Source organism: Caretta caretta, chromosome 6, assembly GCF_965140235.1.
Source record: "Caretta caretta isolate rCarCar2 chromosome 6, rCarCar1.hap1, whole genome shotgun sequence".
In the NCBI taxonomy this organism is placed as follows: domain Eukaryota; kingdom Metazoa; phylum Chordata; order Testudines; family Cheloniidae; genus Caretta; species Caretta caretta.
Genome location: NC_134211.1, coordinates 22,450,283 through 22,594,461, shown reverse-complemented (window position 1 = coordinate 22,594,461; position 144,179 = coordinate 22,450,283). Strand labels below are relative to the sequence as shown.

Below are 144,179 nucleotides of genomic sequence, written 5' to 3'. Positions count from 1 at the left end.
TTCCTATCCTTATCCGAGCTGATACTCAAATCAGGCCAAAATAACTAACTCACCATGTGTTACTTGCAAGATCCAAAGACAGCCCTTTGTCTGGTACATTTTTCCACAGATATGGTTGCTATTTCAGATGTGCTGAGAAGACTGAAGGTAAGGTGTATTTACAACTACTTTCATCTATTCCTCCTGTGTGGACTTCAGTCCTAGAATGAGGCATGTGTGTGGCTCCATGTGCATCATCTAGCGAGGAGCTAGAATGTTGCAGTATGCCTGGCCTTATGTGAGCAGGGGCGGGGCAGAAGATCAAGCTTTTCTCTACTTGCATTCAAGTTATATATTCAAGATTTTAAATACAGAGAGCTAGATTCAGCAAAACTATTGCAGAGAGATACAAGCTACACCTCTCAGTGCCAGGAGAACCTTGTCCACTGAAGGAGCAAATCATCCCTGTGGATGGTAGCCGGCGTTCACACCATTGCGCTCCCCGGTGGTTCTACCAGAGAGGTTTAAGATTTAGCAGTGCACCATAAGAACTCCACCAACAAGAGCTGCCTCAGAAATCCATGGAATCAGCAAACTCAACAGTCATGGAATTAGCCCTTTGTCAACAGCTAGCACCATCCACTTTTTGAGCAAATTTGGCATCTTTTAAATACATCCTCTGTGCTGTTAAGTGGAATTGAAAACCCTTTTGTACCACTAAAACAAACTCTCCTACCAGAACTCACTAGTAGATCTGGCTCAAGGACTTTTAAAAGTCTTAACATACAGTATGTATATTGCCTACAAACAACTAATCCATTTAATTTTAGAACATTTAGTTTCATAGGGACCTTTTCATTTGAACCAAATCAGAATAGTTTTTCTAACATTTTTACCATATAGTGGTGATGGATATCACCAAGGCAACCATGCAAACACCATCTTTCAGTGACTTAATCTTCCCCATTAACCAGCTTGTGGGTGGAGTTGCCATTTTATAGAAAACATTTTTCCCATCATGCCTTTCTGGGGCAGGCCCCTTAAATTTGTCAGAGACAAACAGAGACAGCTCTAAAGAAGTCATTTTGTAACTAGCAGCTTGCTGCATCTGCCTCTCTTTAAGCAGGTTATTTTATGTTTCATCTTTTTGATTGCTGAGATGGCACATCCCCAACCAACCATTGCTCTTCACCTGAACACACCTGAACTAGTTTTAGTTTAGCAGAGAGAACTACAGCGTAGAAGTTACTTACCTGCTGGCAGCCAGTTGAGCATTTTACTGGAGTGCACTGAATTTGGTTGGTTTGTGTAGCAGGGTCCTGCTTTTCAGTGCACAAGCAATCTTCACAAGAGTTTTTAGGCACCACTGTCCCTGGCTTAAAATAAGGAGGAAAGGAGAGGGGAGAGGGAGAGTTCATTAGCCTCTAAAACACATGTGCATTTCTCTGTAAAATACTAATAAACTACTATTTTTGGCTTTTATTTTTGGCACAAGCTTTTGACACAACACCTTCCAATCTCGAATTAACATACCATCAATATCACAAAATTAATGATCTACTAGAATAACATTCCAACAGAATCAAATATACTAAATGTAGCTATTACTTCAACACCTGAGAACTTCCCTATTCCATTTCCTTCTACAGTTTGACCAATTAGCTACTCCTAAAACTTCCTTTGATACTTGAACATTTTGTATTCAGTTATTGCCTTTGGCTACATTTCTGACATCTTAGTCCTGAAATACAGGGGAATATCTCTGTATGATAGAAACTGTTGCCCTAGCGATCACTATTAGGTAATTTCTCTAGTAACACATAACACCAAACTCTTATATAGCACTTTTCCATCAGTAGCTCTCAAAGTACTTTACAAAGGAGATCCATATCATTATTCCCATTATTATTATTATTTATTATATGTCTTACTGTAGCACCTTGGAACCCCAGTCGTGGACCTGTTGTGCTATATGCTGTACAAACACTGGAACAAAGGAAAGTGAAGCACAGAATGGTGAAGGGACTTGCCCAAGGTCACCCAGCAGGCCAGTAAGAGAGCCAGGACTAGAACCCAGGCCTTCTGAAGCCTAGTCCATTATTCACTAGGCCACAATAAGAAATGATAGGTCATTTTAGTCTGGGGCTTTATGTTAATTGAATGAAACCTTTAGGTGATTTTGGATAATTATGGGTTAATAGTATCTCGAAGTCATGACATGCCAGCCCACTGAAAGAAGTGGCAAGTCCTACCTTATATTCAACTCCTTCAGAAACACATACACTTTTTGGTGCTATAAGAAAAATGGAACAAAAAGGATGCTCTAAGAATGATGTCGTCAGCATGTATTAGTTTCACATTTCTTAACTGTCTGTTAAACAAGTTGTAGAAAACAACTGTACAAATCTAGTAGCCCTAATACTCAACATAGGAAGTGCAGAATGGCTGGGATGTGTTGCTAATTTCCACCCCCTTGCCCATGTTTAGTGCATGAGCGGTAAATTTCACCTACCAGTATTTGCCATCTGGCAAACACTGTTTTCCTCCCGTGTTTCTAATTGCACTTGAAATTAGCAGAGATTCGCTTCTTTACTTTATTGTTTGTGACAGCATCATCAGCATGGACCAAAGACCAAATGGGGGGTTGGGTCACACTCATGATAGTGTAGTTGTGCATTACAGTTCTGTGACTAAAAACTAGCAGATGGGGTACATTTTGGGACTAAAGTCCTAGATGAAGTCCCCTTTGAAATAATGAAAGCCAGCATATAGTAAGGAAACTATACTTACTACAGGAAAAAATAGGACAGCAGCCACCCTCAGAAATAGCTACCACTGGCTGGAAGCCTAAATCACATTGTCTTCTGATGAGAGAACAGGACTTTACATCACATTCTGTAAATAGAAGATGTAGACAAATTGAGTCAAAGCCCCTGTGATGGGGTGTATCAGCCCCGCACGGGACAAGAAGGGGTTAACCCCTTGTGGGCAGAGGAAGCCATGCCCCCTCACCACTGCTGAGCATGCTCCAACTGGAGTTTCAATATAAAAGGGAGCAGCCCAGCTCCGTCAGGGCTGACCACTGAAGAGGGAGGATGCACATTGCAAGCTCCCTTCTGGGAGCTGCTGGAGCCTGAGATCACAGAAGTCAAGCACGCCTAGACCTTGGTGGATACGCAGCCACCCGCGGAAGCCTGAGAGGGGACGGAGTTACTGGGAGCTTTGCAAGCTGACAACCCCAGAGCTCCGGTTTCATTGGCCTCTTTGGAGCTTGTGATGTTATGCCCCCATATTCTTCATAGAAATATAGTTACGATGTGATTTTGGCATAACTAAGATATGTTTTATGCAAGATGGGTCATGTGATGTATCACTGGAAAGGTAGTAATTTACTGAATGTAATTATCCAATTTGTGTGCATGTATCATTTCTGTATCTGAAGTTAGGAATATTGACTATGTAATAATTACAACTGTGTGTGTACTTGGGGAATGCCCACCAGACAGTAGGCAATCAGCCTGGATGGGCCATTAGGAAGAACAATAAGACTTTGAAGATACTAATCTCCCACCTTCCTCAGAAGCTTTCTGGGTTGTTGCTTTGACACTGCAGGATCATGTGATCATGTCACCTGGTACAAGCCCCCTGTCTTGGGCTTTCAGTGTTTTTCCATTAAAAGAGGGGGTGGGGGTCAGATTGGGAAAGAAAAGGTTCCCGCCATATGTAAATCCTATTTAAGCCCCACCCAAGAAGGAAGACTGCTGAAAACACCTGAAGAAACAAAGGAACTAAGATGGGGCAGTGGGCTGAGTCCAGGAGTAACAGATCATCTTGTAAAAGGAATCCCTGGAGATTTAAGGAGCAAGCAGTGCAGTTTACCTTCAAGAAACTCTGCAACCTGCTTGAAACAACACTTAGGGTGAGAAATTATTATTTGTAGCCAGTATTCCTTAGTGTATTAAGCTTAGTTTGTGCATTTTGGTTTATTTGCTCAGTCATCTGCTTTGTTCTGTTTGCTATCTCTTATAGTCGCTTAAAATTTACCTTTTATAGTTAATAAACTTGTTCTTTGTTTATTACAAAATCCAGTTTGTGCAATTCATAGCTTGGGGGGAGGGGAAGGCAAAAAGCTGTGCATATCTTCCTCCACTTTCAGGGAGGAGGTGAATTTCATGAGCTTATGCTGTATACATGTCTATACAGCGCAAGACACTATAATTTTGGGTTTACACTCCAGAGGGGATGTGCACCAAAGTGCTGAGCAATTCCCTGGCTGAGCCCTCCCACACAGAGCTGATTGAAGACTCTGTGTGATTCTACAGCTGGGCATGTCCCTACCTGTGTGTGTGTGCTGAAGGGGGCTGGAGTGTGGGGAGACCCAGGCTGGTGGGACAGTCGGGATCAGTGGGACCCCAGCACATCAGGTGGCACCCCGGAAGGGGGTCCAACCCATCAAAGAACTATCATTCCAAGAATGACCATCCTTTCTGTAAACAAGTCAATGTCACCGATCTCTTACCACACACTGTCTCTGGACAGCAGGGATCTTCTGAATGTGGTCGTATTTTAGGAACAAATCCTTCTTTAGTGCAGTTGACTGGCAGAGACTTAACACAAGAGTGGGGTGAACAAGAGATATTCAAGGTTGCCTCATTGCAAGTGCAGTACTGACAATCATGTTCCCATATCTCTCCAGGCTGTGCAAATAAAAAATTGACAGTTCAACCAATGAACGGAACCTAGAAGTAATAAATTAATGAGAAACGAGGGTCTGCAACAAGCCAAGGTTTCTTATCCTAAGGTATGGTGTTGGGCTGTTTATATGGAACCCTGGAGACTCTTAATTCCAAAGGGAACTGAAAAGATCTGCATGATAAACCAGAGGTGGGCAAACTATGGCCCCCGGGCCACATCTGGCATGCAGGACTGTCCTGCCCAGCCCCTGAGCTCCCGGCTGGGGAGTCTCACCTCCGGCCCCTCCCCCACTGTCCCCCCTCCCTTGTAGTTACACCGCCATACGGGCAGTGTGGCTTGTACCCGCCCACCTCCCAGGCTTTCCAACAAGCCTCTCCTGCTGCTCTGAGTGGCATGGTAAGGGGGCAGGAGGTCCCGGGGGGCAGTCAGGGGACAGGGGGCAGTCGGATGTGGCGGAAGTTCAGGGAGGGGGGCGGTCAGGAGACAGGGAGAAGGGGGGTTGGATAGGGGGTGGAGTCCTAGGGGAGCAGTTAGGGACGAGGGTCCCGGGAGGGGGAGGTCAGGGGACAAGAAGTGGGGGCGGGGGTGGATGGGTCACGGGTGCCAGGGGGCCTGTCAGGGGGTGGGGTGTGGATAGGGGTCGGGGCAATCAGGTGACAAGGAGCAGGGGGGCTTAGATGGGGAGTGTGGTGCGGGGCGTGGTTGGGGCGGGGGGGTCCCGAGAGGGGGTGGTCAGGGGACAAGGAGCAGAGGGGGTTGGATGGGTGGGGGATTCTGAGGGGGGCAGTCAGGGGGCAGGAAGTGGGAGGGGGCGGATAGGGGGCAGGGGCCAGGCTATTTGGGGAGGCACAGCCTTTCCTACCCGGCCCTCCATACCGTTTCGCAACCCCAGTGTGGCCCTCAGGCCAAAAAGTTTGCCCACCCCTGTGATAAACCATGCTGTAGCCTCTTCCCTTTCTCTGCAGGTGTGTGTGTTGGGAGAGAAACCTGAATGGTCTACCAAAAAACAGTGATTTTCATAGGCTGCCAATTTTGCGTCAGTATCTCAGATGAGGATTGGAGTGATAAAGCATAGCCAAAAGTCAGAAGGCCCATTGTTTTCCCCCACTATCTCTACTGTACATTGCTATTGAGTTCAGCATTAAAAGAATGAACAATTCTTGCATTCATATTTACAACAGGTGAAGGCATCTGGTTATTTGTGTAAACAGTTATTCAAAGAGCACTTCTTCTTAGATCCTATTCCTTACCTGTTTCACTAATCCATCGGGTCCAATACAGCCTACAAAATAGAACAATTGTACAATTATGAAGGTCAGTTCAAGAATATAATAGAGCTGGAGAGAGTGGCAGAAGCAGAGAGAGAGAGAGAGAGAGAGAGAGAGACATACATCAAAACCAGGATCTGGGAGGCTTTGAAAAGGGGACCTGAAAAGAATGAGCCATGGCTGAAAAGCACAGGTCATCCATCCAAAAGATCTTGAAGATTTTCTATTTATTACTTCCTGACTCAAAGGCGCATCCTTCTGCATAAAAAGAGGGGGGCACATTCCCCCTTCAGAATTCACCAGAATAATTTCTGAGCTGGCCAGAAAAGGCCACCTAAAGGCTACATTAGACACTTTCTTTACTTTTTCCCAGAGCTAAGTATACTGTTTCTACAGTACACACAGCCCCTGGGTGCAAAAGACCAGGCTGGCAAATTGCATTATGGATCCCTAAAGTGGTAGTTTTAAACTGGTGTTTCATCTTTTCCCACCTTTCACATTTTCTTACCACAGACAGAAACACAAAGGCCATCAAGATTATTCAGCAGGATCTTTCCTTCAGGGCAGTAGCACCCTTCCACAAGTGCCGGATCCTTATCTTGCAAGGGGATGGTGGTTTTCCTGCATGTACAGAGGGAAAGAAGAGTGGCACTGAGCTATTTTCATCTACTTTTTAGGGCTGATGTCACACAGAATTTTGAGTAGAAATTTGGCCTATGGGAGTTAGGCACCCAAATCCCATTGGAATTCTGACTCCCTTCAGCTTTTTTGAAAATATCAGCCTTTGCCCTTGGTACTTAGTAAACGACCCACCTGCTGGAACACGTGCTTCTTTCTACTCCCCCGCATGGCTTGTAGATCTGATCCTGAGAACATCTGGCTTCTGTGGAACATTTACAATATGGAGATTAGATCGCCAGCTCTGTCTAACGCTCGTGGATTCACATTATAATTTATTAGGTAAAATATCCCACCCAGATGAAAACACAAAGGAGGCTGTTTCCTCTGAGGGGTTCTGTTGGGTTTGCAATCGCGTAGGCGAATTATTCTAGTAATCTAGAATAAATGGTTCTGACAACAAGAGGCAAAACAAGCAGAGGGAAACCAAATGTATTAAGCAATATTGCCATCTAGTGATTAAATTGTAGTTAATATTTTAACAAGCTGAAAACCATTTATGAAACACTGAAATATAGCTAAGTTCTGATCTATTTTCCCGCCCATGATAAACCCTTGAATAAAAGCATTACGACAGTGCCTTAACTAGAATGTTACGAATGATGGGGCTGAATTATTAAGCCAAATTCTTCTCTGTTACACTGGCATAAGTTCAGGGTAACTCCACTTAAGTCAGTGGGGTTGCTTTTTATTTATGTTAGTGTAACAAAACATAATCTGGCCTGCCAGCTTTCTTAATGCAATGGATTGTCTAGGCCTCCGGAGCTGCTCCTCTAACTGATTAGAGAGTGTGTGAGAATGCAGACCTACCTGGGGTGTGTGCTGAATAGGGCTGGTCAAAATTTTTCTGTGGAAACTTTGACAGCAACTTTTTTTTAACCCAAGGGGAAAAAAGTCACAGAAAGCATCCGCTTTCCTCAAATATATTTGATTTTTTTTGGTCAGAAAGCCAAATATCTGTAAATCAAAGAAAATATTTCTGGTTTTGGCAGTTTTCAGGTTTTTGACAAAAAGTTTAAATTTTCAGCGGGGACAAACATTTTTAAACCTACCCTGGTGCTGAACCATTCAGAAGACACTATTCTCCCCTCATTTACATTAGTTCCGCACTGGCATAACTCCACTGATTTCAATGGCGCTCGTCCTGATTTGCTCCAGTGCACGTGCAAGAAGACACAAGCCCTGAGTATCTTCCCAAATAGGAGTATACACATTTAAACAGAAAGAGGAATAGAATAAAATAGCTTCCACTCCAGCAAAGTCTTCCCCAACTCACCACATTGTCCATTAGTTTTGCTTCTCCAGTCAACACAGATCCCATGGAATCCACACAAGGCCGCATAGGTCTCAAGGCTTTGGCATTCAGCCTTCTGGCGTTGAGCTGAGCAGCCATCCACAACACAAGCCTCATAGTAAGGACGAGGGGGAATGGCACTGTGACAGCCTGTCAAATTCCTTATTAAAGAAAAAACATGGGACTTGTTTTTCACAGTGAGTGTTGGCAATTTCATAACAAGAATTTTACTCAGAAAAAAGCATCCACCAAGAAAAACTGTCAAGCTGAAGACCAAACTTTAAATCTGATGGGAAATGTTCCCTCTATACCAAATATCCAGCATAACTTTCAATGGAAACAAATCAGACTTTCAACTTAATTAATGATAACTTCTGTCTGAACATTATTTATAGCATCTTGTATTCCCAGGGTATGTCTACACTGTGGCTGGGAGGCTCGCTGCCAGGTAGACCAACTTGTGCAAACTCTGCTTGAGGTCACATGCTCAAAATCGCAGTGTGGATACTGCAGCTCGGGTGGGAGCTCAGGCTCTCAAGCCCACCTGACCCCCTTGGTCTGAGCTCGGGTGGCTAGCCCGAGTCACCACGGCAGCCGCAGCGTCCACATGTCTATTTTAAGCACAGTAGCTCAAGCAAAGCTAGTGTGAGTCTCTCTGTCTGGGTGAGGTGGCTCACTCCCAGCTGCAGCATAGAGATACCCCCAGCGAGCTATCTGCTAATAGACTGAAACATGACATTAAGGCTTCTTTGCAGACATAGTGCTGTAATTCTAAGTACAAATATTTTTCCATGGGTGTGCTGTTTCATTTTGGTAATCTTATTTTTAGTAACAAAATTATATTAAAAAAACTATTTGAACATACTTGACAGTGCCTATTTAAATTCACAGTTCACAGGCAACTAATCAAGATACCCAAAAACGTTGGCCTAAGTTTTCCAAAGATAACTAGTTATATCGGATGCCAAACTTTAGACATCTTAAATCCCCTCCTCAGAAATCAACACTCAAGTATCCAGTCTCTGAAAATCAGAGTCCTAACCCACTAGCCACTGTTTAAAATCTGTGCCCTCGATGCCTGGCTAAATTTACCATTCTTTAGTTTACTTTATATTTTAAAGAAAATTCACCCAGTCACCTTGTGAAGTACAGAGCTGCCTTCTTGTAGAACTGATTATGTACGTAACACACCCGGGAGAGTGTCTTACCAGATGAGTTTACAAAGAGCACTGGGTGCACAAACTCCCACTTCGGATAATGAGGTCTCTGTCTGAGCTGGCGCCAGGGTATTTAATTCACAATGTCTGTTGGTAGGATCTGGCACTCTCCAGTCTAAAGCCATCTCCTTGAAGGAGTCTGCAATCTCACCATTCCTCTTCATAGCATCATCAGACTTTTGGTTGGTGCATGTACCTGACAGTAATATAAAGGCAAGATGTGTAATGGCTACAGAACACAGAGTGCTTCTATAAGAGAGGAAAGGGGTATCCACACAAAAGGAACAGGGGAAGTTTTAACTTCTGTTGGAAGGATGTCAGGCACAGAGCCTTGCTTGAGTTCACAGGAAGAAAGTGTCTGCAGGAGGAAAAGGCTAATATAGCTAGCTTGGCATTTACCTGTGACAAGTGCAATTAAAGTGACAGCTAATGAATTCTTCCAGGTGGCTTAAGTGATTGAGACAGTTCTGCCGAACACAGGGCTCCCCAAGTTCTCCTAAAATGGACTTCATGAACATTCTTGAGCAGATATGTTCAGGAGATGGGGTAAAGAGTGAAGGAACACACACACACTCTCTCTCTCTCTCTCTCTCTCTCTCACACACACACACACACAAACCCCTCCAGCCACCACCAAATGGGAAAAGGTAAAAGCAGGTGACTTGATACTCTCTTCCCACCCTGACCCAAATGAACAGCAAGAAACACGTTAAACTGTAGTGCTAAATAATCGTATCCTGAGGTAACAGAACTCTGATACAAATAAGGGAGGAACAGTTAGTATATCTGTTAATTAAAACTGAATGTAACACTTACCGCATTGCCCCATGGTATTGTTATAAAAGGTGCTGAAAGGGAGTTTTATGTAAAACGTAAGTCGTCCATAGGAGACATACAGTTTTTGTTCAGGTATTTCAACCACAACGTAGAGGCCAGAACTGGTTATCCTGATACCATTCTTGGAAACATTTGGCACAACCTTCTTATTGTTAAACAGAACCTAAAGGGGCAAGTCAAAAATCCCACCATGAACATCCTTATTATGTTGCTTAGTGTATAAATTTTATATTTCTGGAAGGCCTGGGGTAAATTCTGCTCTCAGAGAATTCTGAAATCCCTTCAGGACTAGACTGCTGGTCGTTTGTTGCCTTTCAAGCATTAATATTTGTGTTACTGACTTCAGGGAAAATATTAGCAGAAAAAAAAAGACATAGTGGTGATTTGCAACAAGTGTGATCAATTGTCATCAGACTGTTTTTCTGGATCACTCACTGTTTCATTTATGGTCATTTCCTTACAATCAGAAATGGTATAGATAATATCAAAAAACCCACAAATGATTTACAGTATATGGCTTATATCATCAAGGGGCTATTGCTTTCAGGCAAGAGACAAATCATGGGCCTGATCCAAAGCTGAAGTCCCACTGGAAAGAATCCCACTGACATCAGGGTCTTTGGATCAGACTTCATAAGAGCAAAGCCAAAATGGTATTATTTGTTATTGAGGAACAAATATATACACCAGACACAAATATTCACTAATATATGGAGTAACATCAGGCTCTTGAAATAGGCTGGATAGCGAGCCCTTCAGTTTGACACCCTCCAACAAACCACAGAGCAGGTAAGGGCCTGCAGTGCAAACTTCCCTGTGTTGCTCTGCTAACATGCCTTAGCCCTAACCTAGAGGGACCACCTCTAGGTGTAAAAGAATAATGTAGCTTCCAGACCTTTTCAATTGGCTTTTCTGTTGAAACTCCCAATCTGCTACCAAAATGTCCCTGCTGTAAGAAACTGGGTAACCCCACCAAATCTTTAATGGGACTTATTTGTATTTCACCATAGGAGAATAAGATCCCACAATGCTAGTTAGTACCAATTGTGGTGATTGTTTTTGTGATGTAGGTGCTTATCACTGGGAACTGGACAGAGAGCACCAAACAAGTTTAACAGAAGGCACTGAGCAGCCGGAGAGGATCAAATAATAAAAGGGGATTACATTTCAGTGAATTTCCCACACACACGCCTCCCATTTCATAGCCCTTCTCTACAGTCGAAATTTTATAATCTGAAAAATTTCACTGACATTTCTCCAGACTAAAAAGGAGAGCAAATATTTCACAGAACTGTTTGTGAATTCCCTCAATTTTGATTAGCTATATCCTTGATCCTGATTGGGCTCACTAGGTAGTAACATAATAATAATACCCAGATACTGAAAAATACATTACCAAGTTAGCTTCTTTCCTATGGTCTACTGCTTGTGTCAGAATCACCATGGAATTCTTATAAAAAATGACAAGGGACTTCGAGCAAATTGCTCCATCAGTTGTACCACAGTAGTAGTTGTCCATGTGAATCCAGAAGCTCTGAGAGTCAGGCTGGATTGGCTTCACCAGGAGATAGGTGCAATTCCCCTGGAAATTATAATATGTTCCATCGAAAGTCACGTAATGTTCATTTCCCCACCCACTGCAAACACCTAGAAAGTAGAGACAGGCTTAAAGTTTGGTTTACTTTGGGCTTTCCGAATGTACGTTTTGTCAGTGACATTTGAACTCTGTGATATCTGATAGAGTTGCATCTTGTCACACAATGTTTCTTTGGCCAGTCTGATAGTATGACCTTTTTCTTTGTGACATTTCATCTCCACTGATATACTCATTTTAGTGGTCTGGTTTTGGTAGTTCTACCAGATTCCCCATGCCATAACAAAGATGAAGTGTCCCCTAAGAGAGGGCCACAAGAAAAGTTGTATAATAAGATATAACACGTTTCAGTGTCCTACATATCCCTGATCTGATACAAATGCTTTCTTTCCTTAGCCTCTTCTTTCCATACTCACTCACATATGGTCCTTTTCCATCCATTCTACTTTCCATTCTAACACCCCTACTGTGGCATATCCCTGCTCCCTTCGGCTTCCCATCTCCCCTACTTATTGTATTTACTCCCTTACAATTCCTTCCTAATATTAATTATAGAAAGCTACACAATAAAAATGACTGGTTTAAGTACTCAAACTAGTTTGCTTCTGCCACAGTGATATGCACATTTAAGTATGAAGCAATCCCATTGAACCGAGTATAATGCAGAGCACAATTTGAACACATGGATATACGTCACTTGAGACTCAATTTAAAAACCTTATGAAAGTCAGAATCTAACTGCAATATTACTTACACTGACACTCAAACACTTCACAGCAGCCAGTTTCATCATAGTGTTTTGTGAGTGGGAAACCATTGACACAGAGGTTTAATAGCTGAGGAGGGCAATTCACTTTGGACAGTTTAATATCGTTTCCACCTCCCAAGCAAGTGGCAATTTGACAGTTTCCGAAGTCCCATGATTCATTAAACTGTTGACATTTTAAAAGAAAGAGGAAGGGAGGGATATGCATGAGAAATTAGTGTAATTTTCAGAGCTTTAGTACATGTAGGGAACAGGCCACTCAATTAAACACCTAGCATGAAGAATTTCATGCTATTTCATTCATTATTTAACTCTGGGGCTCTTGAAACATACTATATGTAATAATCAATGAAGACTTCATACCTATTTCTATGCAATACAATATTTTGTATAAGACCAAGTATTGCGATCATGACCACTTCTGATCTTTAAAGACCAGTTTGAAAGAGTAGTTTCCTAACTTACTTTACACTTCTTGCAGGGAGGGCACAAATATGATCCACCTTCGCATTGCCCGGATGTTCTGTTGCTAGGCGCAAGACAGAGAACCTTCATGGATCATATTGTTGTGTGCTATCCATTGCTTAGTATGTTATTTTTGTTCACTCACCTTTCTAGGAGGACTGAGATATGAACAGTCTCTCATAGGAGTTACGTTGGGAGCAGATGTGTTTGCTGCACTTGGAAGAGAGTTTTCACAACGTCCATTCTGTAAAGCTGAATGACAGTGGTTGCTGGGCTGCTCAGGAGCTGTGCTCAGTCTTGGAGTGGTTGCACATTCTCCCTGGATTAATTCACTGTGGCATGAGGCATTACATACGGAGTAAAAACACCGACCCAAACCATCAGTTGTCTGAGATATGATACTCCCTGTGAGACCAGAAAGTAAATTACTAGAATTGAACTGCCCATGAGTTTGACATACTTTACCAGTGATGTTGTCATGAATTATCAGTCTCCATGTGGCACAGTATCACTTTGAATAGGAAAATTCCTCTTCTCCCACACTGGCTACAAACTGAGCAGTAAATTTTACTGGCTTGGAATGACTATCTACAGTACAGCTGATGGCCATAACCAGTTGTGATAGTCAGTCTACAGTTCTCTGAATCCAGCATAGCTGGCAGAGACTGGGAGAACCTCTCATTCATTCAATACACAACTCTTCTGTCCATAGATAAGTACATTAGTCGGAGTTGTACATGTATACCAAAGAGAAGCATTAGGCCATAAGGTAATGTTTGTTAGCTCCATTGTGTGCAGTGTTCACAAAACAAAGTCAAGGGGATGGATGGCTCAGGATGCTGGCAACAGAAATAGCAGGGCCTTTCATCAACCATCTTTGGGAGAAAGTTCATATTCCCATGTCGATTTTGAGCCTTACATTCTAGAGAGTTTGGGTTCAGGGTTTGTAATGTAGCCCCCTGAAGACTGGATCTGGACGAATGGATCAGATCCAGGTGCATTACAATGGAAAAATATAAGAAGAGTATCTGGCTATGGTATTGTGAGTATGACCAGTTTAAGGATATTTTAGCCAGTTCAGAGATCTGACTGACTGAAGAACAATGACTGTTTTATAATTAGAGAACTGATGGCTCCAGCGGCAGGAATCTGTATTTGCTCAAAAGCAAGTATTTTACTGAACAGCCAAACATTTCTACCCCTATACAAAAGTGGCACAGATGAAAGAAATATTCAGTTAGACTGCTACTCACCCTGAAATATCAGGTGTCCATTTACATTGCAGTAGCATGGGGATGCCCTTGTTATGGCTAGTGCTGATGTGGAAGAAGGTGCTTCTATAATGTTCTCTACTCCTACAATAATTAAAAACAGGTGACATTCTAATCCTGTATCATGAACCAGAAGATGCTAAATTTAATCTACCCCCCATCATCTATAGTAGCCTATGTAACTGCAACACATGGAAAAAACAGAAGACAATAGAAAGAAGAAAAGTCAAATTCACTGGTCTTCCATTCCTCAAATCGCCCTTTTATCTCTCTTAAAGAAACCCTCTTTGCCCTTTCCAATCCTCCAGGACCTCACCTGACCTCCGTGACTTTGGGGAAGTGATTTCTGATTCTTCATCTGCCCTTTCCTTGGGCTTGGGCCCTGTTGATTTGGAGACATGCAGGTTATTCAGGTAGTGTTTAACCAGCCCACTTCATTTTGCCTTTGACTGCTCTCTTCTTTTAAGCTGTTATTCCATTACATGTCCTCTTACTGCTATCTCTGCAGTGACAGGGCTACTGAGCACTTTGCTCTATCCCTTGTCATTTGTTCTCCCACCCAGTTGACTAGAGCAGCTATACTCTCTTTTCCCTTGTCCAAACTTATATCTCTGCTCTTTGTGCAAGAAGCGGTACATTGGGTCATTTTACTCTTTGATTTTGCTTTCTTTACTATATTAATGCTATGTAATTTCTCCTTCTTTCCATTTATTTGTTTTTCGTTGATTCCTGGTTTCAGTTTCAGGTCCTTAAAAAGCCCTAGGTGCAACTACATTGATCTTTCACTCCCTCCCTGCCATGTTTTCTTTGCAATGGGAGTATTTTTTGGTTTGTCTTAAATATGGGGTCTTCCAGAAACAATCAGCTGGCTGGAGGTGCTTTTCTTTGCAAATGATGATCCATGCGGATTGGCTGACTTCTGGCTGCAAGGCAAGTGTAGCAAGGACAGTGCTGTGAGGAATGAGCTGGGGCCAGGAAAAAAGGTTTAGAATAAAAAGTTGGCATTAGAGCTATATGATATTGGTACTGTTGGCAGCTGGATGCAAATTAGAGCAGACCTGATGTACTGGGAATCTGCAAAAATGGCATAAAACCATCTTTGCCCCCATCTGTCTGGTCCTTCAGCTCAACCAGACTAAAGAATGTGGCTCCATCTCTCTGGGACTTGTACAGTTTTGAATTATACGCAGCTCTTACATGTACACTGTATTATACACATAGAATTTTTCAAGGACTAGGAATCTTGGCACAATTGCAAACTTTGATATCAACTAAAATACACCAAAACTTATATAAACAAACTCTAGTACCTGGCTCCTCTATAGCAGGCACCATTGTAGATGTTCCACAAGGAATAAATGTTCTAATGATATTCCCATTAGGGCCACAGACAGCCTTCCAGCAGCTGACCCCATCTGTTTGACTGTATATACTTTCATTTAAGGTGTAGGTCTTTTCCTGGTAGCAGCAGAGGCAGTCTGAGGCAGTGAGAGGGTAAATGCCATGGCAGCAGATAATATCACACCACAAACCAATATAAAGAAAGACAAAATAACCCAGATTTGCCATAATCCACCCCAGACCATCAACTGTAAAGTAAAAGGTGCTCATGGCTGCAGCGTTCACTCTGTCTTTTGGTGCAAATATGTGCTTTAGAATCTAAATTTCATTTTAAACAAATGGATCCCATTTTTGCACCACTGGTGGCCAGAAAGCTGGCTTGACTAGCTCCCTTGTGTAAAGGGAAATACTGAATAGCATAGAGTCATTAGGTTTCAGAGTAGCAGCCATGTTAGCCTGTATTCGCAAAAAGAAAAGGAGTACTTGTGGCACCTTAGAGACTAACAAATTTATTTGAGCATAAGCTTTCGTGAGCTACAGCTCATTGCATGCATCCGATGAAGTGAGCTGTAGCTCACGAAAGCTTATGCTCAAATAAATTTGTTAGTCTCTAAGGTGCCACAAGTACTCCTTTTCTTTTTATAGGGTCATTAGTAGCATAGAACTGCTATTTTAAGCCAGCCCTGTGCATAACAGGCATTCCCATAAGAAAGTGGATGTAGATGGGATGTCCCTATGCATTGGCGAGACCCTCTATGGCACAGTGGCTTTCCAGGAAGCTACTGGACACCAACATTCACCAGCTAATGGGGCAGGTAAGCACTATCAAAAACTTTAAATACACGAAAAGCCTCTCAGATCTCCAGGGAATGTGTGCTGAAGGTAATAAAGGGGAAGCTGTGTAGTCCAATGAATAGAGCATCATACTGGCATTGCAGAGAACTGGTTTCTACTTCTAGCTCTACCGCTGACCTGCTGTGTGTCCATGAGCAAGTCACTTAACCGCTGTTTCCCCACCCACTCTTTGTCTGTCTTGTCTATCTAGATAGCAGGCTGTTTAGAACAGAGGCGGCCTTGCATAATGTGTTATGTACAATACCCATCACAGCGGGCCCCATATCTGTTGGGGCTTCTTTGTGCTAACAGAAAACCATTATTAATCATCAAGCTGATGGGAAGGTTACCCTTGGAGTCCTCTGTGCACAGTTTTTCTTTAGGGTTGCTGTGGACAAACAACAAACAAATGTGATTAATGCTTTGTTGCCTTAAATCCGTACAGAGTAGCAAAATAAATTCACAACTGTATCCAATTAAAAAGAGAACCACCTTCTGTTAAGAAGCTGATGGGAGCTGAACTGCAGAGATTTCCTACTAGCAGAGCCCACGTAATGCCTGGCTAATAGGAGAACTCTATCCAAACCTCTTACCATCCCACTGACCTACCACGACATGCAGTCAGGCAGCCAGACACACTCCCTTTGCTCCTCATCGTAATACGGCTTCTCAGTGCTGCATTCTGGGTAACAGCCTGGAAAGTAAACAAAGAGCATGGAGACTTTTGTCTGAGTAGTAAAGACCCAAATGCAAACACACACACTGGAATAGCTGTGAAAGATATGTATTTGTCTTCACAGACAGAGCTGGAATTCTTCATGAACAGATCACCTGTCCCCTCTTTTTTCTCTCCCTATAACCAGCAACTATTCGTGAACTATAGATGACCAATAATACTCTTATAAACCCAGCATTAGTGACCCTCTAACTCTGCAAGACTTTGAAGGCATCAGGTCAAGTTTGCCCTGACGTACGCCCCTTGATGTCAATACAGTCACATGGGGAGTAAAGCAGGGAAGAATTTGGCCAGCGGCGCTCTGGGGAAGTTTGATTAGTCTTCCAAGGAAAGACAAAGCGACCCCATTGCTTAAGACATTCAAAACAAAATTGGACTAGTTTAGGCCCCTACAGGAAAGCACTTAAACATATTTTGACCCATCAAAGGCAAACAAGAATTACCTTCTAAACTATACAGCAGGTTACCACATTTTCCCTGTGGATTCCTGCAGGTCTTTAGACAGGGGGCTCCACAAGGCCTGTAGAACCATTCGTGTTTGTCAGGTGGATTGTAGTAATCACAGAACACAGCTGGAAGAGAAAAAATGCCAAATCTCAGATAATGGATAAGGTCCATGTTCTAATTCTTTAAAGCAAGAGGGCTCGCTAGTCATGCACCTGCACAGAAGTTAGGATTTTATCCTTCTTATCTTGAGTATGACTCACTGTATGGAGAGTACTTCTTAATGTGCATTTCTGTCTGTGAGTACTTACGACAAATGCTAGGTCTCCTCCAGTCAATACAGACACCGACTCTATTACAGCTCCTTGAATAAGCAGCTACTGAGGTACAGAAGCACTCACAGTCTCCCACACTGTCACAGCCACAGAAGTCAGATACACAAGACTCATAATATGGCATCGGGTTGATCTAACAAAATAACAAAAACTCTGTTATAACACGTATTCCTTCTCAATACTTTGTCTTCAGAGGAGACAAAGGGCTCTAAAAATCTGCCATTCAGTGTCAGTTTCTTTGGCAGAATCTGGATGGGCCTATGTGGGAAGTTGATATTTAAAGGGATTGGGCTATTTGACTAGCATTTTAAGCTGCCTTGTTTTCATTTGCTTGGATTGTTTTGGTAGAGCTGGACCTTATACATTTTTTGATTCAAATGTATAAAATGATGAAACCTGCACTGAAGGTACCTTTAGAACATATGCTCTGTAGCATAGGACTAGAGCTGTTTAGAACAGCTCTCTATTGTGAGACCTTTCTAATAGGCAGGTATCACTTCAAAGTAGCTAGGATAAAACCCTGGGTCCACTGAATTCAACTGGGCCAGGATTTCACTTGTCTTTGGCAACCATATGCTATATTATCCCAAAGGTTTCCAGCCAGTTCTTAGATATTACCCTCTTCTAGCCAAGCATTATCTTTTGGGTCTTTGCTCATTTAAAACAAGTTTCATTCTATATTTCCTTGAGAAGAATACAATGGGATTTCACTGGTGTAACAGTGAAAGGGTGGTCTGTGTAGCTCTTCTGCTCTTGTGTATGTATAAAGCTCTCTTCAATAGTAATAGGATTTGTGTATGTAAATCTGCTGCACAGAGAAGATAGAAAATGCCTCTGAAGTGTCAAGAGTATTGAGAAAATGAGAGAGATCACCTTACTGTGGCAGGCTCCGAAGACATTGCTCTTGATAATGCTGCAGTGCTTTTGCCCCAGTACAGATTTGAAAGGCTGATCAGCACACAGGTCAGTCATGTTTATGTTTGAGCAGCTACTGGTGACTTTCCAGCTGTTCCCAAACTCCTGCACTCTCATCTCCACTGACTGCCCTCTGGTGGTAAAGTCATTCTTTGAACGGCCATCAAAATCACCACAAAGGCCACAGACTTTGCCCTGAAGAATTTATACAGATTATAAGAAGTGCTTTCTAAAAACAAAATGAGATCTGCTTTTGCACGGAAAATGAACTAACAAACTGCTAGTAAAAGCCTAGTAAAAATATTTGCAAATTCCAAACATTCCCGAAAACACACCAACCTGCAGAATACTTCTTGGAAAGAACTGAGATATAAGTAACAAGATGTAGCCATTAAAGGCCTATATAGCCCTGTACTCTGTCCTGGCTTTACATCTAGCTTCAATAATTTGAATATTTCATACTGATGTGATCATGAAATAATTTAACTATGGCAATAAATTAGTGCCCTCTTACCCATTAGAGTGAATTCATTTTCATGCCAGGATTTTTAAACACGGGCTCCATTTTTGCAGGCATAATTTTGAGAAGAACCCCCCCCCCCAAAAAAAAAAAAAAAAAAAAACCAACAACCCACCTCTGACAATTCATTACTGAAAGAAAAGTTGAGAGCACCATTAGTCATTGGCACATAATTGGCCACCACAGAAATGGAGGCACAGTTTGAAAATCAGTCCCTCAGTTGCTGCAGTTGTACCCACCTGGAAAGAGGGTGCCACCAGAACCATTACTGTGGTCTTTTGGTCCCACATGAAGGTCATTCCCAAGGAAGTTTCAATCACAATATAAACCCCCCTGAGATCCAGCTTGTAATTCTTTACAGCATCTGGCTCAGTGGTTATCTCCTGAATTTTTCCTTCCAGGAGTCTGATTTCAATGTTCTAGAATAAGGAATTAAATTGCACTGAAGGAAACAAGGATGGAGTCACAACTGACTAGGAAACATGGCATTACAGACAGACAAACTTTTATCCCATTCTGTGCAGGAGTCTCATTCAGATCATTGCATCACACCCCATCCTATTTCTTCTACCCTTGAACTTCTGCATCTTGGCCAAGGTCCCACTGGGATAATTTACACCCATGCACCATCACTGAAGTCAACAGGACAGAATTTGGTCCCATGACTCCATGGCCACAGAATCTTTCAGGGTAGCTTCCTCAAAAAGCCTTTTCTTGGTCACAGAAATCCACTTCTGCTGGAAATTCAGCTGCCATCTTGAGTTCTGCCTCATCAGCTCCCTATAGCACACACTCAGACGTGCTGGAATTCTCTTATTATGCCTGCCTGTCTCTTCCTCTTCCCATCCCTTAAATGTCCACACTCCCTTCACACATTCATCCGTTGCTGTCTTCCCTGCTTCCCTCCCATCCCCATCTTAAATGCCCAGTCCCCCCAGCACCCACTGATCTACTCTGTATGCCCATCCCTTCCTACGCTCACCTACCACTTCTTCCTTTTTGGCCATAGGGCTTCATTAGGGACATTTCTAATATTAGCTGCATCACAGTGTTAGGGTATAGTAAATTCATGACTCACAAAATTAAGTCAGATATCCCATTCTATCAGCTACTCCCACATAATCCAAAGTTAAGGCTGGACTCACCTCCAAAATCAATGTGATCTTCAAGGAACAGATGGACAGTGATTTCCCACACGCATTGTTCTGAGTTACAATTCGGAAGGTGCCATCATTGGGGTTATTGGGGCAAAAGTCCTTGTACAAATAAAGAAAACCATATCTGATCTTGTTATCTGACTAGCACATGTCTTAGAAATGTCCACGAGGGAGTAGTAAATGATCTATATTTCTAATAATTGACTCCACATTTCTTGTCTTTTTTTTTTGTTCAGAAAAGGTGGGATTTTCAGAAGCGCCCAGCATTAGCCTATCTCTTCTCATGCTGAAGTCAAGGGGAATTTTAATAGGGAGAAGAGGTAGGTGAATGCTGAACACTTTTATAAGACCCCACCTGACATGTCCAAAAATATACAGGAAAACCATTCTGTAATGCGTTTTTCGCTCTGCACAGGCTCTTCACTATGAGCAGAACTGCAACCTCTACATTTCAAAACACTGAAATAATAGAGGCCTTGATTTCTACCTCCCTGCAAAAAGAGTTTCACTGCATCTAAGGTCACTAACATGCAGGTTTAACCTTCAGATGTTTCATTCACAAAAAGGCGTTGTCACTTTAGGACTGCCTGGGCTGTAGAAGCATTTGGTTTTTCACGAGGACCCAGAATTAGCCTACTCTACAAAGCCGTGCTGTTAGTGAAGTCAGTAGTGTTACACCAAGGATAAACCTGGCCCTCAATTATGTTCACCATCTAATAGCACACACCCAACAAACAGAACACACTAGAATCATTATTTGGATGTGGGTTGGGAGGGCCAAATGCAAAAGGAAGTGTAAAGAAATCTAAACTGGTTAAACATACAGATTACACTACTTTAAGACCAGATCTCTTTATTGCTGAATGATCACATAGAAGCCAATGGTCCAACACAAGGAGTAAGGCCATGCTGAGACTAGGAAAACAGGTCATGTTTTAAAAGGTTAGCTATCACCAACACAGACAGGGTTTTACACCTTTAAACACATGCTTGATGGTTGTGGTTAACCCTAAGATTTCACCTAGTATTTTTCTAGTCGAGATATGGCCCATTCATATCAAAATCTGGCCCTTAGAATCTCCACCACTTCTCCAAGGATAAACTGCAGCCCCTTCACATCACCTCTGAACTGGGCCCTGAAGTCTAGCTGTGTTATGGAAGTCTAAATTAGGGTAAATTGGTGGAAGGAAGGAAGGTATTTATCAGGAAAAGTAATATGATGGCGTGGGCTGGTGACACCAACTGTGCTACCTACATGCAACTCTGAACGTGGCCCTGAGTCAGCCTCCACACCTTTCCCCCCAATATCACAGGACAGAGAGTACCCCCAATTTCATTATTATCTCCTCTCAGATTTACTTTTTCAGTTAGCTTGGCAGTCTTAGCAAGGAGACCAGGGAGAGTGAGCCATGCTACTCAGCTGTCAGGCAGAACCTTCTCTTCGAGATACCAGTGCATTAGTCACTCAGCTCAAAATCCTGTGCCCTGTGCCCAGCTCCCTGTGCTTCAGCTCTCTCTGGAGAGAATGTCTCCTGCTCTGTAGCTCCTACTTCAAACCAGAGATGAAGTAGAGATTACAGTCTTAGTGTCTCAATTCTACCAGGGTAATGACGAGTGCATCTACATGGCACAGGATTCATCAGTCTTGCTCTACCCCTTGCATCTGTGTGTTAACTTAGAGGGAGACGCCAAGGAAACCAGTGCCCCTTGTGTGGGTGTTGATATCCTGATTGCCCTGCCCTTGTGTGGTGGAACATCACCAGGTCTGATATAGTTTGGGATCTTCTATACCCATGCAGCGGTGGAGGGGCAGGCTCTTATCGGTGCCTATTATACTTGCATGTGATAGCCATCTAGTTACTCTCTAAGGTGCCACAAGTACTCCTTTTCTTTTTGCGAATACAGACTAACACGGCTGTTCCTCTGAAACCTGTCAAACAGCACTGCAACTTGAGCCTGTGAAGAGCAACAGCTCTCAGACAGGTAACGATGCTTTGTTACCTGAGCAAGAATATAATCGCAATCTCCCATGAAATCAAACTTTTCTCCATCGAAGCTCAAGTAATGTCCATTTCCGTACACAGTGCACGTTCCCTGGCAAGGGTTCTCTGTGCAGTTCCACTGTCTGTTGTTACATGTGCTAGGAGATGGAAGGCAAAATATTACAATCTTTACATCAAAGATGGTTTTACATAACTCTGGATAGTTACGGAATTACTGAACATTTAAATTAATCCCTTTTAGTGGATCACAGAACACAGTGGCCTCTCATACTAGCAGTGTTGGACTGTATGGTACTTTGAGGCCTTGCTTTAATATTGTCTTAACAATCACAAAAAGAACACGAATGTTTAATATTGAATGTCAAAGCTGGGCTTCAGGCAGCCAGAACAGTAGTTAGAGCCAGAATCCACAGTCACAAGACAGGACTCAAAAGTCAGCAGGATCAGGATAGCAGGAGGTCAGAAGCAAACAACAAACTGGAGACCAGAAACAAAGTTGGGAACCTGGGTCAGGATGCCAGGGAGATCAGAGGCAGGAGATAAACTGGAGGTCAGGAACCATAAGTCAGATCGGAGGAATCAAGCCAGGTCAGGATACTAGGAAAGCAGGCTCAGAGAGTAGGATGCATACAGTGTAGCAGGGTGAGCCCAGTTGTTCAGACAGCTTCCTGATCCTGCTGCTGGCTTCAGTAGAGCCAATCAGCCCTGGGAGTGCACCAACTGGACATCAGGGGTGGAGCCTCATACTGAAACTGCACTTCATTGATCCTAACTAAGCTGCTGCTAGGTGGAAGGTTGGAATATAGCGGCTCTTGTAGGCCTGGGTTCAAGACTGTGGATTGTGTCATTAAGACACGTATTTGACTTTTACATTTTGTTCTTTTGGTTGTTTAAACTGCATTAAAACAATGAATGAATTTTCCCAGTGTCACTCACATAAAGACCTGGAACCTGATAGTGAGGATTTTGGGGTAGGTCACTTTGGAGAAAGCCATTTCAACATTAATGAAGCATCATGGGAAAAAATCAGCTCTTAGTTACACAGGTGTGTATCCCATGTAATTCCGGTGACTTCACTGGAATTACACCAGATTCAGATCAGTGTGACCAAGGGCAGAGTACTTAGCCTGTGACCTCTTAAAGGCAGGGACTGTAGTTTTTTCCTACGTGTGTACAGAGCACCTAGCACAATAGGACATTGATCTTGATGGGGCATCTAGGTGCATCTGTAACATAAATAATTAATAATGGTAGTTTGGCAGCACAGATTAATACTTAATGCGCATACAAAATGGTGATCTACTGCCCACAGGCCAAACAGTCTTATGGCTTTTGGCTCTCCCTTAGTCTCTGTGTCCCACTGAAATGCTTGTGAGGAGATGGATATGCCATTGTCACCTAGATAGCCAAACATTTATTTACTCTTCCTGACAGATCTACAAGATGTTTCTGGACGTCTCCTCCTTGTTGAGGTGATCCTTCAAAGATATCAGTCCAACATGCTCAGCCACAAACTGCAGGCTCTGCATAAACTATAGCAGCAGCTGGAGAGAGGTTGGTAAGGACGGAAACCACCATCAGCCTCACCCCTGTACAGTTGTGTAATGAGAGGCCACAGTCTTGCTTTGAACCAGGCAGGGATTTTCATGTTTCATGCTTCAGGCAGGTATGTGCATGACCAGTTCACAGAAGAGGTCAAAGGTAATTTAAGGTGGGGATGATACCTGTTGTTGCCATATATGCATATGAATTGGTGCAATGTGGTGCAGACAGGAAAGAGTAACACCTTTCCCCTTTTATACCCAGTGGAAAAGTGGGGTACTGAAATGAAGCTTCCACAATGGATGGGAAGATCCTGCACAGATCTCAAAATACATCCTGTTTCTGGGCATTAACTCTCATTTTTTTACTGGCCTGCATTTTACAAGTTATTACCTTATGAAGAAACAAGTTATAAGACGTTGTGGAATATCATACCATGTGTTACAGCGGACTGTGATATTTTCCCCAGGGTTATAGAAATTTCCTCCATGGACACAAGGGCACTGGTCCTCAGCAATGCAGACCCCTTTACCATCAGATATAAGCCCATTGGGGCACATGCAGCCAGAGACACATTCTGTGACATACTGTGAATATACAAATACAATGCAAGGTGATGTATTAATCATCCAGGAAGGAGAAAGAAAAAGTGGAGACAATTTAGCTCTGGTTGCTACATTGCAGCTGCCAAATCAGAAGTCAAGCTGGGAGCTTTCTAAGAATCAGGTCCATGATATTCATTTGGAACCCAACTGGTTTACAGATCTATGGTTTTCTGTGCATTAATTTATTCTATACCAGTGGGAAATAAGATTTTAAAAATCATCAAATTAGACTGCTGCATATTCATTAACATGACAATGACAGGCATGGTGACAACATGGGTAGCTATCGCTTCTCTACTGTTATCAGTGGAAAAGGTGGTTTGTAAACAGTGCAATATTAGCATTTGTTATGCATGATCATGCATGCAAAATAATAAATAAGCCATGCATGTTCTTATTGATATGAATTTAGCCCCTTACACACTGCATGTCCTGTGTCTTACAACTTTTCTGACACTCAGATCCAGTTGCTCCTGGGCCGGCAGAGCTGCAGTCAAAGTAAAACATAGGAGCAGGACAATCTGCAAGAGGGAAAAGCCATTACAGAAGGGTCAGTTGGTGAAACTGGAATGGATGCCATCAAACAATTTGTGCCAACATAGACATTTCCCAAAATACTGACTGAGCATGTCAGCTAGGAGTTTCTTTTATACAATTTTGAGCTGTTGGCTGAATTCAACAAGTGAAACTGACAGACATTTTTTGTCTTTTCAGATGTTTTCCCCATTGAGGAACTTTACAAAGAATAAATATTTTTGTTTTCTATAAAATGTAAGACTAATACTCCACTGATTTTCCTTATGAAGATCAGTCTCTGGAGGTCTCAACTGTACTTATTCAAATTTAATATTTTTTCTCAAAATAATTTTCCAATATAAACAAAAATGTTCACAGAAAATTTTCATTTTGGTTGAATTTTTTTTCATTTTGAGGAAAAACCAGAAAAAAAACATTGTTCAGTAAAATGTTTGGGTTTTGGTAATATTTTTCAGTTTTTTGTTTTTTAAAAACTGATCATTTTACTGAAAATTTGAAGTGAAAATGGTTTTGGAAAACAAAAAAATTGTTAAGTTTTCTGTTTAGTTATTTGTTAAAAACAAAAATTCAAATCGGATGGCATACGGGAAATTCCTGTCCCTTTCCCCTCATGGGAAAAGGGTTTCTTATACTGGGATGTGTGTCAGATACAGCCTGGAAATCCTGTGGAGCAGCCTTGCTGTAATGCCCAATCCCACATTTGTAGTGTTGAGAGACCTCACAGTTAGAATCCTCCACCCTCTTGCCATTGGTTATCCCCATATCTGTGCCCTCCCACTTTGGTATAGAAGGGGAGATGCCAGGCTTAGACAGGAGCACGCTGCAGACAGCAGCTGCTCCCCCCTTCCTCTTGATCCAATGAACCTTGCTTCCACTTTATGGTTTGAATAGACTTGGGGGACAGGGAAGCATGGATCCCCCATCCTTTCACACTTGTCAGTTTCCACTGGCTTTAACTTCTCTCCACTGAAGGATTGAGTACCCAACCCTGGACATAGGAATCCTTTGAGTCAGGTGCTGGCTTGAACCAGAGAACCAACCTGTCAGGAGCAGAGCCAGTATGAAGCTACTGATACCACTTGTTCCTTGTATGACTGATTTTTTGTCAGGCTATTAAGGATCCAGGGAAGAAGCAGAAATTATTGGATGACTAGATCGACCAACCTTTGAAAGCAGAGCCAGCACTTCACATTGACAGTCATCGCTAAAAAAAAAACAAAACTGCTTCCACACCTTTAGGATGCAAAAGACCAAGTTCCTCCCTGAGAGGTCTTCTGAGAGATCAGTAACCAAGCAGTATTAAAAGGCCTTGATATTTTCTATCTATATCAGATCAATGGCATGATATAGAATTGCTTGTGAGAGAACTCATTCATACATATTCATTTGTACACATCCGTACACATATCTCTATTTCTACCCTGTCAGAGATTGGAATTATTTGTGATATTGGAAAGAATGCCCTTTCTGGAAAAGAAGAAACACAGAGGTGACAGACACCTCACAAATTCTAGATGTGTGTACATTTGAGATGATGTGTTCAAAAGGACAGAATCCGAATGAACCATCTTTCCATCTTTGAAGGACTAGTTATTAAAATGACCTGAAGCATCTAGAAGTGAAAATTACCCTTTTCTCATCTCATGAACTTTGAGAGATATATCTATTTTTGAAGAGTTCAGCAAGTTTGATGACATTTTTATAAAGAAAGTTATCAATAGGCTAATACTCACCACTATAATTAACACATTTCAGGGAGAAGCAAGACATGCATACAACACAGCTATCTGTTAAAAAAAATCTGACAAATACATTGAAAACTACTTTAAATTCTAAATTACAACTCAATGGTAGAATTTAGCAAAATCTCACCTTTTTTCATTGTAGCTTCTCCAATGCAGTCTAATCTTCCTCGAATACATTTGCTAAAAATATTTCATAAAATGAGAAACATCAGCTCTTCTCACATGTAAACGAGAAAGAAAACATTATCTAAAAGCTCCACCACACAGGAGAATATCAGCCACACCACAGTGAGTGGTTCATGTAATCACCCATATGCCAAAATGGAATTATCACCTCAGAGAGAGAGACAGAAGGGCATACAACTTTTAGTGTTCTCTCACTTGCAACAGACTTTTTTTTTTATCTTTAGGCAGTTCACTTCAGCTTTCTGCATCTGTTTCGCCATGGTACTTACCTACTTAAGAGGGATCTTGAGATGCTAAATTAATTAGTGTTTATAAAATACTTTAAGATCCTCCAGTGAAAGGTTCTGTATAAATGCACATTATTATAATTACCGATTCTGTTATTCGGTGTAATATACTGAGCTGGTTGAAAATGCCAGTTATTTTTCATGGAAAATTAAATCCTTTTATTGTTTTAGTTTCCGTCAATTTCTTGATTATTCAATTCTGGAAAATTTTGATTCTCAAAGACCATTTTTGGCTCCAACGTATTCTGTTTTTGAAAAATGTAAAAAATGTTCTGATTTCCTCTCTCATTTTTCATTTCAAAAAGAAGAAATTTTCAGTGAAAATAAAAATTTTCCGCAACAAGTTGTAATACTGGCAAAAAGCCATTTTTCACAAAATTACAAAAAAGTGAAATTTCAGTCAGTCCTAATACTGCATGAGGAGGACTCCTGAGGCCAGGCCATTCATAAATCTACCATTGTGTCCCACATTTGCTTCCACCCCTACCATTCTTTTTTCTTTTTCTGCAGCTCATTATTCCTTCCCCACTTCTCCACTGCCCTCCTATCTCCCTGCTAATGTCCCTTCTACTCTGCTAGCCCCTCTGACCTCCCTCCTCCTGAGTTCTGATCAACTCTCCATTTCTTTTCCCTTTCCATGCATTCCACCCCTGCCCATTGCAGCTAATCTCTCCTCGTGCTCCTACCAACTATGTGTGCCTCTCACCTCCCATGTTATAGAAGCCTTTTGTTCACTCTTAGAGCACTTGGATTAACCACTTCGGGGTTTGTCCATTGGACCATGGTGGAGCCAGTATTGTCAAATAGAAAATCTCATCATTCCTTGGTATGATATAAATTCGTTCAGAGATTATTACTTGCATAGACTGCAGTGTATGTTTAACATGGCAATCCATCTACCATACATTCTTCGGTTCATCTGAAACAACTTACCACATGAGTTTGTCCTCTTGGAACGATTTCCCAGCTTGAATCGTCTTGTCTTTATAGTAACATGGACAGTCGTCTGGAGACACGCATTCATCAGCATTTAGGTAGGTCTCCTTGGGACAACCACAGCCCTCTACAGGAGTGCTCTGGACATTACACAGCAGATCAGGCTCGCCCAGGGAGCGGCAGGAGTGGTTACAGAACTTCACATCATAGCTGAATACCATCGTTTCAGGACAATCCTTAGAGACATCTTTGCAAGACAAATAAAACAAGGACTGAAATGGGTTTGTGACCCTCAGTGTTAAATTTCACCTCTTGATGTAGGTGATAATTACATATACTGATAACTACATATACTGAAGGCTCTTCTCCAAAGGAAAGTGTTGTATCCCTCCTTGCCTAAGGTATTTAGAATTAATTAGCCAAAACACTGAAATATATACAATGCTATCACATATCAGGGCCCAAAAACTACATACTTCTAACATGTCCTTATGTTTAAAAACAAACAGCAGCACCCCCAGCACTTACGCTGACTGAGGTTTTTCCAGGCTGCACAGTTCCCTGTGTTGTTCCCCAGCAGGTCGGACTGCCAAAGCAGACCTGCTTTGCTTTCTTTCTAGATGTTAGAAACAGCATAATTGCCCACCATTAAGTTACCACACTGCTCTTTCTGAGCAAGAATATTTATTCTTAAAGCAAAAGCATGAAAGAAAACATATCAAAAATAATAAAAGAACCTACACACATGCTAATGAAGCTTAGCAGAGATCACCCTCCCCTGTCCAACCCCAACAAGGGCTCTGGCAGGAGTCAGTCCTTCAAACCCCACACAGGGGCTTCTCTGTGGCTACAAGTTTGTAACTCCTTTTGCTCAGAACAAGAACCCTCATGAATAGGTCAAGTCCTTCCAGTTCTTCCCAGGAAAAACTGGGGGCTCCCTTGGATAGAAGGACCTGTCTGTTTGCTGGATCAGAAAGCAGGGCCAGAGTCAGTTTTAACTGACACTATTTTATCCAAAAGTCCTTTCTTTGTCTGTTGTTACCTAAAGAATCCAGTTTGAACCAGTATATGCAAGCCTCTTCAGGTGGTGGCACCCCTCTGGAGGTGTTATAACCTGAGAGAATTTGCCTAATTTACACACACACACACACACACACACACACACACTGTTCTTTGCTCCTGGAGGAGCTGTGGTCACCCTCTCCCATGAAATTACATACAGTCCCTGGCCCACAATGATACATAAACTTAGTACTGTAAGATCTACCGAAGATATGAGACTCTCCAATTAGGAGTAATTTGAAAAAAGAACGAACAACAACACTATTATTGTAAGTGCTGGGCAGCTGCCAGAGAACTCTCTGCTGATGACATGCTGTTGCCAAGGAAACGACATGTAGATTCTAGAAGCTCTCTGGAGAAGAACAGAAAGATGGAATCACTCATGGAGCATCCTTTGGGAAAAAGAAAAGCAAAGCCTTTGGGCTTCTCTGTGTGGACTGAAAGGCAAAGTATCAAGTCTAACAGGCCTCAGTTATCCTTCTGAGCAAGGCTGATCAAACTGCATGGGCTACTGAGGAGCGGCATCTTCAAATCTCTGCACCAAGTACATGGTAAAATAACCTTGGCTTACTCTGAGGGGTAAGTGGCTCATGCCATTTTAGCTGGTGCCAGATTACAGGGAAGAGCCAGAATGGCGGATATAACCATGAGGAGGGGCAGGGCAGCGCAGTGTCCTCCATGGCTATTGGCCAATCCAAAGGCCTCTAAAAGGGAATGAGACTTGGTGGTGTTTGGCAGTCCAGGTCTAAATTTGATGGAGGGCTGAGCCAAATTTTGGAGCCATCAGAGGGACAAACGCTGCTCCATCATTCTGCCTTTGCTGCATAGGTAACTAGTTCAAGGATGAGAGCTCTACTGTGGGATTTTCTGAGAAGATGTTTGATTACACTATTCACTGTTAAAGATGTGTAACCTTTGAGGTTTGAACTGCCTTGCATCTGGCTGCAGGCATGTCCTTTTTTAATGTCTCTGCAGTATCTGAAAGAGCCTTGGAAATCAAAGCAGTGTGAAACACCAGTGAAATGGAGCACACTCTGGCCTATTTACTCATTCTCTTATGAATAATGCTGCACAACAGATTTTATTCTTAGCACTAGTATGTTCCCAAAAGGGTACTTATTCTTCTTTACACAAGTCTGAAGGCAAAGAAGTATTGTGAAGGTTGAACAATCAGTATTTTTTTCCCAGCATTAGAGGGTAATTTGGGTATTGTTTGAAGCTGATATTGCCAACTTCATCATGAGTGAATGGAAGTTTTGTTTCTTAAACCAATGCTACAGCCCTCTCCTGCTTTTCATAATGTAGTTCCTAACTTTTGGCACACACTGGAGTGCATCTTGTTCCACAATTCTTCACCTGTCAGGAAAGCTTTCAATAGACAGACACTGTATATAATACATACAGCTGTATGTTTCTACTCCAATCAGCTGTAGAATACACTGTGTTCCTTTTGAATTACTGTACCAAAAATTTGTTAAATTGCTCGTACTATAATTTTAAATTCTTTCTACTACTCACTACTCTAATTACATTGTTTACTTCATCTGGAAAATTCAAGTAGCCTCAAAGGCATGTAATTAACCAATAGATAGACAAACTAGCAGATGCAAGGGGAATCTAAATTGCATATATACCATTATCTTATGGCTTTATATTCAGATTGGTTTCCAGTCATGAAATCATTCATAGGAAAAGTGAGATCTTCCAAAACTGCTGTCAATGAGAAGCTATTCTCATGCCAATCACTTGGGAATTATTGCAAACAAACCGCACTTATGATAGCAAGAGTTAATCAGGTGAATCCACTGATCATTAATGGAAGCATGACAATGCAGAAATAAAAATGAAGGTAATGGAGAAAACTTAGTCCCCAGGTGTTTATCCTCATCCAGTACCAAGCGAGGTCAGTGGAAGGTGTACCATTAACTTCAACAGTGAATTGATCAAGCCCCAAAGAAGTAACCCCATTTAGCAAAAAGAAGTCTGTGATGTTATATATACCCATTTATAAGCATAAATGCATTTATCCATATATACCCCAAAGACTATTGAAACGGTCTATAGGAGACACAGATATCTAGTAGTAAGATCAGAACGCTGAAAGCTAGACTCCTATATTATTCCTGTCTATTCTACTGACTTGCTATGTGGCCTTCTGAGAGTCATTTATCACTTCATGCCATAGATTACCCATCTATACAATGCGGATATTAGTACTTAAATTACAGGAGAGTTTGTGGGCTGAATTCATTAATACTTATGAAGTATGTTATGATCCTCAGATGATATGTGCAAATACACTTTATGCAAGAAACTAATACTTTAATGTAACATAAAAAATCAGTTTAATTAAAATGGTGCAAGTTTGTATAGAGGTATGGACTGTAATGGTAGATGTTGTCGGTCAGAAACTGAACAGAAATGGATCCTATGGCAGCCAAGACTAAAATATATTGAGAGTCCTTTGTATTCAGAGTTTGCCTAATTCCTGACCATGCTATGCCTTGATTTAGCTAAGGATATTAATCCCACATTTTCATGAATGCTAAATTCATCCATTATTCCCATAGAAAGAACACACAAGGTCAGACCCTCGGCTGGTTTCAATCAGTGTAGCTATCTTGACTTCAGTTGGGCAACATCAATTTACAACAAGCTGAGGATCTGGCCGAGAGTATACTTCTATCCTAGTTCTAAGATACCTATCACCTTGGCATGTGAGCACAGAACATAATTGTTTCAACAGCGTCAAAGCTCCAAAATGTGTTCTCTATGCACATACACATGTTAATATGTTACACATACCACAGACCCCATGCCTCCAGCCTTTCAGGTGTACTCCTCTTGCAGCACAATCCCTGGAGTATGTAGAGAGCACGCTACACAGGGCTGCTTCACTCTTCTCAGCATTACAAGTGTCATAAACACAGTTCTAGGCAATACACAAGGAAACGGATATTATGATGAGAGCCCGAGCAGCAGAAACAAAGAGCCATTTTAAATATTTATAGGATCATAAGCTCGTTGCCAGGGAGACTTAACCCTCAATATTGGAAAGCCAAATAATGTTCTTTTTTTGGATTACAAAGCAAATAAATTCAACTTTATTATGGGACAGTGTTTGCAACTTTTAAGGTACACAGGTTATTGCCTCCTCCTAATGACACACATTTGGTTAGCTGAGACTGAAACCCTGATCCTCAGTCCTCCCTGACATCAGTGGGAGGACTGGGCCAATAAATCTCACTGAAATCAACAGGAGCAGCAAAATTATCCACAACAAAATTCATTCCTGGTTTTGGTTAATTGCAACATATTTTAAACATAGCTGGCACATGAGTTTTCAATGAGCTTTAATAATTTGGAACATTTGAAAGGTAACTTACAAGCCATTTTTTAAATGGACCCAAAGGCATATTGGACAAGACAAAGTTAAAATCCCAGGTGATTTCTAAGTGACTTGTATCAAAAAAACACTGGATTTTTTTTTCAAATTTTTCAGAAACTTCTTTACCTTCAGAATAAACATGGCCATTTTCAGGCCAAGTCAGCTTTTCCGTATCATAATTACAGAGATGCAAAATCAGGGCTTTCTAAGGACAGTTTGTTGCCATTTTAATAGGGAGTAACTAATGTCTCTTCACCACAAAGAGTAAGATATAAAAGCTGCTGATGTTGAATATATTCTTTTTTTTAACATCTGAATTTTAAATGAAGCTAAGTGTGAAGCCAAGATGTTTCAGAAGCACTGATCTGTATTATAACATCTTTCTTAGAAGATTCCTTAAGTAACATGTTAAATTACCTTCTAGGTATAAACAAAGTGCACAGAAAGCTAGTGTCTTACCTCCATCTATTCAGTTTCTTTTATTCAGACCTTAAGACCTAAAAGTCTTATCATTTCACAATGAAAATGAGCTAGCACCATTTGTGGCAAGATATCAAACTAGTTGGTTTAAATACCTTGCTGGTTACGAAAGCCCCAGTCCAGCAAAACACTTAGGCCTATGCTTCACTTTAGACATATGAGCAGCCCCATTGACTACAATGGGGCTATGCATCGGAGCTCATCAGCCTCCTTTTCTTTGGAATCTTTTTGGTGAAAATGGGTCTGTGATGTTGTCTAATTAAAATATAATCACGCAAATCATTATTTCTACCACTGTTATATAATTGCAACGAATCTTATATAAAATGTAACTCATGGCCAGAAAGGGTTAAACAGCTTGCAGGCTGAATGACCCAACGCCAACCTTTAAAGTCATGTTAGAAAGGTATGTGAATGGTAATTAGGGCCATTCATGGTAAATAAGCTAGAACTTTGAAATGCAAACCTATATTGTTAGAAGTTAGAAGCAATACTGATTGTGTGTATCTTAAATGCTAGCCAGGTAAACAGACTGTTCCTGTCTGTCACTATAACTATTAATTCAGAGATCAAAAGGGAATATTAACATTTAGATAAATCTTGGGTGAAATAATGTCATTGTCTATATGTCTCTTCAAAGTTTGTGATGATAGTGGTGTTTAGGAAACAGAAGGGCTTTACATCAAAAACCTTACATCAAAAATGTTACATCAAAAACCTATTGTTTACCCAGGACTGCATGGTCAAGTGGAGGCTAGAAAACCGTATAAAAGACCATTGGGTCCTGATTCTGTCATCTCAGATCTGCTTGAGCTTTGTACAGGGGAAGCTTAGGCCACAAGGACTGAGATCCCAGGTCTCATTGCTCAAACACCCTGCAACGACATTGGACTATAACCTATGGACTATTTCTGAAAGAACTCTTTGCAATTACAAAATTCAAAGCTCACCATCTCTGCTTTGAATCTGAACCTCAATGAATTGAACCCATGTCTGTATGTATATTGATCTTTTACTCATACTCTCTCTCTCTCTCTCTTTTCTTTTTTAATAAATTTTAGTTTAGCTAATAAGAATTGGCATAAGTGTGTATTTGGGTTACATCTGGAATATTCAATAACCTGGGAGGTAATGTGTCCAATCCTTTGGGATTGGTAGAACCTTTTCTTTTATATGATGAAATTAGATTTTCAGAAATCGTCATCATATTTGACGTGGGTACATGGATGGAGGCCTGAGGCTGGATTACTTTAAGGGAACTGTGTTGTTTGAACTTCTGAGTAACCAGTAAGGTATAACAGAAGCTGTTTAATGCTGGCTTGATAAATCTAAATATTGAATTATCCACCAGCTTTGAGTTTTGTCTGCCCCATTCTTTGTAGCTCACCCTAATTGAGTGATCCCAGCTGGCCCCCACTGGGACCCAGGTCACAGTGGCATAGTTGTGCTAGGATACACATTACCACAGGTTAATTGGGTTTTTGGATCAGAACCACATGCTTGTCAAAAATTAATTTTGATATTGGAGAGTTTAAAGGTTACAAATCAGTTACAATGAGTGACCCATGACCAAGATCCTGACAGAAAAAGCCTGGAAGAGTTGTGCTCACAGAGGGAGTTGTCTTTTAAGAAAAAGCCCCAGAGCAGGAACTGAAAGATCTGTTAATTGCCAGTGATAAGTAAGTAGACCCAGCGAAAATGCTTTTAGTGAGAAACCAGCAGCAGTTTGAACATGCACAAAAAATAGCTGATATGAAAAGAGAAGCTGCTGAAAGAAAGCAAGAAAGAAAGCAAGCAAGAAAGAAGCCCATGCAAGGCACATGGAACGGCTGGCCGCTGAGGAGAGGGTTGTCAGACTTAAGATCCAAATCAAAAAAGCAATGGAAGAACAGCAGAAACTGTATCATCCTGAAAAGCCAGCTCCTCTCAACAACAAAGATAGGGATAGAATCTATCCAGTTTATAACAATGTTCTATGACTCTAAGCAGTTGTCTGTGTGTAAACAACTATACCCCAACACTGCCACCTTTTATGTAAATGCTTTTAGTGTGAGCTCGGATAAAGATAGCCCTATAACTTGTGCAGAGAATGTAAAAATCACTGGTAAAAGCTGTTTAGGGCAAATTACAGCTTCTAATACCACTCTGTTAAAGCAGATCTTGTCAAAAAGGAAGATTACTTACCAGATAAGAGTGTGAATATTGTAATCCTCTATGAGTTTACTGTAAGTGTGCCTTTAGCCAAAATCTACCTTGAGTGGAATGGTGTTAAACAGGAAGCTATAGCTGGTGTAAGGAAGTTATTGCCTAAGGATCTTTTGATTGAGGATGATATTAAAGCTTTGTTCAGTCAGGTTGACATAAACTAGTCACAGGAAAGAAATAATCCTAAACCTGTGTCTATTAAGAGCAAGGACTTGCCTATGGAGCGTTTCTCCAAATGTTTGTCTGAGAAAGATAGCTGTTTATCTGTGCAAAAAAGCAGTTTGTCTGCAAATGAAGTTTCTGAATGCCTGTCTAGTATCTCAGAAATGAATCTGGAATTAAATAAAGCACAGAGAAAGCTCTTTGCTCAGGAAAATGTTTCTCTAGAGCAGATTAAAGTTGATGGTCAGGTTAAAGCCCTAACCGAGGAAGAAAAGGGTACATTCTTGGTGAGTAATGGATTGTTGGCTAGTAAAGCTTCTAAAAGTGAGTCTAGCCAATGTAAAAGTGAGTTACTTAAAGTAGCTCAGTATGAGCCACTGTCTGTGGAAAGCAGAAGTTTGTCTGTTGGAAGTGGCAACTTGCCTGTTAAGGAAGCTGTCCCACTATCCAAGCATTTGTCTGTGAACAGCCATAAGTGCTGGGACAAGGGAAATGATATCCCAAGCTGTTTGTCTGTTAAAGGGGAATGTTTCTCCAGACAGAAGGAGACAGAAGAAGGCAGGCAAAAGAAGCCTGTCAGCCTGTGATGGTTGAAAATTTATCAAATGACTCAGAGTTGATTCTGGATACAACTAAAGCCCAGGAAGAAAGTGGTCCTAAATTTGTGTCTGCTAGAAATAATGACATTGTAACCAGGTTGCTTTCAGTTAATGTCAGAAATAGCTCCCAGAGACCAAGCAATTCTGATGCTTCTATTTTGCCTGTTGCTAGTGTGCTGCTGGGTAAAGATATGACAACCTCATCTTATCAGGTTGATATCATAGCCAGGACACAAGGAAAGCATAAAGGTGATTTGACTATGTTGCCCACTGACAATGTGGAAACTTGTGACAAGGAAGAAATGGTTCCTAAGCTTGTACCTGTTGTCAGCAAAGAGAGCCCCAGGGGAAAAAACACTTCTAACCCTTTGACTATGAAGTTTAGCAGCTTGCCTGAAAGGATGTTGTGTAAAAATCCTCCTAATGTGCCAGAGGTGATTCTGGATGCAAATGAAACTCAGCAGGTGTTTGGTGATTTGTCTGTTGTGCCAAAGTCAGTTCTGGACATAACTAAAGCTCAGAAAGAATCTGTTGCCGTGCATGATATTGCAGAAGGAAAGGAATTTCTGTGTGAAATCTTTGAAGTCTGTGAGAAGTCAATAGCTGTGCCTAGACAGGGTGAAAAGGAATTGCTTCCTTTGATTGTTAATGGGCCACTGTTGATAGTAAACAGTCTCTCTTCTAAAAAAGAAAAGGAGTACTTGTGGCACCTTAGAGACTAACCAATTTATTTGAGCATGAGCTTTCGTGAGCTACAGCTCACTTCATCGGATGCATACCGTGGAAACTGCAGCAGACTTTATATATACACAGAGAATATGAAACAATACCTCCTCCCACCCCACTGTCCTGCTGGTAATAGCTTATCTAAAGTGATCATCAGGTGGGCCATTTCCAGCACAAATCCAGGTTTTCTCACCCTCCACCCCCCCCACACACACACAGATTCACTCTCCTGCTGGTGATAGCCCACTTTGGATGGGCTATCACCAGCAGGAGAGTGAATTTGTGTGGGGGGGTGGAGGGTGAGAAAACCTGGATTTGTGCTGGAAATGGCCCACCTGATGATCACTTTAGATAAGCTATTACCAGCAGGACAGTGGGGTGGGAGGAGGTATTGTTTCATATTCTCTGTGTATATATAAAGTCTGCTGCAGTTTCCACGGTATGCATCCGATGAAGTGAGCTGTAGCTCACGAAAGCTCATGCTCAAATAAATTGGTTAGTCTCTAAGGTGCCACAAGTACTCCTTTTCTTTTTGCGAATACAGACTAACACGGCTGTTACTCTGAAACCAGTCTCTCTTCTGAGGAAAGTGTGTTGGTGCCTAACGGCCAAAGTCTTTCAAGTAAAAATGAATCCACTGAATTTGCTTTGGAAAAAGCTAGAGTGGATAGCTTAAAGGAGGTTTCATTAGCTAATATTGGAAGTGAACAGTCTGTGTCTCAGGTTCAAGGAAAAGGCTGGATTCCTGGCTTTACACAGCAAAGCAGCCTTATGAATAGGCCCATAGAACTTTGGATTTGTCATGTGATTTCTTAGTAAGCTCTAATGTATCTGATGCCTTGTGGGTGCAGAAATTGGTAGCTGAAAAGCAGGAGAACTGTAATTCAGACATAATGATAGAAGGCTGTGTCTCTTTAAGGAATGGTGTCTGTGCAAACTGCCTAGCTGACAAGGGAAAAAGGAAAGGCAAGCTAACTCTTAAAAAGCAAAAATGCTTTCCTGTATCAGGGCTTCAATGGCACCATTTAAAGAGCCACCTTTTAATGAGTTTTAACTATAATTTTTATTTTCCATAATTTAGCACTGCATCTTAAAAACTTGACAATAAAGCATCTTTCTCTATAAATTTTATCCAGAGCAGCAAGGCTGACAAATAACATTGGTATGTTTCTACTGTAATTCCCCCTATGTTTCTCACATAGCATGGCAAAAACATGTTATTTCAATTTACTTCCTTGTTCATGCAATAGCACCTTCGATGATGTCAGCACTGCAGCTCTGGGAAGAGGGTTTGTTAATTAATTTGTGCTATCCCAGCTGGTTCCACAAACCCTTGCAGAACATTCTTAAACTCTTGTTTTATTACTTCCTCATTGGCATCAGTGCATTTATTTTTAAATAGCAAGTAGAATACAACAAGTAATCCCCACCTGATAAGAATACATTTATGGCAGGTCAAGTTTTGGACTAGACTAAAACAATTCCTTACCTTGACGTATAAAGAGGGATCTACAACAGAATGACAGGCAGCAAATACACCACTTGTATTAGACAGAAGTTCACACCAGTGCTGCCCAAATTTTTCTGAAAGAGAAAATAGGGATAAACTGCCCAAAGTCACATATGCAAATTTATAATCTCCCTCTTTCTCAATGGGCTTTACAAATCTCTAAAATGTTTTTCATCTTGAAGATATTTTAAGACAGTCAGGTAAGAGTGGAAGGAAATAGTAGACAATCAGAAACCATGGTGATGAGTGTGATTAGATTGACAGATATAGTGGACAGTTAGCTATACCCCTGTCTGAACATTTCCATTTGCTACTAATATCAGTCCTCTGGTTTAGGTTTGCAGAACAGATGTTAGAATGCATTTTTCTTATTTCAATCAATTTTTTCCAATCGCTTCCAAAGACATGATAGAATTAGCCATGTGATCATCAGCAAACTGTAGATTTCATAACACATGGTGGCACTTACCAGGACAGATCTTGCACTGAAGCCAAACTGGGAGTTTTGGGTGCACATAGGTATAGCTTGTTCAGAAAGGACAGGCGGGAAAAAGGGAGAATGTGTTGCCCTGTATATCAAAGATGTATACACTTGCACTGAGGTTGAGATAGAAATGAGAGGCAGCCCTGTTGAAAGTCTCCAGGTAAGGAAATAAGGAATAAAAACCAAGGGTGACGTTATGGCAGGGGCCTACTGTAGACCACCTAACCAGGAAGAAGAGGTGGATGAGGATTTTTTGAAACAACTACAAAAATAATTGAAAGCATAGGACTTGATGGTGACGGGGGATTTCAAACACCCACACATCTGTTGGGAAAATAATACAGCAGGGCACAGATTATCCAGCAAGTTCTTGGAATGATTGGAGACCATTTTTATTACAGAAGGTGAAGAAAGCAACTAGAGGAGAGTCTGTTCTAGACTTGATTCTGACAAATGGGGAAGCACAGGTTGAGAATTTGAAGGTGAAAGGCAGATTGGGTGAAAGTGATCATAAAATGATAGAGATCATGAGTCTAAGGAATCATAGGAGGAAAAATAGCAGAATAAAGACAAGGGACTTCAAGAAGGCAAACTTTAACTATCTTACAGAACTGGCAGGTAAGATTTGATGGGGAGCAAGTCTAAGGGAAAAAAGAATTCAGGAGAATTCGCAGTTTTTTAAGGAATCATTATTAAGAGCACAAAAGCAAACTATCCCAATGAGTAGGAAAGATAGAAAGTTTGGTTGGCGACCACCCTGGCTTAACCAGGAGATCTTCAATGACCTGAAACTCAAAAAAGTTTGATATAAAAAGTAGAAACTAGGTCAAATTATGAAGAATGAATATAAAAAAAACCACACACAAGCATGTAGGGATAAAATTAGAAAGGCCAAGACACAAAATGAGATTAAACTAGCTATGGACATAAAGGGTAACAAGAAAACATTGTGCAAGTACATTAGAAGCAAGAGGAAGACCAATAAAAGGGTAGGCCCGTTACTTAATGAGGAGGGAAAGACAATAGCAGAAAATGCAGCAATGGTCAAAGTGTTAAATGTCTCTTTTGTTTCATTTTTTACCAAAAAGGCTAACACTGTTTGGATAACTAACATAGTAAATGTCAGTGTAAATGGGGTAGAATCTGAGGCTAAAATTGGGAAAAAACAAGTTAAAAATTACTTAGACAAGTTAGATATCTTCAAGTCAGCAGGGCCTAACAAAATACATCCTAGAATACTTAAGGAACTGGCTGAACAGATCTCTGAGCTATTAGTGATCATCTTTGAGAACTCATGGAGGACAGGAGACATCCCATAGGAGTGGAAAAGGGCAAATATAGTTCCTACCTATAAAAGGGGAATAAGGAGAACCCAGGGTATTATCGACCAGTAAGCTGAACTTCCATACCCAGAAAGATAAAGGAGCAAATATTCAAACAATCTGATTGTAAGCACCAAGAAGATAATAAGGTGATAAATAACAGTCAACATGGATTTGTCAAGAACAATCACATGAAAACAACCTGACATCCCTCTTTGACAGGGTAACATGCCTTTTGGATGGGGGAAAGCACTGGATGTGATATATCTCAACTTTAGTAAGGCTTCTGATACTGTCTCATATGACCATCTCATGAGCAAACTGGGGAAATATAGCCTAGATGAACCTACTGTATAAGATGGATGCATAACTGGTTGTACTGAATTGTTTCCAGTCAAGTTGGAAGGTCATATCATCTGGGGTCCTGCCTGGATCTGTCCTGTGTCTGGTTCTGTTCAATATCTTCATAAATTATATGGTTAATGCCATAGAGAGTACACTTATAAAGTTTGCAGATGATTCCAAGCTAGAAGGGGTTACAAATGCTTCGGAGAACAGAATTAGAATTCAAAATGATCTTGGCAAACTGAAGAAATGGTCTGACTAAATAGGATGAAATTCAGTAAGAACAAATGAAAAGTTCTATACTTAGGAAGGAATAATCAATTTCACAAATACAAAATGGGAAATGACCTCCTAGGAAGAAATACTGCAGAAAAGGATCTGTGTGTTACAGTGGATCACAAACTAAATATGAGTCAACAATGAAATATTGTTGCAAAAAAAGCCAACATCATTCTGGGATGTATTAGGAGGAGTGTTGAAAGCAAGACATGAGAAATAAATCTCCCACTCTGCTCAGCACTGATAAAGCCTCAACTGGATTATAGCATCCAGTTCTGGGCGCCATATTTCAGGAAAGATGTGGACAAATTGGAAAGTCCAGAAGAGAGCAACAGAAATTATAAAATGTCTAGAAAACATGAGCTACGAGGAAAGACTGAAACAAATGGGTTTGCTTAGTCTGGAAAGGGAAGACTGCAAGGGGATATGATAAAAGCCTTCAAACACTTAAAGGGTTATTATAAAGAGGAGGGTGATACATTCTTTTCCTTACCCACTGAGGACAGCACAAGAAGTAATAGGCTTCAATTGCAGCAAGGGAAATTTAGGTTAGACATTAGGGAAAGCTTCCTAACTGTAAGGGTAGTTGAGCCTGAAACAAATTATCTAGGGAGATTGTGGAATCTCCATCAGTGAAGGTTTTAAAGAACAAGTTAGATAAACTCCTCTCAGGGATGGTCTAGATAATACTTAGAACTGCCTCAGTGCAGGGGACTGGACTAGATGACTTACAAAGTTCCCTTCCAGTCTTACACTTCTATGATTCTGTGATTCTATGGAATGCAGGCTCATCGGGCCAGATCCTCAACTAGTGTAGTATGGTGTAGTTCCACTGATTTCAGTGGAGCTATGCCAATTTATATCAGCAGAAGATATGGAGCATAATGTTAATAACAATATATTTTTAGTCTTTAATGTTCTTTATTCTAATACATCTTCTTTGGGGTTCAAATTAATCAGTGATCAAATCAAATGGAAAGTGCCACATCTTTCTGCATTAGTATATTTGTTCTGTTTTAAAAACAAAACTACCACCTTTTAAACATGGAAGAACAAACTTTTTAGGTTATATCCACTTCCAGAAGAAACCATTGTGTTCTCTCTTCTAATAGCACTGGAAGACAGGAAGCTCTTGTGACCATAAACTCCCTGGTTAAAAGTTTTCTAAAGCATTATAGGCTACCCAAAATACAACAGACATTTAGCTTTGGAACATCAGTGAGAATAAGTACCTTTGTCCACACTGTTTGCACAAGGGTCCTCAAAGTTGTCTTCAACATCAGGACAGCTGCCCCTAGTCTTCCATGAGTTACCAAAGGCTGAAGCTGAATCCTCCACAACTCCACTAATTGTTCGAAAGTCATCAATCTGGATGTTGTTGAAATTGCCACAAAGACCTGGGTGGGGGATAAATCACAATCAAATGGTATAAATAGGGTTTTGAGATTTAGAAGGATGAGCTTAGCTCTCTGGTGCTCTAGGTTTCTATCCAGGAAGTAGGAGACTTGTCTTGCTTGGCATATTTAATGTTCACACAGTACACTTTTTTAAAGGTATAATTTTTATTATCTATACTACAGTAGCACCAAGGAGTCCCAACAGAGACTGGTGTTGTACATACACACAGTGAGAGACTGTCCCTGTCTCAAAGAGCTTACAAACTAAAGAAATGGCAAAAAAAGTTGCAGAAACAGAATATTACCCCTTTTTACAGGCAGGAAACAGAGGTACCGAGAGGTCAAATGACTTTTCCAGGGTGTAACAGAAAGTCTGTCGAAAATATAGGAATCTAATCCACATCCCTTGAGTCCTGGCCCAATATCTTAACCAGTTTTCCTTTATAGTCTAATAATTCAAAAGATTCTCACATACCACACAATATGAAATTCAATTTATCTACCTCAGCAGAGTGGAAGGATTTAGTCAATTCTACCTAGACTTTAAGTTTTTATTGGAGGCATGCAAGGTATTTCAATACGGCTCTCAATTCATTAAGGTCAAAATGGAAGCAAGTAATTTGGACAGGAAGGGTGGTGGATGTACCATTATAATATGGGTAGACATCAAGAGCATAATACACTGTATAGACATCAAGAGCATAATATACTGTACCAGATGTATGATTTTGGTAAGAGTCATCCACTGTTATGAAGAGCTGCATAATGGGTTTTATTTGCACTTGAATCTGTACTCCCAATGAGGTCAAGATGTTGATGTAGAATGTAGAGGGTCTGAAGATAGTGATGCCATCTAAAAATACATAAATATATCTTTACCAAGAAAATATGCACAAATCTGCATATATGTGAAGAGTGGACTACAAATGTACACCTCCATTTGCTTGCTCACTGAACAGACAGTGGCCAGAAACAGATGCTTCAGAGGAAGGTGCAAGAACCCTGCAGCAGGCAGCTGTGGGATAACCTGGGGCAGATATGAACACTGAAGAAGGAACACTTACCTCTAGTTATTGGCAGCATCGCAATGAAATTATTGATATAGACGTTTCCACAGGAACAGAGTCGGATATTCTGCAAATGGAAAATGAAATATGCCACAATGACAATCAAATATCAAAGAAAGGGATGGAATTGGTGTCAATTCTGACATGCTTCAGCCTTCGAAACTTGCTTACAGAAGGGAGGGTCTTTAATAAATCAATACCATTGAAGACTCCTCTGCCCCATAACACAGTTTGATATTATCTGGTGAATGGTGTGGTCCAGGGATCTGTGCAGCAACACTGAAAAATTCTGAGAGCTGTACTGGAAAAAAAGAGAACCCATACCCTAAGCAATATCCTCGACAGCATGTGTCTCACTTAACTTTTTTGAGGACAATAGAGGAAATTTACTTAGGGGAAATTTACATCTTCAGAGCACTGTGCAGACATCAGGCCCGATTCTGTTCCCAGAGGAGTCAATTGGAATTTTGCCATAGGCTAAAGGGGGAGCGGGATCAGGCCTTCCATCTGGAAAACGATGTGCTGTTATGGTGACTGTACTCCGCAAAGGAGATTATAGCAGATACAGCACAAGGTAACAAAGGTACTGTCAGGTCTCAAGAATCTTATTGATAAGAAAGACATAAGGGACCTGGGCTTCTTTTTATTTCTTGGAAAAGAGGAGATGTTTTTGAAGTAGAAATACTCAAAATTATGAAAAGGACTGCAAAGGCTGATAGAGATCCTTTTTGAACCTCTTACCACTGTGAAAAATGCAAGAGGCAGAATCTCAAAAGTTAGGAACCTAGTAGAAAACAGAGGATTTCTGTAGAACTAAGCTGGTAAACATATGGACCTGATCCTTAGCTGGTGTAAAGTGGTGTAACACCATGAATTTCAATGGAGCTAGGCTGATTTACATTACCAGAGGAGACCCATAAAACTGAATTCAAGCCCCTTTCCCTTTTCCCTTCAAAACAGTCAAGAAGGAATGCTGCAAGGGTGGTGATACTTCAGATTTGTTTTTGGTGGCTCTGCCTTACCCCCACCCCATATATGTATATAAGAGTTGCCTGACTTAGTTTGGAGGAAGTTCGCAGGAAACATAATTGAAGCAAAAAGTACAAATGAATTCAATAATTCCTCAATGATTTGTTCCTGGAGTAGGAGAGTATGTGGATTATCAAAAAGCATGCGGGTTAGAGAAAGAATGGTCTTGTGATCAAGGCACCTGACAGAGACTCATGAGATCTATGTCTGGTTCCTGTCTCTCCCACAGACTTGCTGTGTGGCTTTGAGTTAACTCAGTCTCTGTGTTCCACAGTTATCTATCAAATCGGACAATACTACATCCCCTCTCCCAACCTTCATCAGTCTGGTCTGTTTAGACTGTAAAATCTTTGGGGCAAGGACTGCCTCTTCCTATGTTTTTATACAGAGCCTAGCACAATGGAGCTCTGATTTTGTAGGGGAATATTACAAACACTTAACCGAAAAAGTGCAGGCATGGTGGGCCAGATGATCTTTCCTGGTCCTTACATTTCTTTTTAACCTAAGTAGTTACCAATGACTTACAAGGGCTCTTAATGTGACTAATACATTCTTCAGGCAAGTCATAGTGCTTGATATCCCACACTGAATGATCTCTCCAACAACCACAAAGCTGCTGCCAATGTCCTGAAAAGAAGCCAGAAAAACAGGTATGTGAACCATTTTCTATCATATAATTAAGAAGCAAGCAGTGGGGAGAATAGATCCCTAAAACATTTACAGGGAAATGGGAAAGGACCCAGGCATGCCAACTACAATTGCAAAATGTTATCTTTCACTCCCACTTTCAAAACCATGCCCATTAACCTTTCCCTTATGGTCCATTCCTTCAGTATCTGCTACTAATCTATTTTTCAAGGGCTACTTGGAGGTGGGTCTTTGGAGAAGAAGAGGCCAGCTCATCCACCTTCCTTTGCCAGACAATTGTCCACCAGGACAAAGTGAGGAAATCTAGGCTAATAGGTCCACTAGAAAAATAAATATTTTTTAAAACTTATTTAAAATGTGTTGATGCAGAAAGGACCCACTGATAAGCACAGAGCAGATGGGATCCAGAGTTACGAGGTAACAAATAGGACCACTCATGCTTAAAAGTTAAGCACATGCTGAAGTGCTTTGTTAGATTAGGAGCCATCTGAGCAAATTAGGCAATAAAGCTCTAACATAGCTTAACTTTTTATCCTAAATAGATTGAGAAGTTAAAGAAGCTATTTTTCATACCTTAGCTAAGACATAATGACAATTGCCATGAAAAATGAACTCTTTGTTATCAAACGTAGTAATGTGGAATCCTCCCTTCACGTTGCAATTTCCAAAAAGAGGCAGAGATACACAAACCCATTGGCCCCCAGCACAGGTACTGTAAAAAAAAACAGGAACAGTTATAACCGGAATACATGTAACGAGATATCATCTGTGTCCAAAACTTCAGATGTCTGTATAAATCAGTCACATCTTCTTCCTCTTGTGAGTAGAGCTGGCTGAAACTTAGAATTTCCATTTCATCGGAAATTTCAACATTTTGAAATTTGTATCCATTCTGAATCAGAACAAAAACAAGTATTTTCAAAATTTCCTGCCAAACAGAAATTCCAAATTGGAAAAATTTCATTTTGGAATTCTGAAATTTTGTTTTGAATTTTATTTTATTTTATAATATTTTTTATTTTTACATTACTTCATAACATGCACTAGTGTAAAACTCACACATCATAATGTGACAGACTATAATGATTGAAATAGTCTATTACTTTTATTTCATTTCATTTTTAAAATAATCAGTTGCAGCCGCTACTTAATACTGATTGATTGATTATCTTCCTTTCTAGACCAAATAGTTTTCTTGTCATGTTGTAATGAAACAGTTTGAATAAAATTTCAGAATTCCCTGAAACAAAGCTTTGGAATTCCCCAAACAAAAATTTCAGAAACAATATTTTTTTAAATTTAGAAATATTATTTTGCCACTGGAATGTCAGAGACAATTGACACATTTTTTAAACAATGTGTCAGTTTCTATCCACAATGGCATATTCAGTTGGAAAAACATTTCAATGCAAAGTTTCAGACCAGCTCTAGTTAGTTTGTTACTCAGCTACCAATTCAATGCAATGCTCCTCCCAAATGTATAAGGCTTTGCATCATCAGGCCCTGAAAGAATAAAAGCTTACTGAAATTAATAGAAAGAAATTCACTTTGGGTGCTTAAAGAACTAGTTGAAGCAATCTTGGAATCATTAACCATTATCTTCAAGTGCTATTTGGAGGATAAGTGAGATCCCAGAGGACAGGACAAGGGCAAACATAGCACCTATCTTTCACAGAGGGGGACAAAGATGACCTATGAAATTACAGACTAGTCAGCCTAACTTCTATACCTGGAAAGATACTGGAACAAATGATTAAACAATCAATTTGTAAGCACTTGAAGGATAATAGGCTGAATAAATAATAGCCCACATGGATTTGTCAAGAACAAATCATGCCAAACTAACCTACGTTCCTTCTTTGACAGTGTTATTGGGCTAGTGCATAGGGAGGAAGCAGTAGACATGATACATCTTGATTTTGATGAAGTCTCTCATGACTGTCTCATAAGCAAACTAAGAAAATATAGCTAGATGAACCTACTGTATATGGTGGGTTCATAACTGGTTGGAAAACGGTACTCAGAGAGTAGTTATCAACAGTTCCCAGTCAAGCTGGAAAAAAATATCTGCAGGGATCTGTCCTCTGCCTGGTTTTAGTCAATATCTTCATAAATGATTTGGATAATAGCATAGAGTGCGCACACAAAGTTTGCAGACAATACCAAGCTGGAATTCAATAACAAGTGCAAAGTACTATATTTAGGATTAAAAAATCAAATGCACAAATACAAAATGGAGAATAAGTGGCCAGGTGGTAGTACTGCAGAAAAAGGTTTGGGGGTAATAGCGGATCACAAACTGAATATGAGCCAACAATGTAATGCAGCTGTGGAAAAGGTTAATGTCATTCTGGGGTGTCATATATAAGAAATGAGAGGTAATTGTTTTGCTCTACTTGACACTGGTGAGGCCTCCTCTGGAGTATTCTGTCCAGTTCTGAGCACCGCACTTTAAGAAAGATGTGGACACACTGGAGACATGTTTAATCTTGAGAAAAGTAGCCTGAGGGGGGACCTGATAACGGTCTTCAAATATGTTAAGGGCTGCTATAAAGAGGCCAGTGACTAATTGTGCTCCATGTCTACTGAAGTTAGGACAAGAAGTAATCGACTTAATATGCAGCAAGGGAGACGTAGGTTAGATATTAGGAAAAACTTTGTAACTATAAAGATAGTTAAATAGCAGAATAGGTTGCCCAGGGAGGTTGTGGAATTACTACCATTGGAGGCTTTTAAGAACAGGTTAGACAAACACCTGCCAGGGATGATCTAGGTATACATGGTCCTGCCTCTGTGCACACGGATGTACTAGATGATCTGTTGAGGTCCCTTCCAGCCCAACACTGCTATGATTCCTTTAATTCAATGGGCTTTAATTCAGGCCCTTTAAAGGGACACTGACTATTTCAAAACCCAGGATGTTATAATTAGTTGAGAAATATCTTACAGATTCTAAATCAATAGCTTTCTTTCCCCAGTGTTGCAGAGAACATAAAAGAGTCTGTATGCAGGACCTACACTACTTTGTGCTGCAGATGCAGCTGTTCAGCAGGTATGGAGAACTCAAGATAACAAGCAACCTTCATTCTTAAAGCTATGCACATATAAGGAAACCAGCAAAACATGGGCATATTGCTTGGACTTCATGAGGAACTAGGGATAAAGAGAAATTTTGCAAATAGGAAAAGACAATGCCAGCAGGAAAAACAAACCTGTTTGTTGAGCTTCTCAATGGACTCTAGAATGATGAACAAAAGAGTAAAATGAAAACTGGCAAACAGCATACATGACAGGTCTTCAGTGAAAACCTTCTATAGGTGAAGACTAGAGATTGGCTCAAGCTGCAAAGTTTGGACCCAGACCAACACATTCTCAACATTCAGGGGGGTTTAGATCCAGGGTTTTGAAGCAGACCATTATTTCTATAGGAACTAATTGTGAATGCAACCCACACTAACACAGTGTAACTGTCCCACCATAGTGACTAGACCACATAGAAGTTTGAGTCAGCTAATGCCTCCAAGCTAACAGACCTGATCCTTGATCTCAGACAGGGAAGGCTCATGCTTTCAGATTCTGAAGTCTCGGGTTCAGTATCTGCAAATGACTCCCAACTAATGTCAAAACTACATGATGTTCAGATCTCACTCTGACAGTGGGTGGTGGTGATCAGTGTGTGGTGGTGATCAGATCCTAAGTTTTGTATCAGTACTATCTTTAGTTAAGACAAATATTAGGACCGGGGTGTGGAGACAATGACATTTAACTCATCAGTGCTTACTAATAAATGCATTTGCTACATGAATATAATTAGGATTGTAACAATACCAGTTTTGCGAAGGAGTAGAGTAGGACCCTCCGCTTGCATAGACTTTGCCTTGAAACATGCATGGACAGGTGTCAATGGGGATGCATTTGTTGCCATTCATGTCATCAAGAATAGTCCCTGTTCAGAAACACTGGCTAATTAATAGTTCTTAAGTGGGGAAAGACACTGAAGAAAATTGAAAAAGTAAGAAAACACAGTACATCATACTTGGACATTTCTGCGGGTCTGGCTTGGGGTGAATATGTTTTAAAGGAAAATAATGTCTTTTTGGTCATTGTCTGTAGCATTCTGAAAGTTCATCTGTTAGCTGATAGGAGGCATTTCTCACCATGGCTAAAGTGCAAATGGTTTTAATTGCAATGTGCATTTCTGATCCCATGAGGCTGTGTATTGTCACCTTGCTGAAAAGTGACACCATGTGTGGCACTATTGTAAAGGGCCAAATGCAAGATTATGATCCAGTCTCCATCCATTTCTAATACTGGTTCAGAAATCAGAAAAGAACTTCAGGGCCGCAAGCCAGCCTCCAGTTATCTATGTGCAAGCCTGCATCTGCACACACATTTTTTGTATTTGACTTCAGGAAGAGTAAGTTCCCAGTGATTTGGACACATATCGAAATCTTAACTGAAACCATGGAGGTGCCTGACTACCCATCCAGGCTCACACAACATTTCTCTGCCTATATTCTCCCCATTGAGACAGCTTTTCCTTCCATGCTCCTTCCCCAACCAGACCTGTGCCTTTTTCTCTGGTTCTACATCAGTGACCCTCCTGTCTTCCTTTCCATTTTAATGAACCTGATCCTTTAGAGGGCTGGACCAGGAGAAAGAGATGTAATTCAAACCAGTCTTTACATTAATCCATTCTTCTGTTATAAGAAACTGTTGGTTCATCCCTAGTCGTCAGTCAATACTGGATATTCCATGACTGCCTGGGATAATTCATGCAAACTTGTAAGACACAAACTATTATCTATCTACTTACAAGTTTTCCAGACATAGGAATGTAAAATTCTGTCTACAGTTTTATTTAAGTAGGTTCACATTTTAATGAAGAAAAATGCCTTTCACTGAACAACAAGAGGTATCTCCTCATTAGTCCCTTGATAAGCAGGGCCTGTTATAAGAAGGATGCTACTTTACCAGCAGGGCAGAAGCAACCATCAGTACATGGGGCTTTACAAATCTTGCTCCTCTCTGGATTGGCACATGTGTCGGCACAGGGGTTTCCACATTCCATATATTCCAGGTTATTTGGACATTCTTGGACTGCAAACCCAAATGAAGCAGTTGTAGAGGGTAATGTACTAAATCAATGTTCTAAATGTGGTTTCTCATTTTCCAAAGGAAACTAACAATCTTGGTTATAAAATGTTCTATCCAGAGCATTAGTATAATTTTATCCACTTTAGGAACCAGTTAAGTATATGGTTACTTTGGTTTTATGAGCCAACAGCTCTCACAGTTTTTAAATTGGAGGGCATTATAGACTGTAATGTTATTTACACTAATGGCTCACTGTTTACTCACTCTCAAAATGAAGTAGTCACTGTTGTACCATGCTCTGTCAGGCAGATGATCATCACACACACTCAGAAGCTTGGACTAAATACCTGCATTATTAACCTTTAGTTAACTTGCTCAATTCTTGGAATAATTATTCTAAGCAGAGAATTTTATGAAAGTACATAATTTCAGAAGCTCTTATAAAACACATTAAAAGGAACACTGCAGTTTCCTTCTCTGATAAATACTGCTAAGGATATATAAATTTTTTCTTGGATGCCAACTGAATTGGTTACTGAATTCAAATTCTGTAGTTACTTACAACAAAGATCTTTGGTTCTCCATTTCCCAGGGATTCCCCCGTTCAGGACACAGTCTCGGGAATACTGGCTAAGGGTACTGCATATGCAGCTGGAAACCAAAGCAGAATCAGAAGAAGAATTCTTTGCACAGATGCACATGTCTCCAGTGCAGGTGGCTACATAGTCATCAAAAGCTACCACTCTGGAACAGTTCCCAAGATGGGCTAGGAGTTTCTTGCATTTTGATATCTATAATGAAAGAAAAAGGAATAATCCACATCTTAACTTGGGGCCTGATCTTCAGAGTAGCTCCATTGACTTACAGAGTCTGAGAGTTTAAGGCCAGAAGAGACCATCATATCATTTAGTTTCAATGAACTCTCCGGAGCTATGCTGATTTACACCAGCTGAGGATCTATCCCATGATCACTAAGCCCACAGAAAAGGCCTGCCAGACATCTGATGTGCTCATTTGCTGTTCTTCTTGGACTGGAGGCTGTAATTCACTCATGTGCGTTTTTCCACTATAAACATCTGTAATGCTATAACAGCAGATTCTTACAACTTCATTTTGGGCTCTGATTCATGTTTGGATTCCTGAAGAATTTTAATTCTTTGAACATTGTTTATATAATATTTGCCTCAAGATAACCTCTGGAATTGTACTTTATTGTATTTCAGGGAAGTTTATACTTACTGTGACACTGGCCGCACACACTTACATATTTACTACATTTATTTTTTTGATGATGAACGTGACCTTTATGGTTTTTGGCATCTTCATCTTCAGCTACATCAGGGCACTTTTCTGTAGGCTCCTCTACTTTGTGAAGGTTTCCAAACTGCCTCGGGAGTAGTTTATAACCTGGAAAATTCCCAAGTTCATCCTGAATACCAATCAGATGCAGAACCAATCTTCAGCTCTGCTTCTGTATTGTGAAGACATATTTAATTATTGTGCTCTAGGGCAACATGTTCTTTACCCAAATTATTTAATATAACCCAGACACTTGAAATATAGGGACTGACAGACTTACATCATTCCTATTGAGTTAGAATCCTGAAATAAGGAACATTTTTATTAGGAACTGGTAAGTCTTTTTTTTTAAAAGTGAACTTTGATCTTTCACTTAAAGGTCATCAGTCTTAAGGGGTTTCAACTGTTTAAGTGCCTATTTGAACTAAATGGTAAAACTGTCAAAAGTATTTAAGTGGCTTAGGTGCCTAAGTCCCATTGACTTTCAGTGAGACTTAAGGTGAAATTTTCAAAATGGTCCTACATGACTGAGTCCCATTGGAAAGTAATGTAAATTTGGTCCCTAAATCACGTAGGCCATTGTGAACCTTTTGTCTTTAGGCTCCTAAGGCAATTCTGAAAATGGAATTGAGGTGCTGTTGAAAGTTTTACCCAGAATCCTGAAGTTCCCCACATCAGCCTGATAGGGTTATGTAAGTCTGGTAACGGGTACACGTAGGGTTCCTTTCATTTCTCTCCTTTTCAGGGACTGAGTGCAGTTGAAATCCTCACATTTCTCACGTTCCCAGGAGCTATCAGCAGCACAAGGTTTTGGCTGATCCAGGCTGTGAGCACTGCCGATGCTGTCAACGTGCAGTGTGGGCCCAGAATGGATTTGAAAGTAATGTTGTTTGGACATAACCCTTTATTTCCTAATTTAAAATGGTTTGGAGAACAGCGCTATGACGAAGGTATTTTGCTCAACCACTCTGGCTTTTGTGTCTAGGTAACACTCGGTTTCAACTCAGAGTTTCTGTTGAATTCCTTCAGTCAGGGGGAAGGGATGTTCCCTTCCCATGGAAGGAGATTGGGGTGTTCTAGCCCCAAAACATGCAGATCCCTCAGGATCCAATGGAGGCACAGTGCTACCACAGAGAGGGGCATTGCTTGGGGTTACCAACTGTCTAACCACACAAACCCAAAAACCCTTGCCCTGCCCTCTGCCCCGCCCCTTCCCTGAGACCCCACCCCGCTCACTCCATCCCCCCTCCCTCTGTCGCTTGCTCTCCCCCACCCACACTCAATTTCACTGGGCTGGGGCAGGGGATTGGGGTGCGAGAGGGGGAGTGGGCTCTGGGCTGGGGCCGAGGGGTTCAGAGTGTAGGAGGGGGCTCCGGACTTAGCCTGTGGCAGGGGATTGGGGTGTAGGAGGGGGTGTGGGCTCTGGGCTGGGGCTGAGGGGTTCAGAGCGTGGGAGGGGGCTCTGGGCTTAGCCTGGAGCAGGGGGGTGAGGTGCAGGAGAGGGTGGGGGTGCAAGCTCTGGGAGGGAGTTTAGGTGCCGGAGGGGACTCAGGGCTGGGGTGGGGGGTTGGGGTGCGAGAGGCAGTGAGGGGTGCAGGCTCCGGCTGGGTGGTCCCTAACTCGGGCGGCTCCCGGTCAGTGGTACAGCAGGACTAAGGCAGGCTCCCTGCCTGCCCTGGCCCCACGCCCCTCCCAGAAGCAGCCAGCACATCCCTGCAGCCCCTGGGGGATGCCTCAAGGCCTGTGGGCACTGCCCCTGCCTGTGGGCACCCCGCCCCCGCAGCTCCCACTGGCCACAGTTCCTGGCCAATGAGAGCTGTGGATTCAGCACTCAGGGCAGGGTCAGAGCGCGGAGCCCCCTACCCCCTACCTCCAGGGGCTGCAGGGACATGCTGGCCACTTCCGGGAGCAGCGCGGCGCCAAGCCAGGTAGGGAGCCTGCCTTAGCCCCGCTGCGCCGCCGGACTTTTAGCAACCTAAAATCTCCTGCTTTGGCTTCAGTAGCCTCTGGGAGGTTGAGCCCGATTCCAGGAGATTCCCATCCAAACAGGGAGGGTTGGCAACCCTACCCTTGCCTCTTCAGTGCTGTTCGGTCCCATGAGTAGCTGCAGGCCTCAGATAGCATGGCTCCTGCAGGAGCCATACTGCAAGGGGCTTCCCCAATCACTGTGTGCCCCTGGAACTACCGCAGGGCATGAACTTTAAGTTAATGAAGACTCTATTTGCTTCCTGCAAAGATATTGGCAGGGAAAAGAATCCTCCTGGGAACTCCACCTGCAAAGCCCAAACCTGAGGAACATCCAGGAGGGGAGCATGATGCCGGGGGATGCTCCCCCTGCTGCTCCCCTTCTGTACTGATCCAGGGGTGCAGGCTCCCCTCCATTTTCAGAAGCAGAGGGAGCATAGGGGCCAGAGTTGAGGGTTGCATTGGCCTCTTTCCAGCACAGTAGCTTGCACTATGGTTTTTGCAAACATTATCCTCAGCTCACTGAAGTTTCCGGAAAGTATGGATCACTGTTGATTATTTTTAACAATATACAAATGCAAAATCACACTGGTTCCCAACTGTAAGAGCATGAAAATGTGAAGACTTGTCAGGGAGGGAACATCTACCCATCCCTACTATGAAAGTGCAACTACCTTCGAACCTATTACTGTCAAGGGGAAATATTTAGGGTTGCCAGGTGTACAGTTTTCTACCGGAACACCCAGTCGAAAAGGGATCCTGGCGTCTCCGGTCAGCATCATTAAAAGTCCGGTCGGTGATGCTGCAGGTCTAATGAAGGCTAGTTCCTACCTCTCCTCGCACCACACTGTGCCCCAGAAGCAGCCAGCAGGTCCGGCTCCTAGGCAGGGGGGCCACGGCACTCCATGTGCTGCCCCCACCCCAAGCACTGGCTCCACACTCCTATTGGCCAGGAACCATGGCCAATGGGAGCTGGGGGGGGGGGTGGTGCCTGCGGGCAAGAGAGCTGCATGGAGCCTCCTGGCCCCACTGCCTAGGAGCTGGACCTGCTGCTGGCCGTTTCTGGGGCACAGTGTGGAGCCAGGACAGTCAGGGAGCCAGCCTTAGCTCCGCTGCGCCGCTGACTGGGAGCCACCCGAGGTAAGCCTGTGCCTTGATCCTGAGCCCCAGCCCCCTGCCACAGCCCTGAGCCCCCCGAAATGTAGCGCCCCCTCCTGCACCCCAAACCCCTCATCCCCAGCCCCACCCCAGAGCCCACACCCCCAGATGGAGCCCTCATCCCCTCCCACACCCCAACTCCCTGCCCCAGCCTGGAGTCCCCTCCCACACCCTGAACTCCTCATTTCTGTCCCCACCCCTGAGCCAGTATCCCCAGTTAGATCCCGCACCCCCTCCTACACCCCAACCCCCTGCCCCAGCCCAGTGTAAGCAAGTCAGGGTAGGGGAGAGCAAGCCACCAAGGGAGGGGGAATGAAGTGAGTGGGGGCGTGGCCTCAGGGAAGGGGTGGGGCTAGGGTATTCCGTTTTATATTATTAGAAAGTTGGCAACCCTAAATATGGTAGTGGTACAATATGAGAGGTCTGCATTTAACTTTGGTTCAATGGGGTTTTTATGTGAATCTTTTCAGGTTTGCAACCCCCCGAGAATCATGAATCAGCCTTAGGTTTCTCAGAAGTCACCCTAGGTTTGTCAAAATGTGTATATCAGGGTACCTTTCAGCAAACCAGATGAAAATGTTTTTTTAGGTTTTGTATCATGCTTCATAAAACTCTAGGGAACACATAATATCCAATTCCTACCATTCAAATGCAAATCATTCTTCTCATTGCCATCATAGTTCCCACACAGACCACATGTTTTCCCCTTGTATGTATCTTCCAAGTCCAGCTACAAAATAAAAACAAACAGGAAGATCAGGGTTTTAAGTGGTTCAATGTGGAAAAGCACTAAGGTGTCAAATTTCTTCTATCTTGTGAAAACGTTGAATGGTATGTCTGAACAAAAGGAAACTCTCTAAACAAACAGCTGAGCCACATTCCTTTAGTGTTTAGCTATTAATTTTTTGGAGCATTATTTAATGTACTGTGACAAAGCTCTACCTTGGTGAGTCTTGCGCTTATTGGCGGATTTGCTCGCCTTGGAGCTTCATGGCAGCCCTCAGCTTGGTTGTTTTTTCTGAACCCACAGTCCAGGTCGACTCCCCCTGTGTCTGACCAGGAGTTGGGAGGATTTGGGGGGAACCCGGGCCCGCCCTCTACTCCGGGTTCCAGCGCAGGGCCCTGTGGAATGCAGCTGTCTAGAGTGCCTCCTGGAACAGCTGCACAACAGCTACAACTCCCTGGGCTACTTCCCCATGGCCTCCTCCCAACACCTTCTTTATCCTCACCATAGGACCTTCCTCCTGGTGTCTGATAATGCTTGTACACCTCAGTCCTCCAACAGTCCACATTCTCACTCTCAGCTCCTAGTGCCTCTTGCTCCCAGCTCCTCACACGCACACCACAAACTGAAGTGAGCTCCTTTTTAAAACCCAGGTGCCCTGATTAGCTTTCCTTAATTGATTCTAGCAGCTTCTTGGTTGGCTGCAGGAGTTCTAATTAGCCTGTCTTAATTGTCTCCAGAAGGTTTCTGATTGTTCTGGAATCTTCCCTGTTACCTTACCCAGGGAAAGGGGACCTACTTAGCCTGGGGCTAATATATCTGCCTTCTATTACTCTCCTATAGCCATCTGGTCCGACCCTGTCACAGTACATAATTTGCTTCAATACCTTTAAAGTATGAAGACTCAGTTAAATATAAAATGTTGCTTTCTTCATTATATACATTTGGTCTTAACAAGTCCTTTCTCATTACACACTCTGTGGCCCAAATCCTGAGGTCCTTACTAGAAGGGGCACATCTACCCTCAGTCACATGGTGTAAATCTGGACTATCTATAGTTACTATAGATTTATACCAAGGTGGCTGAGAGTAGTATTTGGACCTCAGTTTTCTTCAGGGATATTCCCATTGATTTCAGTGGAGAGCTACCTGAGTAAAAAGCTGAATAAGGGCTGTAGAATGGACCATATATACTTGCAGCTTAATTAGAAAAAGGGATGGACAAATCCTGAGTATTACTGAGCATAAAAAATGCTCATGAAACATCTATTGAATTAAGATCAAGAAGCCAGGAAAATAATTAGGAGTACTTTACCCAAGCTCCTGCAATTAGAAACTGTTTAGATCAGGGATTGGCAACCTTTGGCACATGGTCCATCAGGGAAATCCACTGGCACACCAGGACGGTTTGTTTACCTGCAGCATCCACAGGTTCAGCCAATGGCAGCACCCACTGGCTATGGTTCACCGCTCCAGGGCAATGGTGGCTGCGGGAAGCAGCGGACAGCACATCCATCAGCCCATGCTGCTTCCCGCAGCTCCCATTGGCCTGGAATGGTGGACCATGGCCAGTGGGAACTGAGATCAGCTGAACCTGCAGACGCTGCAGGTAAACAAACCGTCCCGTCCACTAGCGGATTTCCCTGACGGGCCGCATGCCAAAGGTTGCCGATCCCTGGTTTAGATAAACTCAACTACATCAAACAAAGGAGTGAAGGTGATCCACCCCAATAGAAGGGTGGGGGGAGAAATCAGATTACAACATATATGTAAACTTGCAAATACAAGTGAATGTATTACAAGATGTAAATATATGTTAGACATATTTGCAACATTATTGTTTAGTAATAAACCTGTAACAGAACTTCATATGAGACAGTCCAAATTCAAAGGAAAAATAGTTAACAATTGCTATTCCTACCAGATAAACAGCTAATTGCAATATATTACACAGCTAGGTCAATAATACAAGTATCCTATGGTAGGGCAACTTCTTCCCTCCCCATCTCAGGCACTACAGTCCTACTCTAGACAGGATGCTAAATGTTCACGGAACAGCGGAACCCTGGTGAGAATGAGCTTCTGGTCACTTGATAGTGATATTGGCTTATCCTCTTCACCACTGGATTGAAAGGCAAACTTCATAGCACTTCTATGTCTTGCTGGCTAGGGCAAATAGCAGACTAAATCAAAATTTGAACTAGCATGTGACTGTAGAACCTTTTCCCATATGGATACCAAGCTGGCCTTCTATCCACATGAGCAACTTTTCAATCTTTTTCTATCTGTTCTATTCCCTTCTTTAACTCTCTGAATTGTGTTGCAGGGAATAAAAATCTCTGAAGCACCCATTATGTGGATAATTAGAGAACCACAGTCTCCAGGACTGTCAACCAGCACCTTTCAGCAGCACTAAAATTCACTAAGAGAAAACCAACTAACTGGATCTTCATACTAAGAGAGTGTCAGCCCAGTTCCACTTGAGAGTCAGGCCAAGCGTGGATGTGACTTGGAAGTAAGTACAGGTGTCTTCAATCAAAATGCTCTTCAAGCTGAAGGGGAGTGGAATCCTAAAAAACAGAGCAGAAAAAACCAACAAACTATAAAATAGAGCCCAAATCAAATTAAAAGAAGTCAAATTGAAGCAATGAAAGGTATAAGTATGTTCATGTAAAAGTTAGGGTTGGTCTCCATTTATGCACAATGCATTCTTTTATCTTGTCCAGTATGCCCGTTTGCCAATCCTAATCCACAAGGCAATGTATTTTGTCCATTAGCCTGTTGATACTGGGCCATATCTTCAGCTGGTGTAAACTGACTGACTCCATTCACTTCAGTGTAGTTATGCTGATTTATACCAGCTGAGGATCAGATCCATTATGATAGTAAGAGGAGCCATATCATAGTACTGGGGGGGGCATTGCTTCTCTGCCCTGGGGGCTCCCCCATGTGAGGTACCACAGGTTTCTATTCTCTCTCCACTGTCTTTAAGAGGTATGGGACATACAGAGGTGCTTTGGCCTGCAGTGCCATCTATATTGCTTTTGCATCTGAGCCAGATGATAGTCTCTCACTTTGCCCATGCCTGGCTGAGAAAGGAGTTTGGATAGCTAGCAAATGCTCAGCCTACGTAAGACAAAGCAGGGGTTCCTCAACCTTTTCCACAGTGTGACCCTCTCTTACATACCAGGACCATGCTGGTGCCCCATTTCATTTAGCAATACAGGAAGGGTAGGTTGTTTGGTTGGAGAAATAACTGGAAGAAATTGCAGATTTTTTTCTCCTTTGATTGACGAGATGCACCTGCCTTTTATCACTAAGATTTGCAATCTAATGGCTCTTTCCTATGTTCCACTACTTCTGGATGTCTAGACAGAAACAGCGGCCAATAGTACTTTTTCCATCTTTGCTTGGCAAGGAGGGTGTGAGTGTTTCTGCTAGGTGTAGCCCTTGCCCATGCTCTTGACATCTCTGTGCTAGAATATGGCAATGCACTTTACAGGGGGTTGCCCTTGAAAAATCATTCAAAAAAATTCAGCTCATTCTACATGTGGCTGTCAATGTATTTAGTAGTGGTTCATGCATGGATCATACTTACCCCATGCTCCACAGAGTGCTAGCAGTTCATTTCAGGTTACCATTTAAGGTGAAATGCCATATGAATACTATATTTGTATAATTCATAATAGGAGAAGACAGTTTCTGAATTGAGCTTTTAGTTGTGGAAGAGTCTTTCAATTCTTATTCTGATCATCACCTAATTGTGGATGTGATGTTGCACCCCATAATTCTTTATGGAAATATGCTTATGAATGTATACATGACATAACTGGAATATGTTTTATGCTACATGTGCCATGTAACATATCTCTACAAAGGTTATGATCTACTGAATATATTCATCCTATTTGTATGCATGTATCATTTTTGTATTTGAAGTTATGAATATTGGCTGTGTACTTGTTTGATTTTAAGTAGCCTTAGTAAAGCATTTGGTCAGCTTCTTGAGAAAGGAATTTGCAAATTAAGTGCCCAATCAAGAAACACTTAACTGACAATGGATCTCGGAAGACTCCAATCCACATAAGAAGTCTTCCTGGAGACATTCAAGATAGCATGTGGGCAATGGCTGCTGTCTGTAAAAACTGAGTCATGCATGGACATGTGAATTGCCCATGTAACTCCAAAACTCCATCCTGGAGCTGGATTTTGTATAGAAGAGAGGAGGGGGTCTCCATCCACAAGAGAAAGTCTATTTAAGCCCCTCCATTTTGTCTTCAGCTGGCTCAAGAGATAGCCTCTCCACCCCCAAATGATACCTGAAAGAAACTGGAACAAAGGACAGTAACCACAGGGGTGTGAGTGATTGCTAGACCCAGACTAGAAGGAGGCTTGTATGTAAAAGAAGCTTACTGGAACATCTCTGAGGGTGAGGTTTCATCTGTAATCACTTTCTTACTGTATTAGGCATAGACTTTTATTTTATTTTGCTTGGTAATTCACTTTGTTCTGTCTGTTATTACTTGGAACCACTTAAATCCTACTCTTTGTATTTAATAAAATCACTTTTTACTTATTAATACTGGGGGGGGGACAAACAGCTGTGCATATCTCTCTATCAGTGTTATAGAAGGTGAACAATTTATGAGTTTATACAGGGTAAAACGGATTTATTTGGGATTTGGACCCATTGGGAGCTGGGTATCTGAGTGCTGAAGACAGGAACACTTCTTAAGCTGTTTTCAGTTAAACCTGCAGCTGTTGGGGGACGTGGTTCAGACCTGGGTCTGTGTTTGCAGCAGGCAAGCGTGTTTGGCTTAAACAAGGCAAGGTTGTGGAGTCCTGGGCTGGGAGGGAAAATGGGTTAGAAGTAGTCTCAGCACATCAGTTGGCATTTCCCAAGGGGTTTTCTGTGATCCAACCCATCACAGTGGGTCTGACCAGATAGTAAGTATTAAAAATCAGGATGGGGTGTATTAGGCACCTATATAAGCCAAAGGCCCGAATATCGGGACTGTCCCTATAAAATGGGGACATTTGGTCACCCTAGTCTAATCCCACACTGCAGTAAAAATTGGATGGAAATGTGTATGTGTTATGTAGAAAATCAAAATAGATTACCATAAGGGGCCCTTTTGTCCTTACCATCTATGAACTCTAATGGAACCCTTGCCAGGTGCTGAGTGCCTCATCTCCTATTAGGGTCAGTGGCAGCTGAGACGCGCTCACAGAAATTGTTCAGCACCTCAAAGGCTCAGTCCCTGTATAACTTTCTAAGAGTTTTCAATGGCAGAAGGACTTTAATTGCACTAACTAGGATACAAACTACAGTACAAGCTCTGTCAGTCCTCATCCTTTGTGGCACAAGCTGACCTACCAGATGGGTGCAGGTTGAAACCTCTCTCACCTGGTATACAGACACATTGCATAATGTGGGGTATTTTGAATGTCTTATTCCTTCCTTTGATGAATCTGCCAAGTCCAGAAGGGTCATTAATGCATTGCTAATATACAAGAGTGTACTTAAAAGGGAGAACAAACAACATAGTCCAGAGAGAACAATAAATGTTTGCTTACTCATATCCATTCACTGTGATGCCTGACTCTTTCACCTCTAGAAGCACTCCATCAATGGTCGCAGTGAAGCAGACTGGAAATCCATTCTTGTCACTACGCCTGACCTGGATGTTGAAGTCCTGGTAACTGTCATTGCAGTGCGAGGCGAAAACATAGTGGCAGATTCCGGGGAAATCGAATTTAACATGGTCAAATGTCTGAAAGTGGAAACTGCCCCAAGTAGAACATTCACTCCTGGTGACTGCAGGGCGCTGGACTGTAGAAAGAGATAGGTGGGTAATGTTATCAGTGTGTATTGGAGGCTTTTATTTACACAGTGCCTAGCACCTGCCATTGAAGTGGCACTTTAAAGATTTAAGGGGGAGATTTTCAGCCATCCATGGCACTTTGGCATCCAACTCTTATTGGCTTTCAGCTGGAGTTAGGTACCTAAGTGCTCTTGGTGCCTCTGTAAACCTCCCCTTAAACTGTATTAAAGCAGGTTGGAAACTGGTTTGCAGTCTCTTCTATCGGGCTCTCATCCAACAAGTGCCACAGATAACATCACTTTTCAGCAAGATGGCTGCCTCCAGCAGTAGACTCAGAAATGCCGGTTGTAATTAAAAACTTTTCTAAACTACACTGCATTTCATAGGTTACTCAAATTCAGAAGTGTGTCTAATATTGACTCAGCAAACATTTCCCTTCATTGAGAGGGATGCCAGAAACAAACTTTTGCTGGACCTTAAATAGACCTCCAACTTCTAGTACAACTCAGTCCCATCTCAAAAACTTTGGGCCAGAACCTTGGCCCTTGTGCAGCCAATTTGTGATGCTTAGAGACACCTTTTCTTCATCCCCCACTTAGGACTGAACCCCTCGAGTTTTCAATTGCATATGCTAAAGTTACACATCAAAACTTTCTTTGACTGTGTATGAAACTACGTCTCAGAAACAACCTCAGACTGCGAAGCTAAGCAAAACTGGTGTAATTCTCCGTTAACGGAAATTACACTTTGCTGCAATATGCTTTAAGCCTCTCATTTTGCCTACCTGGCGGAATGGCAGGAGAAAATGGGACGGTTTTCCTGATTTGTTGGTGTGATGGCCTTCAGTAATATTAACCGAGCAATATACATCACAGATCAAATCAAAATCAGCCCTTAACATACTCTGTGAACTCTGAAATGTTATGAAATATTCATAACTGGGAATCAGCAGGGGTGCATTCAAAATGTATTTTATTTAAATAAGATGCATCAATAAAACACACTAAGGTGCCAGGATGTTTTTACAGATTGCATTTGGTAATAGGCATTTGTAACACTAGAGTAGAGTGGAATAAAAGAGCACCTTTCTGCATACAAGGCAAGGGAAAATAGGTAGGTTTTACTCATTTGTTGGTGTGGAGTTGCTAGAAATACTAACCCTGCAGCAGCCATCACATGAATTCACAATCAACTTTGTGTAATAAATGAACTCAGAAAGCTATGAGACATTCTGAACCAGGAATCAGAAGGTAACAGTGCAGTAGGGGGGAAAATAGAATCCCTACTACAGTGCAGGTACCAGGCAATTAACTCTGGGGGACATCATGCAGAAAAATTTCCCCTACAGACTATATAAAAGTCAGACAATTAAAAAGGATGTCACCATTTTCTATATTACAAACTGTATCCAGCAAATCTGTTCTTTAAACAACTAATCTTGGAACCATGGAATGGCAGATGAATTGCTTTTTAATGCAAAGAAAAACAATTAATTACTTAAATGAGGTTCATTTGTAGTGTACATACACAGTGCTAAGCGATTTACAGCATGCACATATATCTCAGTCTAACCAAGTTTTTTTTAATTTGACATTTGTATTTGTTATTTAATAGAGGTAAATATCTAAGCAAACAACTTCAGAGTTAGATTTTTCTTACCTATCTGCACTGGTGTTTTGCTCTCGCAATAACTCCAAATTAGGCAAAATATCCATAGTGACCCTCCCTTTTTTTTCCCCATCACACCTACTAAGAGGTAACTTGAAAAACCTCCCAGGGAAATGCTTTTTTCTTGGCTTATCGGCACAGTTTTATAGTCCAGGAATTTGGCGTGAGAACAAAACATTGATGGCAGAGTCTCTGAAAGGTGGAGCTTCGCTGATTATTCCCTCGCTGATTCAAGCTTAAAAGACTGAGCGCTCACATTACCTTCTGAAAAGACAACCACGTGTTTTTGTGGTATTTAATTCTTTGGGGATGAGCATGAGGGGATTCACTACAGCTTTTTCCATTCCCCTTTTAAATACTTTAAAATGGTGTTTCTTTCTTCCCTTCCAGTTTTGTCTTTTTCTTCGTGGCAAACATCTTCCTTTTTATTGTGACTTATTGGACACAAGCACTCATGGCCCTGATTCAGTCCCTTTACTCCTTTGTTCAGACACCAGTGGAATTGCTCTTCCTGAGGATCAGTTTGTTGGTTATTATTACATGCTCCCTCTGCTGGCTGAATGGCTACTTCTGAGCAACAGAAGAAAAAATACTGTAGGGTCAGGCATAAAGCGATGGCTTATTTAAAGAAAAAAATATTGACAGCTGAGTGGTGGACTTTAAAAAGTGAAAGGGGCCAGGTTAGCTGCACTGGACACTGAAGTAGACTTTCCACAGAACAGGTGCAATGTTAGTACAGAGAATGCAAACTTCTTACCCCTACCATATAAATGTGTCTCAACCTTGCTTTGCAGGGATAGGAGGATGATTTAGCCTTCAGTCTCATAAAGCTGGAATTCATTGGTTTATTGGAGTTGGTTTTCATTGTGAGGCTCTGAGATTTCAAAAGCCCAGTTCACACAGGCCCACCAAAATACCATTAGGGCTCAGTCATGAGCTGGTCTATGCACTTATGCAAGGGGATTACCTTGAGGGACACAAAATATCTCTGCATCACCAGTCACCTCAAATCAAGGCCCATTACTTAGGTTGAAGAGTAGCTTGCTGGAGTCAATGGGACCACTTGTGGAGTAAGGTGCTTCTCAATGTGAGTAAAAGCATCAGAATCTGGCCCGAAAACATTAAGCCAAGGGGAGAGTCATTCTTGAACCCTGTATGTTTGTGAACGTCTATGGACAGTGATTTCTCCTGCAACAGTTTTCCCTGCTGTTCCAGCATCACTAGGGTCAGAATCACTTTATTCTCAATGAACTCAAGACTGTGTGTGACACTTTACTTATGTACAAATGGATGTGCCCAGGTGCTAATGAACAGAGCTGGGTGAATTTGTTTGACAGAAACGTTTTCAACAAAAAAAATGCAGGTTCGATGACCCTGAAATATTTAGTGACTGAGTGTTGAATTGTTTCAGTCAAAAAAACTAACAAATTTCGGAAAAAAATGAAACATTTAATTCCAACACTTTTGAAGCAAAACATTTTGATTTGAAATGACTTTTCATTTTGAAATTTTCTTTAATTTTATTTCAAAAATTAAAAAGCATTTAAACCTCAAAATTGAAATGAAATGCTACAGATGAAACAAAACGTTTCATTCAACCTAAAACTAGGTTTTTTGATGACCGATTTGCTGAAAATTTTGAAAAATTTGGTTTTGGTTTGACCAGTACGTCCCTCGGCCCACACCATTTCCCACAGCTCCCATTGGCCGGGCACAGCAAACCGCGGCCAGTGGGAGCCGCGATCGGCCGAACCTGCAGACATGGCAGGTAAACAAACCGGCGGGCCCGCCAGGGGCTTTCCCTGAACAAGCGGTGTCCCAAGTTTGGGAAACACTAATCTAGTCTGTTCTCCTGCACATCTCAGGCCACAGAACCTCACCCACCCACTCCTGTAATAGACCCATAACCTCTGGCTGAGTTACTGAAGTCAAACCATGATTTAAACACTTCAAGTTACAGAGAATCCGCCATTTACTCTAGTTGAAACCAGCAAGTGACCTGTGCCCCATGTAGCAGAATCTGCAGCAAATACTTTGTGGGAGCTCAAAATCTGAGATTCTCAGCCCCAACATAAAAGAGGGTACAGTGGTTTTCAATTGGATTTCTTCCCAATATTCATTCTGTTTACATCATTCTATCTATACCATTCATTGTATCTATCAACATACATTATACCTATAGCTGGATGAATCATTAATCATTTATACTTTGGCAATCTTTCCTCTTTCTCCCTTTGCTAATTTTCCATAAACAGATTGTAACTTTCTTATCACACTTATTCGTTGTGCAAGGTTATTTCCTGTGACTAACTCTTGGGCTTGATTTCTTGATGTTAGTGCTGATTTACCCTACTCTTCCAGTACAAAACTGCCTTATAAGCTGGCTTACCTGCTCACTGGAGGATATCCTCAACCACCATAATAGCACTTGTGCTAGCTGCCCTCCCGCCCAGCCAATCCCAGCTGCTGAGATGGCGCTGCGTGGCATGGGTTCCTTTACAGTTGGCTGCTAGAATGTCTTTTTGGGGCCTAGACGTGAGCCAGAATGACCCTAAAATTGGGGAGCATTTTGACCTCACCCTCATTTAATGCCCCTTAGCCGCAGCTCAAGATAGGGGCACACTGACAACACTGAATTAACCTCTTGTTCAGTGTGCAGTGAACAAGTCCTTGTGCACCATGTTATGGATGGTTTGCTTGCTGCTTTACCAGACTCTTTGGCATATACAAAGGTAAGCATCCTAGATCTGGCTCTTTGATTTCTTACTGCAGTTTCCCTGAAAGGTTTATGGGCATTCAGTGAATAACTCACAGAAGTGCAGGTGCAAGTCTCTGCCTGATGAAGATTTGCTGGTGCCGTTGCTTTTAAGGAAATCCCGCACCAGCAGGTGAGCACATTGTGCAGGACACGACACGTGGGTTCACATTGCCCCTTTCCCACTGCCTGTGCCCCATTACCTCCATTGTCTGTCAGTCACAATTAAACCAGGGCCCTCTGGGAGGTAAAGTCTGTTCCTGAACCTTTGCCATTTTGGCTGCTGCACAAAGCTGACATTAGACTTTATGGAACCAAGGCTGGAACTGCTGGATTTCTGTCCCCTTGCCCTTTAAACACAGCTCTTCTTCTACTCCATGCCCACCTGAACACTTAGGATGTCAAACCACAGAATTCCTGATAGATAAATTAGAGTAAGAGAATATGTGTTAACGGATATTCAGGTGATCCTAATTCCCCTTTGTTCAATAGGGTACTATTGTAATAATCAGGTTCAGGCTTTGGTCAAACAATGCTCCAAGTGAGCCAGAATTGGGTCTCCCCATATGTACTGAAGGCCATGCGGCTGCTAGCAGTGATGACATTAGGGAAGGGTGATTAAACCAAGGAGAGACTGTTCCAGAATTAGTGGCTCACACAGACTGATATTTCAGGGGAGGAGCTATATCAAAAAGGTGTGTTTGGCCAAGGGTGAGGAGCGGATGCTGAACTCGGCTGAAACCTCCCCAGTAAGACCCAGTGGCAAAGTCCTGGCATGTTGGTGTAGGCAGGTATTGCCTCCATGGCTACTGCTCAGGCATGCTGCAGTGAGGTGAGGGAAGGAAGAGGAGGGCTCAAGGGGCCAGATTCTCAGCCCTGCTCCTTTCCTTTTATATCGCTCAGGCAATGCAAAGGCAGCAGCAACCTCCCAAGAGCTCCTTGCTGAGGATACCCCTAATGTGGAGGAGCCCCCAGCATAATTAGAGCTAGCAGAGCTGATTACTGCAGGTTCTGCCCTGAAGCCGCCATGCATGGGGTGTTCTGAGGGCATGTCAGAAATGGCAGAAGGAGTGGATGGTGTGTGACTTGCTCCAGCAATCGCCATCTGGTAAATGTTCCCTTGGGGGAATGTTGCCAGCTGGCACAAGTTAAAGAAACCCCCCACGCTGCTTCTAGGGAACAGGGCTGGGTAGAGAATCAGAGAGCTGTTATCACTGCCACCCGCCTTTGCTGCATTCAGCAAAAAAAATTGGCTTAAGTTAGCTGCCATCCTTTCCTGGGAACAGAACAAGCAATTTGGAAGGCTTTTACTGCCTCAGCAAAAAGGAGACCCTTCTCCCTCTTCTTCCCCTTTTTTCTCTATCTTGTCAGTTTTTTTACCTGTGCTTGGGTCCTCTCTGTCTATTTTCTGGGAGCAACATTTGCTGCCAGTAACTGATGAGGATGTTCCGTTTCCAGTTCCTCTCCAGAAAGATGCTCTGCCACACTCTCAATAGTCACTAGAAGCAGCCACACACTGGGCAGTGATTTCAGGGATGCTGATACGATAAGGGATTGAAGTAGCTTTTCGTAAGCTGTCTCATACCAACAAGGAGCCTGTGGGTATGCTGAACCCACAGCACTGAACCAATACCACTGCATGCTTTCAACATATAACTTTTGCCTCTGTAACAATATTAGAATAAATAACTTTTCCCTTTATTGGGCCCCCTGGCCCAAGAGGCAGTTGATCTAAGCTTCTTGCTTTCCACAGATGTCCTGCCAGAGTATAATTATCTTGGCCTTTTTACAGCATATTTCATGGATCATTTGCCATTGAAGGGCAATTGTTTTTAGTTAATACAGTAGGTAAATATTAACTCCATTTTTTATCATATACAGAGGAAACACTTTGGTGGGCCAGATTCACCCATGCCTTACTGGAGATTTGCTGGCATGGAACTGGAGTAATGAAGGAATAAATCACATCCCATACCCTTTTCTAGACACTTGTTAATGACACACTTATGCTGATACTTATTGAATAACTGAGGGAATTAATACCATCCATCTCCAACTGCTTTGGACCACAGTACTTAAGTTCAGCACTTGCATTCATATCATTCAGTTGTACTGAAGGGTAGTCCTGTATGGATTATGTAAGTGTTGCAGCTAACCGAGATTTAAGCAATCTTAAATCTTGTCACTTGTGCCATTATGGAAATAGTCTGCATGCTGGTAGGATTCTCACTGAAACCTTCTGACACCCCAGTTAATCTCGGATTAGAGAAAATGTGGCTTTTTTAACATAAATATCACCATAAAACACTGGGTTTATCCAGTCCTCTATTGGATAATGAAGTTTACTTAATTAACAGTGGACGGTTAGCCAAGATAGAGTGAGATTTGCTCATAGTCTCATTCCTATGAGTGTAAACCATAAACATAAATTTGGCCAAATCGAACTAGCAATGTCTTTAGGGTAAGTGGTTGTTACATTAATTTTTTTATAGTTAGTCACATTCTAGTTTACCAGTAGGGCACAAGTACAAAATGGGAAGAATTAATCCCTGGTATAACGCCAATGAATTCAGGGAATTTACACCAAAGATTAATTTGGCCCACTCGATTTGGGTCTGATCATAATCTCGAGTCCATGGTATAAAAGCATTTTGCTTAAAGGTGACCTGCAAAGTGTGAAAAAGTGAGGTTGTGTCCTTGTTTGCTTCTTTATGATGTACAAAGTAGGAAGGTTTTATTTTATTTTTTTTAATTTAAAAAAAAGAGTTGGGGTTTTTGTTTTTTTGCCTCAGAAATTTAAAATTCTACCCACTCAGATTTTGCCATAGGGTTTGTTGAATCAGCTATAAGAATTGGGAAACTTTGTTAGCCCTTAACTGGAAGGCTCCCGTCAATGGCATCAGGTCCTCACTTCCGTAAGGAACAAATTCACACAGTATTTTTTTTAAAAAGAATTTTTTTTACCAATTTCTGTATATAGTAACAATTACATTGCTGGCTGGTGCTGGCATTTGCACAAAAACACTGACAGATCTTAATAGGCTTTAGGCAGCGCTCTATGAATAATGGATTTTCAGTTCACTGGCAGTTCCAAAAAAAATCATTACAAATTTGTCCTTTCAGGTCAACCCAAAACCAATTTTTTTCAGAATTTTTGATGAAGCAAAAAAAAGAAAAAAAATCATTTTGGGGTCAAACAAAACATTTGACCCAAAACAAAAACTTTTCATTTAGATTTTGAGAGTTTGATATTTGAGGAGAGTGGTGCCTGTTGATCATTTTTTAGCTGGAAGGTTCTAGTTAAACTTCCTTTATAAGAAGACAAAGCATGCAACAAGGCCGAATGAAGAGATGAGCCCTACAGGCCTGTGCCGGAGTCATGTGCTGAAATCAGACTCTCTTTTTATTTTGCACAAAATGTTTCTCTAGCCCTCATGGATGTGACGAAGAAGCTTAATAGCATGGCCTGTCTGCATCTGACACCTGAGTTGCATACAGCCTGAAACAACAGCTCCATCAGTAGCAACCTATTCATCTTGACTGAAAATGGGTGCCATGCTGTCACTTGGTTAACCGTGCAAAGGCAGGCCTGGAACCTGATTGCCTGTATTTATGGTGCAACGTTATTGTTATAGCCATGTTGGTCCCACGATATGAGAGAAATGAGGTAGGTGAGATAATATATTTTATTGGACCAACTTGTGTTGGTAAAACAGACAAGCTTTCGAGCTCCACAGAGCTTTTCTTCTTCTATTTATGGAGTTCTGTGCCATATGGAGCTCTGAAGCTAAGCACAATGGGCTACATGATGTAATTCTAACACAGCCAATGTTGTCATTGGTTTAAGTGGGAGTTTTGTCTGGGGAAGACTGTAGGATTTGGCCTACAGAATCCATCAATGCAAGGAACTGAACGTGGGAACAGAATACACTAGGCTAAAGCAACCTTATAAACCATATGTGTAATTTTAAACACTGCAGATAGGTTAATAAATAACCGCAAATAGGGAATTCACTTGATGATTACCTGTTCTGTTCATTCCTGCTGAAGCACCTGGAGTTGGCACCTGTCAGAAAACAGGATACTGGGCTAGATGGACCATTGGTTTGACCCAATATGGCCATGTTCTTCTGTTCTTAAGCTCTTCCCTCCAAAGAGGAACCTATGGTACAGTCCAGCTTCCCCTTCTCGCTAAATGGAATGCCTTCCACCAAACAGGAATCCCTATAATTAACCAAGAGTCCTTCTTATTCCAAATATAAGGAAGCCCATTAATCATTCCCACTTCCCCTAGAAAAGAACCCTTATTGATGTGAGGAAACCCCAAACTCCCATTACTGCCAAGAGTCCCTCCAAAGAAACGTCCAAGTTACAAACTGTCCCCTCAAAAGGGGAACCACATTACAGCCAGGAACCACCCTGCAAAGATGGACCCCCCTTCATAGTCATATCCTCTACAGAGTAAACCCCATTACAGGCAAAAGCACTCCAAATAGTATAGAGTCCCCAGAGAGATCATAGAATCATAGAATATCAGGGTTGGAAGGGACCACAGGAGGTCATCTAGTCCAACCCCCTGCTCAAAGCAGGATCAATCCCCAATTTTTGCCCCAGATCCCTAAATGGCCCCCTCAAGGATTAAACTCACAACCCTGGGTTTAGCAGGCTAATGCTCAAACCCCCTGAGCTATCTCTCCCCCCAAACACTGGTCTCTCACACTGCAAAAAGGACTATACCCCAGAATCCATTTCCATCCTCAAAAGATAAGACCAGCTACAACCAGTAACCCCACTTCCATAGTACAGCCAGAAATTCTATTACCTGGGTGCAGTAGTTTTCAAACTGGGGATGTGCTCCCCGGGGGACACGGAATGTATTCTGTGGGAGGGTGAGCAGTTCTCTGCCCTCAGATCTGGGCAGCCGGACAGCAGCAGCTGCTGGCTAGGCACGCAGCTCTGAAGTCAACGCCGCCATCAGCAGCAGCGAAGGGTGTCAATGCCGTACCATACCACCCTTACTTCTCCGCTGCTGCTGGCAGTGATGGTGCCTTCAGAGCTGGGTGCCCGGCCAGCCACCACTCTCTGCGCAGCCTTCGGAGGTATATGTACTTGTATGGCAGAAGTGGGGTAAGGGGCTGGTAAATGACTACAGACACAAAGAAAGCGGGTATGATCAAAAATAAGTTTAAGAACCACTGCGTGCGTGTATCTTTAATAAGGTCTGACACACAGGTCTGCTGGCAGGAAATGATTTTTCATTTCCTGGCTCCAGTCAGGGTTCTGAAAGGATCTGGTGAGCAAGAATGATGGACTGCAAAGACCAACAAACTGCGCAGATCTGTATCTCCTATTGCCACATGTTTTGCAGAACCTGCTGTGGGGGTGCATGGGTATACAGATGAATATCAGGGCTCATTAGAGTCAAAACTTAAACTCCATACTAAGCAAGGGATAAACTGCTTTGTGCAGGATGAAGTCTGTGTGGGCAGCTTGCTTTCCGTCCCTTAAATAACGTTGCATTCTTGGCATCAGAATTCCCTGTTATGATGAAGCCAATACCTGCCTTGTTATCAAAAGCATTTTTACAGACTGTCATTAAAGTGTGTCACAAAACTTTGCTGTTTAGAAATATTTGCAGGGGGAGAGGAGGTAGTATTTTTTTTTAGGCGAGGGGAAGAATCAATTCAAATATGAAAGGATGGCAATGAGAAAAGATGTTTAGATCTCAAATATAAATTTAGCATGTATTAAATTCAAACATGGTGATGTGGAATATATATATTTTTAAATGACAACTCCTTTTTCCATCCTGTTAGACAAGGGGTGGGCAAACTTTTTGGCCCGAGGGCCACATCGGGGTTGCAAAACTGTATGGAGGGCTTGGGTTGGGAAGGCTGTGCCTCCCCAAACAGTCTGGCCCCACCCCCTATCTGACCCCTCCCACTTCCCGCCCCCTGACTGTCCCCCTCAGAACTCCCCACCCATCCAACCCCCCCTGCTCCTTGTCCCCTGACTGCCCCCTCCTGGGACCACCCATCTCCTATCCCCCAGGACCACCATCCCCTATTCCTGTTCCCTGTCCCCTGACTGGTCCCTCCTGAACCTCCGCCCCATCCAACCACCCCATGCTCCCTGTCCCTTGACTATGCCCTGGGATCCTCTGCCCCTTATCCAACCCCCAAACCCCAGCCCCCTTACCATGCCACTCAGAATAGCATGTCTGGCAGCCATGCCACGCCTTGCCACACGCTGCCGTGCTGCCCTGCATAAGCGCGCAGCCCCGCCACCCAGAGTGCTGCCCGCGTGGTGGTGTAGCTGTGGGGGAAGGGGAACAGCGGGGGAGGGGGAACAGCGGGGGAGGGGCCAGGGGCTAGCCTCCAGTGCCAGGTGTTCAGGGGCCAGGCAGGACGGTCCCACTGGCCGGATGTGGCCCGCAGGCCATAGTTTGCCCACCACTGTGTTAGAGGGAGGTAAGCACTTGATCCATGGACTCTGCTTCTCCAATGTAACCAAGCATTTAAGCCCACAGCTCAATGTACATATGAGTCCTGTACCTCATTTCCTTCTCTTTCTACATGCCATCCTGTAGGCTTCCACACAGCCAAACCAGGTGTATTAATTCATGATGAGTAGCTGAGGTAGATGTTACACAAACATAGCTGGGATAGGATAGCCACTTCTGATGTTGCACAAACAGGCATTACTGACTTTTTCTAACCCCTCACCCCAATTCAGTGCCAATTAAATCAATGCAAAGACTCCTGATGACTTCAGCGGGAGTTGAATTGATCCTTATGGGAGGCTTGCTGTATGCAGTGTTGTTGTCGCTGTGTTGGTCCCAGGATATTAGACAGACAGGGTGGTTGAGGTAATATCTTTTATTGGACCAACTTCTGTTCCTGAGAGAGACAAGCTTTCTGGCTACACAGAGTTCTTCCTCAGGTCTGGGGAAAGTACTCAGAGTGTCACTGCTACATGCAAGCTGGGACAGATTGTTTAGAATAAGTAGTTAAGGACCATTTCAAGGGACCATTCAGGGTGAAGTGGCTAGTTAACACTGTTGGCATGCTGACATTTCTATCATATCAGGGTTAATTTCAGGACTCCTGATACCCACTGCAGCAGTCTTTTGTAGCCCATCAATGTTCCATTTAAACATCTGGTCCTAAATGTATAATAAAGTAAAGCAGGGGGGGGTTACCTCCATATATTGGGAGCCTAGGTAGACATGAAATGGATAATGATATCTTGGCCACATGAAATCATATCAAGAATGGGACAAAGTTTAACATACCTATTGCCAGTCTAGATGCAAAACCTTTAATTGCATAAATTATTTAAAACATTGTTATGCCTAAAACAATGGAAAGAGATCACCAGCTCTATGTCTTGACATAACTTGAGGTGCCTCTTTTTATAATAGCTATCCCAAAAAATGTCTGGTCTGGGGTAGAATGGTAAGAGAAAGCAATGTGGGTACGAATGGTGGATTTGCATTTTTTATTCCATGTAATACTTTGTCATGGTATGAGACCCAAGAGAGGGTTAATTTAACTCTCAATGGTTGATGGGTGCTAGTGGCCAGCCGTAGAGTAGAATCTATCAATGAAACTCTTGTGATGATATAAAGCTTCTGTCTTGTGTTCCACTTACTGTACTGTGTATCCTTGGTGATGAATGCCTGCTTAGATGACGTGCATTTAGCAGGCCAAAAGATGGGTGGAATAGATGATACATAATAGGATGGAAGCTAACTTTTAGCATACAATACACCATAACTACAGAGGTTGGCTTCTATGTCATTAACTCGTCTGCCTTATTTGGCATGGATGCATGTATTTAAACTATGCCCGTGGCTATGCACATACAGATTTATTCCAAATTGCTAGGTGGGTAGACTACAATTTCCGCTTACCAATGAGTGTGCAAATATTGCCACAGATTTCTGCTAGATGCACTTTTCACACACAATGTAACTACATGGCCCTCAATTTTCAATTCCTGTGAGTAAGTGCAGCTATTTTTATTTGATGACTGACTGACTACTGGATCATCATTCACCAGAAGCAGCTCTTCAGGCATTTCTAATGCATAAAGAACAAAGTTGAAAACAGAGAGGACCTGATAATGGGCTACAGATAATATGTCTGAAAATAACCCCAAATCGTCTGAAAATGGCTGCTTTCTAGTAAATTAAACCTGATCTTTCCCATGTTTTGTTTTAGCAGACATAGCATCATAATGCTGGTACAGAAGAGCCTAGCCTTGGGACCCAGAATCTAGACCTCTACAGATTCTATCACGTAGAGAGCCAAAATAGTTATTCAACTGACTTAGAAAATCTGGCACTTTGCTGCTTAGGCCTTCGACAGATCTCCCTTCCCTTTAAAGCTCTGAAGGCTCAAGAGTGCTGGTGAATAAACACATAAAGAGCTCTCACATCTGAAATGAGTTTTTAATCATTTAAAGCAAAAGAAACTACGGTAAAACTAAACAAAAGAGACTCTGTCTCTTTTGTACACAAATAAATAGAGCACAGTTACAAATGGTCAGAGAGGGCACAGAAGAGGAGGAAGTCAGAAAAGGCAAAGCATTGATTTACTCTTGGAAGATGAGACTGGTGCATAGACCCTCCTAGTACTTTTTGTGCGCCATGACTTTTCTCCCCTTCATTTCAGTATTTTCTGAATGGCCCGCTTGACACGTTGGATGGTACTCTTTTCTTCACTTTCCTTGGACTGTTCGTTGCTCTTGGAATTTTCTGAGGAGTTGGATTCTGTGCACTTAGTGTCAAGACATTCACAACGGTCCACATGCAGGTAGCGGTGCATCACAGATTTCCCATTGGGGCATTGCAGTAGAACTTGCTTCTTGCTAGTCGCTGCCTCCCTGCAGCAGGAACACTTGTGCTCCATGGAGTTGGCCTCAGCAGAGTATCTGTTTGTTAGTGTGGAAAAAGATACCATTACACTTTGCCATAAGCTGGCATGCATTAGAGAGAGAAAGAGAGAGAGTGAAATGAAGTACGATGAGCAATTTTGGTGAATAAGCTGCTGTAAGGAATTGGGAATAATATGTAAAAGGGGCCCTCTGATGGTGAGAGTTAGGGGAGCTGCTGCTTTAGCTCAGCTGGCAGAATGCTAGGCACCCAGGTTCAAGTATCATGTAGTCTGCTGTTTTAAAAACCAAGCCATCAAGGCTAGGATTTTGAAAGGGGCTTAAGGGAATTAGGCACCCAACTCCTATTGGAAGTCACTGGGAGTTGGGTGCCCAATTTCCTTAGGCTCCTTTGAAATCCCTGCCCCAAACCATTTAAGTTAGATACTTTCTGTTCACAGCAGATCAGATGTAGTGTAGCCAGCTTCAATATAACCCTCCCTGCATCATCCTTCCAATGAAACCAGCCCTAACCATCCTATAAGGATCAGCCTAACTTAGACAGTAAACTCTTTGTGTCAGGGGCCATCTTTTTATGTTTATATACAGTGGCTACCCCAACGGGATCCTGACTGGGGCCTGTTGGTACTGCAGCAGTACAAATAAATAATCCCCATGAGGAATTTATGATTCATTTTCCACATTAACCAAAAACGGGCTTTCCTCCAGATAAGGGCTGCCAATTGTATTCAATGATAGGCTGCAAAGGATCATTCCAGTGGGAAATTCTGGTTATAGACTTAATTTGTCAGATGGTGTTCAGGAGCTGTATTCCAGGTTTCTTGCCAGGTTTTAGCAGCTATACCTCTGGTTTCTTCAAAGTTCTCTCATTCCAGAGCAATAATACTGACTCCATTATTTCAGGAGTCACAGACAGCCCTTGAGCACGCATCCTTTCAGTTCTTTACCACACAACAAGTGTCTCCCTCTGAATCCTTCTCACAAAGTGTATTTCAATAAAGTGTCTCTCTCTCTTCCCTCCTCCCGTTATATGTTCGTCATTGGAAAGTAGCTTCTCTGCTGTTGAAGTTCAGACATGGCTACCATTAGGATATTCCTTGCAATGGGAATGAACTCAATGCCACATATCCAAGTTGCTCTAACACAAATGACAAATGAGCTGGCTCTCGCTTTGTAGGCAATAAGAAATCAACATAGCTCTCTGGAAGCAAAGATGCAGCCCCATGTGTCCTTTTGCTTTGGACTTCATCAACCCTTCAGCCAGTTTCACCAAACCAGTTACAAATTTCAGTACTCATGAGACTGGGAGTCAAGCCAGTTCTAGCTCTTCTACCATTCTTCAGCCTGGCTATGTATTGTCCCTTTTATAGGAACAGTCTATATGTCAATTAAATTCAGCATCTCCTTGCCTGCTTCACTTTACTTACATTGAGAAGGTTCCACATGATCCTTCACATTGAGTCAGGTAGACTTTGTCCACAGAACGGCAGCCCTTATGGGTGATATGGTCCCAGATTTGGGTGACAGAACACGGTGATGGGCTTTCAAGAGGTATGCCTGTGGGAGAAAAGAGTGGGAAAGCCCTTCAGTCAAATGGCTCCAAAAGCACCATGCTGCTTCATCACAGGCTGTGAGTCACTGATGCTTTGAAATAACTGTGTGTAAAACACAAAAGTAGCCAGAAAGGCCAAACACCTTAGCATTCAGCTTTAGCCCTTAAACTGTAGCTGTCTATTGATTGCCTGGAGAACAGACTATCTACTGAACATGTCCCTAATTGGAGCCGCTGAATGGCAAAGGAAATGATGAAACAAGTGAGGAAGAGAGAGAATGGTTCATTTATCATATATTGTTTAGGTTTATAGAAAATCAAACTATGTGAGAGCGTTTGGGAGTCTGTGGAGAAAAGAGTGAAGGCTGATTAAATCAAAACAATGATTTCAGAATTATTATTGTTTGGTGCTATCAATGTTACTAGTGTCCAGATCAGTGCTCAGGAGCATGTTTTGCTAAGCCACATGCAGTAGCCAGTTATTAGAGGTGTGTCAAATAAACTGCTGGCAGGAATTGTAACATACCAGCTTCCAGGGCAGAGTTTCAAACCCAAGGCCAGAAAGAAAACTCTTATAATTCTTATCTAGATATTTCTATGGCCCACTTCACTGCATTAGGCACTGAACTCAACAATTCAGAAGGGAAAGTCAGAAAACCCCCCGAAATACAGTAGATGAGCTACATTAGGAATGTCTTCCGATGCCATTGAGTTAGGTCCTTTCCTTCACCTGCCTTTCCTGTCTCAAAAGGCACTTTTGCTGCAAAGCCCCCTGTATGGCAGCACCGATTTATTAATAACAACAAAATCTGCTATGTGACCACATACTCAGCCAAGGCTTTTGCTGTGTAAATAATTTACTTTTCTCAGCTTAGACTGAAAGCTGCTTGGGGCAGAGTCAGCGTCTGACTGTTCTGAGCATACTTTATATGCTCCACAAAATAACTAGTATGAATGTACTTGCATCTGTTTAAATTAATATGTATTAGCAATAGCTTTCAGATAGGAAAAACCGGTCCCCATTTTGTTTTGTAGTGACTATATGAACACTGAGTAATTATACTCACATGTTTTACAGCAACCATTAGGCAGCAGCGTAACAGTGCCCTGAAAACAAATCAGAAAAAAATATCTTATCTGTATTTTAAAAAAAGTATCTTATCTGCATGCACAGTGGGGAAAAATAATTTGTTCCATGGCAGGAATTACTGGTTGAAATTGTGTGGCCTGTGTTATGCAGGTGGTCAGATTAGATGATCATGATGGTCTTTTCTGGCCTTAATATCTATGAATTCACAATGGAATCTGTTGGAATATGTAATTCTCTGAAGGAAAGGCTTGTGACATATAAAGCTCACCACTTACAAATTACTGTTTACCATGAATTGCACGCTGTTTTGTCTGACATACCACAGTATTTCCTAATACTTTCAATAGGAAATAAGTGTGGGGTAACCCTTATTTATTGCAACCACTGTGTCTACAGGACACTCATGAAAATATGCTGTCTCATACAAACAGGATCCTGCAGACTATAGTGCGATAGGACATTATAGCCCACTACTGGTCAATTTTTAAGCCATGGGACACTAATTACCTACTATAAACCTCAGAACCCATCAATAAATATGTAGTATATGCACCATATGTCCCTTTTGCAGGATGGAAGCATGCTTCAAGTAAATTAGTACAACAAAAAATCATAACCCCCTCCCCCGGGCTTAAATTCTTATCTACTATTTCCCGGAGCCCCTCCACGCCCCTCCTCATTTGGGGCTTGCGGCTTCAGCCCTGCGGGAGGTGCCAGGGCTTCGGGCTTCAGACACGGGGCATTCCAGGGCACGCCCCACAGGTTTGAAAATATTTGCCAGAGCTCCACTCCAGACAGCACCGGCTGAATTTGAGCCCCGATAATAACAGTTATAGCAGCTCCTCTGCCCAGTAGTGTCTTTTGATAGTAAGGTGGCTGGATCAAACTAAAATGCATTGCCAAAAGGGATGAGAGTGAATGTCCCAAATTTACTTACAGCTTTACAATTCTCCTCATTGAACGATGGGCAGGTAATCTCTGAGGTGGAGGAGATGAGCTGACCTTTGATCGACACACAGCTATAAACGGTGCAGTTGTTTTTTGGATCGTTTTCCATTTCACCAGGCTGTATACAAAAAGGAAATTCCACATACTCAGAAGGATTCAGAATGGGCTTAGACAGAAATCTTCCTATCTTCTGAAAAAACTCTCCTCATTTCTCAGCATAAAAATACTAGATAAATAACTGCCTTGGTTAGCAGGGTAGTGACTGTATTGTGGGGTCCCATGGGTGGAGGGGATCTTTGGAGCTCGATATGGAATTTTCCTTGGGAAAGAAAAAAATCCCTGTGTGGAACCAAGGGATTCTGGAGATAAGGACAAATAAGTGGGTGATATTTTGATTAGGGATGATGAGTAAACTGGTAGCTATTAAATAGGAATAGCCCTTTACTCAAAAAAGGCAACACAATTGAATCATGTTCAAGCTTTTCTGGGACCTTTCCACTTCTTGGTCAAAAAAACTGCAAGAAAGGCTCTTCTCATAGTATTTCTGAGAAAGGTTGGAGATCTTATCAGATCAGGCTGTCTTCCAGATCAGAGAAATTCAGATAACTTTCTTTCAGATGAGCAGCTGAACTTTTAAATGCACATCTGAATTTAACCACTGAACCTTTCCTTTCCCCCATCACTAATTGCCATGTCTTTCCTCCCAGTTAACACTTTGAAGAATACAACAGGAATGCTACAAGTTTGGTAGACTCCTAAGAACAGCAGCACACTTACATTCAAGATGAGGACAGTGTTGTCATCCTTATTTACAACACACTTGGTCTGCACGCATTTTGGACAGCATTCCCCTTTCACATCTTTAAGTTCATATCCCTAGGAATTAAAAAAGCACTAGGTTAAAAGAAATATTTGAGAAACAAACAAAAATGTAATAGTCTGAGCACCAGATTAAGGCGCTCTGTAAAAACCCAGCTAAATAGCAGCACTGATTATGATTTTAAGGATAATCTAGATCTGTCGTGTTTTCTAACAGACGGAGATCACCAGGTGAAGAGAAAAGGGATAATGAAAGTAGAAAATAAATGGAGGCAACAAAGGCATTATAATAACTACACTGTGCTTAGATGTCACTTTATCTTCAAAGCATTTTTTAAAACACGGTTAGCTAATCCTCACAACATGACTCTGATGCTCATAAGTATTATTATCACCATCTTTAAGATGCAGAAAACTGATTGCCCAAGGTGAGCCAATGTCAGAGCTCGAATTAGGACCTAGGAATTCCCACTCATTTGTTTAGAACATACCTCTCTCAAGCATGGCTACTTTTCAAGAAAATGTGCATGAAAAATTTTTTTTTTTAAAGTTTGTTACTTACTGGCTGGCACACTTTAATGCACGGAATGTGCTTGCATGAGATGACATTCAGACCACTACTGTTCGATTTGTCAGTGCAGACACAAGTGTGGCACTTATCAGCAAGGACTGGGGAACCAGGCTAGATGTTTTTTTAAAAAGCAAGAGTTCTGGTATTAGCAAGGCATGATGTGTATGAGAAACGTATCTCTAATATCCAATACTTCCCCCACAAACAAACATCCACTAGGGGAAACACGTCATAGACACAGAGGACAAATATTCATGCTATGCATTATGGTGCATACGAAGTGGGTAACTTAATATCTGTCTGTATTAAATAAATAAAATAATTACTGGAGCCAATAGAATTATAGGGGATGTAAGCCAGTACAGAATGTGGCCCTTACCCATCCCTCTTTATTTGTGACAGCAAGGCCTTAATATCGTGCAGCAAAGTGCTGATGTTAAATGTGCCTTAATTTTTTAGGGACATGTACATTGTGTATTAAGAACAAATCTTTATATCCATGATGCTGCTGCTTAGAGCCAGTGCTTCATTCTCTCTTACCTGCAGCAACTTTCTCTGAAAAGTGTTACACTCTGTGTAACAGATAAACCCCTGACTACAGCTTGGGGTGGTGGGGGGAGCGGGGAAGTTGTCTCTAAAAATTAATTGTACCAAATGCAAACTGCCTCAAAGCACGTAAATTAAAGAGTGTTCTTGGGACTCAAATGTTTCTTGGGACCCATGAGTCCTTCTCATGAAGAAATGGAAACTTACCAAGTACTCAGCATTCTGAAGCACACAAACCTTCTTGGGAACTGTGAAATAAGGCAAAAGTTGTATGGTTATACATGCAAGGAAAGTGCCAAATTTTATTATCCCAGTCATGCAAATTTCCTCCACAAATAATCACAACAGAAATGTTAAAAGTGTCACCCAGATTCTCTTTTTGCAGTGCAAATTGTGCAATACATGGACACAAATATTGTAAGGTACAATTTGCACCCACAAAAGAGAAAGGCTGTCTGGTTTGAATATCTATATCCCAGGTTTTACATCCCAGGATGTCCACTGGACAGTTGCAAACTGTTTCCTGATATGTTTAGTTGGAACTATCCAGGAATGGTCATCTGCTTTTCCTATCGCTAAAGTTCATAGGGACAATTTCTTATGGGAGGACTCAAGACCCAGTCAACAATCCCACTATTCTTACATAGGCATATAACCAGAAATATTTGACCTGACCAGGGTGAGCTATCTCTCGTCTCCCTTGCACTACCATTTTCGCAGCTACTACTTGGGTTCGCCCATGGTAGCAACCTAGAATCTAAGCCTGGTTTTGTTGCCTCCTCCGAAAGAGAAGCATACTGTGTTGGCTACCAAGCTTAATGCTCAAGCAATACTGACTGTTCTCATATATTTAAAAGTGACTTACCGCACTCATATGTAGGACAGCACTTGCCAGGGGGAATATCGCCAACAAGTTCGTAACCCAGTTTACATTTAGGAGGGATGGTTGTGCAAAAGGTCACATTGCATCCTGCAAAGGGAAAAAGCCAAGAGAAATGTAAAATACCGGCTACAGAGAGAAATATGCCACTTGGCCGGGCTCAGTCCAAGCATTTAGCTGGCCTGGGCTTCACAGACTAATCTCAATTAATTAAACACAAATGAATAATGCAACCATTATTGCAAAAGAAAGTCTGAGGGGCAGTAGAGTGCTGTAAATGAAGCAAAAGGGGAACTTACTGCAGGAAGTTATGTTGCAGCAGATGTTGGCAGGATTGACTTCAGTGACCTCATAAAAGCCTTCGTCACTGCAGCTTGGTTTATCCTCTTGCTCTGAACATTTGAGGGGCTCACAGACAATGCCACTTCCACCCTCCAGGCAAATGCAATTCTTACAGTCAGACTCAAACCTTTCCCCAAACTGTCATTAAAGAAAGAGAAGAAAGCAATTAAATGAATAGTTAGTGAAGAGAAAAAAAACCCATAAATCTGTTGTTTTCAGTGGGCTGTGCTGTGTGTTTAAGTGTAAGTATGTGTACATGTACGTGTTAGGAGGGAGCAGAATGGAATTATAAATTAACTATTTTGTAGTCTGGAAATTGATCATCAGGAGCTGTCTAAAGACAATATCTCCCACTAATGTATAAGTCAAGCTGAGATAAATATAAATCAAGGATTTTCAAAATTCCACTCACCTACCAAATAAGTGTATGGATGAAAACCTGGGAGTCTTTACAAAACAGGACTGGTATGGAGGAGAAACAAAATACTTGCAATGGCAAAGCAAATGTGTAACATACCTCTCTAGGTTCATTATCTGGTCCAACACACCCTGCAAATAGAGCAAAATAAATCTCCATTACCACTGATACGATGACAGGTAGCCAGATTCAGAACTATATTGTATAAATGACCTGGCAACAACAAAAATGAAATGCAATACATTTAAATATGGTAACACAACCTACCACAGATTTTTACACAGACATCCACACCATCACCATAAGGTATTGTTCCCTCAGGACAGAAGCAGCCTTCCACGTGACTGGTTTGATTTTGTGCAACTTGGCTGTACAAGACAAAAAAGACCACCATTATCATCAATGACACACAGTGGAAGGTTGGCCAAATATATTTTATCCAGAAATATATGGGCAAAAGAAACTGCACATGTGACATTTACAGATTGTAAATCATCCTGATTCTAATCTTAGTTTATTCCACTATACAGTATTTGATTCAGCTGTATGAGAGGATACGAGGGCAGATACAATGATAACCAGTTAAAGGCTGTCTCAAAGATTTCTATTTTAAATCAAGATTGTTAAATTGGATATTCCTCACTTCTCTGTAGATTATCTATCAGTGGGTAGTTGCATGGGACCTGACTGGCAGGAAAGTTACTATTTACCTTGACTTGCAGGTCACCTCTTCAATAGGACCACATGCTTTGTATACTTTGTGTGATGGGCACTCAAGAGCTTGAATGGAAGAAATACAGAGAAAGAAATATTTCAGCAAGACCATCATAAGCAGGTCCAGCAAATGTACACCTTTGATAATCTTCAAACAAACATTGGAAACAAATAGATTTAAAAATATGTCACACTCATTCAATAACATTGCAGGTCTGACTGAGAACCATAACAACCAAGAAACTCAGACTTAAGAGGGAAAAATCCATCCATGGCCCCTCCCGCAAGTAGACAGGTATTGCAGGGCCTCTGGGTGGTAGGTGATTTTACATTAAGTAACATATGCAAAGCACATCCCCATCCTGTTGTGCCAGGGTAAGAACAGGATTTGACCTTCTGAATACAAATACTTTTGTTTGCTAGGGTTTCTTAGAGCCACATTTTCGAAGATAGGAATGCCCCCACACTGCACCAGCAAAAAAAAGTTGGTCTCCCATTAAATATGTAAATGCACCCATTGTGCCTGCAAAATCCACATACTGGGCACACAGGCATTTGCTCAAACAGATGTAGAGCATTTCACTCACAATGAGAACACATGCATTTTTACAGGCTCATCTATTTCCCCCATCTTTGAAATCTGGCCTGTAAAATTATTTCAACAAAGCTTTTGGTGTTTATTACAGTCATTAGAGACTTGGAGAGCCAAGTAACCCATTAACGAAAGGGGAACTGAAATAGACCCTACAACCAATAGTTCGAGTTAAATGGCAGAAAAATGTCTCTACTTACGGCAGGTATCATGGGTATGTCCTCTCCAATCAACACAGACACCCTGGTCAGCGCAGACGGCAGCGTAGCTTTGCAAACTTGCACACTCCAATTTAGAATTGGGAACAGCACAACTGTCAAAAACGCAGGCTGCATAGAAGTGGTCAGGGTTGACAAAGGGATGGCATGCTTTGAACGGGCTAGAAGCAGAAACATGTATCATTATTATTTACTGAATGATCCGTGCTCAGTTTAATATGCTGTATGCCATATTTTAGCATGATGGGAGATTTGAACAGGACTCATCAATGATAGATCAACATTTCGCTGGAGTGCAGCCTTCCAACACACTTAGACCTTAATCTTTAGACTATCCACCCACTACTCTCTTTCCAAAATACTGCTTCCCACCTAGTAGCTGGAGGAATATAATTGAGCGTTGCCATGAATTAGAGTTGTGGATAAGACTTGGTTGGACATTTCCTCTTTTTGAAGCCACATCCTGAAACTCAAGCATGAGATCCCTTTGGGATCTTCAGGGGACCTACATCTACTGCTGAGAGAGCATGGTAGAGGAGCAAAGTGGAAAGGGATGGAGAAGGACAAGGGATCCCAGAAGAGTATGAGAGGGCCGAAGAATCATTAAAGAAGGCTGAAAGGCAGTGAGCAAGTTGCAAAGATTAAAACAGATTAGGAGGGAAGCTAGAGAGAATGGAAAAGAGGGAATGGAAGAGAGAGAAGGAGCAGAAGCAGCTGCAAGAGACGATGAAGCAACAGCAAATATTTGCATTTCAGATTGCCACTGAATTCCAAAATTAAAGGTCTGTACACACTTCTAGTATATTTACCCTTCTTTAATGAGCTTGCAGAGATCAGATGGTTTGCAGGGTGGTGGGGTGATAGAAGGTGCCGTTGTAGGTGGGGATGGAAAGCAGTGTGGCTTTTCAGGGTCATTAATCACCCAATGATCTGCCATGGTTTCACAGTTATTTATGATCTCTCCACCTGGTAACATGCAGTCATCTGCTGTGTTGTTGGTACAAGTGCCTAAAATTGACAACAGGAAGAAGAATTCACACACAAATCTTCACTATCAAATAATCATTGTATTTCCATCCATCACAGAGAACCAGTAACACATCTCTCTTACTGCCAGAGCTTACATTTAACTTTTTGTATTTCATTCTAAAAGTAGAAAAATAGATCCTCACCGCACTGTCCTTGGGTGTTGTTGCCAAACCTCTGGTAGGGCAATCTAATTGAGAAAGCCAATCCATTGTAGGTTACGTTTACCCCAAGTCTAGAAATGTCCACTACATGATTTATGCCTGACTTAAAGACTCTCACGCCGTATTTTTCGTAAGGTGTAGCCACTTCCTTATTGTTTACCGTCACCTAATGTGTAAAGGAAACGGAGAAGAGACATTTTGTATGATGTTAATAAAAACTATCTATCAATCATTAACTTACATTGGAGATACAATATAAAGGAAAGTAATGTTATGTTTATGTCTCAGAGCTTCCTTGCTTTCTATTTCTAATGAGCTATATGTTTTTGCACATGTGACTGAAATGTTGAACTCTCTCTCTAAGGCCCAATGAAGGGGTACATCAGCCTGGGGATACATTTGCAGAATTTTGGAGAAATGAGGATGGAATTTAGAATGCAGCCCCCCTTAAATGTAATAGGAGATGCCTGCTAAATTTTCACTGCACCTGAGCTGAAATTTTCTCTCTCTCCCCAAAATGCTCCAAAGAAATGGAAACCTTTGATCTACATTTGTACAAAAATGGAATTGAATGAAATATGGGGAGAAATTTTTTATCATTTACTAGTTCAAAACAAGGTGGTGGGCCTAGTGCAGCGATTCTCAAACTATGGGGTGGTGCAGGAATATGTCAAGGGAGGTCCGTGGGGAGGGGGGGTGTTGTTTGTTTTTTAAGAGCTTGGGCTGTCAACCCTGGGTGGCTGGTGCTTGTGCGGAAGGACTGTGCACAGCTGAGAGGCAGGGATAAAGGGGACAGCCAGAGCCCCACCGCCCAAGCTCAGGCTCCTGCCTTATCAATCCCTCACTGGGAAGGAGCCCATGCTCAGGCTCTCCTCCTGCCCCCCCTCCCATCCCTTACATGGAGGTAGTGTGGATCAGGCTTTCAGCCCTGGGGCAGCAGGGCTGCGCCTGTCAGCAGCAGTGCAGAAGTAAGGCTGGCAATGGGGCACTAAGTCTGCGGTGAAAAGGGATAACAAACATCACTTTTCACATTGCCTCCCTTACTTCTGCACTGCTACACCTTTACTTCTAAGTCTGCTGTGAAAAGTGATATTGACGAAAGTCACTTTTCCTGTTGCCACCCTGACTTCTGTGCTGGTGCAGTGTTGCCTTCAGAGCTGGGTGCCTGGCCAGCAGCTGCTGCTGTCCACTCTACCTTCAGAGCTGGGTGCCTGGCCAGCAGCTGCTGCTGTCCACTCTACCTTCAGAGCTGGGTGGCAGTACATGTACTTGTGGGGAGGGCGCATAAATGACTACAGACACCAAGAAGCTGGGCCTGATCAAATAAGTGTGAGAACCACTGGCCTAGTGCATCTCCCTTAAGCTCATCTAGGACTGATAAGTTTTGCTCAGTCTCAGGAGGCAATGGGGAAGTTAGCCATATGTTGTAGTCTTGCAACACTTTACCTGTAGTTGCACCTCTAAAATTCCCCACCTTAATAGTCCAAAAGTCAGCAGAGATCTGCTGATGGAAAATAAGGAGATGAAGAACCCTAAAAGTAAGTACTTCCAACACATTTTGAAGAAAACAGATTATATTACATGCCACAGCCTAATCCTTGGAACATGGTGGCTAAACAATGACATAAAACTGATGACAGCCCTTCACTTGAAAAATCAAAAATGGAAGCATCTTAACTCATCTTGAGGTGTGACTACTATCACCAAGCCATTGGCCTGTTGAGGATGTCTTTTAGAAACATCTTGGCCTACCACTTTGATTCCCATCTCTAATTCAAATGTGGTCTTTTGTTCAAACCCCAAAAAGATCCAATGCCCTCCTGCAATCACTCCCTCAATCCTGCTTTACAAGGACAATGGGATGATCCTTGCTCATTGGAAACCCTTTGATCTACTATAACATTTATTCCTTTAGGCTGTTATCTACATTAAAATCCTTAAAAGTCATAATACAGTATTCCATTTTATGTTGTCAGCTAAAATGGATTCTTCCTATAATCCATGTTTTGAACGGTCAGGGGATTGTAAAGATCTGAGTTTAGAAAAGGGGATGGGGGGGATGATCTCTTTCTATATGCAGATGAAGTAGTGTTCCTATAAAACTCCTTCAAAGCAACCCACAGAACAAATATTCCATTTTCCTAACATTGCTGCCAAAGTTATCAGCTTTGAGTGCCACTAGCGTATAAAGATGTGAATCTGATTAAGTGAGGGCAGGTGTAGCTGTATATCAATACCAATCTGAGCATGTACATTTGGTTTATTAGTCACTTTCCAATACCTGTATTTGGAAAGGAAACATTCTGAGAGTCTTTATGCGCACTTCCTGGGTCTCGTGTCTCACGATGAGTGTGCGTGGACAGGACACTCTGTCCCGTGCATCGCAGTGATAATTGTCAATGTAGACTCCAAAGTTGTCAATCTTTTTGTTAATCTCTTCCACCAGGACATACGTACAATTCCCTTGGTAGCTATAGTACTGTCCATCAAATGTCACATAATGTGGGTCTCCCCAACCAGTGCAATAGCCTACCGAGAGAATGAGAGTTAGTTTAGCTGTATATGGTGACATATGAAAGCAGAGCTAGACTATGAATAAAGTCTTTAGTAAGTGGAAGACCAATATACCCTACTAGCATTGGAGTCAAATAGGAACGAGAGAACCTGGATGAAGCGCACTATAGATAAGTATAGAGAATTAATCTAAAACCTCAGTTGGACCCAAACTGGAACTTTTTCATATTTAAAGAAGCTGAACTGTTTCTTGTTATGTTTGTTTGTTTCTTTCTTTCTATGTTTACATTTTTCATTTCCTGGATCTCCAGATTTCAGACAGGACGTCAAACAGAAATACCAAAAATTCTCTGAAAGAGGCTGTTCTTGTGCTATTTCCGACCAAGTTGAAATCAGTAAGTGCCATTACTCTCACAAGTAGGCCTGTACTTGTGAGAGTTTCCGGATCAAAGAGTTCAAGATCATTTCAAGCAGCTGTCTCAGGATCCAAATTCAGCAGCTTGGGCCCATCTTTAACATAATCATATAGGGCCACATTCCACCACTCTTCTCCTGCCATGTAGTACCATATGCCGAATTATTTTGATGGGACTACTCGTGTAGTGAACTACCAGTTGACATGAGTAATTAAGTGGTATCATCAGGTCTGTATAGATGACATCATAAAAAAATTGCCAGAGCCAAACAATTTGAAGAACAAAATCTGAATGCATTTTTTCATTGTTAACCTTAATTTATATCAAGGGTTCATACATATTAATTTGTAATTGAATAATTCAAATAATTTAACAGAATAAAAAGCTAAAATGAAAGACTGAAGAATATAGCATTTCATGAAACATTGTTAAAAGCAAGTGCTGTGGCAGAGCTGGGGGGCACCAGGACTAAGCTAGCAAGTGGTACTACAGTTAAGACTGAATTGCGTTGCTAGGGATATGAAGGGCTAAACTTGCACAGCACTTGCCCCCACTACAAATAGTGTAGCTCTTGTAACTATTATTGTCTCCATCAGAGACAAAAATATCCTTCAAACTATATACTCACAGTCACACTGCCACTGCGGACAGCATTCACCCTGCACCAGCACAGGAGAGAGCCCATTGGTACAACTGGGCTTAGGAGGAAGTTCACATTCAGTCGTAACCAGGTACCATGTGTTGTTGGAAATGCATATTGCCTTGGTGCAGTTACATGGCCAGTAGCTTTCACCTGGCTGGATTTAAGACAGAAGAAGAGAGGGGTGGAAGGTGAGATCTACAATGAAGCAATCAGACTAATAAACAAAAAATTGATTTCTGGATATTTTACACAGCTTTATATTCCCAACATCTTTATTCCAAACAAATATTTGAAAGTGAGAATAAAGCACGCCATTCAGCACTGTCATCAAGGTCTGTAAAATGAGATTGCTGCACTGATAATTATTGACTGTAAAGGATTTATTATGAGCACTATGCCAGTCACCAAGGTTTTATTCTGATTTCCCTTCCCTGGGTCACAGTGTAAAACAGCAGCTTCACCGGAGGTATTGACAACTAATAGTCTTTTTGGAAAGATTATCATCAGTCAACCAATAGATGGATCCAAAATTATTTTGTATGTCACATTTCACAAGCATAAAGTAAAGGTGCAGGTGAATATGCCATGCCTGTAAAAACTTTGTACACTTTAATAAGTCTTTAGTGCAGTGATTCCAACCTTGTGCTACTAGAGGCAAATACACCCCCTTCAGAGCACTTCATGAGGCGCTACCTAAATTTGTTTGATTTGAGCTCCTCTTGCTATCCCTGGCTTCAGAAGCCTGCCTATCAGAGGAGTGGTCCCCATGCAACTGATGCATGCAAGGTAGAACACAGTGGCAAAAAGAAAATGGACTGGCATTGCCAAGACCCCTCTTTGGCCCTACAAGAAGTGTCTCAAGTTTCTTTCCAGCTGGAATTATAAATGGAAAAAGAATGAAGTAACACGCCCCTTCCCAGAACAAAGAGCCAAAATGGAGGGGAGATCTGATCATATAAAATGGAATCATAGTGAGACACAAAGTAATTCTGGTGCAATGTTCCGAGATGTTCACCTCCATGCATCATGACAATACAGGATGATGTTATATTGTCAGTATATCATAGCATGGTTATTTTTGTCTCTCTGCAACTGCATTTGGTGATGAAGAGGATCTCCGTCTCTAAAAGGCTGAGCACCACTGTTTTAGAGTAAGACATTTTCAACTGCTTAGGAGAGAGCAGCCATGAGCTACAGATTGGAAAGTTACTGGGTCAAATCCAGAAAGGGGCTGGGCTATTGACTTCCGTGGGAGTTCCAGGTTTTAACACATTCTCTGTGCCATTCAGAATATGGCTCATTAAATCTGACCAAAACTACAGTTCATGACTGATTTGGGTTGGTAGATGAGTTAATACTTTGGCATAATCATTCTGACAAACACTAGAAAGATAAAGAGGAAGGGATGGAATGTGGAATTTGCTGCTGGTAAGAGACTTTTTGGTCACTCTTTCACAAAAGCTCCTTCACAGTATGACAAAGCTCTGCACTGTGATATGATCCCTTGAAGAAATGCCACTTGAGAGCTTAAGTTCAAAGAATGTTATGATGTCTGAGCTACCATAATGAGAGAAAGGGTCACCGAGTGCCATGACAATAGCCAAGAAATTAATATGACATAGATGGAAAAATCTTTATATACCCAGCATAATAGAGGATCATTATGTTAATGAATGAATTAAAATATCACAAGATAGCATCCTCCAAATTGCACATATAGTAGTACAACTTGGTCTCCTTTCATAGACATATAATAAAAATGTGAAATATACTTACTGGAATGATAGTATTATTAGGTAACTCACATCCGTACGGGATGGTAGTAGTTGCTATGGTAGTGGTGATGGTAGGTGTCGTCGTCTGTGGGGTAGTCGTTACTGTGGTGGTGGTGGTAGGTGTCGTTGTGGCTGTAATGGTGGTGGTGGTAGGTGTCGTCTGTGGGGTAGTCGTTACTGTGGTGGTGGTGGTAGGTGTCGTCGTCTGTGGGGTAGTCGTTACTGTAGTGGTGGTGGTGGTGGTAGGTGTCGTCGTCTCTGAGGTGGTTGTTTCAGTGGTGGTGGTGGTAGGAGTCGTCGTCTGTGGGGTAGTCGTTACTGTAGTGGTGGTGGTAGGTGTCGTCGTCTCTGAGGTGGTTGTTTCGGTGGTGGTAGGTGTCGTCGTCTGTGGGGTAGTCGTTACTGTGGTGGTGGTGGTAGGTGTCGTCGTCTCTGAGGTGGTTGTTTCGGTGGTGGTAGGTGTCGTCGTCTGTGGGGTAGTTGTTACTGTAGTGGTGGTGGTAGGTGTCGTCGTCTCTGAGGTGGTTGTTTCAGTGGTGGTGGTGGTAGGTGTCGTCGTCTGTGGGGTAGTCGTTACTGTAGTGGTGGTGGTAGGTGTCGTCGTCTCTGAGGTGGTTGTTTCGGTGGTGGTAGGTGTCGTCGTCTGTGGGGTAGTCGTTACTGTAGTGGTGGTGGTAGGTGTCGTCGTCTCTGAGGTGGTTGTTTCGGTGGTGGTAGGTGTCGTCGTCTGTGGGGTAGTCGTTACTGTAGTGGTGGTGGTGGTAGGTGTCGTTGTCTCTGAGGTGGTTGTTTCTGTGGTGGTAGGTGTCGTCGTCTGTGGGGTAGTTGTTACTGTAGTGGTGGTGGTAGGTGTCGTCGTCTCTGAGGTGGTTGTTTCGGTGGTGGTAGGTGTCGTCGTCTGTGGGGTAGTCGTTACTGTAGTGGTGGTGGTAGGTGTCGTCGTCTCTGAGGTGGTTGTTTCGGTGGTGGTAGGTGTCGTCGTCTGTGGGGTAGTCGTTACTGTAGTGGTGGTGGTAGGTGTCGTCGTCTCTGAGGTGGTTGTTTCGGTGGTGGTAGGTGTCGTCGTCTGTGGGGTAGTCGTTACTGTAGTGGTGGTGGTGGTAGGTGTCGTTGTCTCTGAGGTGGTTGTTTCTGTGGTGGTAGGTGTCGTCGTCTGTGGGGTAGTCGTTACTGTAGTGGTGGTGGTGGTAGGTGTCATCGTCTCTGAGGTGGTTGTTTCGGTGGTGGTGGTGGTAGGTGTCGTCGTCTGTAGGGTAGTCGTTACTGTAGTGGTGGGGGTGGTGGTAGGTGTCGTCGTCTCTGAGGTGGTTGTTTCGGTGGTGGTGGTGGTAGGTGTCGTCGTCTGTGGGGTAGTCGTTACTGTAGTGGTGGTGGTGGTGGTAGGTGTCGTCGTCGGTGGGGTACTCGTTACTGTGGTGGTGGTAGGTGGTGTTGTCTCTGAAGTAGTCATTGCTGTGGTGGTGGTGATAAGGAAATCAGATATAAATATCCAAATCATTTGTAAAAAAGTTACTATAGTAAATACATATTCTACCCGTACCATGTTGCCTCTTGTGATAATGATCTCTTTGACAGAAGGTACCATGAATCCAAACTATGCTAAATGACATAAATTTGATTGCACAGAGCATTACTATGTCCTGGATTCTTAAAATTCTACCTCAGCTTCACATAGGTTGTGTCTTTCTTGTAAGAACATCAGTGTTATTCACTAGAATTCACCAGAGGCCTGGTGGAATCAAGGACTGCATATATTTAGGGAAAAGACAAATGTGATCATTAATATGCACATCCAGTGAGGCTGCAGTCAATCCTTCCATTCAAGCCTTACATGTGGGAAGATGCAGGAATAATAGCTAGATGCAGGATGCTGAGCATAAAGTTATATTAACTCCTTTGCTCATGAGCAGCTCAGCATCACTTGCCTAAATAGCAGTAACAGCAATTGCTCTGTGCACTCTTTAATACCTGTTTCATCCTTCTGAGCTTTGGAGGGACAGGTGTGGAACCAGTTTACACAGGAGTAAGGAACATAACATGCCTCTTATTCCCATGTAAACCGTGGCCAGGATTTGTTCTAAGTAGTAATATGCGTCTCTATTATAGTATTACTAAATCTCAAAAAAACCTTGTTTCAAATCAATTGGCAATAGATAGCTTTAAAATATCAATTACATTTAAATTAACACATGGAAGGACATCTAAGACCACATGTATAATGTTCAAAAATGACATTTTTCCTGTTGATGCTATATGTCGTGTAATATTTTCTTAGAAATTCTGGAAGGCTAAACAGAGATGAACCCATTAAATAAATCTTTGATGTTAGCACAATTCTGACTGTAGCCTCTGTATCCACCCTACCATATCTGAATCGTTAATGATGGTTACCTGTGGCTAATGAGAATCACGAAAGCTTATGCTCAAATAAATTTGTTAGTCTCTAAGGTGCCACAAGTCCTCCGTTTCTTTTTGAGAATCACATGAACACCTATAGAATTTTGTTGTTATCATTAAGTGTGGGCAGTGATCATTCAATACTTACCTGTTGAAGTGCTGATTTTGGTTGTAGTAGTTGATGTTGGGATAGTGCTAGTTGTAGTGGTTGTCAGGGTGGTAGTTGGAGACTCAGTGGTGGTGGAGGCTGTGGGGGTTGAGGACTCAGTAGTCGTTGGAGTGGTAGGTGTAGGTGTGGAGCAAACTGATAAGCAGCAGTAAACACTGATCTCATAATCGTAGCATACTGGAATCAGGCTCTCGACTTGGTCTTTATTCTTACAGGTAAGCCCAGTGGAAACATTACATTGCACTTTTTGTCCTAAATCTTCAATGGGGACATCAGGGAGTTTCTGAGCTCTGCATGAAATATTTTGTGGTTTCTCACATATTGCTGAGGCGTTCCATGCTCTGATTTTCTCATAGGTTTCATCATCACCTTTATCTTCACCATATTCTGGGACACTGACACTAATCCAGGAAGACCACCAACAATATTCAAACATAGGTGTACATGGTGCTGCAAGACAACAATGGAACACAGAATTTAGAAAGAAGAGAAACATGCATGACATGGTAGTGAGGTAAGCAGTGCTGAGAGTGATGCACTGGATGTACATTGGTCCAAAACAAATAACTACTGCAACCTACAAAGATTTGACATGAGAGCAGGATTATGATCTCATCTACACCAGTTTAAATCACAAGTGTTTCAATTCAAGTCAATGGAGGTAAACTAGTCTAAAAATAGTGCAAGATCAAAATCAGACTGTGAATGTGCTAAATTGGTATTTCTTATGCACAGAAAACAATATAGCATGAACAGTTACATGTAAGAGTAGAATGGTAGAAGGAAGAAGATCAAGTAGGCACTTCCTACTTTATCTGACACCCTCCTGTTAGTAGCTTTTCCAGCCACTTGCATCTGATGGAAATGATACAAGGCGGCGGGGGGGGGGAGGAAAAGGAGAAGGAAAGCAGATGTAAGTATCCCAATTATTTATAAAACAAATTTAACTGTAGTAAATACATTCGCCTCCCCTCTCACACACACAGTTTTCTGAGATAATAACCTGTCTGAGAGAATCCAAAATTTGCTAAGTTGTATAAAATATAGACTGTAGAGAATGTCCCTCATTACAACACAAAGGATTCTATCCTAATCACTAAAGACAGAGCAATTGCAGCAGTGGCGCAAGGGTGCAACCTGGCTGGACTCCGCAGATGCATTCTGGCTGCCTCAACTGGAAAGCCTCTGGGCTTCTCGAGGAGAACATGGCAGACTGGAGGACACAAAACCCTTGGAAAGGGTGCAGCATCTGTTGCTTATGTGCAGCCCTGCTCCAATGAACTGTGCAAGAGATGCAGAACAGCAGAGCCATGTTCTCCTCCACTTTGGGATATGCCCAATGTCACTGATAGTATTAGATACCCAGGTCCTTGCGAGATGGTTCTCTTTTTGCCCAGATGTGTGAGGGATCTCAGTCCCGCCACCCCTCCTTCCACCTTTGTGCACTTTTGAAGGGCTAATCTCAATCTAGGGAGAAAGGAAGTTCTTTGACACCCCCACAGCAACAGTGAACCAGAGACTGTAGCACCATACAAAGTAAATAAGAGCAAAGGGAGCCTTACCTCACCTTGCCCCGTCTAACCTCCTACAAAATTCCTGCATTGGTTAGTCACAATAAAAATCCTTGCACTCTTCTCAAGGAGCAATATGAGCTCATCCTCACTCTGCATGCACTATTTTCTAGATTCTTAAAATTCCACCTTTTCTACCTGGAGGTTGTATCTTTTTTATAGGAACATCAGTACTATTCACTGGAATTGACACCATAGGACAGAAAACTCCCTCTAGGACTGGTGGAATCGAGGGCTGCATATATAGAGGAATACATGCAAATATGATAAATATTAGGCATATCTGGGAATGCAGTAATCACTCATCCCACCCAAGCCTTACATGTGGGAGAGACATAGTAACAATAGTCAGATGACCAGTCTTGGGCAGGAACACTGTGTGTATACTTATATTAACTCCTTAGCCCATGAGTAACTCACTATCACCTGCCTACAAAGCAGCCCCAGAGAAGCTCTGCACACTCTTGAATACCAGTTTCAGCCTCCTGAAATTTGGTGGGACAGATATGAAACCAGTTCACACAGGAGTAAGGGTCTTAATATGCCCCTTACTCCCACATAAACCAGGGGCAGGATTTGTTCCAATTGAAAATACAAGTCGCTATAATTTTATTCTTAAGCCTCAAAAAATACCTTGTTCAAAATCAATTGGCAATACATATTTTTTAAAAATATCAGTTACATTTAAGTTAGCAGGTGGAAGGGTATCTTGGCCAAAATGTATATTGTTGAAATAAAAGAAGATGGGGGAGTTTTTTCCAGTTGATGCTATATTTCATATGATTTTTGTTAGAAATTCTGGAAGGCTAAACAGAGATGAACACAGTAAATAAATCTCTGCTGTTAGGGTTCTTCTGTTTATAGCTTCCATGTCCATCTTACTATATCTTAATTTTTACTGATGGTTACCTTTGGTTAATGAGAATCACGTCAACACTTAAAGATTGTTATTCTTATCATTAACTATGGGCAGTTATTCTTCAGTTCATACCTACTGAAGTACTGGTTGTGGTTCCTGATGCAGCACTTGATCGTGGCATGGTGGTAGCTGTAGTGGTTGAAGGCTTAGCGGTGTTAGTTGAAGTAGTTGTTGGTGTTGGGGTTGGAGTGAGTGTCGGATGCTTAGTCGTGCTAGTTGTCAGGGTGGTGGTTGGAATGGGTGTTGGTGTCTCAGTGCTGATAGTGGTTGTTGGTGTGATTGTGGGGGTGGTTGGTATGGGGATTGGAGGCTCAGTATTAGTTGCGGGTGTGGGGGTTATGGGTTCATTGGTAGTTGTGGTGGTGGGTGTGGGGGTTTGGTGAAATTGTCATTGTGGCTGTGGGGGTTGGAAACTCAATGTTGTGTTGGTGGGTGCGTGGGTTGGTGGATTGGTGGTAGCTATGGGTGTGAGGATTGGGGGCTCTTTGGTTGCTGTACTTGGGGCTGAAGGCTCAGTGGTAGTTTTGAGTGGAGGGTTGGGGGGCTGGTGGTAGGTGTACTGGTCAGCACTGGGGGCTTTGTGGTCATTGGAGTGGTAGTTGTAATTGTGGTGCATTGTGGCCAGCAGCAGTATTTGCTGATCTCTGAATTGAGGCAGACAGGTATTGGAATCAGGCCCCCTGGGACTTGGTCTTTATTATTACAGATAATCTCAGTGAAAACAACACATTGCACTTTTTGTCTTAAACTACAATGGAGGTGACAGGGAATTCCTGAGCTCTCCATGAAATATTCAGTGGATTCTCATATATCGCTGAGGAGTTCCACACTGTGATTTTTTTTCATAGGTTTCTAATAATCATTTTCTGGGCCATGTAAAAATATCAAAGATTTGCCTTTCAGGGAGATGCCGGCTCTCTTACACCAGCCTTTACATCATCACTGATTAAGGCCAAGAGACTTTTATGTGTATCATAGCTGGTTACACCAGGTCTAAAGTTGTCTGACTGTTTAAAAGCAAGCTTTTTGTTTGCCACTTAATTCATAAAATGCAAGGATGAAATACACACGTACACACACATATTCTTTTACCATTCTAAAATGAAAATGTATCTCTTTTTCTTTCTTGTCCCTTATTTTCTACCTACCATGTTTCACAATGAGGAGCTTCGTAATAAAGAAACTTACTTGTAGAGGTTGAAGAGGTTGTGGTGGTAACTGCAATGGAAAAATAATAGTATCACCACAAGAGTTCCAGAGGAATGAAAACAGTAGCTAAAATCCCACCAACATTCAGTTCAGGATTTTTGTCCAAGACACTAAGGGCACCTTCCATCAGTGCACCAGCCCCAAAGATTTACAGCACTTGCTTCAGACTCCCAGCTGTGACCTTGGGATTCAGGAACATTTTCATAATGGTGAGACCATCAGTCACACCAATATCTGAGGTTCCCCGCATTGAAGGATAGAGCAACATCTAATATTTCAAAACTTTCTTAGTTCACCATGATAAAACCATGCAAAAGCATAGTTATAAACAGTTGTAAGAAGCCAAATTTCTATGCAATCTATCTGTAAAACTCTTACCTGGGGTAGTCGTTGCTGTGGTGATGGTGGTGGTAGTTGTTGTCTCTGAGGTGGTTGTTTCCGTGGTGGTGGTGGTAGGTGTCGTTGTCTCTGAGGTGGTTGTTTCCGTGGTGGTGGTGGTGGTGGTAGGTGTCGTTGTCTCTGAGGTGGTTGTTTCCGTGGTGGTGGTGGTGGTAGGTGTCGTTGTCTCTGAGGTGGTTGTTTCCGTGGTGGTGGTGGTGGTGGTAGGTGTCGTTGTCTCTGAGGTGGTTGTTTCCGTGGTGGTGGTGGTGGTGGTGGTGGTAGGTGTCGTTGTCTCTGAGGTGGTTGTTTCCGTGGTGGTGGTGGTGGTGGTAGGTGTCGTTGTCTCTGAGGTGGTTGTTTCCGTGGTGGTGGTGGTGGTGGTAGGTGTCGTTGTCTCTGAGGTGGTTGTTTCCGTGGTGGTGGTGGTGGTAGGTGTCGTTGTCTCTGAGGTGGTTGTTTCCGTGGTGGTGGTGGTGGTAGGTGTCGTTGTCTCTGAGGTGGTTGTTTCCGTGGTGGTGGTGGTGGTGGTAGGTGTCGTTGTCTCTGAGGTGGTTGTTTCCGTGGTGGTGGTGGTGGTAGGTGTCGTGGTCTCTGAGGTGGTAGTGGTGGTAGGTGTCGTTGTCTCTGAGGTGGTTGTTTCCGTGGTGGTGGTGGTGGTGGTGGTGGTGGTAGGTGTCGTTGTCTCTGAGGTGGTTGTTTCCGTGGTGGTGGTGGTGGTAGGTGTCGTTGTCTCTGAGGTGGTTGTTTCCGTGGTGGTGGTGGTGGTGGTAGGTGTCGTTGTCTCTGAGGTGGTTGTTTCCGTGGTGGTGGTGGTAGGTGTCGTGGTCTCTGAGGTGGTTGTTTCCGTGGTAGTGGTGGTGGTGGTGGTAGGTGTCGTTGTCTCTGAGGTGGTTGTTTCTGTGGTGGTGGTGGTGATGGTGGTGGTAGGTGTCGTTGTCTCTGGGGTAGGTGTTGCTGTGGTGGTGGCAGAAGGGAATTCAGATGTAAATATCCAAATCATTGGTAAAAAAAATGACTATAGGAAATACATATGCTACTCTTACCACATTACTTCTTGTGATAATGATCTCTTTGACAGTAGGTACCCTGAATCCAAACTATGCTAAGTGACATAAATATGGTTTGTACAGAGCAGTGCTACATCCTGGATTCTTAAAATTGAATCTCAGATTCACATAGGCTGTGTCTTTCGTATAAGAATATCAGTGTTATTCACTAGAATTCACCATAGGAATGGTGGAATCAAGGATTGCATATATTTAGGAAAAGGACAAATGTGATAATTATTATGCATATCCAATGAGGCAGCGATCAGTCCTTCCACTCAAGCCTTACATGTGGGAGACATAGAAGAATAATAGATATTAACTCCTTTGCTCATGAGCAGCTCAGCATCACTTGCCTAAATAGCAGTCATGGGAATTGCTCTGTGCACTATTCAATACCTGTTTCATCCTTTTGAGCTTTGGAGGGACAGGTATGGAACCAGCTTACACAGGAGTTAGGGACTTAACATGCCTCTTATTCCCATGTAAACCGTGGCCAGGATTTGTTCTAAGTAGTAATATGCGTCTCTATTATAGTATTACTAAATCTCAAAAAAACCTTGTGTCATAAATATAAAGGGAAGGGTAAACCCCTTTGAAATCCCTCCTGGCCAGGGGAAAGCTCCTCTCACCTGTAAAGGGTTAAGAAGCTAAAGGTAACCTCGCTGGCACCTGAACAAAATGACCAATGAGGAGACAAGATACTTTCAAAAGCTGGGAGGAGGGAGAGAAACAAAGGGTCTGTGTGTCTGTCTATAGTCTGTCTTTGTCGGGGATAGACCAGGAATGGAGTCTTAGAACTTTTAGTAAGTAATCTAGCTAGGTATGTGTTAGATTATGATTTCTTTAAATGGCTGAGAAAAGAATTGTGCTGAATAGAATAACTATTTCTGGCTGTGTATCTTTTTTGTAACTTAAGGTTTTGCCTAGAGGGGTTCTCTATGTTTTTGAATCTAATTACCCTGTAAGATATCTACCATCCTGATTTTACAGGGGGGATTTCTTTATTTCTATTTACTTCTATTTTTATTTAAAGTCTTCTTGTAAGAAAACTGAATGCTTTTTCATTGTTCTCAGATCCAAGGGTTTGGGTCTGTGGTCACCTATGCAAATTGGTGAGGCTTTTTATCCAACATTTCCCAGGAAAGGGGGGGTGCAAGTGTTGGGAGGATTGTTCATTGTTCTTAAGATCCAAGGGTCTGGGTCTGTAGTCACCTAGGCAAATTGGTGAGGCTTTTTACCAAACCTTGTCCAGGAAGTGGGGTGCAAGGTTTTGGGAAGTATTTTGGGGGGAAAGACGTGTCCAAACAGCTCTTCCCCAGTAACCAGTATTAGTTTGGTGGTGGTAGCGGCCAGTCCAAGGACAACGGGTGTAATATTTTGTACCTTGGGGAAGTTTTGACCTAAGCTGGTAAAGATAAGCTTAGGAGGTTTTTCATGCAGGTCCCCACATCTGTACCCTAGAGTTCAGAGTGGGGGAGGAACCTTGACACCTTGTTTCAAATCAATTGGCAATAGATAGCTTTAAAATATCAATTACATTTAAATTAACACATGGAAGGACATCTAAGACCACATGTATAATGTTCAAAAATGACATTTTTCCTGTTGATGCTATATGTCGTGTAATATTTTCTTAGAAATTCTGGAAGGCTAAACAGAGATGAACCCATTAAATAAATCTTTGATGTTAGCACAATTCTGACTGTAGCCTCTGTATCCACCCTACCATATCTGAATCGTTAATAATGGTTACCTATGGCTAATGAGAATCACGAAAGCTTATGCTCAAATAAATTTGTTAGTCTCTAAGGTGCCACAAGTCCTCCGTTTCTTTTTGAGAATCACATGAACACCTATAGAATTTTGTTGTTATCATTAAGTGTGCGCAGTGATCATTCAATACTTACCTGTTGAAGTGCTGATTTTGGTTGTAGTAGTTGATGTGGGGATAGTGCTAGTTGTAGTGGTTGTCAGGGTGGTAGTTGGAGACTCAGTGGTGGTGGAGGCTGTGGGGGTTGAGGACTCAGTAGTCGTTGGAGTGGTAGGTGTAGGTGTGGAGCAAACTGATAAGCAGCAGTAAACACTGATCTCATAATCGTAGCATACTGGAATCAGGCTCTCGACTTGGTCTTTATTCTTACAGGTAAGCCCAGTGGAAACATTACATTGCACTTTTTGTCCTAAATCTTCAATGGGGACATCAGGGAGTTTCTGAGCTCTGCATGAAATATTTTGTGGTTTCTCACATATTGCTGAGGCGTTCCATGCTCTGATTTTCTCATAGGTTTCATTATCACCTTTATCTTCACCATATTCTGGGACACTGACACTAATCCAGGAAGACCACCAACAATATTCAAACATAGGTGTACATGGTGCTGCAAGACAACAATGGAACACAGAATTTAGAAAGAAGAGAAACATGCATGACATGGTAGTGAGGTAAGCAGTGCTGCGAGTGATGCACTGGATGTACATTGGTCCAAAACAAAAAACTACTGCAACCTACAAAGATTTGACATGAGAGCAGGATTATGATCTCATCTACACCAGTTTAAGTCACAAGTGTTTCAATTCAAGTCAATGGAGGTAAACTGCCTAAAAATAGTGCAAGATCAAAATCAGACTGTGAATGTGCTAAATTGGTATTTCTTATGCACAGAAAACAATATAGCATGAACAGTTACATGTAAGAGTAGAATGGTAGAAGGAAGAAGATCAAGTAGGCACTTCCTACTTTATCTGACACCCTCCTGTTAGTTGCTTTTCCAGCAACTTCTATCTAAATTCTGTCATTGCTACAATGGATTGGCTAGTATAGTATAAAGACCCAGAACAAAGCAGCCATAAAGCAGTGTTTCATCCCCAAAAGTAGACTTGCAGTGGCTCATTGGGCAAAGAGACGGTATCCTGAGGTAGTATGTCATAAGGATAGAGAATACCCATGAGGCATAATGAGATATTGTAATACCAAGCCTCAGTCCGCAATCGCTGTGCTGGGCATATACTGAAAATATAGTCAGTAAGTCCTACTGTAGAGAGTAAAACAAATACATATTCATGCTTTTGTGGAATCAATACTTTTCATAATGGAACTTGTGGTTGTTACTGATGGATACGACACAAGTGGGGGAAAAGAAGAGCAGATGTAAATATCTAAATTATTTATAAAACAAATTTAACTGTAGTAAATACAGGTTTCAGAGTAACAGCCGTGTTAGTCTGTATTCGCAAAAAGAAAAGGAGTACTTGTGGCACCTTAGAGACTAACCAATTTATTTGAGCATGAGCTTTCGTGAGCTACCGCTCACTTCATCGGATGTATACCGTGGAAACTGCAGCAGATATTATATACACACAGAGATCATGAAACAATACCGGGTGGGAGGAGGTATTGTTTCATGATCTCTGTGTGTATATAATATCTGCTGCAGTTTCCACGGTATGCATCCGATGAAGTGAGCTGTAGCTCACAAAAGCTCATGCTCAAATAAATTGGTTAGTCTCTAAGGTGCCACAAGTACTCCTTTTCTTTTTGTAGTAAATACATTCGCCTCCCCTCTCACACACACAGTTTTCTGAGATAATAAACTCTCTGAGAAAATCCAAAATTTGCTAAGTTATATAAAATATAGACTGTAGAGAACATCCCTCATTGCAACACAAAGGATTCTCTCCTAATCACTAAAGACAGAGCAATTGCAGCAGTGGAGTGAGGGTGTAACCTCGCTGGACTCCGCAGATGCATTCTGGCTGCCTCAACTGGAAAGCCTCTGGTCTTCTCAAGGAGAACATGGAAGACTGGAGGATAAAAAAGCCTTCAAAAGGGTGCAGCATCTGCTCCTTATGTGCAGCCCTGCTCCAATTAACTGTGTGAGGGATGCAGAACAGCAGAGCCATGTTCTCCTCCACTTTGGGATATGTCCAGTGTCACTGATAGTAATAGACACCCTGGTCTTTGTGACCTGGCTCTCTTTTTGCCCCGAAGTACAAGGGATGAGGGATCTCAATGCCGCCACCCCTCTGCCCACCTTTGTGCACTCTTGAGGGGTTAATCACAATCTAGGAAGAAAGAAAGCCCTTTCACTCCCACAATAGTGAGCCAGAAACTGTAGCATCATACAGAGTAAGTAAGAGCACAAAAAGCCTTACCTCACACCTTGTCCCCTCTAACCTCCTACAAAATCCCTGCATTGGTTATGCACAAGAACAATCCTTTCACTCCTCTCAATGAAAAATATCAACTCATCCTCTCAACAATGTGGATTCTTTAAATTCCACCTTTGCTACCTTGAGGTTGTGTCTTTTTTATAGGAACATCAGTACTATTCACTGGAATTGACACCACAGGACAGAAAATCCCCTCTAGGACTGGTGGAATTGAGGGCTGCATATATCAAGGAATACATGCAAATGTGATAAATATTATGCATATCCAGGGATGCATTAATCACTCATCCCACCCAAGCCTTACATGTGGGAGAGACATAGTAACAATAGTCAGATGACCAGACTTGGGCAGGAACACAGAGTGTATACTTATATTCGCAAAAAGAAAAGGAGTACTTGTGGCACCTTAGAGACTAACCAATTTATTTGAGCATGGTTAGTCTCTAAGGTGCCACAAGTACTCCTTTTCTTTTTGCGAATACAGACTAACACGGCTGTTACTCTGAAACCTATACTTATATTAACTCCCTAGCCCATGAGTAGCTCAGTATCACCTGCTTACAAAGTAGTCCCAGAGAAGCTCTGCACACTCTTGAATACCAGTTTCAGCCTCCTGAGGTTTGGTGGGATAGATATGGATCCAGTTTATACAGGAATAAGGGACTTAATATGCCTCTTATTCCCACGTAAATCAGGGGCAGGATTTATTCCAAGTGAAAATACAAGTATTTATTATTTTATTCTTAAGTCTCAAAAAATACCTTGTTCAAAATCTATTGGCAATACATACTTTTTTAAATATCAATTAGCTTTAAATTAGCAGGTGAAAGGGTATCTTGGCCAAAACGTACAATGTTCAAATAAAAAATAAAAAGGTGGTGGGCTTTTTTTCCAGCTGATGCTATATTTCTTATTTCTTATTTGTTAGAAATTCTGGAAGGCTAAACAGAGATGAACACAGTAAATACATCTCTGCTGTTAGGACACTTTGTCTGAATTTTTACTGTTGGTTAACTTAAGTTAATGAGAATCACATCAACGCTTTCAGAATTTTATTCTTATCATTAATTGTGGTCAGTTATTGTTCAATGCTTGTTTACCTGTTGAAATGCTCGTTGTGGTTCCGCTTATAATGTTTGATGATGGCATGGTGGTAGTTTTAGTGGTTGGAGGCTTAGTGGTGCTAGTTGTAGTGGTTTTTGGTGTTGGCATTTGGTGTTGGATGCTCAGTGGTGCTGGGGTTGGCAGTGTGATGGTTGGAGTGGGTGCTGGGGGCGGCTCAGTGCTGATAGTGGTTGCTGGTGTGGTGGTGGGGGTGGTTAGTGTAGGGGTTGGGGACCTGGTAGTAGTTATGTTGGTGGGTATGGGGGTTGCTGGAAGTTGTGCTTGTGGGTGTGGGGGTTGGAGGCTCAATGGTCACTGTATTGGTGGGTGTGGGGGTTAGGGCCTTCATGGTAGTTGTGGGTGTGGGGGTTGGGGTCTCGTTGGTTGCTATATTTATGGGTGTGAGGGTTGGGGGCACCTGGTGGTAGTTGTGCTGGTGTGTGTAGGATTTGGGAACTCAGTGGTAGTTGCAAGCGGAGGGTTGGAGAGTTTGTGATAGTTGTGACTGTAGAGATTGGGGGCTTGGTGGTCATTGGGAGTGGTAGTTGTAATTGTGGTGCATTCTGACCAGCAGCAGTAAACACTGATCTCACAATTGAGGCAGACAGATATTAGAATCAGGACCCCTGGGACTTGGTCTTTATTACTACAGATAAGCCCAGTGGAAACATCACCTTACACTTTTTGTCCTAAAACTACAATGGAGATGACAGGGAATTTCTTAGCTCTGCATTAAATATTTAATGGATTCTCATATATCGCTGAGGAGTTCCATACTGTGATTTTTTCATAGGTTTCTAATCACCATTTTCTGGGCCATGTGAAAACGTCAAAGATTTGCCTTTCAGGGAGATGCCAGCTCTCTTACACCAGCCTTTATGTCATCACTGATTAAGGCCTAGACACTTTTATGGGAATCATATCTGGTTACAGCAGGTCTGGAGCTGTCTGTTTAAAAGCAAGCTTTTGTTTTGCAACTTAATTCGAAAAATGTAAGGATGAATTACACACGTACGCACACATATTCTTTTACCATTCTAAAATGAAAATGTATTTCTTTGCTGCCTGGCTATCTCTTTTTCTTCCTTTTCCCTTGTTTTCTACCTACCATGTTTCACAATGAGGAGCTTCCTTATAAAGAAACTTACTTGTAGAGGTTGAAGACGTCGTGGTGGGAACTGCAATGGAATAATAATAAGTATCACTATACAGTCCTAAGAGTTCCAGAGAAATGAAAACAGTAGTTTAAAAAACCGCCAACATTCAGTTCAAGATTTTTGTCCAAGACACTATGGGCACATTCCATCAGTGCACCAGCCCCAAAGATTTACAGCACTTGCTTCAGACTCCCAGCTGTGACCTTGGCATTTTCATCATGGTGAGAGAACCAGTTACACCAATATCTGAGGTTCCCCGCATTGAAGGATAGAGCAATATCTAGCATTTCAAAGCTTTCTTAGTTCAGCATGATAAAGCCATGCAGAAGCATAGTTATAAACAGTTATGAGAAGCCAAATGTCTATGCAATCTCTCTGTAAAACACCTTCAAGGAGAAAAGTATTAGATGTCCATCCACACTGGAACTTTACCGATATTACAGAATACATACCAATATGATAATATTATGCATATTCAGGGAGGCAGCAATCACTCCTCCCACTGAAGTCTTACATGTGGGAGAGATCTAGGAACGATAGCCATGTGGCTAATCTTGGGCAGGGATGCTGAGAGTATCATTATATTAACTCTTAATCCATGTGTGGCTTCGTATCCCCTGCCTAAAAAGCAGCCATAGAGATGCTCTGTGCACTCTTTAATAACAGCTTCAGCCTTCTGAGGCTTGGTGGGGCAGGTGTGGAACCAGCTTACACAGGAATAAGAGACTTAAAAAGCCCCTTCCTCCCATGTAAATGACAGACAGGATTTGTTCCTATCAATATTATATATATCTATTATTTTATGGTTAAATCTAAAAAAAATATCAAATTCCAAATCAATTGGCATTCAGTATATACTTTTAAAATGTCAACTGAATTTAAATTAGGAGGTGGAAACGTATCTGGACAAAATGTATAATGTTTCAAAAAAGAGTGATTTTATTCAGGTAATGCCATATTCCATAAAATGTTGTGACAAATTCTGGAAGGCTAAAGAAAGTAGAAACTTTTCAATGAATCTCTGCTGTTAAGGCAATTCCGTCTATAGCTTATAGTTATTGTTAAATTCTTGCCTGTTGTGGTCTCTGTTGTAATTGTTGATGTTGGCACAGTGGTAGTTGCAGTGGTTGTCGGCGTGGTGGTGGTGATGGTGGTGGTGGTTGTGGGTGTGATAGTAGGGGTGGTTGTTGAAGGACAGCCTGCAAGAAAGAGCTTCTTTGTGAAGTTGTTCTTCTAAGAAATGATCAAGAGCAACAACATGCCAAGACATTTATGAAAGTGCCTAAGGTAAATCTGATATTTTTGAGTGTGTGAGAGGTGCACCTCTAAGAGCTATACCTGAAGCTAAACTATGCAACCCTCATTAATTTATATTTGCATTTAGGAGGAAGCTAAGATATATCTAATAAAGCGCTATGTAGGTGAGGTACATAAACTAATTAGCAAGAATAGTAATTTCATTTAGAAGCAGGGTTACTAAAATACTTCCTAATACAGTAGCAGATCTAACATAATGAATCTGTTATAAAATACCACATGTTCTTGAGGGCTAAGTGGCTTGAGCTGAAAATTAATATTTTAACCCTAACCCTAACCTTAACCCTAACCCTAGGATATTGGGGAAGGGGCATTGTTCTAACAACACCAAAAGAAAGGGGCAGTTGTTACACTTTGATCTTAAATCAGCCTTCACTTTTTTGTCATATCCTTAGATGTGTGAGTGATGACTGTGAGGTTACAAAGTGTTACCCAATTTTTCTTTTGTGCAATCCTGGCTAGAGCTGCAAAGAATCATTCAAAATCATTACTAAATCTCCCATGGAGACAGATGGAAGAGATACGTGGCATTCCTTTTCTTTCCCTTTCCAGTATGCAAAAAGAATAAAATGCAATTTACCTGGGACAGGTTTGCACACAATATTTCCTGTTGAGATGCAGACACTAAAAGAAAAAAAATTCAGTCAAAATGAACATTTTTGCAAACCAACAGCAGCCCCTGCAGTAATTTCTCATGAATCCCTGCAATTAATTTATAGCACACTATTTGCAGGGGCTAGGAGTCTAAAAACTTAAAAACAACTTTATCACTCAAACTTCACCTCATGAGACTGGATATTTCTTTGGCAGTTGTTTGCTCCAATATTGAGAATTGCTATTTCCTCCCGATACAACCACCGGCTTTCCTTCCTCCAAACACTCTTCCTTGATATAATTAATTACCCTCCATCAGGAGCAGGGAAAATATAATATGACTAACAGCCACTGCTCCCTTAAACCATTTTGCTCCATCTCTGCTGCACAGATCCTTATATCTCGACAAATTACTGATCAGGGGTATACTGAGGAGGGCTGAGGGTGTGAGGGAACATGGCCAGAGACATTTGTGCTCCAGTGATCCCCCAGCTGGTTCTATCTGGCAAAATGTAGAACAGCGTAAGGGCTGCGCTAGGTGTAATTTCCAGATATGACATATTAAAAGTAATATTTAATGCCATTATCAAAAGATATATTAATGGGACATTATCAACGTGAAATAGTCAATTTCAAAACATGAGTTTAAAATAGTTTTAGGCACTACATCTGCTTCTGAGTTTTCCTGTCAATTTTTGAAGTTTTACAGCCACATGTTCCTATTTTTAAAAAAATCTCTCCTCCGCTGTTGCAGAGACAGATGTGAAAGACATACAGGAACAACAGGTGCAACTGACTTTAGTGAATAATTGAAAATGACTATACACAATGTCCTGTTAAATTCACAATGTGAATAAGTTCAAAAAATATAGGTACTTTCATTTCTCTAGTCTCTCCCAGTTATAGCAATCTGTGGAATTACTTCTAACAATTGCAGGTAAAAAAATGCACAGAGAGAAATGTGAGTAGAAATAGATGGCGTTCCTTTGAAATCCAACTGTATTGTAACTATGGTGTTCCCCTCACCCACTATCTTTGTAAGGCAAGATCTTCATCTGGGGTAAATCAGCATTTATATGGAGAAGGGCTAATTCACACCGAGGTTCTTGCAGGTAATCTGTAATATTACAGCCTTCATTCAGGAGAACACGACAGCATGGTCTGTTCACAACAGCAGTTAAGCGTGTGCTGAAGACCCATTGAGGTCAATGGGATTTAAGCATGTACTTAAGAGATTTCCTGAATCAAGGTCTAAATATGCATTGCTCCATCACTTTTGTATTTCCACATACCATTCCAGACAAAGGTCTTCTGTGGGTATTTTTGAGCCATTTTCATAACGAGTGCCATTTTCAATATAACAGCCACATTGATCTTCAGGTACACATTTTCTGAGGTCTTCATCAAAAATGGGCTTTTCTTCAGGGCATCTTGGGTAGCAACCTGTTGACCACAAATGGTCCATTTTGTAATATTAATAAAAACTGTTAATTTAGTGATTACATTCTCATGGGAGGCCTGATCTAAGGCCCATTGAAGTATGAAAAGACTCCTTCTGATTCTAGATGAGGCCCTGGATGATGACCACTTCCAAAAGTGGTAAGTTATTCATTGTAAATCCTGAATATTTCCCATTGAGCCATCCATTAAGAGGCCAATATTTACCAGCACTACAATGTCTGAGATCAGTTATGATCAGTTATTTCTTTTTGCAAGGATACAGAAATGCTGCAGTATCTCAGTTACAGCAATGTATAGCTGACAAGGCAAAAATAAATAAAAAATTTAAAAGAAATAATTAAGCAATAAAATTCTACTTTTCTTTACCACAATAAGAATCTTTTCTCCCCCTTGAGGTACTCTTAAAATGGTATTGGCCAATGGGGATCGTGGATCAATCTTATACTACAATTCAGGAAAATACGGCACGTGCTCAACATGTGAGTATCATCCCATTGATGTCAGTAAACAGTACGTTACACCACACCAAATGCTTGTGTCTGATTATAGATTTAGGAATGGCCAGGCAATCAATTGATCTCATTAGCTAATAGCTCCAACTCCATCAAGTAACATTTCAACTAAATCTTCATGATATGCCATACAAAAACAATTAGGAGTTTCTTACCTTCCAGATATGGCAATGAGAAGTTGGTGCTGACATTGTTAATGATCCTGCAGGTCAGAATTTGACGGCCACAAGGCTCGTAGTGCCATTCGCACTCATTACGAGGGTTGTAGTAATCACAGAATATTGCTGATAGAAAACAGAAACTGATAAAAAAAAACAGCCGACAGAACAGAATCCCATTCCCACCTCTAACCATGCCAGCCAAATGCCCCTACACAGTGCACCGGTAGCAGTATTTCCCTTGACACATGAGACCTGGATTTTTTTTTCCTACTCAACCTGAATACAGAACACATGAAACTCTGGATTTCAGCTCCTTCACGTTTAGCACCACTGTTGCAGGAAACAAATGTTTGATTGAAATCACACAACTGCTCAGAATCAATTTTGAATTCAAGCTGTCTGTTGAAGTGTTGTGATTTTTTTTTATTTATTTATTTTTTTTTTTTACTTCTCTGGACATCTGCAGACTCTTAGGGCTGATGGTGTGTATAGGCTGAAATCAGTTTTGCCCAGATATATCAAATGGAGTAGTCACATGGTGTTCCTCCAGTAAACCCACATGGACATGCACAAACTCTTCAAACCTGAACCTTTATGGGGGAAAGCTTAACGCATTCAAAACCAAATTCCTCAAACCATATGGCCTATGAACCAGTGTGAATTGCCACATGGCTGCAGAATAAAATTTGCAAGATTTCTGAGTTGAGAAGTGATGTACTGTGTGTAAGAACAAGTCCACACTGTGAAAAGCTTAGTTACTGCTCCTACTGGTTGGATCGGTGGAAGTGTTACCCGTAACTCATTTAGTATGATCACCATCCCAAGTTGACTTTTGGTGTCAGTAGCTATATGCAAGAGGCACATACAACAGCCTAAAATGAAGTCAGTGGGATTTTATGAGTATAACTTAAACACAGTTTGGCCTAGGGGGACTAGTCACAGGTGACTGTGCTATACACAAAATGTAAAAAAAAATACTAGTAACAATTCTGGGTGGGAGGTTTTGCCAACTAGATAAATATGCTGGGAAGGTCAGTCCACCAGTTGGCACACAGAATGGGAAGGATCATTTGAAATGTCATTTAAGGGTCAACCCATAGTGACAATTTAAATACACTGAACTCATTGTTACAATAATGGGCAGCTGCTTATACTGAGATGATGAACCCTTTCCACTGTGTGCCATAGCATACAATCCTGTGTCAACACACTGCTGCAGTGATTAAAACTTTGTGATATCGTTCTGATAGGTCCAGCTGTACTCAGTGGGGAATATTTGAAGGTTACTCACGGCATATATCAGGAGTTCTCCAGAAGACACAAGCTTCAGCCTTAATGCACTCTTGGGCATAAGCAGCAACTGCGGAACAGAAGCACTCACAGTCTCCACCACTGTCACAGGAGCAGGCATCATGAACACAATTGTCATAGAACGGAGCTGGGTCCACCTGTGGGGGAAACACGTGGGGCAGCTGTTAACACCAGAGCTCTCTTTCCAATTTGGAATCTCAGATGGAAATCCTTTAGACCAGAAGTTGCTTACTGTCTGTCAGGTAGCAGATCTGAGCTAGGTTAATTTCCATTACATTATCTTAATTTCTTCTAATGTGGTTATGGGGAAAAAGGTAACTAAAAGAAGTGTCTTGTGCATTGACCATATCTTCTGATGGGCATCATTTTAGTTTAATGACAAAAAAATTATTACTCCCAGCACAGGACCACTGTACCAATGTCAAAGCAAAATTTTATTCTATTCTGTGTCCTGCATTATCAACACAATTATCAGCTGAGTTCTGAATCCAGACTCTTTATCAATAAATATGATGCACAAAGTAGAAAGAAACACTTTATTGAATTTACAAAACTGGTGATTAGCAAAAATGTGGTTTGACTGGCAAACTGAACTATTTGGACAGGAAGAAAAGGAGTACAAGTGGCACCTTAGAGACTAACCAATTTATTTGAGCATAAGCTTTCGTGAGCTACAGCTCACTTCATCGGATGCAGTGAAGTTGAAGATGAAGTGAGCTGTAGCTCACGAAAGCTTATGCTCAAATAAATTGGTTAGTCTCTAAGGTGCCACTAGTACTCCTTTTTTTTTGCGAATACAGACTAACACGGCTGCTACTCTGAAACCTATTTGGACAGGGAAGTTGCTGATGGAGAATAAAAATAAGACAATTTGAGGTTATTTTTACAACTGCTCTTCTAACCATAACCATATTCTGAAAACAATTTTGTTAAGCCTCCCTTCTAAACCTATCTGCTATTAGGATAGTATACTTCAGCTTTCAAAAAAAAAATCCCTGCACTTAAATTAGCCTCCTTTTACAAGCATCTAACTTGGACACTCTTCAGGGTGCCATAAGTACCTCACTCAGGTTCTCTTCTTCTTCTTCTTCTTTAAAGTGAATTAATCTGCTAACTGTATCACCTTCTTCAATCTACTGTACTTTATGGCTGCTGATACTACTGCTGATCTAAAAGAAAATTTGATTGAAGTTAATGAAATTTTCTCTTCAGTTAGTTAACCAGCCAGGTGGTGTACATCTGCCAGACATACCATCTGGTAGCAGAGAAGAAGCAGAGACAGTTCTATACCTGCCTAGTGTTGGTGCATCCTGTCATACATTAGCAAATGCTTTTTTTCCACTTTGGATGATCAGAGGGAGAACCCAGACTGGGTTTTATGCCCCCACTGAAAGGGGCATAAAAGCATATGCTAGAACAACAGGAATCACAACTCTTTGTCCTCCTTCCTATACTTATAATGCATGTAAAGCACTTTGAAAAACTCTGTTAAGTGCAAACTATTATTATTATTAAATTATTATTACACTTCAATTGAGGGTCATGGCTTAGATAAATTACATAACACTATGTATACCTTGAGCCTATAACACTGTGTTTTGTTATTATGATTTGGATGCATTTTAATATGAGATAGGGTGATGTAAGCATGCTTAAACTATGAGCTGATTGATACCAATTATCACTTAAAACAAGGAGAGTGCAATGCAACAGATGGAAACATCTAAAGTCTGTCCACAGTCAGAACCACCATCTGCGATTGGAGAGGGGGAGGATCCATAAAAACCCAGTGACATACTGGATAGGGATCCCAGTCTGCACACTAGAAAAGAACCTCCATTCTATATGTAAACAGAGTGTTACTTCTGTGTGGCTCACAAACAATACCACGGCAGGGAATTTCTCCCAAACTAGAACAAATGGATGCTTCAGTCCAATCTATGAAAACATACCAAATCCCTGGTTTGACTATCCCAAGGAATAGCGGATGCCTGAACATCTAACTTGCAAGTGTAGTACCTCTTCTTATCAGGGGGATGAACCTGATGATCTCAAACTTATTGAGATCCTTACTGAGAAACTTTCCAGTTTCTAACTTCTGAGGCTACTATGATTCACTGTTCCCTCACTCAGCTGTGCAAATTCAGCCTTCCTCCGTCTTCTTGCACAGAGGTTCACTTGTAGGTAGTAGCCACCGGCCTCTCTACTAACCTTGGCATGACAAACTTTAAAGACTTCACTCCGGATGATGCTGCACTCCTTCTCTGCCCAGGACTTGCGGTGAGGTTTCAGATTGCAGGGCAGGACCTCTTCCACCACATCAGGGCAGGAGCCAGACAGTTTCCAAGAATTACCAAACTCCAGAGGATTGGTCACCAGCAGCCCGCTCCTTGTTGTGAAGTCATTGTTGGACTTGTCATCAAAGTTGCCACACAAACCACAGATTTTGCCCTGAAAAAGCAAAAGTTGTTTGATTTCAGAACATGTCATCAGATTTTCAGTTTGCCCAGTAAGTGAACACCAGTAGAGTTAGAACCAAAATAAAGATACAAAGTGAGGGAACAATTTCTCTCTGTATCTTACTTATTTTCATCTTTACTTCAAAATCATGTGTATAAGTTAAACTTATTTTTGTGTGTTTATCTCCCTGGTTAGCAAGCTACCGATAGCCCAGGCAAAGAACCTGTGTCTTCCCTTTCTGCTACATACAGTATCTAGTAACTATATCTATATTTCTTTGCAGCCTCCCATTCAATTTATAGGGATCCAAACAGTGGCTACACTTCTCTCACCTGACAACAAGCCATCTCTTTACAGTGCATTGTGGTATGCAGCAACTTAGCTGCATGATTCCTATTAATATAAATAGGAGTCACATGGCTACATTTTCCCTTACACAATGCACTGCAAATTTAGCCCTAAGTCTATTAAATGTTAACTGTGAAGAGTTGGCTGATCATCTTTAAGGCAGATTTCCATCATTTGCAAAGAGTAAGATGGAATAAGGAAGAAATAAAGCATCCTTGAATAAAACTTAAAAGTCAGTACAGTGGCTTCAGTGGGTTTTGATTGGCTGGCATCCTTCTAGTCAAGGATGTGTTTGCAATAAAAGCTAGGAATCTTTTGCCTCTCTTTTTCTTCTCCCTCCATTTTTTTAACCCTACTCAAGCTATTTCAAGGTTTCCAGCAAAGTGTCATGAAAACATTTACCCTCTTAGGAAAACAAACTAAGCAGTGTCGTAAATGGACACAAGTGTGGGGTCCTAAAATGTGTGCACAGCCCCCAACACTACAAAGGGCTGCTTGAGTCTCTTGCTAAATAAGTCAAATGCTTTATAAGGGAAGACGTCCGGGTCGGAAGCGTTTCATCAATAAAGAACTTTTAGTTTCTTTTCAGACAGGTCCCTTACACAGAGGCTGTGAGATGCTGACACACTTTGCACTATTTGAACCACAACTGCATTTCCCCAAGGTAAAATGCGTTGCATTATTATTTGAGAGCTGGAGTTATGCTGTGGCAATCTTGTGAATTTTTGTTCTGTCTTCTATTGGGGAATTACAATGTTTTAGCCACTTCTTTGGTACTAAGGGCCATACATATATAAAATACGCACGCACACTACACTATTATATATAATGAATAACTTGTGATTTAATAGTGAAATGCCTCCAAGTATAAGTTGGCCTCTACCACTGCTTGAGAGCTCAAGCCTAGCAATATAGCTCACTGTCTGGAAAATAGGGCCCCTGTTCTGTTTTTCCCTTACTTTACAATATAGAGCAAAGTTTGGGTCTATAATGATGAGAAAAATTATGTCTGGGGTCCCAAGAGTTTATTCTTTTGGGGCCTGATCCAAAAACTCATAAAAGTCAACAAGAATATTTTAATGAACTTCAGTGGGATTTGTATTAGAGCATTAATGTTTACAACTACTGGAAAACCACAGGGGACTGCTCATCCATATTGCAATAGTACACAATACACCCACTGGTATTGTTGCACTGGATCATACCATAAGAAGCAACAGACAATGGCACCCGCCATCATGGATAATGCAAGATATATATGAATCATCAACATAAACAAGATTTAGGGACACTATTAAGAGTAACAATTAAACATCATCCATATTTACCTGCATTCAACTATTCATAACCATATCAGCAGATTCCCTAATATTTAAGAAAAAAGGACTGGAGTTGCTCACCTTATAATTAGGAGTCAGCTTTATGAAAATAGTAGTCTTCTTATCCCAGATGAGCATCACACCATTGCTGGCCTCAATAACAAGATAGAGCCCCACTGTACGATTCCAATATCGTATATGTTCGCCAACATCTCGCTGAATTTCTACATACTGCTTCTCCTCCAACTTCAGTTCGGTTTTCTGAAGGACAGAAAGAGAAGGGATATAACAGCACTGGCTTTATAGTGAGGCAAGCTATTGGAATGATGATGCTGATGGACTTCATTGTGAAGCTAAGACTGCCAAACCACAGCCTAAATCCTTAGCAAGTGGAAATCACCATAGTTCCATTCACTTTAATGGAGCTATACCAACCTTCAGTTTCAAGGCACATGACTACAAGCAAAGGGCAGTTTTGATCAGCTGCATTCTAGGGCTGAACCCATCCACAGCCACCACTCACCCCTAGAAATATTTTAATAGCCTTTGAGCAAGTGACTCCGGTGGTTCCACATGGAACATTCACTGTGACAATACTAAGCGAACCTCTGGGATCCTCGCCACAATAATCCTGTTGAGAGTGGAAAAAAGAAACAAGTCAATGAAACGAACCATATTATTTATTTTGATTTCAATCTAAAATAATTTAAAATTATTCTTCAAATTCCATTACACACACACACACACACACACACCCCTGCGTGCCATTTAACTCTATGTTTACCAAATACTGGGAAAAAAGTGGGACAATTGAATTAAACAATATTTTATGTCCCTAAATATATGGATGATATTTGTTTTCCAATTTCAGAATCAGCCATTTGTTTTGGAGTAGCATTGAGCTGACAACTTTCATTGTTGAGCTAGCCCAGTTGTATACAATCTGCAACAACATCAGCAGAAGAAATGTTCACTCAAGGGCCATTAATTTCCTTGCACAGCTGGGATTTGTTGCAAATATGGAATTTAACTTGGCAGAAGTTGCAGTCGCCACAGAAACAGTGATCTTAAAGAAAAAGGGTCTAAGAGAGGTGGTCCAAGAACCAAACTGATAGCTATGTTGTTGTAAAACTTTTCATTCTTTTTAGAAGTTTTGTCTGCACACTGCTCCCATTGGACATTACCTGGGCAGCCACATATTCACAGTGTCCATCAAAGTCATAGTATTTTCCATCAAAGCTGATATAATGGCCACTTCCATATACAGTACAAGTCCCATAGCACACATGATTGGTGCAGGTCCATCTTCCTTTTTGGCAGGTACTAGGGAAAGAATAAAAGAGTTGGATGAAATCTGAAAAGTGAAGTCGGAATGTTGATGTATGCTGCTTTGGAAGCTGCAGGATAAATCACATAGCTGGCTGACACAAGGAATCCATCACATGCATAATATTATGTTACAGGGTATTATAAGACACCATCTCATCAACAGTCCCCACATGGAATGGGCCCACTGACAAATTTATAGCATGGTTGTTAGCTCTGCACAGCTTCCTTTTTTGTTCCCGCAACAACACTACCCAAAACTTACACTACTGCCCAATCAGAGATGCCCTTGGCAGAGAGACGGATTCTGAGCTCAGTTACAGTGATCACCCTAAAAACTTGTCAGTTTTGCCTGAGATAAACAGAGATAATTACCTTAATGTTTGTAGTATTACCTAAATTTACACAAAGGGAGTCATCCGAGATCACAAAGAAACCAGAGTGGAACTGAGAATCAAGGCTTGTATACCTATATCCTGCTCATCACAGTGGTATTTAAACCATTTCATTACTATTCATTTACTACAAGAAATATACATCAAAAGGAAAGAAGAGACCTTTACAGCATCTTACCATTTGTTGCAGCCCACTTTTACGTCCTCTCCAGGAGAATAAAACTCCTTGTTATGAATACATGGACAGTCCTTCTCCTTGACACAGCCCCCTCTGCCATCATCAATCAGTCCATGCGGACACACGCATCCTGAGACACACTCTGTCTGGAACTAAAGAAGATAAGACAAAAATTATATTATTGTATAAGAAAACACGACTTCTCTGTTATCCCACTTCTTCTACAAACATTCATCCCATGTGCTTCATTCCCTGGTTTATAACTCAGCCATTTTTATTTATTTAATTCTATTGGTCTCATCTCTCTAGTATCTGAGTGCCTGAGAATTTCCTTCATATTTTACGGAGATATTAAGTTCAGACTATCTTACTTTTGTTCTACACGGAAAACTAATGTGCTGCATTGTGAACAAAATGTCTATCCATCCAACCCATGATTTTCCTACTGAGAAAAGAGAAGACAAATCAGTGAAAAGAGAAAGGATGGCAAAAAGTAGTGGAGAACTAGAACAAAAATGATGAAAGAAAAGAAAGGATGGAAATAAAAGGAAAGAAGAGAGAAAAGACTAAAAGATCATGTTAGTCAGATTTGCACTGCTTCATTCAGGGACTAGGGGAAAGAAGAAGCCATGCCATAATCAGAGGTAAAATGAAAACGTACATAGTCAGTATCCAGTGTATGACAGCTTAGCTGCAGAGGGGTTTGTGAAGACCAAGACTTGACGCTGCTGCAATCAAAGTGAATCTTGGGGGATGGACACTCTGTAAAACAAAGATACCATGTTAGATGGGTGAACTCTGAAGATCAAGGGAACAGAAAAGAAATAGGGAGGTATTCGATACTGAGACAGAAACAGCAGTGTGTACCCCTTAAAAATAATAAATGTAAACACCGTTTCTAATACAAGGTAAAATCCTTGGCCAAAAGCAAAGTGAAAGGTGGTGACTGTTTCACAGAAGGGAAAAAGAAACAAGTGAAGAATTCAAATGAGAAACTGAGATATTTCTCTCTAAAGCATTTCACTTACTGTCATTTATTATCTTCACTTGAGTGCAATGGAGAACTGCATTTCGGCAAACACTACAAAGGGTGAGAAGATAGAAATTCATAGAACGTAAGCCTAATGTTTTCAAATGATGAACATCTGAGAACAATTTGCAGAGGCATAAATGAACAAATGAGATTATTACTTCTGCCAGACAATTATTCTTTTGGACCGTCAAAAATTCCCTATTGCTGTGGTATGTTCTTAGGTGATAAAGTAATAATGAACCCATTAATAATGATCTATTAGTGGAATAATATTTAGCAGTGGCCTTTGTGAAATATGCGCCTTGGGGAAGAAGTCCCACATGATTTCAATAGAGATTTCACAGTGAGCTGGGGAAAAGTTTTGCAGAACTTTTGAATGTTACATTATAAACAGATGGTAAATTCATGATTTTCAAAGAATGGCCACAAATTATCCTGCAAATCCTCAAAATTGTACTTTTTAGCAATCAAGGGAATACATAGTCATACCCTTTCAGAGCATGTCCTTAGCCTCCAATAAATACATGAAAATACATATCACCATTTTATGCCAATTCCAGTCAAATGCAATAACCTCATTGGCCTGTACTCTTATCTCCTAGTTCTCTCCTCCTTGAAAGGCAAGGAAATATTTTACCATTCACAGCATGAGTCACTAGAGTTCATGCAAAAGACTATTGCTTCTGGGAGCCTGCATGTTGGTTTTGGAACTCATCATCTTGATTAAATGGGTATCAATTAGTAACTGTTACAATGCAAAGTGAAATGGAATAATCTGTTTTCAGTGAGAAACCTGCTAATTGCTCATGTAGCTTCTTTTCCCCATTGCCTAGCAAAACTCCCATTGGCTTAAGTGGTGCAGATCAGGTCCAGGGTTACCACAAGAGGCCACCACACACCTCATAAATAAAGAGATATGCCATACATATTAATAAGTTAAGTCACAGCAGTATGACGTTTTGTTCTGCTACGGTGGTGGCAGGTAATATATACCTTTTATCTACACGGTATCACCATAGATATCAATATATAAGCAAAGATAAGAAGTGGGGGCTTTCACCTCCACAGTCCACAAATGACAAGCCATAAAATAACCTACCAGCGTTCTTCTTGTTTCACAATGACATCCCCAGGTTCCAGGTATGACCCTTTATAGTAGCATGTACAATGGGAGATGGGCACACAGTTACCCTTCTCATTCATATAGGTGTTATCAGGGCAGCCACAGCCATCAATGGGAATGAAGCCCTCCAAGCAGTGCTTTTCGCCATCAGCAAGGGAGCGACAGGTATGTTGACATGTGGTCAGATTGTAACGAAAGACCTGGGATGCTGGGCAAGAGGACACTTCTTTGTCTGGAGAGGGGGGAAAAGACCAATGGTTGCTATACTGGCAAATAAAAAAACCCTGACTGGGCATTATAGAATTTAAATCTTTCTTTCTGATCTCTGCCCATGCAGTATGTAATAGTAAAAATGAAGGGACTCCCTCCCATTGTATTATAGAATAAATTATGGCAATTAATAAATAGTGTTGCCTTCACTTTGTCCTACCTTCCAAATTACCACCTAGGAAGTAATACTATTTCTACTCTAAAGGGTATATTCTTCCTTTAACGAACAGGCATAATTTCTTTTATTATAAATGGGAGTTGAGTATATAGAGGAAGCAATGAAAAGATCCATTAAATACACGTAGCGTTATTTCTTTTCCTTTTCCCTTTAGTTAACGGATCTTTTGCTATTGGAATTTACTTTCTAATAATAATATCTTTTTCTCTGTTGCTTCATAGCCCTATAACCCTCCAACAGAAGTGCAGTTTACCAAAGCCCAGTTCCCAGTGTTGATGGTACCATTGATAATGCTGGTCCACACCCAAGAAAATAAATAAAATGGAAGAGCCATGACGGCTTATATTCCACTGGACAAAGAAAAGACAGATTAGTGTTTGTGAAGTGGTAGAGGAGAAGACGATAGGGAAAATAATTACTCCCCCGTTCATGAAGTGGTCCTATAAATGAAGGACATTTAAAGAATACAGCTTTAACCATTCAAAATTCTTGACACTGTCCCCTTAAATTGTATTGGGCATCTCCAAGGCACCTCTAAACTCTTAACACCGAGGTTAATGTAACTGTAGTCAGGTGCACTCCGTCCATTCCTATGACTGGTTTCAAGGGGATTACAGTGTCATCACTTACTGCAGATAGTTTGTCTCCAGCCCCCGAGCATGATTCCTTTGAAGGCACAGGCCCTTGCGTAAGAGGATAGGGCCCCACACAAGCATTCTTCACTGTTCTTACAGCTGCAGGTGTCATATTTACATCTCTGAGACAAATAAGAAGCAGATTGTTAACAAGCCTGCAGGAGGAGGATTAGAACCATAAAAGGAAGACTGTGAAAACTGGGGCTCCAGTACAGTAACTGTAGAACACCCAGTACTTTCTTTCCCATGTGGCTTTCATTCACTCCCAGAATCAGAGAGCACAGCAGATGAGCAGAGAGCTGAGGGACCAACCCCAAAAGGCTCAGGGTGTGTTTGATTAAGCATGAAAAATGTGGATAGTTCGCCAGCCCTTATCTGAACAGCCAAACCTTTTGAAAGTCCAGTGTTTAGCCAGCTTCCTCACAGCAGCCTTTTTTAAGGGAACTTTGATACTTTTAATTCCTGATCAGTCACAACTCGGAAATGTGCAAGCCCACAGAAATTAAAAATAATAAAAGCAAATAAATTAGCTGAATGGGTTAAGATCTTCACAAATGTTCAGCTCAGACTGAATTGTAAAAGTGAGGGGGTTCTTTCTTTTCTCCCCAGATTGGTTTGTTTATCCCTCCTCAACAGAATTGAAAACAGAGGGAAACAGACCAGGAATAAAATGACACATAAATGGGTTGTTGTTTATCTCCCGATCAAGTAAACTCAATTTATTCTTTATTAAACCACAAAATAGATGAATGGTTAAGGGCTGGCTTAACATGTGACTGTCATGGCTCAGTATTCCTGCCTCTCTTGAATTCTCATATGAAAATGAGTGCCCTTTCACCACACACAAGCTCCACCCCCCAAAAAAGCACAATGATTTCCATCTTCTAAATTAGCATTCTATGAGAAAGCCTATTGTAGGAGATCAGGGATGCACTCAATGCCATTGGACAGGTAATCATTACAAAATTTGAACCAATTTTTATGGCCAAGTTTCAATAATCCCTTGAACATATGTATATGGTAAGACACGTATTAGACCAATGCCAGAAGGTGTCAGTATAGTATAAAATCCACACCTTATAATATTCCACAGGATCAATGACTGAGTGACATCTGGCAAAAGGAGATTCTGAATTTTTCAGAAAGGAACACCAATATTCAGCATAATTTTCTGTAACAAAAGCGGAGAGAATGAATTATTTTCTTGCATCATACCCTGTTTCACCATACTGTCACATTACAATATGCAAAATAATCTGACCCAAGCAACAAAATGATAAAAATGAGAACCCTAAACTTTTCTGGGAGTGGAGAGATCGCACAGAACCACTATAAATTTGGCCCACAGTCTCTGACTCAAATACCTAGTGGCAAACACAAAGTGGAAATCATATCCTATTAATGTAGTCTGCCTGCACAGGATTGTCTTCCTCTAGCCTCCAATTGTTTGAGAACCCATGATCAGAGGATCACAAATCCAAGCTGAACATAAAAAGAAGCAATAATGCTAAGAAAGGTGCACCACTACTCCAGACATATATTTTAATATATTAACGACTTTTCTTCTATGTCTTTCAACACAGGGTTACCCCTGCAATTTCCCTCTGAACTGTTCATCTCTTTTATAGAGTCACAGATTCAAAGTCCAGAAGAGGCCATTATGATAATCTAATCTGACCTCCTGTATAACACAGACCATAAAATGTCCCCAAAATAATTCCTAGAGCAGATCTTTTAGAAAAGAATCTAATATTGCTTTTAAAATTGTCAGTGATAGAGAATCTACCAGGAGCCTTGGTAAATTGTTCCAGTGGTTAATTACTCTCACTGTTAAAAAAAATTCTTATTTCCAGTATGAATTTGTCTAGCTTCAACTTCCAGCCATTGGATCAAAACCTACTGCCTGAACAGAAAACTGAACACTAGACCCTCAGATTAAGAATCTGACACATTACCACGTAAATTCTCCAGGGTCCCATAAATGATTAATGGAATTTTGAAATAACAGCCTTATTTTGTATTTATTACCATCTGAACCAGGCAGAGCAAGGACTTGACCTTGGGTCTTCCGCAGCCCAGTTGCATGCCTTAACCATAGGACAATCAATTACTCCAAAGGAGAAGCACCTGTTAGCTGGCATGTGCAAGCCCACAGTACATCAGACAAGCACACACATTATTAACTTGTCAGCCTTCTAAATAAAGATTATTATTCTGAAACTGCTATTTGACTGTGTATGAGATATAGAATTGGAGGAAAGAGGATCTATGAAAATGTAGTATTCCTACCGCTTTCAAAGCTGAGAACACAAGGGTCTTCCAAATTATCCACTTGGTCTTTACAGGTGGCTTGTGCTTTCCAAGTGTTAGCAAAGGCAGATCCTGTAGCTTCTACCAGCCCACCAGCTGTTTTAAAATCATCACATTCTATGCCATTGAAATTCCCACAAAGACCTGTTGAGAAAAAATGTGTTTTTTAAAAATTATTATTCATTTTTCTTCTAAAAGAGCAACAAAAGAGGAAAAAGATGATTTACCACATGACTAACAGTCAGAACATCAAACAGAGGGCTCCTCCAACTCAGTATTAAAATTGCAATCACAAAAGTAGGCATTTGGGGGGTCTCACTTTAAAAATCCAAGTTCTGGAGCAGGTGGTCTTCAACTGGTCTTCGGTGTTTTGGGTGATTCTCCCTAACATTCTTTTATGGAATAGTTTCCCAAGACTGGCTACTTAAGTAATTTAAAACTAGACTGAACAAATGAGAGCTGTAAACAGGGGAGTTTGAGTGGGAGTTTGAAAGGGGAGTTTGTCTTGTGGTGCTTGTTTTTTGCTGTGGGTGGTGGTGTTTTGGTGTGGTTTGTGTTTCCCAGATTAACAGGATTTAGGTGGGAAGGCAATGACAGATACAGAGGTAGCAGTGGGAGTGACCCATGTAGCGGAAGACACAATGAAGATGACTGAATGTGGAAGCTGTGGTATGTACATCATCCTGGAGGGGGCACCTGGTAAGAGTATTGTCTGTATGAAGAACCTTCTGATAGAGCTGATGGAGGAAAAGATCCGAGGTTTGGAGATGCAGGTGGAAAGTCTGGTAGAGTTTAGGAAGGGGTTTGAGCAGATTATGGAGCAAAGACATGAGGTATCTGAAGGGAAAAGCTCAGACTTGCAGATGGGAGCAGGACTGGGGAATTCTGAGGGGAGACTGGGTGAGGAAAGTGGTCAGTGGAAGCATGTGACTAAAAGAACCAGGCAGAGGAAAAGACGGGCTAGTGAAGGAGAAATAGATCTTAAGAATAGGTATGCAGAATTGGAAAATGAAGAAGGGGCTCAGCAGGTAGTCACTGAAGGTGGAAGGGCAAGGAAGAAGAGAAGAGCGGCTAGTTCTATAGGAAAAGGGGAAGAGTTAATGGAGATTACATGAAATATGAGCCCCAGGAGGATACAGGATGGGTTGAAGAGGATTACAAGGGAGAATAGGAATGGAAAGAACTTGCAGCCAGAGGGAACAGGGGATAGACTGGAGAATAGCACCGTCACTAGGAAAAGACAGGTCTATGTGATTGGGGACTCTTTACTTAGAAGAATAGATAGGCCTGTAACCAGAGCTGATCCGGAGAATAGGAGAGTGTGCTGTCTTCCAGGTGCTAAGATACGGGATGTAGACCTGAGGTTGAAAAGGATTCTAAAGGGAGCGGGAAAGAATCCCCTAATTATCCTTCATGTGGGAACAAATGATATGGCTAGATTCTCGCTGGAAAGTATTAAGGGAGACTATGCTAGGCTGCGGAAGACGCTTAAGGAAATTGAGGCTCAGGTGATCTTTAGTGGGATTCTCCCTGTTCCTGGAGAAGGGCAACAAAGGTGTGACAAGATTATGACTATCAACAGATGGCTTAGGCAGTGGTGCTATAAGGAGGGCTTTCGGATGTATGGCCACTGGGAGGCATTCATGGATAGAGGACAGTTCTCTTGGGATGGACTTCATCTGAATAGGGAAGGAAATAGACTTCTAAGATGGAGGCTGGCACAACTAATTAAGAGAGCTTTAAACTAGGAATTAGGGGGAGATAGTTGGGAGATGTCCAGGTAATCTCCACGCTGGATTTTAGCATTGAGAGGGAAGAAAACAAAGTAAGAAAGGATACAGCTGTGGGTAGGAGGAAGGGCAGTGTAGATACAAGTCTAATAGGTTATACTGGTAGTAAAATGACCTGCACCTAATAGGGTACAGAATGTGAGTGAGGCCAAACAGCAAAAATTAAGATGTTTGTACACTAATGCGAGGAGCCTAGGTAACAAAATGGAGGAACAAGAGCTATTGGTGCAGGAAGTGAAACCAGATATTATAGGGATAACAGAAACATGGTGGAATAGTAGTCATGACTGGACTACAGCTATTGAAGGGTATGTGCTGTTTAGGAAAGACAGAAATAAAGGTAAAGGTGGTGGAATAGCATTGTATATCAGTGATGAGGTAGAATGTAAAGAAATAGGAAGCGATGGAATGGATAAGACAGAGTCCGTCTGGGCAAAAATCACACTGGGGAAGTAAACTACTAGAGCCTCCCCTGTGATAGTGCTTGGGGTGTGCTATAGACCGCCAGGATCTAATTTGGATATGGATAGAGCCCTCTTTAATGTTTTTAATGAAGTAAATACTAATGGAAACTGTGTGATCATGGGAGACTTTAACTTCCCAGATATAGACTGGAGGACCAGTGCTAGTAATAATCATAGGGCTCAGATTTTCCTAGATGCGATAGGTGATGGATTCCTTCAGCAAGTAGTTGCTGAACTGACTAGAGGGGATGCCATTTTAGATTTGGTTTTGGTGAGTAGTGAGGACCTCATAGAAGAAATGGTTGTAGGGGATAATCTTGGCTCAAGTGATCATGAGCTAATTCAGTTCAAACTGAATGGAAGGATTAATAAAAATAAATCTGCAGCTAGGGTTTTTGATTTCAAAAGGGTTGACTTTCAAGAATTAAGGAAATTAGTTAGGGAAGTGGATTGGACTGAAGAATTTATGGATCTAAAGGTAGAGGAGGCCTGGGATTATAAATCAAAGCTGCAGAAGCTATCGGAAGCCTGCATCCCAAATAAGGGGAAAAAATTCATAGGCAGGAGTTGTAGACCAAGCTGGATGAGTAAGCATCTCAGAGAGGTGATTAAGAAAAAGCAGAAAGCATATAGGGAGTGGAAGAAGGGAGGGATCAGCAAGGAAAGCTACCTTATTGAGGTCAGAACATGTAGGGATAAAGTGAGACAGGCTAAAAGTCAAGTAGAGTTGGACCTTGCAAAGGGAATTAAAACCAATATAAAAAGGTTCTATAGTCATATAAATAAGAAGAAAACAAAGAAAGAAGAAGTGGGACTGCAAAACACTGAGGATGGAGTGGAGGTCAAGGATAATCTAGGCATGGCCCAATATCTAAACAAATACTTTGCCTCAGTCTTTAATAAGACTAAAGAGGATCTTAGGGATCATGGTAGCATGACAAATGGGAATGAGGATATGGAGGTAGACATTACCATATTTGAGGTAGAAGCGAAACTCAAACAGCTTAATGGGACTAAATCGGGGGCCCCAGATAATCTTCATCCAAGAATATTAAAGGAATTGGCACAAGAAATTGCAAGCCCATTAGCAAGAATTTTTAATGAATCTGTAAACTCAGGGGTTGTACCGTATGATTGGAGAATTGCTAACATAGTTCCTATTTTTAAGAAAGGGAAAAAAAGTGATCCAGATAATTATAGGCCTGTTAGCTTGACATCTGTAGTATGCACGTTCTTGGAAAAAATTTTGAAGGAGAAGGTAGTTAAGGACATTGAAGTCAATGGTAAATGGGACAAAATACAACATGATTTTACAAAAGGTAGATCGTGCCAAACCAACCTGATCTCCTCCTTTGAGAAAGTAACAGATTTTTTAGGAAAGGAAACTAGTGGAAACTTAGTGGATCTAATTTACCTAGATTTTAGTAAGGCATTTGATACCGTCCCACATGGGGAATTATTAGTTCAATTGGATAAGATGGGGATCAATAGGAAAATTGAAAGGTGGATAAGGAATTGGTTAAAGGGGAGACTACAACAGGTCCTACTGAAAGGTGAACTGTCAGGCTGGAGGGAGGTTACCAGTGGAGTTCCTCAAGGATCGGTTTTGGGACCAATCTTATTTAGTCTTTTTATTACTGACCTTGGCACAAAAAGTGGGAGTGTGCTAATAAAGTTTGTGGATGATACAAAGCTGGGAGGTATTGCCAATTTAGAGAAGGACCGGGATATCCTACAGGAGGATCTGGATGACCTTGTAAACTGGAGTAATAGTAATAGGATGAAATTTAATAGTGAGAAGTGTAAGGTCATGCATTTAGGGATTAATAACAAGAATTTTAGTTGTAAGCTAGGGACGCATCAATTAGAAGGAACGGAGGAGAAAAAGGACCTTGGAGTATTGGTTGATCATAGGATGACTATGAGCCGCCAATGTGATATGGCTGTGAAAAAAGCTAATGCAGTCTTGGGATGCATCAGGAGAGGTATTACCAGTAGGGATAAGGAGGTTTTAGTACCATTATACAAGGCACTGGTGAGACCTCACCTGGAATACTGTGTGCAGTTCTGGTCTCCCATATTTAAGAAGGATACATTCAAACTGGAACAGGTACAGAGAAGGGCTACTAGGATGATCCGAGGAATGGAAAACTTGTCTTATGAAAGGACACTCAGGGAGCTTGACTTGTTTAGCCTAACTAAAAGAAGGTTGAGGGGAGATATGATTGCTCTCTATAAATATATCAGAGGGATAAATACCAGAGAGGGAGAGGAATTATTTAAGCTCAGTACCAATGTGGACACAAGAACAAATGGATATAAACTGGCCACTAGGAAATTTAGACTAAAAATTAGACGAAGGTTTTTAACCATCAGAGGAGCGAAGTTTTGGAATAGCCTTCCAAGGGAAGCAGTGGGGGCAAAAGATCTATCTGGCTTTAAGATAAAACTTGATAAGTTTATGGAGGAGATGGTATGATGGGATAACATGGTTTTGGTAATTAAATATTCATGGTAAATAGGCCCAATGGCCTGTGATGGGCTATTAGATGGGGTGAGATCCGAGTTACCCAGGAAAGAATATTCTGTAGTATCTGGCTGATGAATCTTGCCCATATGCTCAGGGTTTAGCTGATCGCCATATTTGGGGTCGGGAAGGAATTTTCCTCCAGGGCAGATTGGAAGAGGCCCTGGAGGTTTTTCGCCTTCCTCTGTAGCATGGGGCATGGGTCACTTGCTTGAGGATTCTCTGCTCCTTGAAGTCTTTAAACTACGATTTGAGGACTTCAATAGCACAGATATAGGTGTGAGGGTTTTTTTTGTAGGAGTGGTGGGTGAAATTCTGTGGCCTGCGTTGTGCAGGAGGTCAGACTAGATGATCATAATGGTCCCTTCTGACCTAAATATCTATGAATCTATGAATCTATATTCCCGCGATCCATTCTGCATTGACATGGGCCTGATGGGTTTATTTAATCTGTAGTATCAATAATTCATCTGTAAAATGTGTGAGCTGTGGGGCCATTCTCTCATGAAATTTTGGATTCTGCTCTCATTCTTTCTATATTCAACCAGCTAAGCATTTCTGTCTCTAGAGCCAGTGCCTTTTAAAAAATATGTATCACTAAATATCAAAAAGTATTCATTTGTTAAGTCTATACTAGTATCTTACAGGCACACAGTTCCCTTAGTTTCTTAATTAGTATGGAAGATTCATTAGCTCACAATTTCTTGCTATGCCAGTCACAGACACATCTCACCATCAATGTTAAGAACACACAGCACTTCAGTTGTAAATATTTTGGCTGCATCTTTCTCCTTTAGAAGTAGACATAAGTAGGCACTTACCTTGCAGTTTTCCTTGGGCAGATTGATCCACAATCACAAACAGCTGCATGATTGGAACCAATTGGATTTGTAGCTTGAGACCAAAATAGGTATGCACAATGAGATGGTATGAAGTTGGCTGGAAAATTGAGAAGCTTGCTGGAAAAGGAAAGAAAAGTCATGTTTCCCTGATTTTTTTTTATTTGTTTTTATCACCTCTTTCTGTTATCATCCAGAAATGTCACAGACAGGAAAACACTAGCCTGCTGAAAGCAACACTTTACATGAGCAGCCTGAGTCACCATCTGCCCTGAAAACTGCAACAGGCAGAGGACCAAGGATCAGATTGTGACAGATCCAATGCTATGGAAACATGGAATATTCAAAGACTATTGTATCAACTTTTACATGTATCATTATGCGCTAGTTAGTGATTGTATTCCTGGCTCGATGGGTGAGCTAAAGGATGCTTCCCACAGGAACTAAAGACACTGGATAGTAATTAATGCAAATCCCCAAGACCGAAACCATGCAGGTAACAAATCTTGTAAAGTTTTGCACCCTCTGGGCAATAGCATCTACTGGTTTGACCTAGTTCAAAAAGTCTTAACAGGCAGAGGACTTGAAACTGTACAAAATGACAGCCATGACCTGGGAGATATTCTCTCACACATGATCCAAGAACTTGCGTGAGTCTGTGTCCAGAGACAGGCTTTGTGAGAGGGCCCAAAATACTTTAAAACCTACCCGAGATTCCATGTGGAAGATGGGTGATTGCTTGGTAAGCCAGACATGCATATAAACATGTTCAGAGTTTTAAAGATATGCTTTTTTCTGAAATGCTTTTGTTCTGAATAACTAGTACTTGGCTTTATGAGGGCTGGCTGGTCACTGTTAACCCTATCCTCACTGTCACTGAGAGAACAGCAGGTGCTGGACTGAAGTCAGATCTGCTGAGGTAATCACAGTGCATTGCAGAAGTCTGCAGGCTAAGCCCCCGTCTGAAGGGAGCGGGTTGTGGGGGATCCTGCCCCAGGAAAGGTGATGGCTGGATGCCTGAGACATAAGTGGGGTGCCCTTCCAGAGCGGGAGAGGGTATGAGAGGTACAGTTAACTCAGGACCCGTGACACAAACCTCTCTTATTTTACTCTGAAGAACACTGACTGCTTAGCTATAGTGCCAGCCCCTGCTATACTAACAACCCAGCTACTTATGATGACTGTGCGGGATCAGGAATCAAACAGATCACCGCTGCTCTGTGGCATGACGGCTCACAGGGCTGAGTTATATGCTGCTGTATTAAAAGCTTTTTTGAAAAATCACTATCTCTGCCTATAACAGTATAACAATAAGTAAGAGTCTCCCTCCCGATGCCCCCTGCTTAACTACCATTGGTTCCTGTTTCTATTTGAAGATCTCCTTGTTCTTCCAACTTCCTCCGTGGGCTGGTCTATTTACTTAAGGGTTTGGTGCCTCAGGTATCACAGTGAATGCTGGGTACAATGAAAGGGACAGCAATGACAGTGACTCAAAGGGGTAACTCCCACTATCCTTTTGAGAGGAGAATGACGGTGACTCATAAGTTTCTGCCACTGTAATGACGAGTTATTCCAGTCAGATTCCTGTTTTAAAACCAGTTCAATCTAACACAAGATACCTGGAGCAACTAATGGTAAGACCCTGGGTATCCCCCCAAATAGAGAGAGGAATTGCCATACCAGAATAGACCAATGGTCCATCTAGTTCAGTGTCCTCTCTCCGATATTGGCCATGCTGGCTAGCTCAGAGAAAGATGTTAAATCCCTGTCATGTGCAATACTGCACTGCAGGGAACATTTCTTCTGGACCTCACCCAGTGATCGATGTATGCCCTTAAGTATGGAGACTGAGATTGCTTTCCTCATTTTGTCCTACATCCATAAATCAGTGTAGGAATGGATTGTATGCCATATTATATCAAATGGAAGCACTACTCAATTGTAAATCTTAAAAAGAAGTTGCTCTTGAATAAAAGTAGCATCCCAAAATTGAACTCCCTATTAAACGTTCCTTGCTTTTAATATACAAGTACTGAACTTAATTGATGCTTGAGTTGAAGTCAAATCCAAAGAACAAAAAGAAGAGTTGTTTTTGAAGCTACCCATATATTTTTTAGCATAGGGTTTTCCAGTCACCCATATTCCCCAGAACTGGAATTCTCAACCTAAGTCACAAACAGGTGTCAGGAGTCGTAACTACCCTGCCCTTCCCATATTGCTAAATGGGAGAGGAGTCCCACTATGGAAAAGAGTGTCACAATATGGAAAGGTTTGAAAACCATAGCTGTTACTGATTGTGGCTGTGGCTATTTATGCCCGGGAACTGAACTGGGTGAAAGTTAAACCAGCTCTCAGTATGTGACAGCTGTTCATAAAACACTCAAAAACAGCTGAGCTCTGACACACTTGGAGGTATTATATATAGGCAATACAGCATTATCAAGCCTGAGTGGAAAAATCAACAGAATAGCCCTACAAAATAAATAAACTGGAAAAGCTAGGCCCACTGATGCCTCTGTGATGTTGCCCAGAGGGAGTCATATGCTAAGGTGAGGCTATTTAATATGTGGCCTGTAGATTATATTGTTCATTCTGTAGAGTACTTTGATCTGGATCCTTTCTACCAAGCAATTACAAACTTCTCCTTCCATGTGTGTCTGTCCTCCCTCCCCTCTATCTATGCAACTGAATAGTTTTTCGTAGAGGGGGCAGTGACTGAGAAGTGGTGCTGATTATGGAGCTGTTGACTCTGCAGTTTAAACCTCCACAATAAGCAGCACTAAAAGGATTTACAAATTTGGGGGAGGTTACTTCAGGATCCTCTGTTCTCTGTTTACTGATCTCCCACAACAACCCTCACAGATTCTGCCTCACTGCAAACATCTTTCTAGCGGAATAAGGCTACATGTGACTCTTTCTATGCGCCATGAGCACGGCTCTGCGCATCGCCACAGGGTGTTGTTTGACACAAATATAAAGTAACTGCCTCATTAAAGCTCCATACCCCAAATATACCTCCACTGAGCTTTCTACCAGGTCAGCTCAGCGACAGAGAGACCTAAGATCAGTCCCCAGCCTTGAAAAGAGTACTTAAAGGGAAAAAAGGAAACAAGAAGAAAAAGATCCTCTTGTTGGAATTTAAGTGATAGATATAAATCAGAAAACTTTTTCTCTCTCCTAACCAGAGTATATGGGTAAAAATTACCCGAGTTAAATATGACATTCCTGGTCCTATACAGAACATATGCTGGCAGTGAAGTTCATTTCTATCTATTTATGTGAGACACGTGCAGATTAAGCTGTTTGCCCAACATCATACGGGAAGCCTGTGCAGAACTGGGGCTCAGGCCAGTGCCTTAATCACAAAACCATTCTTCTATCCTTACTGATTAGCCTCTGTACACAGAGACACCATCTCGTGGTTAGGTCACACTTTCCTCCATGTATTTTCTCAAGTCCCCTTCCTCTCAAGCTCTTTACATTGCAGTCCAGTTCATTCCAGCACAAACATTCAAGAAATGCCTCTCTGCCTTTCTTTCATCAAAGGCTCTAACACATAAAGAGCTTGCTTTTCCCTTAACATCAGATATGCATTGGAGAGGTGGTCACATTCCTTACCTGTCACATGGGGCAAGTGCACTTCCAGTTCATTCAGCAGCACAGTGCCGTCTGATCTGAAAACCAAGATCTGTGTGCAAGCAAAAAGAACATGTTTAAATTACTGCAACTTCATGTATACAGAGGGAAACAGACCACAAACATTAACCTTGAAACTGGGGAGACAAGAAGGGATCACGCTACTTTATGCAGACGAACTCAATATTCTAGTCACAGTTTTAAAAAGGAGCAATCTAATTAGCTAATGAAGATTCTGTCTGCCCTAGCATCCAGTACATGTACAAAGCTTTGGGCTTGTTAGACAACTCTTTAATGTATACTAAAACAGTTTCTACTAGAGAAAAAACGCTCCAAGAAAGTCACTTATCCTGGATACCAATTTTGCCAGGTGGCTGAAAGCATTTGGCGCTTGACAACAGTGTGTGTAGGGATTTGCTATACGCACACACCTTGCCATGTGTTATTTCTTACATAATTGTACAGCATTGGTAGAATCATAAGGAAGTGCTTCAGGAAATTCTTAATACAAATTTTAGTATGTATTTTTGGGAACATAACTAGTTTCACAAATGTTACTGTCCAGAGCCAAGAAGACCAGAACTATATGGCAGGAAAGGAGGAGAGAAAACTCACAGAGGTCTAGATATTATGATGATGGGAGCATTAGAGATAAATTAGAGAGACAGAACAGAAAAAAATAGATTAGGCAGGAGGGCAGATTGAATAAGAGTGAGAACTTTCCAAGTTCCCCCTTCACTATTAAACAAGAGTGAAATTCAAACAGTTGAGAAGCTTGGCTTGATGAGTATTCAAGAGTTTGACTCCTAACCAGAACATCTTAGGTCTGCAAAATTGGACTTAAATCTCAACAAAATAAAATATCAAGGACTTCTTATTTCCAATCAAACTGGAAATGCCAAGAAAGCAGACTCACAATGCTTCCAGCACTGGGCAGAACCAGAAAGAGCGAAAAGAAAGAAAGAAGGAAGAAAAAGTCAAGCAAAAACTTTTAACTCTGAACTTCTTCAGACTGTACAGAGCTGGTCTGATTTGTACAAACATTTGGACTGGTTTTTATTTTTTCTGTATTCAACCATCCTTACTCAGGATCCCCAGAAAAAGATTATCAAAAGTAAGTAGGGAAAGAGGAATCAGGGAATACATAGATAGAATCCACTCATCCAGCAGACCCCCACACATCACTTACATTTTTCTTGTGGTCTATTAACAGCACAACAGTCTTCAAACAGGTCTGTTTGTCTGTGGAGCCACAGGGAGACAGCTCTGCCAGGAGGGCGTGAGTGTCATTTATACTTTCCTGCAGTCAAAGTGGAAAAAACATAAATTAGTACAGTATGATGGGTTGTATAAACCCCACACTGGCTGAGAAGGGGTTAACTGGAGCCTGAGCGCTTTATTACCCCCACATTATTACACCTGGAGTATGTGTCAGGCTCAGGAATGAACAGGGCTGGATTTAGGGGCAGGCTACCTGGGTGACCGCCTGGGGTTCCAGGCTTGGAGTGCTGTTTTTGTTGTACAGATCCTAGCATGCAAATTTATTGTCTTATATGACATGGATAAATCATTCATACAAATTGTGAATCAAAATCATGAAATGGGCTACAAATGCAATAAAAAGTAAGGCATTCAAAAGTTTAACAAATGGAGGGGGGGCGCCAAAGACGCTCCTCGCCTGGGGCGCCATTTGGTCTAGGGCCAGGTTAAAAGGAAGGAGTTCAGTGTAGCTGGAAGAAGGAGAGAGATGATCTGGACTTCCATCTCTGTGGGAAGGGTCAGGTGGGATCCACGCAGAGAGAGAACCAGGCGAAGGCTACAAGCATGCAATTAACTACTAGAGTGAGCCTTGAAAAAGAGCAGGACTCCAAAGAGACCGCCATGTGGATAACAGTTCCGCAGAAGAGCGGAGAACTCGGGGAAACCTAAGATAGACTAAAGTCTGAGATGGGTAGAAGTTGCTTAGTTTGTGTTTTGTCTGTTTTTAGGGTTTTACTGGGGGATTCCAGGGAGAAGGCCTGAGACCTTCTGCTCTGGAAGCAAAGTGAGACTGAAGAGCCCAGGTGAGGTGGAAGGCATTATATTTGCTACCATTATTTTGTCAGACATTGTTTGGGACATTCATACTTCAGAAGGGATGGAACTATAGTGTGACCTGTCTGGAAGGCCAAGTCATCACCAGACCAGACCACTAACGTTCCAAGGAAGAGAGCTAGGTGGAGTTGCTGAAATGCTGTTTCATGCCACACAGGAGCACTCTGGGACAGCGAGTCTATGACACACAGGAAGCCCTTTCGTATCCTGAGCTGATTTCTGTCACAGAGGACTGAAATCATCTGTTAAACTAACAAACACTGTAGAGCTTTGCTTTTGAGAACTTTCTTTCTAGTGCTACCACCGGAATGAGGACTTCCTTTCAAAGCTCCAGTGGCAAGCATTCAAGTGTTGATAAAGTCAGATCCTTGTTCTCTGGAGCAATGGGGACCAGGCACTTCAGGGACAAAGGGAAGACATAACTCGCTGTCCTCTCCCCCACCCCTCCGATTGACTCAATATCACCTGAACACAAGCATAGGTATATTACAGATTAGGTAGGACACTTCCAATCCTCATTTCAGATCTATTAGGCAGAGCTGAGTCCTTCAAGTTGCAGGTCCAGCCATCTGTTCACTAGCACCAGTGTGCTCCTCTGGACTCTTATAAGTGAGACTGGGTTGGGTAGCATAAACCTGTTCCATAATCATCATGAAATTGGAAACGACTAAGGCAGTCAGAGTCTAGCAGGTGAGCACAAACCCTCACTACCACATCAGTGGACACTGGGGATCATGACTCACTTTGAATTCTCTGGTATAGACTCTACAGTGTCCTCCTTCCCAGGCTCAAAAAGTATAATGAAACAGTGATCTGCAGCCACTAAACCAGAAGGCAGATGCATCTATATTTGCTATCTGAGAGAAGAGACCTTTAATACACGGTACCTTGGACAGCACATAGTAACAGTCTCCGTGGAAGGTGTATTTCTTCCCGTCAAAGGTGGTGATGTGAGCACCTCCTTCCACTAAGCATGAGCCTGGACAGGATAACTGCTTGCACACCCACCTGCCTGAATCACAGGTGCTAGAAACACAAATAAATAAGGAATCAAAAATGGGGTTAGGTGTCAGAGCGACGGAAAGCACTGAAAAACATCTGTATACAGAGCACCGTTGGGACAAAGTATCCCTAGGTGCTTTGAAAATTTGTCACTGGCTATTTATTTAAAACTCTCCTCTTCCACATATTACAGACTCAAGATGCCATAAAATTGGCTCACTATAACATCTTGACATTGCAACACATGTAAAGGCACCAGGACTTTTGCAGCAGGACATATACAAATAGGTAGCAACTCTACTGACAGACCCGTGCACAGTCATTCTGAGAGCGGTGTAGAGTCAATTGTAATCCTTACCATTCTTCACATTCATTGGTGATATTTTGCCCAGGTGAATACAGAAATCCATGCTGTTTGCAGTGACATTGGTTGACAGACACACAGCCTTTCCCACTGATGTCATCATACACAGTTCCTACAAAACACAACCGTAGGCTCTCATAGTTCATGTCAAAATACCTGCACCAACCAACCCAGGAGAAACTCTTGGAGCAGGCACACTCTCAACCGGACCCAGAATTAATGGTAATTGAGGCTATCAAAAGGGGATTAGGCCACAGAGCTTCCATTGTTTTTAATGTTTAAATTAATATTTTAATGGAAGTTATGTGGCTAAAGCCCCTCGGCCACTTTGAAAATCTCAACTTAAATCTGCACATTCTAAATGGTTGGATTTAAAATTCACCTAAACTATTGTTGTTGTGCTATCACTGTGAAGGTATTTTCCAAGGTTGGCAACAGGGTCTTGACTATTAAATTTGAGCTCATTGTCACATATTATTAATAATATCTCCATGGAGATAATATATATGTAATTATGCCCCTTCTCTGGGTTACCTACAGAGTCTGAATCCAGAAACTCTGCATCTAAAAACATGCATGGCTACTGCTTAACCCGAAGGACCAACTCTCAGTTCAGAGGCGGTAACAGTCTCATAAACCATGTGGCCTAGCCACAGACAGAAATAAAGAGCCTAACTGGGTTAGTGTGAGTTAAATAAAGCCAAGCTAATGCATGACTTTTGTAAACATGCTAGAATTTTATTAATTTACAGGAACAAATTTACTCCACTGGTAAAATGTCTTCATTTCTAAAATGTAACTTGCTTTATACTGAATATTTCAATCCTGAATTTCTTGATGTTTTTTTTTTTAGTGAAGGTAAAGTATACAGCCTTTTTCAGATACATTCTGGAGTATATGAAGAGACTTGAATCCAAACCTATTGTCTCATATAGGACTGAGAGAGACACCTACCTTCAGGGCAGAAGCAGCCATCCATGAAGTGTTCCTCACAAAGGTTGCTGATCTCCAAATGGGAACATGTGCTAATGCATGGTGAGCTGCTTTCCAGGTAGATCATGTTTCCAGGGCACCTCTTAGCTAAAATAATGAAAGAAAAGATCAGTGACTTGAATATAAACTCTGCGTTCCACAGAAACCAAAGAACATATATTGGATCCAATGAAATCAGTGGAATGGACTCAGTTGGCTGCAATTTGGCCAAATGTATTTAATGTGTTTGATTTCTGAACCGCTTTTTTTCTTCTCTACATTCTTTTCTTGCTTCTTGAACAGAAGACAGTGATCCTAATCATGCTTCCACTGTAACTAATGGCAAAAAATCCCATTACTTTCACTGGGAGCAGGATCAAACCATATGGCTTTCCATTGGAACATAATTTCTACTTCCAATAAATGTCCTTAATAACAAAGGCAAGGGAGGGGGAAACAGGAAATATACAAGATGAGCAGTTTTAAATATTTCACCCAGGATGAACTGATTGCTCTGCCAAGTTTGGGAAGATGCTTACGGCAAAATTCTTCTGTCCTCCAGCTTCCAGGCCGGCCACCAGCATGGGAACATTGGCGAGAGTACTCAGAGATGGTGCTACAGAGGCAGAAGGAATCCTCGGCTCCCTGGCAGGCACACTTATCCTGCATACAGGCTTGAACGTACTTCTCCAGGTTCAGACGGAACTCACAGTCAGCGAATACTGAAGAAGTCAGCAGATTCAGACACTCATCACGCTAAAGAGGTGGGGGGGGGGAAGAAAAGTTTAAAAGGCATCCCTGGCACCTGAGTTTCTAGAGAGGATCCTTTGTGCTAAAATGGTGCTTTGCTTCTGGACATCACTAATGGTTGCAAAAGAGGGATGGGTCCAAGTCTTAGGTTATCTCTGGATAATTCTGTGTCAGAAACAACACACATGCAACTAAGATCTTTCATCAGTTCTACTCCTCCTTTTAGAAGGCATAACAATGTTAATGCCTTTGGAGTTAGTTAGGGACACGGTATGTGCCTTGGAAAGTTCAGGCTGTTACCCATCTCCACACTCAGTGGTCTCCCCATATTGCAAGGAATGTCTCCACCTGCCAGCTAAGTAAAGTTGACCACTATGATTACTCACATGCTGATTACAGGTTGAGACAGTCTGTGTTTCATCAGGGTCCTCACATAATGTGTTGGGTTTGTTTATCTTTTGCATATTTCCAAATGTGATGGGATTGAAGATCATGTCTGTGAGGGAGATGTAAAAAAGTCTTGATAAACACAGCAAACTTAACAATACACATCTGATTCCTGGCACTCTAGTGATCAAGCAAACTGTTCATTATATATCAGGCACTGTACTGACTATTTTAATACTATTAAGAAAATCCATTTCAGAAGGACATGAAAAGCTCACTAATATTCCAACAAGTGAGAAAGTCTACACCAGAAGTTCTCAAATGGGGGTCGGGACCCCTCCGGGGGTCACGAGGTTATTATGGGGGGGGGTCACGAGCTGTCAGCCTCCACCTCAAAATCCGCTTTGCCTCCAGCAAATTGCTTCTGGCTCTAATAGAATATCAGGGTTGGAAGGGACCTCATTTAATGGTGATAAATATATTAAAAAGTGTTTTTAGTTTACAAAGGGGGTCGCACTCAGAGGCTGGCTATGTGAAAGGGGTCACCTGTACAAAAGTTTGAGAACCACTGGCCTACACCAACAGAGACGCCACAGAATCAGCTGATTCACATGGAATATAGTACACTATTAATAATTTATCTCTGTATCTCGTAGCAATCCCTGGAAAATCTCAGACAGAATTTAAGTTCCTGTACTGTAAATTCTACCTTTGCCCTCTTTGATGCTTCCACATACAATATCTATAAGCCTGCCTTATATGGTATCTCTATAGACTATCAGACCACTTACCGTTAGAGAGAAATTCATTGTAGAGCTGCTGTCCATTGTAATCCCCACAAAGACCACATGTATTGTTGTTAAACTTGGGATCCAGCTCCAACTAAATAATGAAAACAAAACCAGAAAGAAAATCAGCTGTAGTGCTAAAAAAAAACATTCCCAACAAGAATAAATTCACTAGGAGGGGAAGTTAATAGAGGAGAGATAGTGAATGCCTCTCCATTGTAAATTAGGTTTCAGTACATCTAACATAATAGTAGCACCATCCAATGCAAACAATTACCAGGGGAAAATAAAAACGTATCATGGAAGAATGTGAGACGTTACTATACCATGATGGTGCCTCTTGTCAACATTATGTCAAAGCTTAGGAAGAAAATGTGCTTTAAATAAAAAACTTTTCCCCTTAAGGGGTGAATTTATTCCTTGCTGGGAAGCTGAATAACAGAGCACAGCAATCCAAGGGACAAACAAACGGATTGCAGATCAGAATTTGTTAGGACTTTTTAACCAAAATATTAGCTGTTTCTCATTCCCGTCTCATCTTCTCTTGAGAGTGAAGAAATGTTCATTTCTATGCCCAACTCCAGTCACATAATGGACAAAGGAACCTTCTCACCTGAGAATAAACTATCTCCATTCCCAGTTGGAAGAGGCTGCTTAACGCAATGACTCTGTTCAACCTATGCTAATTTGTTAAAACCGAATAGTAGCAAAAGTAAAGTTTAGTGTCATACATACCATCAGTGAATCTTCACGGTTCCACATTAGAACAAGGCCCGCTCTTGCATAGACTTTAGTGTAGACTTCATTGCTCTCAATCAGCAAACCAGAACTATAGTATGGTGTTGTTACACTGAGAAGAAGACAGTCAGAGATTTGTTACTAGATCTAATGTAGAAAACAAAAAAGCAGTAAACTGAATGTCTTAGGTGCTGCAAGAGGAACATCAAAGGACATGGAAGAACCAGGCTCTGCAGATTACACTTTTCTGGCCTCCATCTCTGAGTCCCACACAGCTGTTCTCTGCTGTATAGGACAGACTCTGTTTAGCGGGGAATTAAATCCCCTTCCCTTCAGATACTTGCTGAGGTAAGTTATATTTTGTTTGACCGGTTTAAATTGCTCTAATCAGCATTCATTCCAGTTGGTCACAGAAATCCAGTTCAGATTCTTCCTATTTCAAGGCAGTTTTGAAAACTTCACTGCCTGATGCTTGCACAGACTTCATTAGATAACAATTATCTCCTGTGGCCATCACATATAAAATTTCAGACTTGATATTTTGGTGCCATCTGGAATTTACCATGACAAGGCAAGGCAATCTCAGAGCCACGGGCTCCTTAAAGGGATAGATTCTCTATCTCAGGCTAGGAAAGAAGGCAAAATGCCAGTGAAGAAATGTGATTCAGTCAGTAAAAGCACAAAACAAAGGATCTGAACCTGGGAAAGCAAATATTCACTGCTCGCCCATGATTGAGGTTCACATAGCAAATAGGCACAAGAAACTGAATAGTGTCTTTCATTTTCCAAAAATCATATACTGTTTCAGGAGACTGGATATCCCCTTTAAATAACCTTTATTATTTGAGAGAATGGCTTCATGATTTGGGATGGGGCCTGATGGTCAACATAGGTGGGAGAAAAATGTGGGGAGAAAAGAGCTTCTTAAAAGCATCAGAATTCAATAATCTAATAATTTAATAATAAGAGATGAATTATTAATAGAATCAGTAGAGGGCATTAGTTTGACCTGAGTATCTCAAAGAGGATTGAGCAAAGATGCTGTTGACTGATAAAACGTTGATCCACTGAATATCCACCCCGCTGTTGCACGACTCCCTTATGCTCACTTTGTACACAAGCCACAATGCAGAACTTGGTTCCGTGATAAAAGCATTCCCGCAAACAGCTTCTTACAGTAAAACTTAAATAGCTCAACACTTGACCAAACAGAATTAGTTACATTGGAATCCAGCCAAACCAATGAATAGCTGTTTCCTTCTCTAAACAGTTCTCAGAGCAAATGCTATTGCTAGTTTAATGGTGTGTGCCCATGCATACATCCCCTCTCACAATTTCTTTCCTAGCCTTTCACAAGAGTATTTTAAGTCTTAATTTCTTGGTGCCAGAGCTTTTCTAACTACTCATCTTGCACATTTCTAAAGCATGCAATCACTTTAGCTAGGGTCTAGACACCAAATAGAAACTGACATTCCTACCACAAGCTACAGGTCACATCATGAACATTGGAGCATGAACATTTTTTAAAGAGAATTGTAAAACACTAGGCATCTACTTGACAGCATGGAGTCTTCTGGGATGAAGCTTTTTCTAATGCTGACTTTAAGCTAGGGAATCAGAACAGAGGAGTTTTGTAGCATTTATGGAACCAACACCGTAGCACCAAGCCTTTACATAAATAACTGTTCTTTCTTCTATTCTAATTTCCACCTTTGTACATTTTATTTCTTTCATTCTTTGATTTTATAATCGTTTCTTTTCTTATCTTATACAGGGTACCTGTAAAGTAGTAAAAATCTAATTCTGAAGATTGCCTCTGTGGAACATGCAACTATATGCAGATACTGGAGTTTGCAATGGGGACCCACACTTACTAGGATGGCTATGAGTACCTGCTATGGGATTGTGTTTGGCTTGCCTGTATCAGCTATGCCATTGAAATGCATACAAGTGGCATTTCAAAAATCTTTATCTGCTCTATGGAGCCCAAAATTCTGTGGCGATCCACAGAAGAACTAGAAAGTCTTAGGATATGTCGACACTAGAAATGTAATATAAACTAGTAATTACTGCAGTGGTGCATGTTCACACTACCCTCCTTGGGTCAGTGGTGCAGGTCCTCAACAGGAGTGCTCTACCAGGAGAGCCCTCTCAGCTCTGCTGGGAGCTCCCTGCTGGGATCCTGGCTGCCCCACAAACTCCCAGGTTCCCGGTGAACTGCCTCCTCTTCCTTCCCCCTTCCCCGCTGGGAGCTGGGGGAAGCCGCCTAGGGCTTCTTGCCCTCGGGGAGCGGGGTCCAGTTGCCCCCCCTGCTCCCCGCCCACCCCCACCCTTGGCACCCCCACCCTGCTCCCCACCAGGAGCCGGGCAGCCTTGTCAATTTGAAATTGACAAGGCTGCCCCGCTCCCAGTGGCAGGGGGGAGGGCACCAGGGCTTCTTGCTGTGGCTCCCAGCTGGGAGCGGGTTCCGAAGCTGCCAGGGCTTCTCACTGTAGTGCAGACCCTGACATAATTAGGTTGACAGAAGCTGCCTTATGTCGACCTAACTGTGCGGTGTAGACCAGCCCTAAGAGACTCACTCTTTCCTGCCCTCTGCTGATTGATATCTCAGGACCCCTTCGAAGCTGCAGAAGTACCACCAGTGGTGGAGGACTAAGTCTGAGTGCTGAACTCAGACCCAGCCCATCTCCCCTAGGCAGAGCATGATCCCCAAATCATTCAATATTAAGATATAACTTGGAAACCAGATGTCACCAAATCAGCATCCGAAGAGCTATCTGATTACCATAATATCCAGTATTAATTTTGTGTTGGTAGTCAATGGATTGGGTCCTCCCCAGGCACTTTAAAAATTCTATAGCTTTCATTGCATTGGCATGTAGTGGGACATGTGCCACAGGTATGGTTTAAAGAGTATGAAAGTCTATAGAACACTGAATCCTATATACAGTGAAAACCTGTTCCACAAGTCTTCTTTTATTAGGGTTTTATTGTTTTATGAACAATACATAGGAGAAGAATAGGTTCAGTGCATAGGAAAGCAATCTTTAAAAGACCCCTAAAAAGCTGCTTGTGAATTTCTTTTTAACACTTTTGTGCACAACTAAGCAATCTCTCATTTTTGGCAGTAATATATGTCAAAAAACTTCATGATATTTCTGAATATATTCTGGCTTGGTGCCTGGAAAATAGAACGCTATTTTCTATTCCTTAGTAGGCATTCACTGGAGTGGGTTTGACCGTTTTTAATAAAACCTGGGCTCTAGTTAGAGGCAGCAATGACAACAGAGGGGTACATATTTATTTGATCATGTTAAAATCTGTTAAACCTGATCCAGGTTCTGGCACCCTTAATCCAGTGCCACTACCTTACCTAGTAAGTGTCTCATTCGCTTTAGTGGGTCTATAAGCAATATTGTGTTCCTTCCCCAGAATTTCTTTTGCCTGGTGAAAGGCTCACAATAGATATCTTAATGCTACATATTGTACAGTTCTGTTTGTCTATGGAAGCATCTTACTGGACATTCTTTCAAGAATTATAATACTAGAACTCACATTTCCTGATCCACCACAACCGTATTTCGGGTGAGGTACATTGCAACATCCTTTATGGTGATCAGGACATATTGCATTTCAGGGTGTCCATTTTCATTCACAGCACGCTGGACATGGACTGAGAATTCCTGGTAAGACCCTCGGCAGTCAGAAGCAAAGTTGTAATCACAGAGGCCAGGGAACTGGTAGAAGTCTCCATCAAAAGTTTTGAAATGATTGTTCCCCCAGGTACTGCAGACATAGTGGCCATGGTTTTGGGTTCTGCCTGTTAAGTGATGGAGAAGGGATGAAGAAAGTGAAATAAAGTAGCTAGCACCCATTGATAATAATCAACATTACACAACAAGACAGCTAAGGAATGATACTTAAACGATTCAGCTATGGCATGCTACTAGGTTTACACAAGAAGATAATCTGCTATATATACAGAACAAGCCATTTATAAATATATACTCAACAATTTGCCAAAACACCAAATCCTCAGTGTTAGCATAATAAACAAATGATATGTGCATCTCTCTGGCTGAGAGTCGTGCATTTTTACATGCAGCTGGGGCCTGGATACCTCTTGGAGTTCTGACTGCATGTGTGAGGGGTGAGAGCACTTGCCTGTCGAAACTGAGAAGCAGAAATGGGCACAATTGGTTGCACAAATAGTTTATTCACTGAAAAAAGCAGTTTCAGTAAGCCCAAAACTATTTCTGAATTTGAACAAAGTTGCCAAATAGGTTTGTCTCAAATAATGTAGGGAGGTTCTATTCACAAAGGGACTCAGGCTCCATTCACAGAAGAAGAAATGGTGGCAACTCCTTTATACCTTAGAACCCTTAGTGGTTAGGGCACTCCCCTGCGATGTAGGAAACCTGGGCTCCATCTCCCCCCCTCTGCCTAATGTAGTGCAGGGACTTGAACTTGGGTATCCCACATTGCCAGAGTCTGCCATAACCGGGATAAAGAGTCATTGGCATACCCTCTCTCTCTGGCCCAATGACTAGTCAAGTATTTTATACAAAATGGAATAGCTTTAACAGGAGAAACTGAGGGACACCCCTCCCCCCGGAATAGCTGATAGCCCAGCAGTTAGGGAACAGGCCAGGTGAGTGCCCTAACCACTGGGCTAAAGGAGGATCCTCTTTGGCCTTTTTATGAATCTAACCTCTTAATTTCCCTTGCTTGTTATTGTTAAAATGTTCAAAAATGAAACCTAATGCTCTATTCAACTTAAAATAATTTCTGTTGACTTTTTTGATTCACTGAATTTTTTCAGAATTTGACATTTGGTTTGACCCAAAGCAATTTTGTTATTTATTTATTTTTCAGAACTGCGAGTAAACAAAATAAATCAGTTATTTTCCCAGCTCTACTGAGAAGCTTTAACACTCCTGTCATATGACACTCCCATACCATTAATGTAGGCTCAGGCCAAGTCTATTAATTTATTCTAATTATTTTTGTCACTTTTCCAATTTTTTTGCAAGATACTTTCTTTATAGGAATTAATCCCTTATGTAATCCAAATTCCAAGTGTGAATTCATTATTTCCATTAAAAATAATGACTTGGAGTACCATCGATATTCACAAGAACTCAAGATAAGACAACAACTAAATTATGTCAGGACGGTAAGAAGAAAGCAATAGCAACCAAATGTTTGGAAGTCTCAAACTCATTCCACCACCATTTGTCCACAACAGTAACTGACAGAAATTTAGCACAACCTACAAACCATTCTCAAAACTGGAATTGCAGGGATTGTTGTAGATTAGGTTTGAGGTTCATTGTCAGAGCTATGTGTGGTAAGGGAAGCAGCCAAGCAAGCATCAGCACACCTCACATTCATAAACACTAGGTTAACTTTTTTTTAAATTGAGTGAACAAAACCATAGGTCCCCTTGAACAATTCATATTTAAAGGCATCAAGATATGCTGTATGTAATACACACAGCAGAGCATCACATTTTCAGTTCATGGGTCTACTTTGAGGCTCACTTTCTCCAGAGATCTATATGTAACACCGACAGACCCTGGTTGTCGGTGGGCGGGATCAAACCTGGGGTGTCTGGAGCATAGTGCATGAGCCTCTACCACATGAGCTAAAAGCCAACTGGGCATTAGCTAAGACTGTAGAGCAGACTCAATCTCTCTCTCTTTAAGTGGTCTCGGTGCCACTAGATGGGACAGAACACTACACCCAAGAGGTGTGTGGGTTACATACAGATATTGTTTGCTTTGGGAGAAGTGCAGGGATCCTTTAGATCTCCTAATTTCTCTACTTTCTACTCCATCCAAACAAATCCTTGTGTTGCAGCATCCCCCTCTTCATTTAAGGACAGGTTCACATCCATCCTTCCAAAGCCCATCAACGCTGATTCTTGCATCCACTAAAGAGTGGGATTGGAAAGCAATGCAATGTGTTCCCTTCTTTCCAATTACTAACATCAGGTGCTCTCCTAGCCATAGCATATTCAAGAAGGGACCATTCCCAGGATCCAACCCCCTGATCACCTGCACAGGAAAGCATCACCCAGCTGTACCAAAATATTTGCTATTTTTCAATAATACATATTCATCCTAACACCTCAAGCAAATTAAGTCGGAGACTCATTCTTTTAGAAAGGTAGATTAAGAGATCATGGACTAGGATTGCTGAAGTAATGGGTTAAAAATGAGCTAGTCCAAGTGTTAACACTATATACATCTTTTGGACAAGAAAGCATATACTGCTATTTCTGAATAGCCCAAATGCAGTTTTCCTTATGACACTCATCCCCTTTCTCGGTTGCTATTGCTCGGAACCTGCCTAACTCCTGCAAACCTTCATGCTAGGCAATTGTTACTTCATCACATACATCAAGCTGGAGATCAACATAATGGATTCAGCCAGCCACAGAGCTCAGAAAGAAAACTATAGAATCTTCCACCAAAAGAAGTCGCATCTATTTCAGCTCATACATTTGGTCTCAGCATTTGAATGTTAAAAATGAAGGGAGATATTTGATACCATAATATTCCCTTTAATTATTTCATCGCGTGTTTAGCTTTTTCTTAACTACACTAGTTAAATCTTTCCACCCTTTTCTAGTGGGAAATTCCTCACCATCCCATTTCTAGCTCTTACCTTTTTTAATTTCGTTCGCACAGGAAAGAGCCAGCCACAGTGCAAAAAGGCTGGCAAGTCTTAGCCCCATGGTGGCTAAGCTGCTTGCACTGAAAACGTCTTCAGAAAACCTCTCTTTATATAAGGCCCTTTGGTACAATTAATGCCATCACAGTGGAGGACATGTAAAGTGAGAAGGAGGAGCAGGAGGAAACAAAATGGGTGTAACGTTTACTGAGATAAGAAAGTAAACAGACATAGTTTGTCATAGTAAAATTGGGAATCCGGCATACAGGATACAGGACAATATTGATTCAGTTATCATGCAACTGGAATTTTATTGTCTTTTTATATTTCTAGCTCATATAAGCTTAACCCACAGTAACTCTTGGCAACAGAGAGCGAACATTTTGGGGGCAGTTGAACAACAAGGGAATCCCTGAAATGAAACTTAACCTGGGATATCCTCAAGTGTCTGCTTTGAAACCAAGAGTTTTTAATTTTGCATTATTGCTCAGAGGTATTTATGTACAGATTAAATAATGTTTGTAAAGAACCTTGAAGATGAAATTGGCACTTATGGGTAGGGCCCGACCAAATTCACAGTCCATTT

The 144,179-nt window shown here is 41.6% G+C and overlaps 2 protein-coding genes across 2 annotated transcripts in view; both read right to left on the bottom strand.

Annotated features, from left to right (window-relative positions):
- The window catches only part of LOC125638456 (mucin-5B-like), a 66,192-nt gene extending 3,493 nt beyond the window's left edge, over positions 1–62,699 (bottom strand). The window contains exons 1-43 of the mRNA XM_048854245.2: positions 62,618–62,699; positions 60,711–60,966; positions 57,589–57,703; positions 55,052–55,139; positions 51,252–51,394; positions 50,550–50,778; positions 49,865–49,990; positions 48,719–48,836; positions 45,464–45,602; positions 44,768–44,869; positions 43,211–43,280; positions 42,862–42,999; positions 41,982–42,146; positions 38,299–38,393; positions 32,055–32,181; positions 28,185–28,434; positions 26,906–26,958; positions 24,917–25,017; positions 24,327–24,478; positions 22,348–22,486; positions 20,335–20,445; positions 19,429–19,608; positions 18,628–18,864; positions 17,731–17,887; positions 17,419–17,547; positions 16,849–16,933; positions 16,590–16,627; positions 15,375–15,542; positions 14,381–14,446; positions 14,047–14,148; positions 12,939–13,198; positions 12,317–12,494; positions 11,365–11,615; positions 9,948–10,131; positions 9,123–9,327; positions 7,897–8,075; positions 6,756–6,825; positions 6,451–6,563; positions 5,925–5,956; positions 4,499–4,676; positions 2,770–2,874; positions 2,232–2,272; positions 1,233–1,355 (exon numbers count right to left, since the gene is read on the bottom strand). Coding sequence (XP_048710202.2) covers positions 1,233–1,355; positions 2,232–2,272; positions 2,770–2,874; positions 4,499–4,676; positions 5,925–5,956; positions 6,451–6,563; positions 6,756–6,825; positions 7,897–8,075; positions 9,123–9,327; positions 9,948–10,131; positions 11,365–11,615; positions 12,317–12,494; positions 12,939–13,198; positions 14,047–14,148; positions 14,381–14,446; positions 15,375–15,542; positions 16,590–16,627; positions 16,849–16,933; positions 17,419–17,547; positions 17,731–17,887; positions 18,628–18,864; positions 19,429–19,608; positions 20,335–20,445; positions 22,348–22,486; positions 24,327–24,478; positions 24,917–25,017; positions 26,906–26,958; positions 28,185–28,434; positions 32,055–32,181; positions 38,299–38,393; positions 41,982–42,146; positions 42,862–42,999; positions 43,211–43,280; positions 44,768–44,869; positions 45,464–45,602; positions 48,719–48,836; positions 49,865–49,990; positions 50,550–50,778; positions 51,252–51,394; positions 55,052–55,139; positions 57,589–57,703; positions 60,711–60,966; positions 62,618–62,699 — 5,880 coding nt within the window. The remainder of the gene's footprint in view (positions 1–1,232; positions 1,356–2,231; positions 2,273–2,769; positions 2,875–4,498; positions 4,677–5,924; positions 5,957–6,450; positions 6,564–6,755; positions 6,826–7,896; positions 8,076–9,122; positions 9,328–9,947; positions 10,132–11,364; positions 11,616–12,316; positions 12,495–12,938; positions 13,199–14,046; positions 14,149–14,380; positions 14,447–15,374; positions 15,543–16,589; positions 16,628–16,848; positions 16,934–17,418; positions 17,548–17,730; positions 17,888–18,627; positions 18,865–19,428; positions 19,609–20,334; positions 20,446–22,347; positions 22,487–24,326; positions 24,479–24,916; positions 25,018–26,905; positions 26,959–28,184; positions 28,435–32,054; positions 32,182–38,298; positions 38,394–41,981; positions 42,147–42,861; positions 43,000–43,210; positions 43,281–44,767; positions 44,870–45,463; positions 45,603–48,718; positions 48,837–49,864; positions 49,991–50,549; positions 50,779–51,251; positions 51,395–55,051; positions 55,140–57,588; positions 57,704–60,710; positions 60,967–62,617) is intronic.
- Positions 62,700–73,869: 11,170 nt separating this feature from the next.
- Positions 73,870–143,657, bottom strand: MUC2 (mucin 2, oligomeric mucus/gel-forming). Its single transcript, XM_075130040.1, is given in 54 exon segments — positions 73,870–74,318; positions 75,707–75,836; positions 76,899–76,938; positions 77,859–77,987; positions 78,647–78,745; positions 79,251–79,370; positions 80,013–80,053; positions 80,671–80,775; positions 80,985–81,165; positions 81,545–81,576; positions 81,713–81,813; positions 82,156–82,225; positions 82,952–83,130; positions 83,779–83,977; positions 84,142–84,325; positions 86,441–86,688; positions 87,718–87,886; positions 89,509–90,959; positions 92,053–92,523; positions 94,636–94,820; positions 95,712–95,781; positions 96,151–97,107; positions 99,110–99,580; positions 103,070–103,237; positions 103,585–103,654; positions 104,726–104,866; positions 105,531–105,574; positions 106,575–106,732; positions 106,837–106,987; positions 107,673–107,801; positions 108,970–109,126; positions 111,201–111,440; positions 113,198–113,377; positions 113,640–113,747; positions 114,301–114,439; positions 115,016–115,167; positions 115,677–115,783; positions 116,041–116,096; positions 117,148–117,403; positions 118,250–118,376; positions 119,331–119,425; positions 120,544–120,708; positions 126,167–126,304; positions 129,803–129,872; positions 131,010–131,120; positions 132,802–132,940; positions 133,275–133,392; positions 134,235–134,360; positions 134,792–135,008; positions 135,389–135,498; positions 136,181–136,271; positions 136,913–137,027; positions 140,471–140,735; positions 143,588–143,657. Coding segments are annotated over 54 exon segments (10,113 nt in total). The 3' UTR covers positions 73,870–74,050.
- Positions 143,658–144,179: the final 522 nt, after the last annotated feature.